A 144,179-nucleotide genomic window follows, 5' to 3' on the forward strand; every position below is an offset into this window, starting at 1 on the left:
TATTAGAACCATCAAATACTTGGGGGTGGTGACAGACAGGAAGAGCAGCTATAAGCAACACGTGCAGTATATTTGCGATAAATCATCCACTGCTAGTATGGCCCTGGCGAGGATGATGCCGAACGTGGGAGGGCCACGGCATACCTCTAGATTGCTTATATCAAGGGTGGTGATCTCGATCATGCTCTATGCAACCTCAGTTTGTAGGGAGGCGTTGCGGATATCAGGGAACGCTACCAAACTGAGTTCTGTCTACAGGAGGCCTTGAGGGTATGCTCTGCCTTCAGGACTGTTTCAGAAGATGCAGCATTCATCATCTCTGGAATGATGCCGATTGACATCTTGGCAGATGAGATGGCGAACATAAACAGTTCAAAGCCAATCTCTTCCTCATCGCGGACGAAGAAGACTGAGAGGGAGAGATCCATAAATAAATGGCAAGAGCGGTGGGAATGCTCGGGAAAGGGTCGGTGGACTCACAGGCTCATTCCTGCCATCACGAAGTGATTGGAGAGATGACACGGTGAGATTATAATTATAATATATATATTATAATATATATATATATAAAATTATAATCTCACCCAGTTTCTCACGGGGCATGGAGGTTATCGCCAATGCCTGCACAAGTTTAAATTGAAGACGTCACCCGATTGTCCTAATTGCGATGGAGTCCCAGAGGACCCAGAGCATGTATTCTTCCACGGTCCGAGATTTGTGGAAGAATGGAGGAATTTAGAGGAGACTCTAGAATGCTAGCACGTCAAGAGATGGGATGCGGTCAACTCCATGATCGCATCTATCCAAAATAAACTACGAGAAGCAGAGGAGAAGAGAAAAGCGCGGTCAGGTGCACCGCATATAGAAGAAAGGTGACTAAGCTAGAGTGAGCTGACTCCACCCCGTGATGTAATACCTTATGGTGGTTCCGCGGGCCAGGGAGGGAGTCGGGGGTGGTTTTAGTGGGTAACCAGACCAGTGTCTCTTGAAGATTTGTGTCTACACAAAACCTTAAAAATGAATTTTTGACATTTTGAATCAAGAAAAAGTTTTTAATTGCGAATACAATTTTAAATGAAATAATTTTTAATTTAGTATAATGAAATAAAAATAAATACTTCAAAGTTAAATTATTTAATATTTAATTTAGTGCAGTAAAATAAAAATAAATACAGCAAGTGCTGAAGTGGAATAGGAGTCAATTCATCAAAACAAACATTGATTTCGGCTTTCGTGCACACCAAGTGCAAATGTTGCATATTTACAGGAAGACTCACGTTCGAAATAGTATCAGACCAGCATACCCCGATGACAGGTCACAAACAAATGTTGATGAAGACTTTGTGTTTTTTTAAGTAACATCGGCGGTTACTTACCATGGGCTACACCCATATACTCGTAGCAACACAAAAAAAATACTTGTACAGAACAGCCTCAACTTGATGTTGGTGTTAAGATAATTGCATTTCTACATAGATTGTAGACATGGCGGTGAAAGTAATTCTAGTGCAGTTAATACGTCTAGCAACATCCACTTCATTGCCACCGCTTCAATGTTCTGGCCATTAACGCAGATAATGAGAGTAAGATGACCCGTCAGGCTAAAAATGTTGGCTTTATTGGTGTTTACCATCAGTCCATTTCGCCAAAGTCCATGACCCGGTAAGGCAGCAAGTAGATGTCAGCAGCGTGGTCGAAGTGCTGTAAGAAAAATGTCATCCTCCATTGAATTCCTGCACGCCCTCCAGACAATGCAGCATAAAGAACGTTAGAAATAATGAGAAGAACCCTGGCGGACTCCGTTTTAGACCTCAAATTCCTCCGAGATTTTACCTCCATGCAGCACGTAACGGTGAAGAGTAACTAAACCCAATCTTTCAAAATGATTCATACGGTGTGGACGTGTTCAGTGCAGGAGGGTCGAAAGCAGAAATCAGCCTGTTCTCCGTCGATAAAGCTTTCGAGATGTTCTTAGATTATTTGAGCTATTGTCTTTGCCATGGAAAGGATCACTCAGACACTCCTTCAGTTGTATCACAAGCAATTCTGCGGGAAAACCGTCAATCCCAACGGCTTTACTCCGTTTTAGTGCATTAATGGCCGAGATTATATCTTCTCTGCTTCATCCAAAGGATGAGGAACCTCACCGGATGTAATATGGTTAAGAACCGTGATGCAGTGTTTCTTCCACCTCTTCAGTTGCTCTTCATCGTGGATAAATAGTCCTTTAAAGTCCCTATATAGACTTTCGATATGCGGTATACATTTCTGAAATCGCGAAATGGAGGACACAACACGCAACCGAATGTAAGCGACCATCAGGTAGTGGTCCCTTTCGAGGCCGATGTCAGCGCCTTTCTTATTAAGCACATCCAGAAGACAACTCCTGAATCTACAGCTGACCGTATATTGATCAATATTATTGCTCGCACGGTGAAAGTCAGTTGAAGCACAACTGACCTTATGACAGTATGTTACCAATGACGACGCTCTAGAAATCTACAAACCTCCAACCATTGTCATTACGGTCACCGAGACCGTGTTTCCTATAACATATTCAAACGAGGTGTTGTCAGAGCCCACTTTGGCATTCATCATGATCACAATATCATCTTTTGGATGCCTCTAATCGACTGCGTGTAATTGCTCATAGAGAGCATCCTCCACTACTATATCGAAAATCGCCGTTGGTGCATAGCATTGTACAATTGTGATGCTTCGTAACATGAACCGGAATCTTTCAGCCAGAAGAGCATTCCGTGAGGTAGCCATCAGTAACAATTCGACACCGATACAGATGCAGGCAAGAAAGGAGATCTTGAAAGCGGCCGAGCGTATCAGTGAGACGGAGAACTGCCAAAATCGAAGGAAAATTAATACAATTTTTAGGGGTACCCGGAGTTGTTTATACCAATGGATAACCTGACAACGAGCGAGGTTTTGGTAAGGAGATTAGAAACACGTTGGAGTAACAGGGCAAACTGGAAGAGCATGGCATTGACATACGGTTTAAGCTGGCAACTGATTACCTAGTACACTGATGGATAACCAATAAACCTATTAATGATTTTAAGATGTTGTAACTTTCTAAGAAAAGGTAACCACCACAGGTTCACGAAAGAACTATGAAGGGGGCAGCCCTTCTCCTTCCTATGTAATCTTTTTATATCCTTTCTACCACTGACTACCACAATTTTCCTGCTGCTTCTCTTCCGTACTTTCTTTACCTATCAAGGGATAGGTTTCGAAATTAAACGCTACCATATCGACAATCTCAACGAATGCGAACACGCGCAGAGAAATATCATGAACTTCATCCAGGGGAGCAGCGGGAGATGGAAAAAGGAACCCTGGGAGAACCAACAAGTCTGTGAACTCAAAAAGTACAGGGAGAAAGCCAACAGGATGAAGCCTTATAAACCTCGTTTTTCATCCTTCACATACAAAGAAGGAAATCTGATTTCAAACCGAATTGGAGCGATGAATTGAATATGTTGATGCTCAATAACCAGAAAAACGGCGAGTTGGAAGTCCCGCCAACTGAAGATGACGGACTAATACTGCCACCACCAAGTATAGGAGAAACAGTCCGTGCAATTCATTGGCTTAAAAATCATAAGTCTCTAGGAGCCGACGGAATTGCAGCTGAACTGGTTAAATATGGAAGCGACCAATTATACCAAGCAGCTCATCAATTTATGCTCAAAGTGTGGGACTGCGAATCAATACCTAATGGCTAGTAAAGAGGTATTATCTGTCCCATACATAAAAAGGGAGATATCACACAGTGCAGCAATTATAGAGTATAAAGTTGCTGCTATCTTGGTCGGGTCAGAGCATCATTGGCCTATACCAAACAGGGTTTACTCTAGGCAAATCAGCAACAGATCAGATTTTCACTCTGCGTCAAGCGATGGAAAAACTTTTGGAATATGGCCATCAGTTGCACCATGTTTTTATCAACTTCAAGGCCGCCTATAATAGCTAAGCTAGGGTAAAACTGTACACAGCCATGGGGAAATCGATATCCCTACGCTGATAACACAGGATCATCCCTGACCAATGTGCGAGGCTAGATAAAAGCGATCACTGTTTCTTTTATCTAGCCTCGCACATTGGTCAGGGATGATCCTCGAACACATTCGACATCAGCAATAGTCTAAGACAAAGTCATGCCCTATCGTGTACCGTTTTTAACCTCGGTCTAGAAAAACTGATCCCTGTTTCTGAGGTAAATGCGTTAGGCACCATTTTCTTTATGTCCCCCCAACTACTGGCCTATGCTGACAATATCCACATCCTGGGAAGAACAGCCCCGCGATCAGCGCGAGATGTTGAGCTGTACATCAATAAAGGCAAGACGAAACATATGGTGGCAACGTCAGCACCGAAAACCAAAGAAGCAAAAACATAACATAGCACTGGCCACGGTTGTTGGCAACCAACAGAGTCTATTTCAGCTTACAGAAACTGTTCTGCTCGAAACGTCTCACCTTAGGGTTAACGCTCTTACTGTACACAACAATGATCTTGCCAGTCCTGCGAACTCTTAGCCGCGTTCGATAGAAGAATTTTAGGAGACATTTTTAGCCACCTAGAAGAGGATGGACGATTCCATAGCCTATATAACGATGACCATGATCGTCTAGTTGTGGACAAAATTAATAGGTTGCGATGGGCGTGTCTCTTAATCCGTATGGATGAGGATGAGCCCGAAAAGTCTATAAGAAAAAGCAGACTTGGCAGATCCTGCCTGAGATGGAGCGATAGCGTAGGTCGGGACGTCAAACCGCTTTTGAGGATATTGAATTGCTGGACCTCAACGCAAAACCGGGATGTCTGGAGTTTTTTATTAAGGCAGGTTTAGACTGCATACCGGTTGTTGCATCGTCGATGACTTGAGGGACCATAACTTCTCAAGCGCACTGACAGCTACAATCCTTCAACGAGATAAGAGAGGGGGAGGCTCTTTGCCTTTTCATAAATACCCTCCAAATCCTCCCCCCTTCCGGAAGTAGGGTTAAAAACTCAAATTTTACCATGGTGTATAAAAAATTCGCGACGGTCAAAAGGTAGTATAGATCCCAGGGCGAAACGTAAATTGGTATCCACGATGGAGAATAAAACCTGGGAAGCACCTGCTGAACTAACACCAACAGCTCTGCAACCAAAGCCTATCTCCACCTCCACGTGGTTTTCTTCTTAATGAAAAATTGCAGACGGAGAAGGATGAAAGCGAGTCTCCCGCGACTAACAATGAGACAAATCGTACCAACTGGTCCTCCAGATTGGGGGTTGGGTAGGGCTGACAACCCTACATGGAAAACCGATGTTACGAAGCCACGGAGGAAGCCTCGGATAGGATAGATTTTGAAACGACGAATCCGGCAAAGACAACGGAATAACAATTTGCGCATTTTCTCATGGAACGTACGCTCCGTGTAAAGATCGAATGCTGCTAACCACCTAGCCGATACGCTGTCCCAATATAAGGCTGATGTAACAGCGTTGCAAGAGATGCGCTGGACAGGGACCGGTTTCCTGGAGAAGGGCCACTCCAGCATATATTGTAGCGGCCATCCAGTAAACCATGTGCTCGGAGGTTTCTTAGTCAGCCAAAAAATTAAGCCTGCTGTTATCGACTTTGAAAACATAAGCGAAAGGCTATGCACTTTGAGTTTACGAGGTAAATTTAGAAATATAAGCCTCATTAACGTTCACGCCCCTACAGAGGAAACTGCAGAGTCGAAAAAGGATACCTTCTACGATCTGATCGAGCGCCTCCACCTCGAATGACAACACCACCTACAATCCCCTCTGACAATCAGGTGAGAGTGAACACTGAATCCATCGACAACACAGCCCTCCGTAACACCTATAAAGGCGAAATGGATGCCACAATAACCGCAGCTAGCAGATGTCCTCGAGATGAAGTATCAACTAATGATCCTCGCAAACACCTGAAGAACGTTATCATTGATACGATCACAAACATACTTGGCCCCAGCCGCAAGAAAAGTCGGAACGGCTGGTTCGATGATGAATGTAAGCTAGCAACGGAATGGAAGAATGCTGCATCCAGTAATGTTGCATTCTCAAAGAACACGGGCACGCGCAGAGACTTATCACGAACTTCGTCGAGCGGAAAAGCGACTTCACAGACGGAAAAAAGAAGCCTGGGAAAACCAACGGATCTATGAACTCGAAAAGAACAGGCAGCAACTCCACCACGCGCGGAAGTTTTACCAATAAGTCAGCAGGATGAAGCCTGAATCTGATTTCAGACAGAATTGGCATATTGCAACGATGGGTTGAGTATTTTGATGAACTGCGCAACAACCAAAATATCGGTGAGTTGGAGGTCCCGCCAACTGAAGATAACGGACAAATGCTGCCACCACCAAGCATAAAGATCCACCATTTTTTCATCGACTTTAAAGCCGGTCATTGGAGAATTCGGTATCCCAACGAATTCATGTGCGAGGCCAGATAAAAGCAGCAGGATCTCTCGAGAGAGCATTCAATATCAGCAATGGTCTAAGACAATGGGATGCCTTATCATGCATTCTCTTTGACCTGCCCCTGGAGAAAGTGATTCGCGATGCAGATGTAAATACACGAGGCACAGTCTACCTTCATCTAGATCGAGTAGGCGGCGCGAGATCGTGGGCTGCACATCAATGAATGCAAGAAGAAGTACATGGCGGCAACGTCTGTTCCAAAAACCAAAGAACGAATAACATCGAATCGCACTGGTCAAACGAAAACAATGAAGATGGGAAGCTGCAACTTTGAAACCGTTGATAATTCCTCCTATTTAAGGTCGAAAATCACAACCGATAACAGCTATAATGATGAAAATCGCGCACGGTTGTTGGCAGCCAACAGAGCCTATTATTTCCGCTTACAAAAACTGTTCCGCTCGAAACGTCTCACCATAGGGTCAAAGCTCTGACTGTACAAGACTATGATCTTGCCAGTCCTTATGTATACCACCGAGACCTAGGTTGTTAGCAAAAAAAAAACTGTGATGCCTTGGCCCCGTTCGAAAGAAGAATTCTTCGAAGAATTTTTGACCCCCTACATGAGGATGGACGATTCGATAGCCTACACGACGAAATCTATGAGCGATAACACGACCGTCTGGTTGTAGATAAAATCCGGTTCAACAGGTTACAGTGGGCGGGTCACTTAATCCGTATGGATGAGGATGATCCAGCCCGGAAAGTCTATAAAAGCAATATCTATGGTAGAAAAAGAAGACGAGGCAAACCCTGCCTGAGATAGAGCAATAGCGTAGTTCAGGACGCCAGACAGCTTTTAGGATTGGACCTCAACACAAAACCAGGGTGCCTGGAGTTCCTTAATAAGGCAGGCCTAGAACGGGCACCGATTGTTGCGCCGTTGATGATGATGATAAAAAAATCCGGCTTTGAAGGGCTATAGCCTTTGAGGGAAGGTGGCCGATACGAGTTTTCATCAGAACTGTAGTGAGAGAACCCTCCCTCCCACTTCAATAGCATTCCCACCCCCTCCATGGATTCGGTTGAAAGATCAACCCTTACCGTAGACTCATTTTAACGTATATTGTATTGTGCTGCTTAAAAGGGATAAAGGCAAAGAAAATTCAAATTGAACCACTATAATGTTAACTTTGCTACAGGGATTAGGTTGCATATCGTGCATGTGGTTTTACTAAGCTAACTCCGAATTGTATAATTCAATTCCCATTTCGCAACCCTGTGATGTTTTATTATTTTTACATTGGACTTTTCGTACGACTTCGTTTCAGGTGACACCGTATATATTTATATATACATCCATAAACGGTCCCTCAAGGAATAAATTATAAACAAATTAAATCCTGGTAGCATCCTCAAGAAGAAAGAATCGTTATTTATTTTGACAAAACCCAGGCAATGAAAACAAAAGCGAAAAAGTTCCATTCATTGGAAAACAATGCTCCTTCCCGTCCCGGCTTGTGATTAGTGGTCTTCCTGCAAGTTGGCTGCCGCTCAACCATTTGCTACCGTTTTCGCATTTTTCTAAAGAACAATTTAACACGACCATCTCCTAGACGGGGTCCATAAATTCTTAATCACATTTGGTGTAATTTTCTGAAGAAACAGCGGTCCCTCTTCTTATTTTGCATTTGATCTTGTGTATGCAAATGTTTGTGGTGAATCCAAACGGTCCCAAGGCCGACCAAAACGGCCGGCATTCCTTTGAAACCGAAATTGCTTTTTAGCAATATGTTTACGACCAGAGAAATATTAACGAAACGGAAGATCGTAAAGATTGGATGGTTAACAATACCTGGGTTTAATAGATGCATATTAGCCGCGACTATTTACGATGAAATTTTAAAATTTATGTAACTGACATCAGAGACACAAACACTCGTAAACATTTTGGATTTCATAAAAGTTTGATCGGTGACAAAGTATTTAATTATCTTTCTTTATTGCTATCATTTTTCATCAAACTCATCAAGAAACAAATTGGTCTTTATAATGGTCCTTAAATATGGATCCCATAATCATATTTATCCGAGACTCGTTGGCATGGTTTCCAATTCAGCGTACAAAGATGCCTGTTTTATGATATCCTGATCTATAGCATGCGTAAGTAATCCAATTTCCAAGTTGGTATGTCCAATCTCCTCCTTTAACTTGGCAATTGCTTTCTTGATGTTTATTACAGGACCTAAAGATATTAGATACCAGGTAGACGTGTATACATAGGACGAATGAAAAAAGCGTGTACTCACTCCCATCCGCCATGGTATTCCCTCGTTGTTCCATTTGGGACTTAACTGTTTCGTTCTCCCCGATTATATCGGAAAGATCCTTTTCAATGTCCTCTCTTTCCCTTTCAGTATCTTTTATTGCCGCCTGTGTGTTGGACAGCTCAATTGAAACATCCTTGAATTGTCTGATCAAATTCTGCAAATCGTTGTTAAGATGCTTCTCGCGACTCTCAATCTTTTCCATTGCGAATGTTATGTCGCTTTGCAATTTCCTCAGCTGATTCTGTGTGTCTTCTGTGGACTGAAAAAAGTTTAATAGTACTTAAATTACGAATCAAGAATTAAGGATTCCAAGCCCTTTAAAATTTACTCTGTTCAAATCGGTTCAATTTCTGCCTATGGAATGGAGATTGCAATACAATTGCGTCTAGTTATAGATGTATCTGTATTTGTTGCCCAAAATTGGTTACATACGAAAAACAAAAATACACCTGAACTTGCCAACTTCCAGTTGGACTGTTTTCGAAGAGTGTACAGGAAAATCCTATGAATACACTTCCTTTTTAAGCCTTTGTTGAAAACGAAAATCGGTTTACTGTCGGTCTGTCTGTCCATCTGTCCGTCCAGCTGAGATTATAATTAATCTCCCGATATTGTGTCCCCAGCCACTCGTTGATGGAAGGGACTAATCTGTGTGTCCACTGGCCCTTTCCCGAGAGGTCTCAACGCTCCTGCCATTCATTTACAAATCCCTCCCTTTTGACGTTCATCCTCTGCGACGAAAGAGAGACTGACTTCAAATTGTACATATACTCCCGTCATCTCATCTGCCAAGATGTCAATTGGCATCACTCCGGAGATGACGAAAGCATCCCCATCTGAGACGGTTCTGAAGGTAGAAAACACCCTTAGGGCTGTCCACCTATAGAGCGCACTCAGTTTATGAGCATTACATGATATGCGAAATGCCTTTCCTAAAATAGGAATGGATAAAGCAAAATCGAGCTAACCACCCTGTCAATAAGTAACCTACAAGTATACCGTGGCCCTCCCACGTTCGACATTATTCTTGCCAGGGCGATATTCGTCGTGGATCCCTTGTCACAAGCATATTCCATTTGTTGTTTAAAACTTAACTTCGTATCTATCATCATCATCATCAACGGCGCAACAACAGGTATCCGGTCTAGACCTGCCTTAATAAGCAACTCCAGACATGCCGGTTTTGCGACGAGGTCCACCAATTCGATATCCCTAAAACCTGCCTGTCGTCCTGACCTACGCCATCAATCCATTTCTGGTAAGGTCTGCCTCGTCTTCTTTATCTACCATAGATATTGCCCTTATAGACTTTTCGGGCTAGATCATCCTCATCCATACGGATTAAGTGACCCGCCAACCGTAACCTATTGAGTCGGATTTTATCCACAACCAGATGGTCATGGTATCGCTTATAGATTTCGTCGTTATGTAGGCTACGAAATCCTTCATCGTCATGTAGGGGGCCAAAAATTCTTCGGAGGATTCTTCTCTCGAACGCGGCGAGTTCACAATTTTTCTTGCTAAGAGTTTCCGAGGAATACATGAGAACTGACAAGATCATTGTCTTGTACAGTAAGAGCTTTGACCCTATGGTGGGACGTCTCGAGAGAACAAGTTTTTGTAAGCTAAAATAGGCTCTGTTGGTTGCCAACAACCGTACGCGGATTTCATCGTCATAGCTGTTATCGGTTGTGATTTTCGACCCTAGATAGGAGAAATTATCAACAGTCTCAAAGTTATAGTCTCCTATCTTTATTCTTCCCGTTTGACCAGTGCAGTTTGATCTCGCTGGTTGGTTGGTTTTTGGTGCTAACACTGCCACCATATACTTTGTCTTGCCTTCATTGATGATGTGCAGCCCAAGATCTCGCACCAATCGCCGCCTGCTCGATCTGGATGATGGCAGTTTGTACGTCTCGGGTCGTTCTTTCCATGATGTCAATATCGTCAGCATAGGCAAGTAGTTGGGTGGACTTAAAGAGGATCGCACCTCTTGCATTCACGGATCACTTCCTCGAGGGCCAGGTTGAAGAGGACGCATGATAGAGCATCCCCTTGTCGTAGACCGTTGTTGATGTCGAATGGTCTTGAGAGTTATCCTGCTGCTTTTATCTGGCCTCGCACATTGGTCAGTCTTATCACTTTCGTCGGGATACCGAATTCTCTTATGGCCGTGTACAGTTTTACCCTGGTTATGCTATCATAGGCTTTAAAGTCGATGAATAGATGGTGCAAGTGTTGTCCATATTCCAACAGTTTTCCCATCGCTTGCCGCGCAGAGAAAATCTGATCTGTTGCTGATTTGCCTGAAGTGAAGCCTCTTTGGTATGGGCCAATGATATTTTGGGCGTATGGGGCTATCCGGAATAGCAAGATAGTGGAGAATATCTTATAGATGGTACTCAGCAACGTGATACCTCTATAATTGCTGCACTGTGTGATATCTCCCTTTTTATGTATGAGACAGATAATACCTCGTTGCCAATCGTCAGGCATTGATTCGCTGTCCCATAAGCATAAGTTGATGAACTACTCGGTGTAATTGGTCGCCTCCATAATTAACCAATTCGGCTGTAATTCCATCGGCTCCTGGCCACTTATAATTTTCAAGCCGATAAATTGCACGGACTGTTTCTTCTACACTTGGTGGTGGCAGTATTTGTCCATCGTCTTCAGTTGGCGGGACCTCCAACTCGCCGATGTTCTGGTTGTTCATTAGCTGATCAAAGTACTCAACCCATCGCTCCAATATGCCCATTCTGTCGAAAATTAGATTTCCCTCTTGGTTTCGGCAGGATGAATATCGAGGTGTGTAAGGCTTCATCCTGCTGACTTATTGGTAAAACTTCCGCACCTGGTGCGGTTGCTCCCTGTACTTTTCCCAGGCCTCCTTTTCCTCTATGGAGTCGCTTCTCCGCTCGCCGGAGTTCGTGATAAGTTTCTGCGCGTGACCATGTTCTTTGAGAATGCAACATTACTTGATATGCAGAATTCTTCCGTTCTGTTGCTAGCTTACATTCATCGTCAAACCAGCCGTTCCGAGTCTTTTTGCGGCTGAGACCAAGTATGTTTGTGGTCGTATTTATGATAACATTCTTCAGGTGATTATGAAGACCATTTGTTGATGCTTCCTCTCCAGGATCTCTGCTGACTGCGGTTATTGCGGCATCCATTTCCCTCTTATAGGTGTTGCAGAGAGCTATGTTATCCATGGCTTCAGTGTTCACTCTCACCTGATTGTCAGAGGGGATTCTGGGTGGTGTTGTTATGCGAGATCGGAGCACCATGCCAACGAAACAGTGATCCGAGTCTATATTGGCCCCCCTATATGTTCTTACATTCATCAAGGTTGAGATTTGACGGCGTTCGATCAACACGTGGTCAATTTGGTTGAAAGTGCTCCTGTCTGGAGAGGCCCACGTATATTTATGGACCGCTTTCCGCGCAAACCAGGTACTTCCAACAACCATTTCGTGTGACACTGCTAATTGAATAATCTGCAGTCCGTTATCATTTGTATTTTGATGCAAGCTATGGGAGCCAACGTGTCGCCTGAATACGGGCTCCTTCCCTACTTGGCTGTTAAAATCCCCAAGTATGATTTTAATATCATATCTGGGACAGATTTCGAGCGTTCGTTCTACTGCCTCGTAGAAGGTATCCTTCTCCGACTCTGCAGTCTCTTCTGTAGGGGCGTGAACGTTAATGAGGCTTATATTTCTAAATTTGCCTCGCAAGCGCAGAGTGCATAGCCTTTCGCTTATGTTTTCAAAGCCGATAACAGCAGGTTCCATTTTTTGGCTGACTAAGAAACCTACTCCGAGCACATGATTTACTGGATGGCCGCTATAATATATGGTGTAGTGACTCTTCTCTATCATCACTCTCAAGTATTTGATGGTCGGCTTGAAAGTGACGATGTGATTGCCGATTCTATTTCGAGCGTAATTTCGCTTCCGTTTTTTTCCTCCGCAAGCGCCAGTCCAGCACTCTCTAACTAGGCCTTAACAACACTGATTGCTTTACAAGAGTATAACTTAGCATCCTCTAGATGCTTTGCAACTACAACCAATGCTACATCATCGGCATAACCCATCACCGTGGCCTCCTACGGAAACAGAAAATTAAGTACGTGATAGTATATGATGTTCCACAGTTGTGGGCCTAGTATGGAGCCTTGTGGTTCACCCGCGAAGACAACATATTCCTTGGGTCCATCATCGGTGTCATACCAGAGCGTCTATTCTAGCTGGTAGCCATCGACAATAGCTCCGAGAAAGATGGGAGCACCAATCGTGGCCAGGAACTTTCGTATATGGTTCCAATCGGCCAAATTAAATGCATTCTTCACGTCCACGTTCAGCACCACGCCATATTTTCTGGTACTGCCCCTTCCATGAATTGCATTTTCGGCCAAGCCAGTAACCACTTTGATGACATCAATCGTTGATCTCGCTTTACAGAACCCATACTGCCGATCTGAAAGGCCTCCTTCATATAGGTCTATAAGAGGATGGGTCATCTTGTGGTTTACCAGCCTTAGGCAGCAGTACCAGCTTCTGCCGCTTCCATGTTGTACCAAATATCCCCTTCGGACATGCACGCTTCGAACTATTCAGCGAACATATCCGGTCTGGATTTTACTGCGAGCTCTGTTCGGTATGCCGTCCAGACCCGGAGCTTTGTTGTCACCTATTTTGCTGCAGATCTCCAACAGCCCCTCCCTGGTCACTGCAGCAATTGCCTTCACATAAAAAGCTCTCTGAAATGTGTCAGTGTCTCTTGCTGGAGAAATGACCCCTGAATGATTTTTAACAAAATGCCCGTGATCTGTAGGGACGATCGTCCTCTCAACCGTCCGTCCCCAACCGTCACAATTCTATAGGTGCTTTCCTGCGGATTTACATCCGCTTCCGAGCAGAGCTCCTTAAAGCTCCTAATGCCCTTCTCGGCTTTAGGTATCCTGTTTCCCTAGCATATGGCTCCTCCTCAGTTCAAGAGTGATTGTCTGGTGATCACCGACGGTGTAGTCCTCGCTAACGTGCCAGGACATACCACGTACCAGCAGCAGGGCTGACAAGGGTCAGGTCCACGATTGAGGAAGACCTCTTTGTGAAAGGTGCTTGCATCACCTTCATTGGTAAAATATAAATCCAGCTTGGGCAGAAGCCTCTAATAGACTTCGGGCCTTGCCCTACTCTACCTGGTTCCCCACTCGAGAGCCTAAGCGCTGAAGTCACCGGAAATCATCTTTGGGCTTTGTCTTCTTGCATCGTGAGCAAGGGTGTCTAACATGTTTTCAAATTCAAACAATGGGAGACCGTGTGGTGCGTAACAGCTGTATACGTACACATCGCTTATTTTCGCCCACACGAAACCCTCGACTGACACATGGAGCATTGTATAGCTTAGCCACCGCACGCCCATATCGCGGAATAATTCCTAAAAAGAATCATGTGCATGTCTATGCATCCTCGCTTCCAGTGAAATAGCGTTTTAATTTTCTTATTATTTCCAAGAATTCTGACCTATTTTGCGCTGAGTCTATGCGGATTCGGAGCACCTACTGATCGATCATGTGAATACTTCCACAGTATGGAACAATTCCTTTGTGTCTGAAACAGGCAGTGCTGGACACGCTAGCTGCTGGATCGTGTGAGTTGGGATCTCGGAAAGGTGTGTAGAAATATACAACGCGCCGTTGATGTGATTGAAATAAATAATATAAAATAAATAAATAAATAAAATAAAATAAAACCACAACGGTATGATTTACAAAAACTGTCTTTACCTTCAAGAGATGAGGGGTACAACCCTTCAATTCTTCGAAGGAGTCAAATGTCTGTGAGCTTATTCTAGACAAGGAGCTTCTTTAGAACAAACATGTAGAGGTAAAGATAAAACAAGTTCTCACAGCTTATGGGCTTTACAGGCAGATCTTCTTCTCGATATGGGAACTTAGGCCTCAGGGAGTAGCATGGATATATAATATGTATGTTGCTATCATTAGGCCAATTATTTATGCACCCATAGTGTAGTGGGTTAAGGTGAGACAAAAGAGTTTTCACTTTAAGCTGGACTCACAGTAAAAAACTGTCTGGCTGGGTATTATCTGTGACATCCAGAGCACCGCAATGAGACAAGTTCAGACCATTTCGATTAGACTTATGGGGAAACAACGAACATGAGGGGCACAGAGCATTGGAAGAGTTATTGCGAGAACCGAATCAAGTTTGCCCAGTGCCCTCTGATGCTGGAATGGCCTTTTTAGTAGAAGATATAAAGTTATCCACAAACGTAGAGAAAACTGGAAAGAAACAGAACAATGCGTGGTGGAATATACTGAAGCATACACCGATGGCTCAAAAAGAGAGCAGGATTCTGGAGCAAGAGTCTACCTCTCGAATAAAAACAAGAAGTGGTGTCTTCTCTTCAGAGTGAAGTGTACGCTATCCTAAAGGCAACAACCTCGGTGATTGACGAGCGGTCAGAGGGCTGGCACATCGCAATCTGCAGCGAGAGTGAAGTTGCATTGAGGGCGTTGAGCAGTCATTTGATCACTTTAAAAATCATTCAGGAATGTAGAAACCGGATGAACTCCATTTTTAAGGTTTTATGTAAAACAAAACCTTATTAAAATCGGTTTACTGCCTGTCTGTCCGTCTGTCTGCCTGTCTGTCTGTCACACGCATTTTTCTCAGAAACGGTTGTAGCGAATGACACCAAATTTGATGGAAAGGTGGGACTTATGAACGCTCTTTACCGGACCCTGCAAAACCCCCCTCAAGTTTATTCTAGAATCACCAAATTTTGCAGCAATATGCGCTATAAGATAAAGCATAATCCTACCAAGTTTGATGGAAATCGCAATATTATTAACAAAGTTATAATAGGTAATTTGTCACTTCTGTGCAAATCCAAGACTTTGAATGTCAGTATCACGTGAAAGTGGGTGTTCTCATATAATATATACATATATTACGTGCTAGGTTCCCCCTCCCCCTCGGACACCACCTTGTCGTGGTGGGGGAGCCTGTAGTAGTTTACTGCTACACTAAGGGTGTCCAAAATATGAATATGGAAACAATGGATATAAACTCTCCAAGTGGTAAGAAGTCACAGACTTCGAATCCACCCGCGACCATGAGTAATCATGTCGCGGCCGAGGCGCGGATTTTGGAGGCCTCACCACGTTCATATTTGCCTATAGAGCAATCTGTAGAAGGCATGCTTTCCGACTCAGTGGAAAGTTTGCATTTAGTGCCTACGGCGAAGTTAGCCAGAAAGGAAAGTACGGAAACTCTCAAATTGGGAGAAACTGGAAATCCGACTACGGCCGGCCCGTCCACGGTACTACAGCCCAAATCTACCCGCAAGCGGAAGAGAAAGGCCTGGCAGAAGGGAACTTCGGCCACTAAGGAGGGGGGACTACAGGCTGAATCCTGCCTGTCAGAACCTTCTCCGCCATCCTTACTGGGAAGAGCGGAAGAACGGGAAGCTGGTGACGTGGACGCTACTGGTTCAACGCCAGTATGTGGAAATGGATCCAAGCGGTCCGAACACCGTGAACCTGGAAAGGCCCTAAGCCGACGGCAGAAGAGAGCACTGCGAAGGAAGATGAAGCACCTTGGGAATGAGGACATGGACGTGGCTGTACCACTAGGCGCGGTAACGCCCAGAGAAATCGGACGCAAGGTAGCGGAATCTCCGGCGGAAGGTGGGGATAAACTGGAAACCCCGGTAAGATCCACACTGGACGCACCAGACTCTTCAGTCAGCGGTAATGCGCGCAAGAAGCGTAAGACCAACACATCTGCTGTGGCCAACACTTTATTGTGCTCCGCACCAGGGCTTACATCCACGCGTCTCGCGGGGATTAGGACCGGTGTGCCGGGAGGTGATCAAATCAGCGAGAGAGATCTCAATGAAGCTGGTCCCTCCCACAGGAATACGAACACGAAGGCGGGAAAGAAGAGGACGTATGCGCAAGCTGCGGCCTCTGTTCTGACTGCTGCCGTGGGAGTTTCCTCCAAGGATGGCAAAATGTCAGAGGGACAATTTACCATCCTCCAGGAATGCCTGTGGAAAAAAATGATGGAGCCTGGAACGAAGCCACGATTTAACGATCAAGGTTTTCGTGATGGGCTTCTACATTTGGAGTGCGCTGACGAGGCTGCCTTAAAGTGGCTCCAGCAGGTAATCCCAACTTTGAGTTCCGGCGGTCGGCCCAAGTTCACTATTGTGAACACTGAGCTACGCAGGACAGAACATGTCGGATGTTGGCTACCGGGCCCTCGAAGGAAGGCAGAGGACATCATCCGCTTGCTGGGTGAACAGAACCCGGGCATGGACTTTGGACACTGGAGGGTAAAGTTCATGAATGCCAGGAAGGACCAATCTACAAACGTGGAGGGCTTCAACTTGGTATTCGAACTGGACCAACAGAGTCTAAATGTGCTCAGGGGAAGTCACCATATGGTGCTCCACTTTTTCCTATATAGACTGAAATTCAGTCATATCAGGAGACTGTAGGGCATCATCTCCATTTTGAGAGCGAAGAACAATGATGGTCTTCGACTTACACAACATAGAGCAAATTGCAGCATCTTCGGTGCGCTCTCCCACAATGGAGACGTGCGCGGAGGATAGTGCATACAGGGGCGGAACCCCCGTATGGGGGCTCGCACTGGGGAAGGGACTACAGAGTGAATCCTACCTGCTAGTAATTTCTCCTACACCTTCCAAGGAACAGGCGGAAGGAAGGGAAGCCAGAGACGTGAACGAAACTGACTTGATGCCAGTTCGAGTGATCGAATCTATGCAACCCGGACACCGCAAACCAAGTAAGGTGCTAAGTAGAAAACAGACGAATGCTCTGCGGGATGAGGTGAGATCTTTCGTGGATGAGAACATGGGAATTGCGGTACTCCCAAGTACGGCTTTTCTCAGAGAAATCAATCACGAGGGGATCGAGTCTCTGGCGGTACGGTGTGGGGGAAACCCCGTCATACGCGGACTGCCGCATACGCTTCTAACTGTTTTTCTATAAGACAATAGACTAAGTTTATGTCGAAAAACATAAAGATTGGTCAAATCAACCTGCAGCATGCCAAAGCTCCCTCCTACCTGTTGGCAGCGAGAATGACAAAGCTACAGGATTTCCCCTATATCTTTCTGGTGCAAGAACCGTGGGTTCGATTTAACAGAATCTGTTGTATTGGATCAGTAAAGGGGGCTAGGATCTTCTACGACGAAAGATCCATAAGACCGAGAGCTTGCGTCCTGATGTCAAGACGGTTAGAGGCAACTATGCTGAGACAATATTGTTCCCAGGACTTAGCTACGGTCATCATACAATACCAGATAAATGGCGAGAGGAAAAACATCATAGTTACCTCCGCTTATTTACCCTATGATTCTTTGTATCCTCCACCGACGCAAGAACTTAGGGATCTGGTGGCGTATGCAGAATCAAGTGGTCTCGAACTCTTAATAGGTTGCGATGCGTATGCTCAACATATTTGTTGGGGCAGTAGCAAATGCAATCCAAGAGGAGAGAGGCTATTTGATTTCATCACTTCAGCTGGTCTTATGACTGCAAACGTGGGGTGCGCCCCTACGTTCGTGGGACCGAGAAGAAGCGAAGTAATTGACCTAACAATCTGTACCCCAAAATTGTTAGAGTTGATTACACACTGGCGAGTGCTAGACGTGGTCTCACTGTCAGATCACCGATATCTAGAATTCAATCTGACTATTGCGGGCGAACAGTCTGCAGTACAAAGACGGAACCCTAGGAAAACGGATTGGGCAAAGTTCAATGAACTTCTTGGCAATAAAGTACAGTTCCCTAGGCGACTAAGGACTCCTTTGGTGCTGGAAGATGAATTGAAAACTCTGAACTACACACTTTTAGAGTGTTATGAAGAGGCTTGTCCTATTTCCCGAGGCCAAAGCGGTAAAACAGTTCCTTGGTGGAACCGAGAACTGCAAAAACTCAGGAAATCAACCAGGCGACTTCTAAATCGTGCTTGCAAAAGTAACAAGAACGAAGACTGGTTAAATTTCAGGAACTCACAACGTGAATATAAGAGGCTCGTGAGGTGCTCGAAACGAGACTCCTTTAGAGCGTACTGTGAGGAACTGGAAGGCGAAAGGGAGACTTCAAGGCTGTGCAGAGTCCTCAAAAGGGATGAGTCGGCCAAGTTGGATTCTCTTAGAAAACCCGACGGTACTTTCACGAACTCCAGACTGGACTCAGTACAGACCCTCCTGGAAGTACACCACCCGGGGGAACGAGTGAGAGAAGTGGTAGGGGGAGAGTTGACGGTTCTTGCAACCCCTTCAACACGCAAGTGTTGCAAGAGGAACTGGAACACTGCGAAAGCGGTTGTTACCCTTGAAAAGGTGAGAGCTGCGATACTGTCCTTTGAACATTTCAAAGCACCTGGCATGGATGGCATCTATCCGGCAATGCTAAAGGAGGGTATGGAGCATTTAGAGCGACCTCTAACAAATATTTTTCGAGGATGTCTTGCTCTGGGCTACGTGCCTTCGTCTTGGCAACAGGTTAAGGTAGTTTTCATACCGAAACCTGGGAAAGATGACTATTCTAATCCAAAGAACTTCAGACAGATCACCTTGACTTCATTCTTGCTGAAAGGTTTGGAGAGACTGGTGGAGCGTCACATTCGTGGAAAGGCACTTAGGTCACACCCACTTAGTGAAAACCAACATGCTTACCAACGTGGAAAGTCCTGTGAGTCTGCTCTTCATTCTTTGGTCACAAAGATAGAGGATGCAACTTTGAATGGTGAGTACGCGATGGGGGTGTTTGTGGACATTAAAGGGGCTTTTGACTGTGCGCCTTTTCAAAAACTTTGTGATGCCGCCAGAGCGCATGGTGTTGATGATGCTTTAATTAAGTGGATCCATGCTATGCTAACGCAAAGATTGCTGTGCGCTGAGGTAGGGGTCGATCGCTACCTGACTACGGAGGCAACGAAGGGCTGCCCCCAAGGAGGTGTGCTTTCGCCGCTTCTGTGGAGTATGCTGATCGACTCACTGCTATGTGAACTGCAAAATTTGCCAATACACGCTCAAGCTTATGTTGATGACGTGGCTGTACTTGCTGTTGATCGGGATCTTGGAACGGTGTGTAGGAATATACAGCGTGCCGTTGATTTGATAGACAGCTGGTGCCTTAGACATGGTTTGTCAGTTAATCCAAATAAAACCACAATGGTTTTATTCACAAAAAGGAGAAAACTGGATGGACTTTGCCTCCCTGAGATGAGGGGTACTACCCTTCAACTCTCCGAAGAAGTGAAATACCTGGGGGTTACTCTAGATAAAAAACTTCTTTGGAACAAACATGTAGAGGTAAAGATGAAACGAGCTCTCACAGCTTATGGGCTGTGCAGACGGACCTTTGCCTCGACATGGGGACTCAGACCTCATGTGGTAATGTGGATATACGTTGCCATCATTAGGCCGATGTTCGTATATACATCCGTAGTGTGGTGGGTTAAAGTGAGACAAAAAGGTTTTCACCGTAAACTAGCTGCACTGCAAAGAACTGTTTGTCTGGGTATCACTGGTGCCATGAGCACGACATCCGGCGCAGCTCTGAATGCACTACTCAATTTGCAGCCCCTGGATATATTTATTCAAAGCACTGCAATGAGAGCAGCCCATAGGCTAATTCGATTAGATCTATGGGAAAACAACGGATGTGGGGGGCACAGAGCATTGGAAGAGTTACTGGGAGGACTGAATCCAGTTCTTACAATGCCTTCCGATTCTCGTGTCCCCATACATCTGTTTGGTAGAAGATATGTAGTTACCCTGAAGCGTAGAGAGGACTGGGAAGACCCAGAGGAATGCGTGGAGGGATATACGGAAGTCTTCTACACGGATGGCTCAAAAACAGAAGAGGGTTCTGGAGCCGGAGTCTACCTCTCGAATAAAAACGAGAAGTGGGCTTTTCCTTTGGGACAATATACAACGGTTTTTCAAGCCGAAGTTTATGCGATCCTAAGGGTGGCAAACTGGGTGATTGACGAGCGGTTGAAGGCAGGCGCATCGCAATCTGCAGTGACAGTCAAGTTGCACTGAGGGCATTGAGCAGTCCTTTGATCACCTCGAAAATCGTTCAGGAATGCAGAAACCGTTTGAATTCTATGTCTAGATTCAATACGGTGGAACTACTCTGGGTACCTGGTCACTGTGGCATAGAAGGAAATGAAATCTCGGACGCTTTAGCGAAAGAGGGGTCAATCTCCCCTATGCCGGGACCGGAGCCAGTAGCATTGGCTAAATCTGTTTTCAAAAACTGGGAACAAGTTTCCCATAATGACAGGTGGCAGAGCCTTAATGCTGCTCGACACACCAAACCTTTCCTGCCAGAACCCAACATACGTACCGCAAAGTTTATCCTGTCGAAAAGCAGGAGGACTTGCAGGTGTATTGTGGGCATTCTGACAGGCCATAATTCACTAGCTGGGCATATGTTCAGAATAGGAATTACCGAAGATGATACGTGTCCCTCCTGTAATGAGGAAGCGGAATCCACGGAGCATTTCCTATGTGAATGCCCCGCCTATGGACGCATCAGGCATCAAATCTTTGGTGCCGATGTTCTCCAATTACGACGGGTAGCATCACATCCACTAACGGAAATCCTACGATACGTTAACGAATCCGGAATATTCCGTTAGACGGGGGACGCGAGTACAATGGGCCAACACGGCCTGAGTGCTCAGAAGCTGTAGCTTCTCCCCACCACACACACACACACACGTGCTAGGTTCTCAAATATTTTTATATAAAAATGCAAAACCTCCACTAGCAGAAATCCTGCGCTATATAAACGAACCCAAGATATTCTGTTAAATAAGGGAATCGAGTACAATGGACCATTAGAGCCCGAATGCTCGGAGACTTTGCCTCTCTATCACATACACACAATGCATCCAGAAAAAAGCATGAGGAGGATGATTCTATTGGTTACTAGTGGAGCTCTCAACCACAATTAGGAGAATTGTCTCCTTCCTCGACATGAAGCCAGTCAAAACTTCTGGGTTTTCATTTCTATAAGACTCTAAAACCTTTTCAGTATAAAATTGTAAAGAAAGGTAATGTACGGTACTTAACAGATTATTTGCCAAGTAGAGATTCGGGGATATTTTTCTCAGAATTTATAATTTATAATATAAAACTTACCACTTCGATCTCTGATTTATAGGCCACCATTTGCTTCACATGAGCTCTCCAATCTCGGGGATCAGCACGTACAACAACTTTCAACTGCGGAAGGACTCTTTCAAGTTCCAGTCTTTAAAACGAAGGAAGCAAACAAGATGATTTTTTGGGGGTTTTTTCGTAGCAGGGATGCTTACCTCCAATTCTCAACTTCATTGAAATTATCTGCTTGGAATTCATGTGCCTTGGGGAAAGATGATGTTTTGTTATTAGATCGTCCTGGCAGAACATTTAAATCCAATAAGGAATTATGTTCATCCTCACTGTCGTCACTGAGCATTGCGTTTTGTTCCTCCTCCACCTTTTCCAGAATTATTTCAGCATCATTTTCCATATATTCAACTTGTTGTTCTTCTTCTGGTTTGATTTGTGGACGAGATAATGTGACCTGAAAATTTCCAGAATATCAAAAAATTACTATCCAGAGGTATGATTTCATTCGATCTAAATGCAAAGGCATCAGTTGGGGAGTACCCCTAAAAAATTGTCGGATGTCCGAGGGTGCGGAAGCTTGTTGTAAATAAAATTCTACTTTGGCTCGTCAGTTAAGCACAAAACGTGACTCTAAACTCAGATTTCCCATCGATAAAAGTAGGGTTTCTCGTTTCTTAGGCCGTTCCAGCCAATTTTTAATTTTCTTTATTTTTAGGTTTAGATTCGATGTCACTAGAGCCCTTTTACGAAGGCAAGGCTATTTAAAACTGGAAAACGCTTGATCTCAACAGTACATCGTTCACGACGACATCCTAACCGCTGAGATGACTCTGCCTTATTCTGCTATTATTCGGATAAAGTCAAAGGTATTTTCCCAGATTTACAGATCACTGCTATTAAATCCATTTCACTTTCAAACGCCTTTACGACAATTAGGAAAATCTTATAGCAGGCACCCAAATCCCAGCTGAATGGAAGTCAGGGTCCCAGCTTACTGCTTTGAATTAAGTTCTATTTCTAATAGCGCTCGATGACGTATTATTTTGATGAAATATGAAAATGTGGCCGCCTCAAAATCTATATCGAATATGGAATATTCTACACTAATACTCTCTCTCCTTAGCAATTACCTACCTGAGTTTAAGTCTCCTAATATATCACGAAGTATCCCAAAGCCAAACGACAAATCGGAAAACCTCAACGCAAAGCACTATTCAACCCATCTTCATGGAAGAATCGCAAGAGAGGTCTGGAGCGTAGGAGCAAGAGCAAATCGATGGAAAGGCGAAGAACCCATTCAACTGCGTAGGTAATCCAATCCTTTGCTGAAGGTCGGGGTTGACAACGAAACTCCGAATCAAACGAAAAGGATTAAGTGGACATGAAAGACGCGACCAAATAACGGTTCTAAAACTCCCTTCAATTCCTAGGTGTTTTTGCCTGGGAAAGCACTGGCGACCCTCTGAGAACGTCCGAAAGAACAACCGAGCACCGAACAAACCAAGACGATAAAAAGAGGCTATTCCGTCCAAAGTTTGGAATTGTGAACCCAGGATTGGGCCTCAGTTCTCTATTAACTATTTGGACAAAGGCATTGAAATTATAACGTATTTAAATCGGTGGACTAAAGATTATCTACAGGGGTTGGTTGGTAATATCACAAAGGTGACCAAAACCTAAAAAATGGTGGTCTCCATATAGAATAAAGACATCTTGGATGCTACTACAAATCGATTATAAAAGCTCTGTAACGCAGCGTCGGAAAAGGTTACATTGTCCTCTCGCAGCTAAACTAACCAAAAAATGGCCTTGTCTAGGTAACCTCACGTTCCCACCAAATTTTGTGAGAATAGCTTCAACCGTTTCTAAGTAAATCGGGTATGACAGTCAAGCAGACAGACGGACAACCTGTGAGAAGTTGCCAAATCTCCCAACATGAGCGACCCCTGACGGCGTATAGGGACATACCCATTGACGTTGATATGTGTTCATGCAATTCCTTCTCAGGCTCATCTGGAGTGCGTAGACCAAAATACCTATGGAAAAGATACCCAGAACATAAAATTGCCATGGAAGGGAAGAGAAGGAGTAAAATATCGGCGCAGGAGCTTGGAATTCCAGTACCCACGGTTTTTATGTGTGAACAAGTGGGCTCCCAGTCGTCGATATCTCTCGACCGCCATGCCTCGGTGGTGGACAACTTGGCCACCGCGGCATGTAATGCTACAAGTAATTTAGATTTGGAGAAAGAAGTGTTCAAACGTAGTACCACCTTATGGAGAACGCCAGTACTAGAACGAAGGAAAGATGAGCTGAAAGCAGATCGCTGAACGACAAAAACGGCAACAAAAACCACCGTGTATGTTCAAGAGGGGCGACAGCAGGGAGTACTCCAGAACCAAGAAAAAGATCCATACAGGAGAAGCTCTTCAATTTTGAGATCTCTGCCAACGCTGAAGACCGTAGAAGATGAGGTACAAGGAAGGAATGCCAACTAAGCGTATAAAAGAAGGATTGCAATCGGGGCTCATAGAGAACAGAGTTCTGATCCGGAGAAATTACCCTTCTCGCAGCTTGAAGCGAAAACAGTTGAGCTATCCGAGTTTATCAAGGACAAGCGAAATGTACACCAACCCATAAAGAAGGGCTATTAGAGTACTCTATAACAGGTCGGAGGGGGAAGAAAGAAATTTTACGGAGAAGGAGAGGCTGGAACCTGCTGTCTCAATCATAGGCCATCCAAGTGACACTTAGCAATTGTACTGTCGAATTACGGCCAATTAAAAGTAGTTCCGAAAACTAACTAAAAGTTCAGAAGGAGGAAAACAGCCAAACCCAAAAGGGACGAAAGCAATGGATGGACTAAGGTTCTCAACAAAAAATCGAAAAGGAACATAAAAGTGCGAATTCGCCCAAAGCCGATTGTTATCTCCAGCAAGGACACTCCCATTTCCGCGGAGATACTGAAACCTGATCCCTACCTAAAAGATCTAAGCGGAAATGTCAACAGAATCCGAAGAACCCAAAAAGGTGATCGCATGATCGAGCTAAAAATATCCAGCGTACCCAAAACTGATGGCTGAGGAGAAAATGCTGCAGTGCGTTCCGAAAAGCATGGGATCTACAGTGTAGGGGTCTCGATGAAGTAATAAAGAAAGAAGATCTGCACTGCTTTGAAGAAACTGTTATAAGAACTTGAGGAGGAGTCTGTTGTGAGTTTGCGAAAAGCCTATTGCAGTACTCAAACCGTCACAATATGATTACTAGTGGAGGCAGCCCAGAAGTGGTTGGCGGCCAGAAAAGTTCGGATTGAATGGGTAATCTGCCGTTTAAGAGAACAGATTTCACTTAAGAGGTACTTTAAATGCCTCATGTTTGATCATCATCATCATCATCAACGGCGCAACAACCGGTATCCGGTCTAGGCCTGCCTTAATAAGGAACTCCAGACATCCCGGTTTTGCGCCGAGGTCCACCAATTCGATATCCCTAAAAGCTGTCTGGCGTCCTGGCCCACGCCATCGCTCCAGGGTCTGCCTCGTCTCCTTTTTCTACCATAGATATTGCCCGGGTGGGATCTTCCTCATCCATACGGATTAAATGTTTGATCACTTCGTGAATACAACGGTGTTGATCGATCCGATCCATACAGAAGGTGTGTGATCAAAGATCATATTGCCAGAGAGCGCAATAGGGACCCCAAATGACTATTAAACGAAGGAAAGGCGGGACGGGATAACCAGCATATTACCTGAAGTGGTAAAATCAGCTTTATTCAAGTAAACTTTAACCATTGCAGGGTTTCTCACGATTTACTTGAACACAAATCTGAAAACGAAATTATTATCATAGGCGTATTTTATCGAAACCATCACAGTGGAATATGGCTCACCACTGGTGGAACCGAAATATGGACGTGTACAGCTGCTATGCGCCACCAAGGCTAACGCTCTTCCCGCGCGCAGGCTATGCAGGATGAATTCTTGGCGTAACTTTTGCGACACCGTTGATGAACGTATGGCGAGTTTTAGAGGACTCCTCGGCAAATGACCAGCAGTACATCGCGTTCGAAGTTGTTGACACTATTTGTTGACGTGCATCAGCCCCGCGCACCCCCTGCGAGTAGAACGTCGCGAGGATGAATATCAAGAGGTTCTCTTGGTAGAGGTAAAGCATCGCTGAAGGGCATTTTGCAGAGTGGTGGTAGTGCAGCTGACACTTTGGTAAATTCAGTGGTGAACCTGATAACGATGACCTGTGAAACTTCCATGCCCCGAAGGGGCCGCAGCCGTGATAAACCTTTTATATAATGTTGGATGGCGGAAATTGCCGACCTACAAATTAAGCATCATAATTTCCGCTGTTTGGCAGAAGGGTTCCACGCCTGGAAGGAGGTATGTGCCAGAATGACAGAATACAGATCAACTAAAAGGCGACTCCGCAGCTCGATAAACAAAAGCACAGCTGGCTGGTGGTAGGTCCTAGTCAACATAGAGACTCGGTTATAAACAGCTCTCTCGGAACTCTACGGAAACCCTGCATACTTAATATCAACCAAATGGATCGCATTGTCCGGACATTATTCCCCAGACATCCCATACAGGATGTTGGCAGCAGCGCGGAAACCGTTGAGGATCGCTCGCTTTTTCACCATCAAATAGTTCCAATATGGAGTTCTCACCATGAAAAATAAGAAGATGCCATGCTCTGATAGCATCCCGACAGCGGTATACAAACTGGTGTACCACCAACCACCAGACTCGCTGCTCGACGCGTTAATTTGTCCTTGTCTCTGGAAGGTGGCGAGGCTCACCAGCAACAATGAGAAAGGAGTCCCTGCGCTGCCGTCTGCATACCGACCATTGTGTATGCTTAACACGGCCGAGAAAGTGAGAGAAAGCTCATCAGGAGTATATTCCAGTGCTGCTCGTAACGCTTGATAAAAGATATGCTCAAAATTCCATAAGATGGGCAGATATGCTAGGGACATTAAAAAATTTATTTCACGTGTCGAACTATCGCTTGAGGATATTGAGAATTGATTTGAGGGACCACTCACTGCTCTATGAGACGCTAGAGAGCCAGAAGAGAATAAAGATCACATCATGAGTAGCAAGGGCGCACAATAGTCTGCTAAGACTCGACATACCAGGAGAGTCGCGCCTGAGCGGTTATGCATATGACGTTTCGACGCTTTTTAACAGATACACTATAGAACAGACGAAAGGCAGGTTTTTCATATTAATGCGATGGGTAAACGGATGGAAGGCTCCTCATGATTTGAGCCTTACACTGGAGAAAACCGAAGTAGTCATCTTGGTCACGAAGAAAATCCCGGGCCTCCCATATCGATCGGAGAGTTGACTATAGAGTGAAATCCAACGGTTAAATACGCTGGTTTAACGCCCGACTCAGAGATGTGTTTCTTTGGGAAAGCAGCAGTGGACGAGACTGCAGGTGTAGTCTCGGCGTTAAATCGGCTAATGGCGAATGTTGGGGCCCTATATCTACCAGGAGAGGTCTTCTTACGCAAGCAACGCAGTCTGTTCTACTCTACAGTGCAAAGGTATGGCTTGATGCTCTTGTTAAAGGAGATGTGTCGTAAGCGCCTTGCCCCAATGCAGAGACAGGGAACTTTATGTACGGTGTTTGCTTATCGCACCGTCTCAGAACCGGCCGTGATGGTAATCGCGGGACTGATCTCCGTTGTCCTCTCTGCTAAAGAATGTAAAACCATCTACAGCCGCAAACGAGAAGACTTAAGAAAGGTAATTGCCGGTAAAAAATGGCAACCGACATTAACTAAGTATCAACTCTCTTGGAAAAAAAATCAAGCGGCAAATGGACTACACGGCTCATCAACAGTTTAGATTTGTGGCTGAATCGAAAACGTGGTAAGATTGGTTATTTCCGTACCTAACTTTTAAGTGGTCATTGGGGCTTTCAGTTTTACCTACACAAGATTGGGAAGGAATCTCCTGATTGTGTGTTCTTCAATGGAGTGGTGGAAAAGGCAATCAAAACCCTTTTCTCTTGCGGAAATTTGGATGGGTTTCGTCAGCAATTTTGTACGGATACATGCTGAGGAGCGCTAGCAGATGAAGTCGCGTTGCGCATTACATTCGAGATTGAGCTCGGCCGGTTCAGGGACCGGATGACAAAGGGTTTTTTTTTTAACTAACCACTTCCTTCCCAAAGGAACGTGTTAAACAGTTCCAGGCTATTTTTTTTTTTGTTTGGGATGTGAGGGATTCAGTTCCAGACTAGTTCTCTGATGACAGGGAGGTGTTTAGTTGGTAGTCCAACGGTGTACCGTCGCGGGAGTTCAACATTTTATGCGCAAACGCATTCACTTACCCTACTAACAAAAACTGCTTACTGCGATATAGTCAATCTGATTGGATGTTCATTGCCGGCCAGTCGAAATTCACTTGATCTTGTGGCAGGCTCTCTGCTTCGACAGTCGGTGAAAGGTACAGAATTCTTTATGGTACAAAGCACCATTATAGTTGTATATGACTCGATTCGGAAATAAACAAGGGTCACTGCCAATCAGCAAATTTGCTCTGGAGAATTAAGCTTATTTTTTATCTCATCAACGGTACAACAACTGGTATCCGGTCTAGGCCTGCCTTAGTAAGGAACTCCAGACACCTCGGTTTTGCGCTGGGGTCCACCAACTCGATGCACGCTAAAAACTGTCTGTCGTCCTGACCTACGCCATCGTTCCGTCTCAGGCAGGATCTTCGTGGTCTTCTTTTCCCATCATAGATATTGACCTTTCTTTTCAGGCTGGATCATTATCTTCCATACGGATTAGCAACTATTGAGCCGGATTTTATCCACAATCAAACGGTCAAAGGGTAGTATAGGTCGCAGGGCGAAACGTGGATTGGTACCCACGATGGAGCATAAAACCTGGGAAATGCCTGTTGAACGAACACCAACAGCTCTACTATCAAACCCTATCTCCACCTCCACGTGGTGACCGCTTAATGAAATGCTGCAGACGGAGAAGGATAAAAGCGAGTCTCCCGCGCCTAAAAATGGGTCAACTTGTTGGCAATATAGACTCTGATCACTATCTCGTTGGCATGGCAGTCCGAGCTCGAATAACAACACCACCTAGAACCGCCTCTGACAATCAGGTGAGAGTGCACACTGAAGCCATCCACAACACAGCCCTCTGCGACACCTATAAGAGGGAAATGGATGCCGCAATAACCGCAGTCAACAGAGGACCTGGAGATGAAGCATCAACAAATGATCTTCACAACCATCTGAAGAACGTTATTATTAATACGGCCACAAAGATAATTGCCCCCAGACGCAAAAGGAGTCTGCATACCGGCTGCATACCGAGTAATGTTGCATTCTCAAAGAACGCGGGCACGCGCAGAGATTTATCACGAACTCCGTTGAGCGGAGAAGCGACTTCACAGATGGAAAAGGGAAGCCTGGGAGAGCCAGCAGGTCTGTGAACTCGAAAAGTACAGGGAGCAACCGCACCAGGCCCGGAATTTTTACCAACACCTCGATGCTCATCCTGCCGAGACAAAGAGGGAAATCGATGGGTTGAGTACTTTGATGAGCTACTGAACAACCAGAACATTGGCGAGTTGGAGGTCCCGCCAACTGGAGACGATGGACAAATACTGCCACCACCAAGTATAGGAGAAACAGTCCGTGCAATTCATCCGCTAAAAAATCATAAGTCGCCAGAAGCCGAAGGAATTATAGCCGAATTGGTTAAATATGGAGGCGACCAGTTACACCAAGTGGTTCATCAACTTGTGCTCAAGGTATGGGACAGTGAATCAATGCTTGACGATTGGCAACCAAGCATTATCTGTCTCATACATAAAAAGGGAGATATCACACAGTGCAGCAATTATAGAGGTATCACGTTGCTGAGTACCGTCTATAAGATATTCTCCACTATCTTGCTACGCATACGCCCAGAACATCATTGGCCCATACCAAAGAGGCTTCATTCCAGGCAAATCAGCAACAGATCAGATTTTCTCTCTGCAGCAAGCGATGGAAAACTGTTGGAATATGGACAACAGTTGCACCATCTATTCATCGACTTTAAAGCCGCCTATGATAGCATTTTTTTTTTTTTTGGAGTAGGGTATGTGAATGCGTTTACGCACAGAGTGTTGGACTCCCGCAACAGCACGCTGGCGGACTACCAACTAAACACCTCCCTGTCATCAGAGAACTAGCCTGGAACCGTTTGACACATTACTTCGGGCTAGCCCACCCGCTCTCTCGGCTTTGGGAGCCTTCAAGTCAGGGAATTCCTTTCACCAACAGGAGGGGAGAGGAGGAAGGGAATTATTGTTAGTTCAGGGAACCCCTTACCGTCCGATCCCTCCGCCGGTCGAGTTCAATCTTCTTCGTAATAAGAAGAGCCCGAACATAATGCGCAATACGATTCCAGCTGCCAGCGCTCTTTAGCACCTCTCTGACAATGTTGTCTGGAGATAGCTACCCTGCGTCTGCATAAAGCTGCTGGCGGAGGCCGTCCCACTTCTCTCACCTGCTGAGGTAAATGCAAGAGGTACGATCCTCTTTAAGTCCACCCAACTACTAGCCTATGCTGACGATATCGACAGAACCACGAGAGACGTACAAACTGCCTTCATCCAGATCAAGCAGGCGGCGCACACATCAATGAAGGCAAGACAAAGTATATGGTGGCAAGGTCAGCACCGAAAACCAACCAATCAACAACCTTAAACCGCACTGGTCAAACGGGAACAATAAGGATAGGAGAATACAACTTTGAGACCTTTGATAATTTCTCCTATCTAAGGTCAAAAATCACAACCGATAACAGCTACGATGATGAAATCCGCGCACGATTGTTGTCAGCCAACAGAGCCTATTTCAGCATGCAAAAACTGTTCCGCTCGAAACGTCTTACCATAGGGTCAAAGCTCTCTCTCTCTCTCTGTACAAGACAATGATCTTGCCAGTCCTCATGTATTCCTCGGAGACTTGGGTTCTTAGCAAGAAAAATTGCGAACTCTTGGCCGCGTTCGAGAGAAGAATCCTCCAAAGAATCTTTGGCCCCCTACATGAGAATGGACGATTCCGTAGCCTGCATAACGACGAAATCTATGAGCGATACCATGACCGTCCGGTTGTGGATAAAATCCGGCTCAATAGGTTACGGTGGGCGGGTTACTTAATTCGTATGGATGAGGATGATCCAGCCCGGAAAGTCCATAAGGGCAATATCTATGGTAAAAAAAGAAGATGAGGCAGGCCCTGCCTAAGATGGAGCGATGGCGTAGGTCAGGACGCCAGACAGACTTTAGGGATATCGAATTGATGGACCTCGGCGCAAAACCGGGATGTCTGGAGTTCCTTATTAAGGCAGGCCTAGACCGGATACCAGTTGTTGCGCCATTGATGATGGTGATGACGGTTATGATATCGCTAATAGCTTTCGTCGATATAGAGGCTGCGGTATCGTCCATTCTCATGTACGAGGCCAAAAATTCCTTGGAAGATTCTTCTCCCGATCTTAGCCAATTTTTCTTGCCAAAGTTCCCGATCTCCGAGGAATACATAAGGACTGCTAACCCTAAAGTGGGAAGTTTCGACCGAAACGGTTTTTGTAAGCTGAAATAAACTGTTAGTAGCCAACGAGCGAGCGTGAGCTGTTATCGATTCTTATTTTCGACCCTAAATGGGGAAAATTTTGCCCGGTCTCAAAGTTGTAATCTCCTATCTTCATTGTTCTCGTTTGACCAGTGCGATTCGATGTTGGTTCTTTGGTTTTTGGTGCCGATTGCCACCAAGTACTTCGTCTTGTCTTCTTTAATATGCAACCCAAGATCCCGCAGACTTTACATTTCGGGTTGTTCTTTCCATCATGGCCTTATTTCCTTCCATTTTTTCGTTTTCCAGAGCACTGTTTTTCAGTTTCATTATCATCACATAACGCTGCACAAATGATAAGCTTACGATAGCGTAACAGATGCTAAGCGAAATGCAAACATCCAAGTTGAAATCAAAATTCGAATCCAGGACAGAGATCGAGAAGACAAGTTAAAAGGTGAACATATACCTTTGAAATTTTCATAGCTTGCGTGGCCAAACAATCGAGAACGAATAAGCAAATCGGTCCGGCTCCTTGTATTAACTTATTCGATGCAAAATCCGTGGGGATATCCTGGAAAACCATAAGATTGTAAATATTTGAGAGCACCCCCATTCCCTATTCTTACGATTTCGTTTAACACTCCCACGATGTTTGCAATGGTCTGATTTGGATTATCAAATTCCTGAGGCTGGTCAAAATGTTTCCCTAACTTCCGGATCAGCCAAGCGCAGATGGACGTGAACATGAAAAATTGCTCCCCTGGGTTCGTGGACTTCACAAAGTAGAACCTACTCAAAGGTTTCATCTTCATCTCACGCAACAGTTGTTTCTCGTAGTTCAGCAACTTCAACTTCTCCATCAAGTCGTCGGCTTGGAACGTCGTGACCGGTAAAGTGTTTGACTGCTCCTTCTCGAGGGCAGCTTGAAATTCGGCCTGCATTCTACCCGCAAATGTTTCCACTTTTGATCAGTATATACAAAGGCTTTGATAATATTTGAGGGAAATTAAGGTGCGAATTGCAACAAAACATTGATATTTGCGTTTGGCCAGGAACGGTTGCGATAGTAACGAATTTAAGTCCTATCCCCATCTGTTGGCAAAAGTGTTCAATTGCGGAAGCAGCCTGGCGGATATATTACAAAATGGTGAAAACGGAGCTCGTGGTCCATTATATTATTAACGCCTAAAATATTGGTTTGAACATTCGCTCACTGTGACAGACGTCATCCAACTACCCAAACTGACATTCCATTCAAAAAATCAAAAAACCAAACGGTCGTGGGTCGTAAACATACGATGGACGTGAATAAAACGGGTATAGACGAGTTTACCGATTCATTTTCCCAAGATGAAATCATCAGCGAGTACAAGAAGCTTCTCGAGAAGTACAGACAACTCAAGTCAGCTCACGACGAGGATCAACAGAAAATCTACGAGTTGAAACGCAGCTGGGAAACGGCCTCGGCCGCGGAATCCTATTTGTCGCAGGAGCTGGAACTCGTCACAGCCTCGCAAACGTCTGAAATTGAGAAGGTACAGCAGAAATTTCAGAGTGAAGTGGACGATTTGAAGAAGAAATATTCAGAGGCGACTTCGGACGTTGCCTACTGGGAGCAGAAGTTCGATGAATGTCGGGAAGAGAATGAGGACCTGCGCAGGAAAGTTGAAGATCTCGAAAATGCAGAACCCAAGGAACTACCGAACGTTTCGAATGGGAGTATGGAGCGTGAGTTGCAGTTGGCGAAGGAGAATTTGGAGCTCCTGGCAAAGGTCGATGAGTATCGCAGTAAAGTGACTTCGTCAATGATGGTGATAGCTGAGCGAGACGTGAGTATTTAGTGAATTTTTTTATCCCTTTACAAAGTTCACAAAAGTACATTTTGTCGATAACAACCGTGCATGGATTCGTCTGATTCGAAATGGAATATAGTCTACGTGCTCGATGATCCGAGAGCCCTGCTAGGCTCAATCTTGCTTCAATCACTCATTTATAGAGATTCCTTGAGGAACTCTCGCCGTCTGGCATGAATTCTTCTCTTCTGATAATTACCACAGAGTATATCACCTGCAGCGAGAATGTTGATATGCTGTGGTCAGCGAGTATCAAAGCCACCTGATGATCGAAAAATATAATGTATAGATACGACGGCCAATTACCCCAAATAAGCTGTAGGGTATCAACAGTGCCAACGCGTCATCGTTACCGTCTTCAACGGAGCAACAACCAGTATCCGGTCTAGGCCTGTCTAATAAAGGACTCCATACATCCCAACTTTGCGCCGAGGTCCACCAATTCGATATCCCCAAAAGCTGTATGGCGTCCTGGTTCACACCATCGCTTCTTTTGAGGCAGGATCTACGTCGCCTTCTTCTACCATAAATATTGATTGCCCTTATAGACTTTAGGGGTTGGATCATTCTCATCTATACGGAATAAGTCGACCGCCTACCGCAACCTATTAAGCCGGATTTTATCCACAACCGGACGGTCATGGTATCGTTCATAGATTTCGTCGTTATGTAGGCTACGGAACTATGCTGAGACAGTACTGTTCCCAGGACTTAGCTACGGTCATCATACAATACGAGATAAATGGCGAGAGGAAAAACATCATAGTTGCCTCCGCTTATTTACCCTATGATTCTTTGCATCCTCCACCGACGCAAGAGCTTAGGGATCTGGTGGCGTATGCAGAATCAAGTGGTCTCGAGCTCTTAATAGATTGCGATGCGAATGCTCAACATATTTGTTGGGGCAGTAGCAAATGCAATCCAAGAGGGGTAAAGCTATTTGATTTCATCACTTCTGCGGGTCTTATGACTGCAAACGTAGGGTGCGCCCCTACGTTCGTGCGACCGAGAAGAAGCGAAGTAATTGGCCTAACAATCTGTACCTCAAAATTGTTAGAGTTGATTAAACACTCGTGAGTGCTAGACGAGATCTCACTGTCAGATCACCAATATCCAGAATTCAATCTGAATATTGCGCGCGAACAGTCTGTAGTACAAAGACGGAACCCTAGGAAAGCGGATTGAAAAAGTTCAATGAAATTCTTGGCAATAAAGTACAGTTCCCTAGGCGACTAAGGACTCCTTTGGCGCCGGAAGATGAATTGAAAATTCTGAACTGCACACTTTTGTAGTGCTATGAAAAAGCTTGTCCTATTTCCCGAGGCCAAAGCGGTAAAACGGTTCCGTGGTGGAATCGGGAGCTGCAAAAACTCAGGAAATCAACCAGGCGACTTCTGAACCGTGCTTGCAAAAGTAACAAGAACGAAAACTGGTGAAATTTCAGGAATTCACAGCGTGAATATAAGAGGCTCGTTGGGTGTTCGAAACGAGACTCCTTTCGAGCGTACTGTGAGCGACTGGAAGGCGAAGGAGGGACTTCAAGGCTGTGCAGAGTCCTCAAAAGGAATGAGTCGGCCAAGTTGGATTCTCTTAGAAAACCCGACGGTACTTTCACGAGCTCCAGACTGGATTCAATAAAGACCCTTCTGGAAGTACACCACCCGGGAGAATGGGTGAGAGAAGTGGCATGAGGAGAGTTGACGGTTTTTGGAACCCATTCAACACGCAAGTGCTGCAAGGAGAACTGGAACACTGCGAAAGCGGTTGTTACCCATGAAAAGGTGAGAGCTGCCATACTGTCCTTTGAACATTTCAAAGCACCTGGCATGGATGGCATCTATCCGGCAATGCTAAAGGAGGGTATGGAGCATTTAGAGCGACCCCTAAGAAATATTTTCCGAGGATGTCTTGCTCTGGGCTACGTGCCTTCCTCTTGGCAACAGGTTAAGGTAGTCTTCATACTGAAACCTGGGAAAGATGACTATTCTAATCCAAAGAACTTCAGACAGATCAGCTTGACTTCATTCTTGCTGAAAGGTTTGGAGAGACTGGTGGAGCGTCACATTCGTGGAAACGCACTTAGGTCACACACACTTGGTGAAAACCAACATGCTTACCAACGTGGAAAGTCCTGTGAGTCTGCTCTTCATTCTTTGGTCACAAAGATAGAGGATGGAACTTTGAATGGTGAGTACGCGTTGGGGGTGTTCGTGGACATTGAAGGGGCTTTTGACTGTGCGCCTTTTCAAAAATTTTGTGATGCCGCCAGAGCGGATGGTGTTGATGATGCTTTAATTTAGTGGATCCATGCTATGCTAACGCAAAGATTGCTGTGCGCTGAGGTAGGGGTCGATCGCCACCTGACTACAGAAGCAACGAAGGGCTGCCCCCAAGAAGATGACTCATTTCTATGCGAACTGCAACATTTGCACACGCTGTGCTTGCAGTTGATTGGGATCTTGGAACGGTGTGTAGGAATATACAAGGTGCCGGTGATTTGATAGACAGCTGGTGCCTCAGACATGGTCTGTCAGTTAATCCAAATAAAACCACAATGGGGGGGGACACAGAGGATTGGAAGAGTTACTGGGAGGACTGAATCCAGTTCTTACAATGCCTTCCGATTCTCGTGTCCCCATACATCTGTTTGGTAGAAGATATGAAGTTACCCTGAAGCGTAAAGAGGACTAGGAAGACCCAGAGGAATGCGTGGCGGGATATACGGAAGTCTTCTACACCGATGGCTCGCAAACAGAAAAGGGTTCTGGAGCCGGAGTCTACCTCTCGAATAAAAACGAGAAGTGGGCTTTTCCTTTGGGACAATATGCAACGGTTTTTCAAACCGAAGTTTGTGCGATCCTAAGGGCGGCAAACTGGGTGATTGACGAACGGTTGAAGGGCAGGTGCATCGCAATCTGCAGTGATAGCCAAGCTGCATTGAGGACATTGAGTAGTCCTTTGATCACCTCGAAAATCGTTCAGGAATGCAGAAACCGCTAAGTCTGTTTTCAAAAACTGGGAACAAGCTTCCCATAGTGACAGGTGGCAGAGCCTAAATGCTGCTCGACACAGGCTGGCAGGAAAAGTTTGCTGCCTATTACTCAAGATGATACGTGTCCCTCCTGTATTGAGGCTCATTATTGGCTTGTGCAGTAAGAGCTTCCACCATATGGTGAGCGGTTTCGAACGGAACAGTTTTCATAAGCTGAAATAGGCTTTTTTGTTAGCCAACAACTGTGCGCGAATTTTATCAGCGCAGCTGCAATCGGTTTTGATTTTCGACTCTAGATAGGAGAAATTAGGTTTAAAAGAGTACACGATAGGGCATCTCCTTAGACTGGTATTTATGATTGATCCTGCTGCTTTTATCTGGCTTTGAACATTGGTTAGAGTCAGCCTAGTCAGTCTGATCAATTTCGTCGGGATACTGAATTCTATCATGACCGTGTACACTTTTACCCTGGCTACGCTATCACAGGGCCGCCTCCACCCAAATGTTACAGATGTTTGGATTATGGGTGCACATCTTCAAACTGTCGGGGACCTGACAGAAGAGCAACATGCAGTAAATGCGGTCAGGCAGGCCACAAAGCGAACACCTGCAATGAAAAGGAAAGCTGCGTCCTATGCAGGGACCGTGGAGCGACTGATGAGAACGTTGCGCACACTGCAGGCTTGGGGCGGTGTCGAGTTTTCAGAGCAGAATTGAAAAGAGCTAGGACACGGTCAACATGATTCACATCCTACAAATCAATATGCACCGGCGTGCGACCGCTTACGAGTTGCTAGCGCAGTTCGCTGTGGAAACCGAAACTGATTTAATACTCATCAGTGAGCAGTATCAAAATAAGGGCCCAGTTTCATGGCACCCTGACATATCAGGCCGAGGCCGACGAGATGGCTTTGTCTGGATTCGGTATTTAGGGATAACGTTTTTTAGTGTCTATCTTACGCCGAACGAGACGATGCCGGACTTTCGTCGGAGGCTTGATGCTTTGGACGACGCTATCTTAGGCACGAATGGGCGGATCCTGGTCGGGGGTGGCTTCAATGCTAGGGCACTTGAATGGGGCATGCCTCACACAGACTCCAGAGGGAAACGAACTCTGGAAATGGCGGCGAGAACAGGACCAGTCCTCTAAACACCAGATCCACCCCAACGTTCCGGCGCCCGGGCTGCGAGGGAAGCATACCAGACGTAACCTTCGCGTCGGAATCACTGGTGTCGCTGGTGGACGGGTGGCGAGTTCTGGAAGACTTCTCGGCAAGCGACCACCAATACATTGCTTTCGAAATGGTGGACGCAAACTGTCGGTGGGCCACCCCGGCGATCTTTCTGTGCATGGAACGTCGCGAAAGTGAACACCGAGAAGTTTGTCGAAACTCTGGGAACTGGTGGAGCCGAACTGGAGGTTTCTCCTGGGGGCGGTGGCGCCACAGCAGAATGGCATCGACGAGGTGAATGGGGGCCCATGGGGACTCGGTTACAAACTGGCAACCCGAAAAATCGGGGCTCTGCGGAAACCCTGTTCACTTAAGGCCGAGCAGATTGACCGCATTGTAAGGGCACTCTTCCCTGCGCACCCTGTATGGGATGATGACGTCGGCGCGGAGAGCGCAAAGGACTGTCTACTTTTCTCTATAAAACAGTTGGAACAGACAGTCCTCTCTATGAAAAGCAAGAAGGCGCCAGGACCAGATGGTATTCCAGCAGGGGTATACTAACTGGTATTCTAACACCGGCCAGACCTACTGCTCGGCGCATTCAACGCTTGCCTGAAAGAGGGCACTTTCCCTGCTCGTTGGAAGGTGGCGAAGCTTGCGCTGATCCATAAAGGGAAAGGCGACCCCCAATTGCCGTCTTCATACCACCCACTATGTATGCTTGACACTGTTGGGAAAGTGCTCGAAAAGCTCATCAGAAGTAGACTCGCTGAAGCGATACGCGCTGCTGGATATTTATCTCTCCGGCAGTTTGGTTTGTAAGTCGTGGACCCCGTCCGACGAGTGGAGGCACATAGCCGCCGAACTCGTCGCCGACAGGTGGTGCTCCTCGTAACGCTTGACGTCAGAAGCGCCTTTAATTCCGTAAGATGGAAAGATATTCTAGGCACACTAGACAATACTTTCAACGTGCTGAACTATCTCTTACGGATATTGAGGGACTATCTGAGAAACTGCTCCCTGCTCTATGAAACACTAGAGGGTCAAAGGAGGATGGAGGTCACGTCGAGGGAACGCTACCTATGATAGTCTACTTAAACTCGACATGCCAGAAGAGTCGCGCCTAGTCGGCTATGTAGATGATGTCGCGACGCTTGTTGCTGGACGCATTGTCGAACAGGCGCAAAGCAGACTCGGCATATTGATGCGACGGGTAAGCGGATCGATGACTACTGATGGTTTCAACCTTACGCTGGAAAAAACTTAAGTAGTCATCCTGACTAAAAAGAGAATTTAGACCCTGCGTCCCATATCGTTCGGCGAGTCGATAATCGAGTCAAAATCAGCGGTAAAGTACCTCGGGTTGACTCTTGACTCAAAGATGAGCTTTTTTGAACAAATCAAAGCAGCAGCGAACAAGGCTGCAGCTGGATTTTCGGCGTTAAGTAGGCTAATGGCAAACATTGGGGGTCCTACGTCTAGCAGGCGACATCCCCTGATGAGTTCAACGCAGCCCTGCTCTACGGCACAGAGGTATAGGCTGACGCTCTTAGAATGGAGGTATATCGTAAACGTCTCGCGCAAGTACAGAGACGGGAGCATTGCGGGTGGCGTTTGCGTACCGCACTGTCTCTGAACCGGCCGTGATGGTGATCGCGGGAGTGATCCACGTTGCCCTTCTTGCTAAAGAGCGTCAAGCCATATACAAACGCACAAATTTCGAATGCTGTTAACCCTGTTGCGCCACATGTTACCGATTTACTTGGAGTGAAGCCTCTTTGGAATGGGCCACTGATGTTCTGGGCGCACTGCACACACACACACATTTTATCTATCTTTTTATGAATGGGGCAGATAATGCTTCTTTACCAGTCATCCGGCATCACACACTTTGAGCATAAGTTGATGAGCCGCTTGGTGGAGTTGACCGCTTCCATATTTTACCAGTTCGGCTTTAATTCCATCGGCTCCTAACGACTTATGATTTTTAAGCCAAAAATTGCACGGATATTTGTCCATCGTCTTCAGTTGGCGCCGATGTTCTGCTTGTTGAGCAGTTATCAAAAAACTTAACCCATTGCTGCAATATGCCCATTCTCTCGGAAATCAAATCTCCATCTTTGTCTCGGCAGGATGAATATCGGGGTGTATAAGGCTTCATCCTGCTGAGCTGTTGGTAAAACTTCCGCGTCTGTTGCGGTTGCTCGCTGCACTTTTCGAGTTAACAGACCTGTTGGTTCTCCCAGGCTTCCTTTTTCCATCTATGAAGTCACTTCTCCGCTCGACGGAGTTCGTGATAAGTCTCCGCGCGTCCCCGCGTTCTTTGAGAATGTAGCATTACTCGATATGTGGCATTCTTTCGTTCTGTTGCTATCTTACGTTCATCGTCGAACCAACCGTTCCGACTGCGGCTGGGGCCAAGTATGTTTGTGGCCGTATTTATGATAACGTTCTTCAGGTGGTTGTGAAGATCATTTGTTGATGCTTCACCTCCAAGACATCTGTTAGCTGCTGTTATTGCAGCAGCCATTTCCGACTTATAGTTGTTATGGAAAGCTGTGTTGTGGATGGCTTCCGTGATAACTCTCCCCTAATCGTCAGAGGGGATTCCAGGCGGTGTTTTTGTTCGAGCCTAAAGCACCAAATCAACGAGATAGTGCTGCGAGCCTGTATTGGCCCCCCATGTGTTCTGACAATCATAAAGACTGAGAGGTGCCGGCATTAAATCAGCACGTGATAAATTTGGTTGAAAGTGGTCCCGTCTGGAGAGGCTCACGTTTGTTTATGAACCGCTTTCCGCACAAATCAAATACTTCCAACAATCATTTCATGGGACACTGCTAGTCCGTAATCCGTGATGGTTGGTAGTTTTCTGTAAGCTATGTAAGCCAATGTATCGCCTGTATAGAGGCTCCATCCCTACTTGGCTGTCAAAATCTCAAAGTATAATTTTGATATCATACATAGGACAAGCTTCGAGGGTTCGTTCTAATGCCGCGTCGAAAATATCCTTCTCCGATTCTGCAGTCTCTTCTGTAGGCGCGTGAACGTTAATGAGGCTTATATTGGTAAATTTGCCTGGCAGCAAACGCAAAGTACATAGCCTTTCGCTTATTTTTTCAAAGCGGATAACAGCAGGTTTCATTATTTGCTGACTAAGAAACCTACTCCGAGCACATGGTTTGGGTGTATAGTATGTGGTGTAGTGGCTCTTCTCCAGGAAACCGGACCCTGTTCAGCGCATCTCTTGTAACGCTATTGCATCAGCCTTATATTGGGACCGGGTATCGGCTGGCTGCTGGACAGCATTCGATCTGTACAGAGAATGCACGGTCCATGAGAAATTGCGCAAATCGTTCGTCCGTTTTCGTTGCCGAGTTTGCCGCAAATTTTCAATCCAGTTAGTCAATCCAGCTCCTTTCATCGCTGTGTAACTTCGTTTTTCTGTTTAAGGTTGTCAGACCTACTCAACCCCCAACCTGGAGAACCATATGGTACAATTTGTCCCGTTTTTAGTTTCGGGGGACTCGCCTTCATCTTCTCGTCGTCAGTGGATAGACGAAATGTGCTTCCACTCCTTCCGGGTGTCCCGCGAAATTAAGACTGCTCTGCTATTCTGTTTCATGTGTTACAAGTGCGACCCACTCGTCGCTCACCCTTCCGGTAACTGGCTCGTATGCTGAATCTTCGTTCGTTTTCTCAGGCCAGAGTACACCGATGACATGGTGGATACAGGTGTTAACGCAGCCCTAAAGCCTTTCAGTAACAACGGTGGTCAAATCCGGTGTGCTGCTCATACACAACAACACAAAGAGAACGGTGACGCGGAACCCCCTCAATTTGATGTTGTTGTTGAGATGGTCGAATTTCCAGCTTTTGCACAATACAGCGGATTTAGCATGGTTAATTTGTCGAACGGTATCAACAACAAATTGATCTAATTCTTCGATATTCTGTATATTCATGCAAAAATAGGAAGACGACCAGTCAAACTCAGTAGTTTGGTTTCGTTAGTGGTTATTTACAATCCAACCCTGGCCAACTCCTTTAAGTCCAGAACCGTTTCACCAAAGCTATTGACAAAATGAGCAAAGTGAGAGAGCAAGTATCATCGTACTCGTGGTGTTTAATAAAAGATGGCATCGTCCATGTCTTCCGACCACGGCAACATAAAGAGCGTCATCGATATCGAGAAGATAAAATATCGGTGACAAAATGCAACCCTGACTTCGCTTTGGACTTCAAATTCTTCCGAAATGTTATCTCAATGCAGCGCGTGACATATTTCGCCGTTATATACGGCTCTGCTGGCACTTGCTAATTTCTGCGGAATGCTCCTCCTGCGTAGAGCAAGTTAGATACACTCCCTGGTCAAGCTGTCGAAAGAATTCTTTAAATCAAAGGAGTTCAAGTGGAGAACTCTAAACACTGCTCCAAAATGATCCGAAGGATGTTAGTGTGGTCATTGAAGGAGGATCGCTGTCGATCAATCTAACGAAGTGTTCTTTGATGTATTCCAAGATGACTTTAGGTGTTATATTGGCACTAGCAGCACGTAAAAACTCTTCCAATTGCCGCACACAAGATGCACGTTATCAGATTCTCTTAATTTACGAGTAGGTGGACTTAGCAGCTTTGTAGGAGTTTTACGGGAAAGTTCCGCAGGGAGACTGTCAAGGCCGTCATCTGTACTCTCTTTGAAAGAGCAGTCTGTAGGCGCAGATTAAGGTGACTTATTGTATCATCCACAACAGATGGAACTTCATCATCATCAACGGCGGAACAACCAATATCCGGTCTAGACTTGCCTTAATAAGCAGCTAGACATTTCAGTGATGGAATTCCTTTTACCGCCTTTCTGCAATCAGCCAGATCTTGTGGCCGATTCATTCACAGTAGACATAGAAACATTTTTATGTTTCAATATTATCGGCTTCTCCCACTGTTACAAGATGGGTCACCGCTCTGTTTTCTGCAACCAGAGGCAATAGCGACACACGAGCGAAGGTAAGCGACCATCAGATGGTTGTCCCTTTCGCGGCCGATGGCAGCACCTCTTTTGTTAACCACATTGTGATAGCTCCTACCGGTCAGTCCAAACCCAAATGACCATGTAGCAAGTTCTGTCCTGAAACCGCCAGCTACCGATAACGAGACGCTGAAAGTTGCAGGAGTCTACATACATTCCACCATTGTCGTTACGGTAAACAAGAAGAAGGAAGTCCGAAGAAAGTGTCAGATCTCACAATACCACCTTTAGGAAGCCTTTCCTATTGCATGCAGTTGCTCATAAATTAATCATGCAGGTATGTGTATGAGGTGAGAGTCCATTGTACTCGATCCCTCGTCTAACTGACCAGAATAAAATTCTGGTCCAGGTTAAGGAGCATCACCATTGTGCAATAATAACAATAATCGTTGGCGCAACAATCGATATTGGATCAGAGCCTTGAAGTGTGTTAGAGCACTTCATTCAAGACCGTAACGGTACACTACAGTACATTGTAGGAGGCAATGTAGTCAGCATTGCGTTCGGCCGAGATTATTACCCTGATTTGACTCAGGTACTCATTCACAGCTGAGTCGACTGGTATCCGACGTCAAATCACGATACAAATCCCACTGCCACCAGTAAGATTTGAGTACTCTAACCACTCAGCTATCCGGACACAAATTGTACAATACCATGCACCAACGGAGATTTCCGAGCAATTAAACGCAGTTCAGGGGAGGCTTCCTAAAGGTGACATTGTGACATTGATGGGTAATCTGAATGCAAAGGTGGGATCAGACAATACCTTGCTCGGACATGTGATGACATGTTCATGGGAGGTTCTTCGATTTTTGCAACTTCCACCGCCTTGGCATGTTCTTCGAGCACAGAGCCTGCCATAAGGTCGGTTGGGTTTCAATTGACCGACGCCGTACGAGCAATCAGATCGACCACTTCGGATCAGCAGTAGATTTAGGGGTTATCTGCTGGATGTATATAACAAGAAAGTCGTTGACATCGGCTTCGAAAGGGATCATCATCTGATGGTCACTAACGTTCGCCTACGTATTGCGCCCACCACTTCCCGCAGGTTTGGGGAACTGCGACCTCCTAAGTTCAACATCGACCGCTTGTAACTAGGTGTCGCTCGTCAGTGGATTCAATGAATGATGACATCTTTCCTCGATCACCTCGACTATACTTGTTTCGCTCTAGATTTGGAAAGAAAAGCAAGTAGAATCGGAATGAAGATAAACAGCAACGAAACCAAGGTTCTCAGTCTGACGGGTTATCACACCCACCCTATCTGCATAAATGGACAGAGCCGATGAGTGCGTCGTCCCAAAGGCACTTAGTACAGAACAGTAGAGAAATGCTAGCAAATATAAATAATGATGATCCCGAATAAAGGTAAATATGCAACGTCTGTCACGTTAACAATATTTGGACGAGAACGATATGATTCCTTTTCTCAAGTTCTTGTTCAGGAGAAAGCATGGAATCGTCGAACATGTTCATCCGTTAGCTTTTACCTGAAGCGAGGTCGAAACCAGAAGGATTTTAGGATCAGTATGGTCTTGCCAGTCGCTTGGGGTGCATCTAGGGGAATCGAAAGTGGTAATTTTTCTTCCGTTAACTCCAGGTTCGGTTTTTCAGCCGCTTCTCAAGTGTTGAATAAAGATTGAACCTTTCTCGGTGTCGCTCAGCTGCCGTCTGACAATCGAATTGGTCTATTTAACTTCACCGCTACCCAAATAATTCGTTTCTGGAAAGGCATTAAATTTTCAAGGAAACTCTTTAGATCCTTATGCTTACCCTTTTCAATACTTGCTGTTATGCTTTTCTAGCTACAGTTATTTCTTTTTCAAATTTATCGTTCGAACATTTTGGAGGATCGGAAACTGGGAGGACTGACTGGAACTTCGATGTGGCATGCAGGGCAGTTAATGCTAAAACTTGTGGAGAAATGTGGAGCCTGATCGTGTTGATTACGAGGACAGATTTGCGATAATCAAAGCAATCAATCTACTTTGCTGTCAGCTCGATGGGCTCGGTAAGGATTGGTTGGAGGTTTGAGAATTTTATGAGAGCCAGCGAATGGTCCGAACTTAGACCAAAGCAGGGTTGCGCAGATAGTTGGTTTCTTTTTACATTGCTTGTTATGCCAAATTTGATAAGTTCAAGTATTTTACGACGATTAATTGCCAGATGGTTGGTCGGCCACCAGATAACACATCGAATTCTAAGTTCGTCGATATGGCAGCCCGGAAGTTTTCGCCCCTAGGTAACATTAGTCTCCAGCCCCAGTACGAGTCTCCAATATTAGGAAGATGCTCTACATGAGGGCTGCCTGTAATTCTATTTTATATTAGTTAACACCTTTCGCATTTCAGTGGCAGGTAGCAGTGTAGCAGAGCTCATTTTTTGCAAGAATGGTTTAAAGAATCAGCATCTGGTTTCGCATGAGTTCTTGCACCATGTTTTGTTTTGATGCCATGAATTGGTTTATGTTTTGAATGAGTTGAACCATTATAGATTCTACTTCAGCTATATTGATTCTGGAATTAAATTTCACAGTATCAACATAAGACAAAATAGACTGGGTTTAAGTAAGCATAAATATATCCGGATCGTTGGAAAAAGTGGTTGGGTTTAGATCGCTTGTTAAGAATCTTTTGGTTGGTGGTATGAATTTTCAACGTATACAGGGCATCTCCTGTAATTGGGAATGTGGTTGTTACCGAATTTTTTGGCACGGAGATTATATTATAATGGAAATTGAGCTGTGGAATAGGGGTCATCTCAGATGATGCATATACTTGGAAGTGGATAGTGGGATTTCGTGCGCCCAAACTCCTGACAATCAAGACACTGTATGGGCCCTTTTCGTTTCATTGGTTCTTCAATTGTTATACTTCGATGCAGAAGGTAATACGAACGCGTTTCACCTTAGCTGCACCGGTTCCAATTCCACATTAAATATAAGTTGGGGTATTTTGAATCGCTTTTTATGTAAACACCAATTTAATCTTAAAGAGCGCTTCATGTATTTCAGCAGCATCAATTTCGGTTATTAGGAAGGTTACCCTAATTTGATTATCCAAACTCCCTGAGAAATTTCTGGATCGGGGATGATTCACGCTTTCAAAGCGAAAACATACGGATACGAAACCTTTGAACAACCTCGAAGCATTAAAATCACTAGCAAGAAATTATGGTTGAGGACGTTGAAACTTGCTCGTACTAGTCTACCGAGGAAGCGCTCTACTAAAAATTTAGCATTTAGAAGGGGCATAGACGGAACGGGATACCTGCAACAAAAATTTAATATTGTCGCGAATCCTTTTTCCGTCCGCTTAATAATAAAAGCTTCAGCCTAGTATGGTGGTGAGGAACAATTGTTGATAACTTGTTTCTTGCAGAATGCACTAGAATCCACGGTCGCAAATAGGGTTCAATTATAAAATATCATAGTTGACCGAAGACCATATTGTGAGATCAGAGCGCTGAAGGCGATGATTGTATTATCCGAGTTTGCTGGATTGATTTTGTTACTCTGTATTCGTTTTGTTGTGCAACAATGATCACCAAAGAGTCATACTGATGACTTCAGATTACATATACCTGACTACACAAAACTTACACTTCCCAGTTTTATGGTTGCCAATTACCACTGAATGGAGCCTATCCTCTGCCACTTCCGCTTCCGATCAACACGTCCATGGGTAACGTTTCGTTCGAAATTTTATCAAGCGCCAGCGTATTCGGATGGCACGACACAGATAAGTACTGATGAAGACTTGGAGCTTTCGAGTAACAATGGATTTCACTCTACATGCGCCACTTCCATATAGCAAACCAGGAGAAACTTAACCTCAACCTCTCATTCCGTAGCCTATATAACAATGAAATTTATGAGCGATACCCCGACCGTCTGATTATGAAAACAACCGGCTCACTAGGTTGCGGTGAGCAGTTTGCCTAATCCGTATGGGTGAGAATGTTCAAACCCGGAAAGACTATAATGGCAATATCTATGGTAGAAAAAGAAGCCGTGGCAGATCCGACCTCAGATGGAGCGATGGCGTTGGCAAGACGCCAAATAGCTTTTAGCGATTTCGAATTGGTGAGTCTCAGCACGAAACCGGGATGTCTAAAGTTCCTTACTAAGGCAGGCCTAGACCTGATACCGGTTGTTGCGCCATTGATGGTGTTGATGGATCTCAATTTGATATGAAGATAACTGCATTTCCAGAATTTGGAAAAAGCAGCATAGGTGGATCTAGGACCATTAATACATCGAGCGACATCAAGTTCGGTACCGCCGTCGACAGAAACGGCCCTTCTGAGATATACAAACTGAACAGCGCCTTCGATATTCTTTTCACTAATGTAAAAAGGAAGACTAGGATGACCCGCCGCATTAGGAATCTTCGTATTGGTGGCGGTTATCTTCAGTCCTATCTACCTCTCTTTCCAAATCCAGACCCATTTGCTCAAGGTCCATGACTCGGTAAGAGAGCAGGTAGATGTAATCAGCGTAGTCGAGGTGTTTAATTAAAGATGTCTTGGTCGATGAACAGAGGATGTATGTATGTAAATGTTCCCCAAGGTGTTGATGTGGTCAATGCAGTGGATCTAGAATGGAAGCCAGCCATCTGTCGACCAAGCATTCGAGATGCTGCTTGACCCGGTCCAGGATTATTTTAGTTATTATTTTTGCGGCAGTAGGGAGTACGAAATGACCCTCCAATTGTCGCAATCCAGATGGCTGCCCTTTTTCGGATTCCTTACAATCATCTTCTTCCAATTTCTGGGGAAGATCTCAGATTTCTGTGTTTTTGGAATAAATGGCAGGAGCAGCATGAATAGCTCGACAGAGAGTCCATCACTCTCGACGGCTCCACACTGTTGTTGGCCGAGATGATTTCACTTCTATTTGAGAAAGTAATCCGTATCCACAGGCTATAGTATGGTATGGTTGAGAACCGTGGTGAAGTGCTCCTACCTATTCAATTGTTCATACTTGTGGTTGAGGGTTCGAACGCTAACGACCATTTCCAAGGATTTTCATGATGCGGTGTGCGATTCTTTAATCATTGTTATTTGCCGCAGTTTCTGCTTTCCTGGCCAACGCTTATTGCGTTTGTCAGTGACCTTTTGATCACGCCGTACACCACGCTGAGCTTACCGGGTCTTTTATGGATTGTAAGAAACACTGTGCGAGAACTATCCAATCGTCGTTTTTAAATTGTCATGTTTCCGGTCAGCTTCTCTTATTGAAGTTTTACAATCCTGTGTAAGTCATACGTCCTTAGGTAAATGACGATGAATGTTCGGAGTTTACATGTTAATGGCGCCAATTATTCATGCAACCCTCTTCATATACAAGTCTGGTCATCATCATCAACGGCGCAACAACCGGTATCCGGTCTAGGCCTGTCTTAATGAGGAACTCCAGGCATCCCGGTTTTGCGCTGAGGTCCACCAATTCGATATCCCTAAAAGCTGTCTGGCATCCTGACCTACGCCATCGCTCCATCTCAGGCAGGGTCTGCCTCGTCTTCTTTTCCTACCATAGATATTGCCCTTATAGACTCTCCGGGATGGATTATCCTCATCCATACGGATTAAGTGACCCGCTCACCGCGACCTGTTGAGTGGTATTTTATCCACAACCAAACGGTCGTGGTATCGCTCATAGATTTCGTCGTTATGTAGGCTACGGAATTGTCCACCCTCATGTAGGGGCCAAAAATTCTTCGGAGGATTCTTCTCTCGAACGCGGCCAAAAGTTCGCAGTTTTTTTTGCTAAGAACACAAGTCTCCGAGGAATACATAAGGACTGGCAAAATCATAGTCTTTTACAGTAAGAGCTTTGGCCCTATGATGAGACGTTTCGAGCGGAACAGTTTTTGTAAGCTGAAATAGGCTCTGTTGGCTGCCAACAACCGTGCTCGGATTTCATCTCATAGCTGTTATCGGTTGTGATTTTCGAGGCTAGATAAGAGAAATTTTCAACGGTTCGTTCTTTTGGTTTTGACGCTGACATTGCCACCATGTACTTCATCTTGCCTTCATTAATGTGCAGCCCAAGACTTCACGCCACCTCCTCGATCTGGATGAAAGTAGACTGAACATCTCGGGTTGTTCTTCCCATGATGTCGATGTCGTCAGCGTAAGCCAGTAGGTGGGTGGACTTGAAGAGGATGGTGCCCCTCGCATTTACATCGGCATCGCGAATCACTTTCTTCAGGGCCAGGTTGAAGAGGACGCATGGTAGGGCATCCTCTTGTCTTAGACTGTTGTTGATGTTGAATGGTATCGAGAGTGATCCTACTGCTTTTATCTGGCCTCGCACATTGGTCAGGGTCAGCCTAGTCAGTCTTAGCAATTTCATTGGGATACCGAATTCTCTCATGGTCGTGTGCAGTTTACCCTGATCTGTTGCTGATTTGCCTGGAGTGAAGCCTCTTTGGTATGGGCCAGTGATGTTCCGACCTAGCAAGATAGAGGTGAATATCTTATAAATGGTACTCAGCAACGTGATACCTCTATAATTGCTGCACTGCGTGATATCTCCCTTTTTATGTATGAGACAGATAATGCTTCGTTGCTTGTCGTCAGGCATTGATTCGTTGTCCCATACTTTGAACATCAATGCTCAGTCCGTCTGATCACTCACTTTTTATGAGCCCCTGAATTATAAATGACGAAATGAGTAAATTATTATCGGTTGAAGTTTTTATATGTATAAAGTCAGGTACTTTCTATTAATGCATAGACCGAAATTTTTCATCGATACATACAAATCAGGCTTAGACTGAAGCAATGCAAAAGCGAAATAAATAGTATTTTCAATGATTGCGCGGTAGAAGTTGCTATTTTATTTGGGAATTTTTCCACCTTTTTGTTTCAACTCCCCCATTTAGACCCAATTCAATACTACAATATGCCCCATGTATTCACTCCAACTCGAAATATCTTGCAACTTTCATTGTTTTCGCCATTCATTTTGTATTGAGGTCAGAGAAAACAAAAGACGGGCGTTGCTTTGTTTTGAATTTTCAAACGGTCAACCATTGAACTGTCGGAGATATTTGTATGGCACGGCGGATATGTGGTTCCATGGTGTAATGGTTAGCACTCTGGACTTTGAATCCAGCGATCCGAGTTCAAATCTCGGTGGGACCTACGAAATTTTTATTTATTAACTTTGGTGCTTCGCCTTAGGTTGCAACTGCAAGAATCGAATCTCTAACGTTCGTAATTAGCGCGCTTGTCAGATAAGAAAGTCCCCAATTAGACACCATTCATATAAGATAGTTCACGATAAGAATTGTTCATTAAATTGTCAATGATATAAGATACCGCGAACAATTATGCAAATATTCATTCGGGGGCACCTTATGGCGCAAACCTAAAAATGTGGTACATTTGCACTATTTTTACAGGTGCCTGCCGTTTAATTAGTACTGTTTACCAAGTCTTTCGTTTTGGCCAACCTAAATACATAATTGAGTGCTAGACTCGTGCTATCATTATCGAGCGTTATCTTATACACCAGCTGCATACCATCAACTATTCATACAACAATCGAAGATCGAGAATAGGGATTTACGGTGATAAAGATCCGTGACGAGCTGCAACGCCCACCCATGACAAATCGACACCACACCTTTATATACAAATATAATTGACATAATTTGTTTTGTTTCATACGTTTCTCATCTTTTATATTAGTATCGTTATTTTTTCATGTTTATCGCTATACAAAGAAGAAAGCATTCATTGTGGAACCGTTCTGAATAGATAAAATAAAAGTGTTCCATTCGCTACGAAACAAAACCAATTATTAATACAAGTTCCCACTCAATAGCAGCAAATAAAGAAAACGACCCCTGTAAGACCCACGAGTCGTAGATCTTCTTGAAATTGGGTTAATATTTCGTTTATGCTTTGATGGTAATATTCATTTTATTAATTCCTAGAATTTGACCTTTAAACTGTCACTCGCTCAAAAAAATCCGAGTCGTTTTCAAGGTTTTGTGTGAAACTATTATTTACGATTTATTGAATGGTTTTTCACAGCATATCATGATGTGGGATATCAAACGAAAGGGCTCCGTTATTACTTTTGAAACTGATCCAAATGAAGCATATAGAGTGAGAGGCCGTGACCGAAATGGTTACAAGTTGACATTTGCTCCATTATATTAATTCAAAAACACGACACGTGTAGGAATTAAGGAAGACAAAACCGCCTTGTGAAATTCAGCCGACCGAGGCTAACTAGAATTTTGTTGCCAGTTAATGGCGAACTGGACCCAACTGGCCGTGCTGTACCACTTTAACGATAAAGGGCCGCAGCTTCTCACGCAGTTGTTTTCTAACAACACAATAATTCAACAATAAACTAAGAAAATTACTTTAAGCACGTTGTTTCCAATGAGTGAACCATAAATTAGAAAATTTATTTTAAGCGTGTTTTTTTCCGCGCATTTTTACTAAAATGGCAGTAATTTTATTACTTTTTTCAAAAATTGAAATTACATATCATCATCATGATATGCTACCAAATCATATACTATACCAGTCGGAATACCGGAAGCTCGCGCTTCGGGTATAAAGGTTTTGTGTTCATCTTATGTAAGAAATTTCAACGCACATTTTTCTATCCGTATACAGCTTCAAATTTAACATAATCCTTCATATTTTTCCAAACCACGAGACATACGTACATATTACAGCCATAGATATTATGCTCACCCTAAACAAACAAACTGCCTATTTCCGAATACTTTACACATATATGCACGTATATAAATTGATCGAACCCATATTTCCGATTTACTTCTTATATCTATTTTAATTAGGCGCTACCCGCAAAGTTCATTAGCACGCATATATTATATACCTTCATACACACATGTCTGGTTGTCAGATAACTAAAAAACTAAAACAAAATAATTCTCTGCGACCCAATTCATAAGAACTCATTTCGTTGTGGTATTGACGAATTGATATGTGATGATGACGTCATACAGGTTGTAGAGTGGACGAAATTCATAACAAATTGTAAAGTTTCACCTTCTATAACTTTGTTAATAATAGTTGGATTTTCTTCAAACTTGACCAAACTGTGCACTCATCATCATCAACGGTGCAACAACCAGTGTCTGGTCTAGGCCTGCCTTAATAAGGAACTCCAGACATCCCGGTTTTGCGCCGAGGTCCACCAATCCGATATCCCTAAAAGCAGTCTGGCGTCCTGATCTACGCCATCGCTCCATCTTAGGCAGGGTCTGCCTCGTCTTCTTTTCCTACCATAGATATTGCTCTTATAGACTTTTCGAATGGGATCATCCTCATCCATATGGATTAAGTGACCCGTCCACCGTAACCTATTGAGCCGGATTTTATCCACAACCGGACGGTCATGGTATCGCTCATAGATTTCGTCATTGTCTAGGCTACGGAATTGTTCATCCTCATGTAGGGGGCCGAAAATTCTTCGGAGGATTCTTCTCTCGAACGCGGCCAAGAGTTCGCAATTTTTCTTGCTAAGAACCCAAGTTTCCGAAGAATACATTAGGACTGGCAAAATTATAGTCTTGTACAGTAAGAGCTTTGACCCTATGGTGAGACGTTTCGAGTGGAACAGTTTTTGTAAGCTGAAATAAGCTCTGTTGGCTGACACCAACCGTGCGCGGAGTTTATCATTGTAGCTGTTATCGGTTGTGATTTTCGACCCTAGATAGGAGAAATTGTCAACGGTCTCAAAGTTGTATTCTCCTATCCTTATTCTTCCTGTTTGACCAGTGCGGTTTGATGTTGTTGGTTGATTCGTCTTCGGTGCTGACGTTGCCACCATATATTTTGTCTTGCCTTCATTGATGTGCAGCCCAAGATTTAGCGCCGATCGCCGCCTGCTCGATCTGGATGAAGGCAGTTTGCACGTCTTAGGTGGTTCTTCCCATGATATCGATATCGTCAGCATAGGCCAGTAGTTGGGTGGACTTTAAGAGGATCGTACCTCTTGCATTTACCTCAGCATCACGGATCACTTTCTCCAGGGCCAGGTTAAAGAGGACGCATGATAGGGCATCCCCTTGTCGTAGACCGTTGTTGATGCCGAATGGTTTTGAGAGTGATCCTGCTGCTTTTATCGGTCAGGGTCAACCTAGTCAGTCTTATTAATTTCGTCGGGATACCGAATTCTCTCATGGCCGTGTATAGTTTTACCCTGGCTATGCTGTCATAGGCGGCTTTAAAGTCTATGAATAGATGGTGCAACTGTTGTCCATATTCCAACAGTTTTTCCATCGCTTGCTGCAGAGAGAAAATCTGATCTGTTGCTGATTTGCCTGGAGTGAAGCCTCTTTGGTATGGTCCAATTATGTTCTGGGCGTATGAGGCTATCCGGCCTAGCAAGATAGCGGACAATATCTTATAGATGGTACTCAGCAACGTGAAACCTCTATAATTGCTTCCCTGTGTGATATCTCGCTTTTTATGTATGCGACAGATAATGCCTCTTTGCCAGTCGTCGGGCATTGATTCGCTGTCCCACACCTTGAGCACAAGTTGATGAACCACTTGGTGTAATTGGTCGCCTCCATATTTAACCAATTCGGCTGTAATTCCATCGGCTCCTGGCGATTTATGATTTTTTAGCCGATGAATTGTACGGACTGTTTCTCCTAAACTTGGTGGTGGCAGTATTTGTCCGTCGCCTTCAGTTGGCGGTCCCTCCAACTCGCCGATGTTCTGGTTGTTCAGTAGCTCATCAAAGTAGTCAACCCATCGCTCCAATATGCCCTGTCGGAAATCAGATTTCCCTCTTTGTCTCGGCAGGATGAGCATCGAGGTTTATAAGGCTTCATCCTGCTGACTTGTTGGAAAAATTTCCGCGCCTGGTGCGGTTGCTACCTGTACTTGTCGAGTTCACAGACTTGTTGGTTCTCCCAGGCTTCCTTTTTCCGTCTGTGAAGTCGCTTCTCCGCTCGACGAGTTCGTGATAAGTCTCTGCGCGTGCCCGCGTTCTTTGAGAATGCAACATTACTCGGTATGCGGCATTCTTCCGTTCCGTTGCTAGCTTACATTCATCGCCAAACCAGCCGTTCCGACTCCTTTTGCGGCTGGGGCCAAGTATGTTTGTGGCCGTATCCATGATAACGTTCTTCAGGTGATTGTGAAGATCATTTGTTGATGCTTCATCTTCAGGTCCTCTGTTTACTGCGGTTATTGCAACATCCATTTCCCTCTTATAGGTGTCGCGTAATGCTGTGTTGTGGATGGCTTCAGTGTTCACTCTCACCTGATTGTCAGAGGGGATTCTAGGTGGTATTGTTATTCGAGCTCGGTGCACCATGCCAACGAGATAGTGATCCGAATCTATATTGGTCCCCCTATATGTTCTGACATTCATCAACGTTCTTCAGGTGGTTGTGAAGATCATTTGTTGATGCTTCACCTCCAAGACATCTGTTAGCTGCTGTTATTGCAGCAGCCATTTCCGACTTATAGTTGTTATGGAAAGCTGTGTTGTGGATGGCTTCCGTGATAACTCTCACCTAATCGTCAGAGGGGATTCTAGGCGGTGTTTTTGTTCGAGCCTAAAGCACCAAGTCAACGAGATAGTGCTGCGAGCCTGTATTGGCCCCCATGTGTTCTGACAATCATAAAGACTGAGAGGTGGCGGCGTTCGATCAACACGTTGCCAATTTGGTTGAAAGTGGTCCCGTCTGGAGAGGCCCACGTATGTTTGTGGACCGCTTTCCGCGCAAACCAGGTACTTCCAACAACCATTTCGTGTGACCCTGCTAATTGAATAATCCGCAGTCCGTTATCATTTGTATTTTGATGTAAGCTATGGGAGCCAACGTATCGCCTAAATACGGGCTCCTTCCCTACTTGGCTCATCCTCAATCCTCAAGTATGATTTTAATATCATATCTGGGACAGGCTTCGAGGGTTGGTTCTACTGCCTCGTAGAAGGTATCCTTCTCCGACTCTGCAGTCTCCTCTGTAGGGGCCTGCACGTTAATGAGGCTTATATTTCTAAACTTGCTTCGCAAGCGCAGAGTGCATAGCCGTTCGCTTATGTTTTCAAAGCCGATAACAGTAGGTTTCATTTTTTGGCTGACTAAGAAACCTACTCCGAGCACATGGTTTACTGGGTGACCGCTATAATGTATGGTATAGCGGCTCTTCTCCAGAAAACCGGTCCCTGTCCATCGCATCTCTTGTAACGCTGTTATATCAGCCCTATACTGGGACAGGGTATCGGCTAGCTACTCATCAGCTTTATCTTGTACAGGGAGCGCACGTTCCATGAGGAAAAGCGCAAATCGTTAATCCGTTGTCATTGCCGGGTTCGTCGTTGTAAAATCCATCCTGTTCGAGGCTCCTTTCGTGGCTTCGTAACATCGGTTTTCCGTGTAGGGTTGTCAGCCCTACCCAACCCCCAACCTGGAGGCCAGTTGATACAATTTGTCCCGTTTTTAAGCGCGGGAGACTCGCCTTCATCCTTCTCCGTCCGAGGTGGAGATAGGGTTTGATAGTAGAGCTGTTGGTGTTGGTTCAGCAGGCATTTCCCAGGTTTTATGCTCCATCGTGGGTACCAATCCACGTTTCGCCCTGGGACCTATACTACCTTTTGACCACCTGCAACTATGCATTATGTTCTTCATTACACGCATGCCAAATTTTGTACTTCTGGGATGAACATAAGAGGGGTGCCGGGTAAATTTCTAAAATGTGGAAATATACTATTATTAACTTTATTTGTGCAGATATCGGAACCTGATATCTTTTGAGGCCTAGATTTCGTAGAGATGCACCACTGTGATTTTTTTCAGATTTTTCGGTTGGATAGGTTCTGAGAACGAAACCTGTTACACTTTTTGGGGGTCATATTTTGAGCCCTCACTCCCCTCTGTTTCACCCAATATGAAATATTAAACCTGATTCGAAAATTACTAAAAGAAACCTTTCATTTGATACCCCACATGGCTACATTCAGTGAAAAAAAAATTTGCACCCTCCAATCACATGTATGGGGAGCCCCCTTAAACGTAAGATTACATACTTTCACCAATTTTCGTGACAATCAGTCTAGCCGTTTCCGAATAAATCGGGTGTGACAGACAGACAGACACCTCTCGATTCTAATAAGGTTTTGTTTCACAAAAAACCTTAATAAAATGTAATATAAAGTTTAAAAATACATTTTTTTTAACGGAAAATATATTTAAAAATTGTGAGTACGTTTCCGCCACTGTATGTATGTAGCCATCAATATGGAGAAATAGAAAGTGTTTGTTTGTTTAGTATGAACCGGTGCATGGAAATATATCAAGAAACATTTTGAATTTTTAACCATGTGCGAAAAGAAATATGTCCAACGAAAGTTCCTTACATAAGATGAACACAAAACCTGTATACTCGAAGCGTCCAGTTTCCGATATTTTGACTTGTTTGCTGTTAAATGGGTGGGATTCGTTGTCTTTATCGTATTAGATCTTTCGAAGCCTTCTATATTGAGTAGCCTATGCCTTCTTTTGCTGTCAGATTTGGAATATATTTGTTGAAGGACTCATTTTCAAGAATTTGTATGAAACAAAACCTTATTAGAATCGAGTCGATGTCTGTCTATTCGGCTGTCTGTCTGTCACACCCAATTTATTCGGAAAGGCTGGACCGATTGTTACGAAATATAGTGAGAACATGTGGTCTGTGGATCCCTTTACATACAGCCATTTTGGGTTCAGTTTAAGGGGGGCTTCCCATACTTGCGAAAGGAGGGTGTAAATTTTTTTTGACAGAATGTGACGATGTGGGGTATCAAATAAAAGGGCTCAATTAGTACTTTTCCAAACTGATCCTATTTGATATTGGGTGAAACGTGGGGGAGTGAGTGCTCAAAATCCGAAATAGTGTAACAGGAATCGATCTCAGAAACTATCCAACTGAAAAATCTGAAACATTTGGCAGTGACGTATCTAAATGAAATCTCAGCCTCAAAATATATCCCGTTCCGATATCTGCACAAATAAAGTTAATAGTATATTGGCATATTTTAGAAATTTAGTCGGAGGCAATAATATAGTACACAATTTTGGAAAGTTTGAATGGTACACAGATATTATTAATAAAGTTATAAAAGGTAAAAATTGTGTATTTCACGTGAATGTACCTCACATCATCATCATATAAAGTGAACTCATATGATCGGCGGAATATTTTGAATTTTTAAATATGTACGAATAGAGAAACGTGTGAACACAAAATCTTTATATTCGAAGCTCCCAGCTTCCGATATTCCGTGTATAACAAAACCTTATTAAAATGGGTTTAATGTCTGTCTATCGCACGCACTTTCCTTAATAATAATAATCGTTGGCACAACAATCCATATTGGATCAGGGCCTTGAAGTGTGTTAGAGCACTTCATTCAAGACCGTAACGGTACACTACAGTAGACTGTAGGAGACAATGTGGTCAGCATTGCACTCGCCCGAGATTATTACCCTGATTTGACTCAGGTACTCATTCACAGCTGAGTCGACTGGTATCCGACGTCAAATCACGATACAAATCCCTCTGCCACCAGCGAGATTTGAACCGCGACCTTCCGTACGACAGCCTTGTGCTCTAACCACTCAGCTATCCGGACACGCGACACTTAGACACGGGAAATTTGATGGGCGGTTAACTCCCAAACATGCGGTGAGTTACATCCAGAAGGACATAGAAACGTTGAGTTTAAGAGAGGCCGGGTCCCCATTAATGTACAACTTTTTTTCGGCAAATATAGTCCTGTGGAGTATCAAATTAAAGGTCTTGATTAGTACTCTCCGAAGCCGGTCTTGGTTTTGACATTTGCTGGAAAGGCGGGGTTTGCGAGAGATCGAAAGTGATCATTTATTTCACGGACACATTTTCAGAAACTACCCACGAAACTGCCACTTTACGGTGTCCACGCATCAAAATACCCTCCATACCAATATCTCCTCAAATTAAGTTAATAATAGTACATTACTATATTTTCAAGAAATTGACTAGAAGCCCCGCCCATTAAGTTTATCGTAGAACCATAAATGGTTATATAGACTATACAGCCCCTTTTCATTGAATTAGAACCAGCAAAATTAGAACCAGCAAAATTTCTCTGGAAATGTCTGGCGCATTATAAAAATTCTGACTTTCCTGATTAAAGTGAGTTTTATTACCTCAACTCCCTTCTACCTGTTCTTTGAGATATTCATAAAAGTATTTAAACTGATTACAAGGACTACTATTCATAATTCTTTTGTAAATTTACTAATGACTTTTGTGAAGTTGTTTGGAGATACAAAAAGTTTTGGCTTTGAACACAAAAGTGTTAATTTGCGAAAGTGAAGTTTTTTCTGTAAATACATTAGCCCTAAAAAAGGAATTCGGTACTGGCTTTATTAAGGATCAACATGTTCTCCTTTCGAGATATCGCAAGCAAGGAAAAGGTTCCTCATCAAATATTGAGCAAAATCATCAGGATGGACATCAATAATAAAAGATAAGTCCGCAACAAACGGCAAAGTTGCCGCGATAAAGGAAAACGACTCCTCGAATGGATCACAGAATCATTAAACAGGTTTGTGAGGAGCGCTTTTCTACTTTAAGGACTCTGCATCAGGCACTTCAAGAAGAGGGAATACACGTTTCAGGAATCACATTAAAAAGAAGGCATTACGAAGGAAATCGCCAACATCTATTTTGATTCTTTAATAATCCAGGAGCTTACATTTTAGTTTTACCTGAATTCGGAATAATTTCTCACATTATTAGCCAATTATCACTTGATTTTGATATTTTTTATTTATTTTTATCTCTAAGACATATTTAAAAACGGTTTTTTGTTGGTCTCATTTACCTGAGGCACTTCGAATTTTCTATTCTGCATATACCGAATGGTGCGCCCTACCATCGTGCTAAATCATCTCCTAATTTGTGAAATACCTACAATATCCAAATTCTTTCTTAACCTGCCAATTCCTCCAATCTTAACCTCTTAGAAAATGTTTGGAACTTATTGAAATCGAAAGTCCACTAATCTCAGTAATCCCACTATAGGCAAAAATTGTCGATATCTTAGAAAATAACGACAATACCAAGGATATGACTAACCGCTACTATGAAAAAATACTCGAATAAGGGCTATTATTAGTGTGAAGGTAAATATTGATATTTGAAACATATGTGAGAATTTAACTGCTTTTATCGTTAATAAAATAATAGACGGCTTCGCTTTCATCCACGACAGAGGCAACTTATCAGACGCTGCCCTGAGAGCAGCGTGACCGAAGAGTTTACTTGGTGTTGTTGGTTATGAATTATATTCATATTAAAAGCCACTGATGGCGGATCGGACCAGTTGGAAAGAAACTTTCTTTCTCGTTTTCTGACCCACGCACACCTTTGTTCTAGGCTAGAATCCAAATACAGAATTCACAGACAACATTTTTATTTTACATCTTACCTCAACAAAAAAATTGGGCAAAACGTCAGTGGTCCTTATTTGATGAACAGGGGCTGTAATATGAAGATTAGTCAAAATCCCGCTACTACTGACAAAGTCACAATAGCTTGAAGTTGTCTCTTCCGTGTAAATATACTGCAATCCAAAACACTAAATATCAATATCACACTGAAGTGAGTAGTCTGTCATGCTAAATGCGTATACATTACGGGCTACGTACAAATCGAATAGTTCTGTACTTAAATATATTTACACAAAACCTTTCATACCTGAAGCGTACAACTTCCGGTTTCCTCATTTGTTTTATTCTCAAGACTTGTCTTTAAACAACTGCATTTACACTTAATAATGGTCGCAAACATGTTTTGAAATTTTGAACGCGTTTATCTCGAAACCACGTTTTTCATAACTTCTCCGCATTTTTCTCAGCAACTGCTGAATCGATTTTAATATTTTTTGTTATCAAAATGATCGCCATACTTGTCATTATGGCTCCAATTAGGATTTTAGAGGTTCGTTAACATTAAATCCTTCTTTCTAATATTTCAGGTGAAAAAAATTAACGACAATTTGGAAATTCTAAAAGCTTTCAAAATTCTATTTTTCGTCCAATTCCGTTAGTTCTAGTTTGGGCCATAGCTACGTGTGACTTAAACAAAATCGTATTTACACTTTCTTCTTCGGGTTCCCAGTTTGGTAAAAAGCGCAGGAGCAGTTGGATCATACAACCCTGTATACAAAAGCAACAACCGAATATATTTTTTATTTTGATTTCATGAGTGTGAAAATTGTTCTTGACAAAGAAATTAGTTTCGCCTCTAGCTTGTTGCCTGGGATGTATTGCATAGTAGGAGCAAAAGCCACGTTTAATTTTTTTCACTACTTTACAGCGTTTGTCTGTTTTGCACACTTTACCGTGCAAGCTTTTTTAGGACATTTCGATGATTCATGATCACCACCGCATTTCACATAGCTTGAATTGAATGAATACCTGCCATTTTTTTGATTCTCCATTCATAAATGACTCTTTCCTTCAATCGAAGTAAATCTAATGTAACGTTCCTACTCCCAAAATTCAATGACTGCAAGAAAGTGTTTTAAACTAAACTAAACATATTTTTTTCTACATTTCTAGCGCCAGATTGAAATCATGAAAGAACAACTAGAATGTTTGGAAGAAAACCTACAGGCGAAGCGAGAAGAACTTGAGGAAAAAACTCAACTTTTGGAGAGTTCACAAGAGCGTGTAATGGAACTGAGTTCCGAGCTAGCTATGTTAAAATCAACACCAGAGGACACGAGTAAGCTATAGTTTTATAATTTTCATATTATAAAACGATAAAACAATCTTACAATCAATCAACAATCTCTGCAACTTTGAAGGGAAAATATGGGTTTATTGTAGAAATAAGGGCGAACCAAAGCGATAATTTCTGCAAAGTAAACTAATTACTGTAGTTGAGTGAGAGGATCATACCTCTTGCATACTTATCATACCCTGATAATCAGGGATCACTTTCTCGAGGGCCAGGTTAAAGAGGACGCGTGATAGGGCATCCGCTTGTCGTAGACCGTTGTTAATGTCGAATGGTCTTGAGAGTGATCCTGCTGCTTTTATCTGGCCTCGCACATTGGTCAGGGTCAGCCTTATCAATTTCGTTGGGATACCGAATTCTCTCATGACCGTGTACAGTTTTACCCTGGCTATGATATAGGCGGCTTTAAAGCTGATGAAAAGATGGTGCAACTGATGTCCATATTCCAACAGTTTTTCCATCGCTTGCCGAAGAGAGAAAATCTGATCTGTTGCTGATTTGCCTGGGGTAAAGTTTCTTTGATATAGACCAATGATGTTCTGGGCGTATGGGGCTATCGGGCCTACCAAGATAACGGAGCACATCTTATAGATGGTACTCAGCAACGTGATACCTTTTTAATAGCTGCACTATGTGATATCTCCCTTTTTATGTATGAGACAGATAATGCCTCGTTGCCAATCGTCAGGCAATGATTTTCTGTCCCATAACTGGTCGCTTTATATTTAACTAATTCCGCTGTAATTCCATCGGCTCCTAGCGACTTATGATTTTTAAGCCGACGAATTGCACGGACTGTTTTTTCTATACTTGGTGGTGGCAGTATTTGTCCGTCGTCTCCAAGGAGATAGATAGATATATTGATAGATATTGGCCCCCTATATGTTCTGACATTCATCAAGGCTGAGAGGTAGCGACGTTCAATCAGCACGTGGTCAATTTGGTTGAAAGTGGTCCCGTCTGGAGCGGTCCACGTATGTTTGTAGACCGCTTTCCGCGCAAGCCAGGTACTTCCAACAACCGTTTCGTGCGATACTGCTAACTGAATAATGCGCAGTCCGTTATCATTGGTATCCCTATGTAAGCTATGGGAGCCGACGTATCGCCTAAATAAGGGCTCCGTTCCTACTTGACTGTTGAAATCTCCAAGTATGATTTTGATATCATACTTGTAACAGGCTTCGAGGGTCCGCTCAACTGCCTCGTAGAGGGAATCCTTCTCCGACTCTGCAGACTCCTTTGTAGGGACGTGAACGTTTATGAGGCATACTAGCCTATGCTGACGATATCGACATCATGGGAAGAAGATCAAGCAGACGGCACGAGATCTTGGGCTGCACATCGATGAAGGCAAGACAAAATATATGGTGGCAACGTCAGCACCGAAAGCCAACGATGATGAAATCCGCGCACGGTTGTTGGCAGCCAACAGAACCTATTTCAGCTTACAAAACCTGTTCCGCTCAAAACGTTTTACCATAGGGTCAAAGCTCTTACTGTGCAAGACAATGATCTTGGCAGTCCTCATGTATTCCTCGGAGACTCGGATTCTTAGCAAAAAGAATTGCGAACTCTTCGCCGCGTTCGAAAGAAGAATCCTCCGAAGAATTTTTGGCCCTCTACATGAGGCTGAACGATTCCGTAGCCTACATACCGACAAAATTTATGAGCGATACCATCCGGCTCAATAGATTCTGGTGGCCGGGTCACTTAATCCGTATGGATGGGGATGACCCAGACCTCGGGGCAAAACCGGGATGTCTGGAGTTCCTTATTAAGGCAGGCCTAGACCGGATACCGGTTGTTCCTCCGTTGATGATGAAACTAATTTCTGTAGCTTTTATTATATTGTTTTTCTTATCATTGCTCGAATTGCCCAAAGTTATGTACAAACCTTGCGAAGGGCTATTGTTAGCTACGCTCACAAGACATTTCCGCGCCCTGAAACAAATTTGCAAAGAATTTCGGTCATTGGCTAAGAGTTTTTATTGAAGTGACATTTGTACTACTTTTCGGGAACCAATTTTCTTTTTTTAGACTTTTTACTTATTTAAAAAATTAAATTAATTAGATCGAAACGGATTGCTAACATGTATCGAATTGTATCGGATGAATTGCTAGCCGAAGTAGATCTACAATTTATCTAATAAAAGAGTTATTATAGTTGGCCTCAAAAAGTCTTCCTTCAGAAGATCATCATCGCCGTGATATGTTTCCAATAGAAGTGGCATAGGCGCGGTAAAAGTCTTATTTAATTAAAGTAATGAAAGTAAAAGCAACTTACGATTTAACCGCAGAATTACTCCATCTATCTGTCCTTTCAAACATGTGCAACAGTCGCAGTGTCTTACGTTTTCTTGTTACATCCGCAAAATTACATAACTACGAATCCTTATCAACAAAATAAAAGAAGAAAAGAAGTCAATATTGTAGTGTTTCCTCTTCTATAAGATTCCAATGGAGATTTGATGTGGTGGGATGGGGAACCACAGTTACCCCTGGAAATTTACTTCCCGATTACCTACGGTTGGCCTCAAAACCGATACTTCTGCCTTAAGATGGCGGATATTTTCCACTAAATCCACTAAAATCTCAAGCTCATACATTCAAAAGGGGGGTGTAAAATTGTTTTTCATCAAATATAGTCATGTTAGGTATCAAACTAAAGGCCTCGGTTATTACTTTTCGAAGCCGGTCTTAGCTTTGACATTTGTTGGAAAGGTGAGGAGTGCGGGGGGTTGAAAGTGATCATTTCTTTAAGGGAACCATTCTCAGAAACTACCAAACTGAAAAATTTGAAAAAAATCAGGAGGCTGCCACTATATGTTCCGAAATATCTTCCATACCGATATCTGTTCAAATAAAGCTAATAATAGTATATTACTATATTTTTTATGATTGGTTGGAAACTCCCCAATATTAGCAAGTAAATTCTCGTTAGCGCGAATTACGTGATCATACCATCGAAAACGCCCCCTCGCAGTTTTTCCCCGATCAGTGCAACCTCATATCGATCACGGATATCCTCATTTCGGACGTGATCAAAACGTGTCACGCCACCAGTGCAATGCACCATCTTCGTCTCCATTACCGCAAGACGCAACACCAGTTGTGGAATGCCACTTCATCCAGGTCGCATTAGTGCGTGAAGCAATTTCAAAACGCAATACTCCATTGGCTGATAACATTGACCGGAGATATTTAATTCGCTCAGTTCTGCGTTATGCTTCTTACATAGGGAAATACAAAATCTGTTATACCTGAATCGTCAAGCTTCCGGTTTCCCGACTTGTTTACATAGATTAGTCCATTATCATTTGCCTTATAGTGTAGGTTTCGAATGTATATAGCTCTCCCTTGAAGCAGTGAGGGAAAGGGAAGGAAGTGTAGATGCGCAGGATTGCAAAGCCCCAGTATAGTCCTATTTTATTTCCTCTAAGCGCCGGTCACCACACAAAGGAACCATAAGTTAGGATGAGACGGATCACGGCTGTGTATATCCAACGAACCATCCACGGCGAGAGACCCATTTCCTCATAAAGGCCTTGCAGCCATAGAAAACTATACAAAATCTAGGATCACACCCACATACTTTAATTTGGAGGAAAGTGACAATTTTTATCCATTTAATCACGGGATTTATTATATATCATCTTGTAACCCGCAACCTTACCTACCCCAACGCGCCTTCCATAATATCAATGATAACGGAACATCAATATCACCAAGTAGTCAGTAAACGCCACTACCAGAACACGAGGAAGATGGCGCCACCTTGCGGTGTGCCTCTACTCTCCAATCATGCCTTCTTTGACGGCCCTAATTTCTCAACCACACCTACGCGACATCGTAGACGGTTTTTAACAATGTATAGTATTTCAATTCTACAAAAACTGCACGGACTACAAGGAACATTTCCGCAAATCTATAAACCCGGCAGCTTTCACCGAATGCTATATAATTAAAGGAAAATTCCTTTCACCTCACCGTCTTCTGGTCATTATCGTCGATATGATACCCACAATCAATTTCCTTCACCGGGCCATCAAACAACTTTCTACCACCTACAAGTTTTTGTGATATATATGTTTCCCTGAGCAACGTAATATATTCGTTTTGAGAATGAAGAGGGGTCCTAAGTCCGCATCAACTTAATGCAGGACCGGACCAATTGAGGAGCAACTTACTCCTTCTTTTCTGGTCCACGGACCCCTCGCTGGGCCTGCACCCAAACTTTTTTAAAAAAAGTGAAGTGACGGCGGCTTTACGGTTTCTTACCAGGACAGAGGCAAATCGTCAGACGCTGCCTCACCTCTGCCCTGGGAGCAGCGTGACCGTAGCGGCTCGCAGATGTTGAATGCTCCTTTATATAATTCGTAAAACACGACATGCCTACGAATTATATTGAGCGCAAATCCGCCTTGCTGACCAAAGCTGGCCATGGCTGAAATATTCGTTCACTTTTTTTAAAAAAGTTTGGGTGCAGGCCCAGCGAGGGGTCCGTGGACCAGAAAAGAAGGAGTAAGTTGCTCCTCAATTGGTCCGGTCCTGCATTAAGTTGATGCGGACTTAGGACCCCTCTTCATTCTCAAAACGAATATTTCAGCCATGGCCAGCTTTGGTCAGCAAGGCGGATTTGCGCTCAATATAATTCGTAGGCATGTCGTGTTTTACGAATTATATAAAGGAGCATTCAACATCTGCGAGCCGCTACGGTCACGCTGCTCCCAGGGCAGAGGTGAGGCAGCGTCTGACGATTTGCCTCTGTCCTGGTAAGAAACCGTAAAGCCGCCGTCACTTCACTTTTTTTAAAAAAGTTTGGGTGCAGGCCCAGCGAGGGGTCCGTGGACCAGAAAAGAAGGAGTAAGTTGCTCCTCAATTGGTCCGGTCCTGCATTAAGTTGATGCGGACTTAGGACCCCTCTTCATTCTCAAAATGAATATTTCAGCCATGGCCAGCTTTGGTCAGCAAGGCGGATTTGCGCTCAATATAATTCGTAGGCATGTCGTGTTTTACGAATTATATAAAGGAGCATTCAACATCTGCGAGCCGCTACGGTCACGCTGCTCCCAGGGCAGAGGTGAGGCAGCGTCTGACGATTTGCCTCTGTCCTGGTAAGAAACCGTAAAGCCGCCGTCACTTCACTTTTTTTAACGTAATATATATTTTTGTCATCGCCCGCCGCGACGAAATGCATTTTTCATGCTTTATCGCGGTATCAAAGCTTTGGCACGTTTCACTTCCCTCCACTGAGTCTCTCAGCGCCTTATGTCTGCCAATCCGCTTTCACTTAATGAGACTTAACACATTCTTTTGAGACGTGTCTGATAATTTAAATTCCGTCACAGATACGTGTTATGTCTGTCATTTATCGCAAGGTTGGAGAGCTGCAACCAACCAAGTTCAAAATAGACCGCTAATGTGATGCACCTTTCGCTTGACAGTGGGAGAGTTATCTTGCTGTTCGGACGACAGATACTTTGAATAATCCGCCTGAAGATATTGATGAACATTGGCCGCCATTAAAAACATTCGAGGCGCTATTCAGGTCGTCAGCCACGTTCCGGAGGGGCGTCGCAAAATCTGGCTGACTGCAAAATCATGGAAGTAGACGAACGAACGATTGAGGCCCGATACCTAAATATCAGGAAGTTCAGCGTATTGTCCGCCGTAAAAAAGGAAATCTGTATTTGCACGGGTCAAACAAACAGAAACTGCTGCAGATAACAATGATTTCCTAACAGTATACCACATCATGAAAGAATTTTCATGTGGTCGCAAAGCTTTCCATGGTCTTGCGGAGGAAGTTAACGATCGACTCCTCGTTTACGACGATGAGCAGCTGTAGAGGTGAGGAGCACTGCACAACGACTAGCCACCGTAAGATAGGGGTACGTGCTGGTCCACCAACTGAAAGGGAAATAATCTCGGCCATCAATGCACTCAAACGGAGCGAAACTACTGGGCTTGATGGTCTCACCTCAAAGCTATTCATCATTGCTTCTGCAGTTGTAGCAGAGCTGCTACTTCCACTTATCCGGAAATCCTGCGAATTCAACACCTTTCCTAGAGACATGAAAAAGGGGATGATCGTTAGGATTCCGAAAAAGGTTACATGTCTTGAGTGTGCAAATTGGAAGGGTATTTGCTCGCCTCCTGCCTTTGCAAAAATAATAGCTAAAATAATCCTGATTTGCATCAAGGAACATCTCAAAATCTTGATCGATAGCGAGCAGGCAGGTTTGCACCTCCTACAATGACCGTATCAACACCTTGTGGGTAATTTTGGAGCCGTGCGCGGAGTCCAAATCTCCGCATCATGTGTTCCTCATAGATTCGAGAATGCTTTCGATAGTGTTACCAAAAAGTGTATCTGGAGTGCTTACTGTACGGAGGTGGGACATTCCAGGAAAACTAATGACTATTATCAGGGTAACATACGATTACGCAAAATGTCACGTACTGCAGTGACAATTTGATGATCAAAGCAGGATTTGCCAGGGTTGCATCCCGCCATCGGTATTATTTGTTCTCATTATTGGTGATGTGCTTCATGCTGCTTTGTCCTGAGGACGTGGAGGGCTTCAAAGCACTATGACATCTTTCCTCAAATACCTCGACTGACATCTGTTTGCTCTCACCGAGTCATGGACCTTAACGAAATGGCTCTGTATTTAGAAAGAAAGGCAAGCAAAGTAGGATTGAATATAAACACCAACAAAACCAACGTTCTCAGTCTGGTAGGTCAACGCACTCTATCTGCATTAATGGATAGAATATCGAAGGTGTTGACCAATACGCCTACCTCGGTAGCGTCTTTCAGCCAACGGTGATACTGAACTTGAAGTCGCTCGACGCATTAACAACGATAAATCAGTCTTCTTTGCTTTGTCCAAAATTTGGAAATACAGCTATCTCAACATTAAGGTAAGGCTATTCCCCGTCAGTGTTCTCTCTATGCTACTATATGCAAATATTACATGGAAAATGACCACCACTGTTACTCAAAAGCTCCAAACTTTCATCAATTCATGCCTGTGCAATGTCATCAACAATAATTAATGAAGAACTTCATCGGCGCGCAGGCTAGTTACCTGTGGACGTGTTGATTAGAAGGCGGAAGCGGTAGTGTATAGGTCACACATTAAGAAAGGGCGGCTACTGCATTGCTGGCAACATAATGCAGTGGTATCTACTATCTCAAGATGGCCTACGAGTAGATCGCCCCAGGAGTGCTCGGCGCAGAAAAGTGCGACAGGAGTGCAAACATCTGGAGAAGTCCTGAGGGAAACTGAAGCGCTTTTCAGCAAACTGTAAACAATTGCGCGAAAGCGTGGTTGATTCGCTATGCTCATTTGAGTGTGAATGGCAATCATATACATATTTACAAATGAAAAGTTTCCCACAGCTAAACGATAGCTAGATCAAGAAACTGACTCCTGTTGAATTGGGAGAACTTAACTTGTAAATGAACGGAGTTTCGACTCCCAAACGAAAGCAAACATCTGTCAAATGGTGGTCTATTTCGAAACTTAACTTACTTAAGTGCTATTTTTGTTATATACATCCAGGAGACAATTTCTTAATCTCCTGCTGACTGCATTATGTTCGATTTGGTTAGGTGTTCATTGTCGGTCAGTCGAAAGCCAACTGACCTCATAGCCACCATCTTTCTTCACTAAAGCTCAGAATATCCAGCCGATTTCACTATTGTACGTGAAACTGTCCCCGGGTCATCGTTGACTAATACAGTTGTGTCTTCAATTCTGTTCAGCAACATAAAAAAAACCTCCGACTACAAGTTAGACCAGAATTGCTTCAAGTTAGTAGAACACATTCCAACTTTGTGATGAAAACCAAACTATACCAATTTACTCAAAGCAAGGCCCGATATTTAAAACCTTTTCACATTAAGAGACTTACAATGATGTGAACATAGATGCTTGCAAATTTATTATATATTGTATATGTGCAGATAAAAGAATATTGAAATTTGCAATGATAACTGAGAACTGACAAAATTTTTAAGCACATATTTATTGTACATTCAGATCGTAAGGGTAACTCATTATTCGCCGAAGTCGATGATCAACGTCAGCAGATGAAACGTGTGCTGGCGGCACAAAAGAAACATTACCTGCAAATGAAAAAATGTTATAACGAAAGCGAACAAGAAATCCGGAGACTGAAACGGGAGAACGCTGCTATGCACAAGGAAATGCAAGTCTGTGCAACCATTTTCTTGAGTGCCGATAAGCGATATAAAGGTAAGAATTTTATTTCCTTCACAAATTGATGATGATACTATTCAGACATAAATCGCTTATATTCGGCTATCTAGAGAAGCTAAACGAACGTATTTTGCAACTCCTGAAACAAAATGAAGGACTAGAGAAGAAACTTATGTGGACCCAGGAAAAGTTGATAGCATTATCGTTAGACAAGGGAATTAATTGGTTAGACTCGATGTTGGCATTTTGCAAGTAAGCACTAATTAACTCTACCATTTTTCAATCCCCAATTATAAATTTGTCTCAATCTTATACGAAATCTATTTCAGAACTGAAACTGAAGAACTGAAAGAGCAGCTTCGTAGTATTCGCATCCAAAAGGGAATAGTGGAAGAAAATCTACAAAATTCACAACAAGAGCTAGCAAAGTAAGTGATAAAAGCAAATTATTGATTTGAAAAGATTAAATTTCGGGTGTCCCCTAATTCTTCAGGTGGCGTTTTGAAGCATTAAAGTCTCGCTGCATAATAATAAACAGAGAAACCCTTCTAGAGGAACACAAAATCGATTTCAAACCTATTATTTTCACAATTTCCGAAAAACAGTTGGAAATCGCTCAGCCACAAATATTCTCAAGGAATGAAGCCTGTGCAAACATTAGCCCAACTTCATCTACAACAACTGATGATAAACTATCGAATTCTTGTATCAATACTGGAGAAAATAAAGCTCCTAATAATTCAGAAGTCATAAAAGTCGAAAGCCCAGATGCTAGTGAAGATGTGCGGGAAACAAAACCACAAAAGAGTTCACCTATTATCAAAACCGAGAGGCCGACTTCGAATGAAAATTCAACGGTAACAGGTTTCAATAGCACACCAACAACTTCACGGAAATTTGAGCATACCCAGACCAATCTACCATCGAATATTAGTCTATGTTCTATTAGCAGTCCCCCAATCATTCAGGTCCAGAGCCCAGAACATGTCCCTGAATCGAAACTGCCAGCAGTGAAATTTGCAACAAACAAAGACAACGTGACAAAATTGAATTCATTTGCAAAGACACCATTCAAAAAGAAATTTGAAATATACACCGAAGAATCTGAAACGTCCAAAGAAAGCAATTCATTTGAAATCTATGAGGATACGGTTTGCAAGATGCCCGTGATCAAATGCAAAGATTTGAATAGTTTGCGAGAAAAGCCCAAAGACGATAGTATCATTTTCTGCGATACGATAAAAAGTGATTTTGAAATTTACGAAGATACTGTTTGTCGACTTCCGGTGGTCAAAATTAATACCTGCAATGATGAGACCAAGGAAAATGAAGGGTCACAAATTATACTCAAAGAGAAGTCTGACTGCCAAGTGAGCTCAGCTAACCATTTAGGGTCTATTCTCACTGAACATAATGAAAAATCGTCAAGCCCGACATCGATTCTGGTGAAAAATCGAAACATCTTAGATGACTTGAATGAAGTGAAAACCGTAACTTTCAGCCCAGAATTGACTACTGAAATTCAAATCGACAGTGAAACAGAATGTAAGGCACCCATCAAGCCCAGAACTAAGTCACAAGTTGTTGTTAAGCGAATTGTGGTTAAATCCAACTTTAATAAGAAAGAGTAATTTATTAGAAGTTAAGAAATGAATATTTTATATTTTTTTATATTTCTAAAAAATTAATACAATGAATTAAATGCAATATATAAAAACCGGTCCATTTTCTCAAACTTTTCCATAACATATGGTAATATCAATTGTACCTAGGCGCATTGACAATAGTTGTTCACTAGACATTTTAATCGCAGCCAGGGAATCCGGAAAGGCTTTCGTCATAATACTCTTCTATTTTTCTATTCCAAATAGTAGTTTGCACATTTTACAAGAAAAGTAACCTTCATTAAACAGTACAACAATTAACCATCGCCTCTAACCAATCCGTTTACTAGTGGGTGGTTTGGCACCCTCAATACATTGTCCATCAAAGTAGAGAAAAATATGTTATGAGGGAGGGTCTCCATGAAAGGTATATATTTTGCCAAATTAAGTGTTGAAGGAAAAGCGCCATTGTCTCTTGGACTTCCCCCTATCTTCGGACAAGGCAATATCATATTTCTTATTTAAGGTTGAGGGATCCTGAGTCCTCATCCACTTGACGTAAGACCAAGGACCACTTATTTTTGCAGTAGTAGAAGTCAAAAATTAAGAGGCGAAGGCGGCTTACGGTTTCGGACCAGCACAGAGGCAACTCATCATTCACTGCCTCACTTCTGCCCGGAAGCATCGTGACCAAAACAGTCCACACGTATTAAACACTCCTTTATATAATTCGCATGCGGATGCAGATTAGGATCCCTTAATCCTTAAACAGAAATTCTAGCTCCGGTCACGCTTTGGTGTGAAGTATGGGTGGATTTACGTATAATATAATTCGCACACACATAGGGGGGCCAATATAGAATCCGGGCTTGAATAACAACAAGGCCTAGTATCCCCTCTGACAATCAAGTGAGAGTGAACATTGAACCCATCCACAACACAGCCCTCCGTAACACCTATAAAGCGGAGAGGTCTTGGAGATGAAGCATCGACAAATGATCTTCACAACCACTTAAGCATGTTATCATTGATACGACCACAAACACAGTTGGCCCCAGTAGCAGAAAAAGTCGGAACGGCTGATTCGATGATGAATGTTAGCTAGCAACGGAACAGAAAAATGCTGCATACCGAATAATGTAGCCCTCTTCCAGGTGCGTTGTTAACCTACTTTGCACCAGTGCTGGACATTGCCTCAGAATATGGATGGAGGTTTCATCATCCCACCCGCAGAATCTGCAGTCAGTGTCCGTAGATATTGCTATCTTCCCCCGGTGGTCATTTAGGCTGCAGTGACCCATGAGTATTCCAACTATTATCATAAGGCTCTTCTTATTCAGATTTAAACAATCCTGCGACCGCTTGGGCTCATATCCCCCCATAAACATCTTAGGCTGTTCTATATCTGGTAAGTTCCCGCAGCTGTTCCTCTTCCCTTCTCTTTCCCGATTCCACATAGGGCTTGTGGTATGGTCCTTTCCTGGCCAGCTCATCTGCTATCTCATAACCTTCTAACCAAATGTCATTTGGAACCTAGTCTATCCAGACCTTATTGTACGAACCAAGCGTATTTCATTTATTAACACATTCCCATGCCATCCTAGTGAACGGTATTGTTATGTTCTCTTAAGGTTCAAACCCACACGTAAAAGGATGTTTTGACGATCGGACGGGAATTATGTATTTTTTTTCATTACTTTCTCAGATGCAAAACAATAGACTTATAATTTGTCAAAATCACAATCATATTGTTTGTTGACTTTTGCACAATTATAACTTAACTTCTGTTAAACTGATCCCCACGAATTTTCTTCACCAATTTCTTTTCTCCCTGACTGATTTCGCAAGTTGCTTGCTCCGCCACAGTCCTATGGTTCCTTTGGCAGGATTGATGTGCAGCCCGATCCTCCTGTGCAAGGTACTTGTGATTAACACCCCCAATTGGATTCTGTCACATAAGGAATATCCTCATCCTTGCCCCTACAGATTAATGCTCTGCGTGTCCCTGAACCTGTATTCCAGTATTTCTGGACTCCGGTAGGAGTTCATCAGTTCTAATGTAGTTGTCCCAACATTTTCTCCATTATTTTCAGTCCAAATGAGCTCAAACAAATTGTTTTGAAAGATGTAGGCTAAAAACGACCTTTTGCTTCCAGAGTGAAGACCACTTTTATCCACTTCCGTGCCATTGGTATGTACCCCGAGATTATGCTAACCCGAGGATTTTAAGATCCTGTCTAAGAATGCTACTCTTACAATGGATCTTAAAGGGGGGGTCTTAGTAGGTCCTGAAACCCTCGGAGGTGGTGCTTGGAAGAAACATACCACGCACTCCGGGTGATTTCAGTAGGTTAAAAGTACCCACTGCAGATCTTACTCTATTTTCCAAGCGTATCTCTTCTCCAATTTTGCTCCTTCTTTCTGTTATTAAAATATCAAGCAGAATTTTATTTTCTTCTACGAGACAAGGCACCAAGAAATATGTTGAGAAGCATATGTACCCTGCCCTCCTGACTCTCTATAAATGTCCCATCTTTCTTTTTCAAAGAGACAGAGGGTATAGCCCTATCCTTGGCTATAGTTTAGGATACTTCTGCGGTTGATTCAAACCCTTCGCAGAATTTTCTGAAGCCATTTGGTTTTGTTTCTCCAATCGCATTGCTCTGCGAGGATAGTGCGTTTTTGTACCTTGGCATGGTTTATTTCGCCTGGTTGAAGAGTTTTCAACCTTTCCTGCTGTTGCTGTTTCACCAAGGTACTTCCATTGATGAGGTGACTGCGAACAAGTAACTTCATACATATGAAACAATAACGACTCTATTGAAATCTTCCACCAGTTCCAGTTCGTTCCTGATGTCATCGGTCATCTTTAGATGCGTTATTGCTTAGGTGCCTTATATAGAAATCTCAATCTGTTCTCCTGTGACTTCTTACTATTCTCTAGAGTTGACCTCAATGATAAATCTTATCATTCTGTTCCTCCGACATCCTCCAATTACTGACAAGCCATTCATGAGAATATTCCCTTGGGTTATGTCTAGTACCTCTAGCCTTATGCTGGTTACGAATCTTGTCATGTTTTCAACATTATATACTTCTAACTTATCGCTCAGTATAAATTCAAGAAGGTACTCATCTATTCGATTGGTATCGCTCTTTCCCCAGATCTCGTTATGTGCGATGGGACCGCAGCTGGAAAGAAATGGTAGTGCTTTCCTCTCGCAGTATATCATCAGTTTACCGACTAGCTACAATGGGGTCCGCATGCCGCCTTCTGGGAAGTGGCCCGATGACACAACTGCGTTTTGAGTTCTCCCGCCGGCTTACAATGGAACTTGGACAGCCTGAAAGGAAATCTGAAAGTTATATATATTTGAAATTTTTTCTAGGAATGATACAACCTAGTGGTTTCTAGCAAGAGAAATCCCAATTTGCCTGCATACTTCCTTCTTGTAGACTATGAATCTGCCTCCGGTACACCGGGGGAGGTTCTTGAGGCAGCACTATTCCAGTGTTTTTAGGAAATTGTCCTTACAATTACTGCAAATACAGCTTTTGCATGGCTCCGTCGCACTACCATCCTCCTCCTCCAATATGGCACTTCCCTCTGTATCGCTGTCCGCCTCGAGCCGAAGCAGATCCAGGTCTAGGTCATCCATTTTCCCTTTCTCAGTGATCAGAAGGTCCACTTCTCTGTTCGATCCTACCCTTTCGGCCTCTATGGCTTCTGCGATTCCATTGTGAATCTCGTATATTTCCTTGGTTTCTCCCTGTGAAAATGCACAAGCATGTTGCCAATTTTGTGTTGCCTTGCGTTTAATTACCTCCAAGAAAGAGCCATGTACCCCAATGAGTGGTTTTCCTTTACCTTCGACCTTTGCTACTGAAGACTCGACAGCCGCGTATTCTGAACAATTAAGAGGCCCATAAAATTCTTCGTCTCCATCACTGCGATTTTGGGAAGGTAAACTATCACCATATGTGCCTCTGGTATATCATCCCCAACCCATGTCAACATTTCTGCTCCCTTTCAGCCTGCCAATTTAATGAATATGGTCGAAACGTGATTGAAAGCGTGCACTGGTAAACACGTGCTCCGCGCTCCATGCCTTGTAAATCTTCATAAAGACAATGTTTTCGAGGATTTCCTGCTCCGCACGAATAAGTATTTGCTTCGGAAATAATTTAAGCAGTATAGCCTATTGAATATCCTTCATCTCAATAGAATAGCTAACGCTGTTGAAGGCTTATGTCTATCCTCCAGACAGCGCTGATACCATTCAGCAGCTATCCACTGAGGTCCGTCTCCATCCTGACCTCAAACGTACTTTTACTGTTCCCACAAGGAAGCCTCCCGCTTGTTTGCTCTTTGTTTTATTTATTTTTTTTCTATTTTGTTTGGTTCCCATGAGTATGAGTGTTAGGAAGTCCCTCGGCTTTATGCTTTTTTAGGCGACCAGGTATCAGTGGGGCTCCGTTCCAATGCACTTACAATTGCAAACCACCCAATGGGCACCGTTCGCGTAACACCTTGGATGTGAGCGGAGTTTTTAACTCAGTCTAAATCCACAACGTTTTGTTACTAGTAGGGTCACTCATTACAAGGTATGTATATCACCACCCACCAACGGCCCTGGTTGATAAGAGGCTTGGCTTATGGAGAACCACATATCTAGATAGGTTGGCTCTCAGGAGACTATATTCCGCATCAGTCTATGATCCAACCCACTGTTTGATCCCATATATGAATAATCCATATTTAAATAGCCTTTTTAGATAGCACTGCTATCCTGCTGTGCTGCTATAAATTTGGAGCAAGCCATTTCGCTATCCTGTATTCCTATCATTGCTCTTTCTTTTATTGCAAATGCATAATTCTATTTAGCTTATTTTGTTAGATTTACCTGATTTTATTCGATTCGTCAGTCTAATTATTGCCATGACATCACCAAAAGTCGTCCTTCAGCTCCACTGCTTTATATCTTTGACTCAACGTTTCTTCTCGAGGAGAATCTTGATTCGCTGTAATCACTATTTTCTACGACATGAGAGAATCACTTTTGAGACTCCACAGTTGTGAGAAAATAACAGCCATGACAACCCTAAATCGGTTATTATTTAAAAATTTGAAAGCAAATAAAACTTGTATAAAAAAAGTCGGGCCCAGATTACGCAATGTTTTCTCTGAGTCTGCCCCTGGTTCCATCAGCTCCGCATTTTCCTTCTACCCAACACCATTCGAATCGGCTGTACAAGATTCAAATTTTAAAACGCCCCCGTTAAAATATGTGAATAACCCAGTATCTGGCCACGTTACATAAATGCTGTTGTCCCTTATGCCAACTGTACAGTCGACGTTTGCATGATGTTTCTCCTCACTCAACTAATATTATATTCTAATTCACTCCAAGATCCTTAGCAACGTATTTCGACTGTCGTAATTTTCCTGTTAGTTTCGGCAAAAGTTCCGTCTGCAATTATCTTCCGACTTGCTGTCCACCCTTCCCTTCCCTTTCGACTTTTCCAATATATTATGCCCTGATCTCCCAGCACACCTTTCCGTGCGCCTAAACCAATGTGGATGCAAACAGCACCTTGATGAATCTGGCAAGTGACGTGAAGAATTCTCTATAGGGTGCCGGTATCGAAATAACTTTGAAAGTCAAAAACAGATTCAACTTGATCTATTGGAACCAAATTAAAGGCACATTAGCTAAAGTAGGTGCCCTGGTCGAAAATTATCTTTCGAAGGAGTCCCTCTGCTGCGAGACGGATGAGGGCCCTAGAGAGTACAGCTGCACCAAGCAGGCCATATGGGCAAGTGGACAGAACGTACGAATCCGGCAAGGTCGGTGCTGAGATTATGGGCTGAGTCCTCGAAGGATTCGTGGACCCATCAGCTAATTCCTAACATCATGGGATGGCTTAAGCAGAGAAATAGTCCCGAACTTCAATATCACCCAGATCTTGACAAAACCCGGTCGTGGATGCACGTATTGCCCTGAATGTCATAATGGAATAGAAGCTGCAGAGCATGTTGAGGTTCACTACCTGAGATTCGTGAGACAAATGAGAAAATTCGAGGGACACGGAAGGCAAACGAGAACTCCAAAAGTGTATATGGGGAGATGTTGAAATCGAAAGACGATTAACTTAAAGAATTAAATGCGACTGCAGTAGTCAAGAAAGGGCAAACTTGCAACGCCACGAGCACGGGGGTCTAAAGAAAAATCCACCTAAATGGTGGCCCAGCTGGGTCAGGATGTCCCACACATGTTCACTGTAGCTCCGTATAGCAACAAAAAAAAAGACACTCAACACTACTCATCTCTCCTATGCTTTCCGTAGCCGCCAAAATCCTATTTAAACTAAGTTCTTTTTACTGAAGTGGTTCTTTACAAAAATTTCGATTTATATTCAACACAGGGGTTATTTCCCGACTGTATTCTTCATCCGCATTCAACCAACTACTCATTCTTAGTAACCCCAGCCTCTTATCACAAGCTTGTCATTCTGAGCCTAGAAAGAAAACCTTGCAGACGTGAAATTGTTTTGTAGTGGCAAATAGATACTCGTATACCTTAGGCTAGACAAAATAAAGTAACAGAATCTGACAACTTTCTCCAATTTATTAAGGCTTTTAAATACAAATACAAATAAACTCAAGCCAACTGCAGGAAAGTTGAACGAAATTAATTCCAAAATAGACTTTACCTTCAATTTTATTTCAAAATTTATACCAAAACTCACACTTGCTGATTTTGCAGTGCAATAACAACAGAATTCGCTTTCCCTCGGGACAGGTAACAAATATGGTCCTTCAGCGATTTAATTTGTTTCTGGGCGGAGTCAAAACTCAAAGCTAAAACATTCAACTGCGACTGCATATCCTTAATCACCTCCTCACGATCGGCAATTGAAAGGGATGCAGTGGCACGGCATTGAGCCAAATCATGTTCCAGATCGTCGATATGTTTCTGAAGGGTTGCCTGATTCGATTGTGCGCGCTCCTTAAGGCGGCAAATAATCTTGGCGGATTCTTGTCTCAGGACATCTAGTTCCTTTTTCACTTGTTCGTATTTTTCACACAGACGATTCTTGCATTCCAGAAGCATGTCATACTGGGTTCTGAGATCAGCAAGCTCTTCCTCCAAACGATGCAACTTGTCAGGATCATCTTTTTCACCTGTATCCAGACTCTTTTGTGCCTTGAGAGTTTTAAGCTCACGACAAACTATTCTCAATTTTGATTCCATTTCGTCCTTTTCTTTACAACATTGAGCAAGCTTGACTTGTTCGTTTTCCAACATCTGAGGGAGGTGAGCCCAATCTTGAAGTTTCTCCTGGAACTTGTCCTTGATCCTTTGGATTTCTAAATTGATTTGGTCTTCGATGCGTTTATTATCAACTTCCATTTTCTGTAAAATGCATTTGAGTTCCTCGATTTTTTGCAACGAGGACATATACTTCTCCCGGTACTCTTCCGTCTGCTTCGACTGCTCGCAGATAATGACCTTAAATTCCTCTTGTTCTTCCCTAGTTTCTTTAAGCTTTTGTCTCAACAATCGCACTTCAGCTTCCTGTCCAGCATCAGCTTTACTGCTATTTAGCTGCCTTCCTTCGATAAAAGCATCAACTTTTTCCTTGAGCTCGGAAAGCTCCCGTTCTTTGCTGGCGTAGTCTTCCAAAAGTTCACAGTATTTTTGCTTCAGATTCTGCAGTTCGTTTTTTCCACTACGGGATTTACCGCTTTTGGTGTCCTTTTCCGCAGGTTGACTACTACGATCTTTATACTTTTTCACAGCGTCGACTTCCAACTTAAGACAATCGAGAGCGCTTTGGATTCTATCCATAGCGTTCGCAAGTAACTTAGTTGTTGAGTCTTGATCCTTCAGCCGGGATTGCAATTTAGGTATTTCATCGAGGTAACCTTTCCTGTCTTTTTTGTTTCCTCCGTGAGTCTGTCGACAAAGCTTAGTAAGTTCAGCATGCATCAAACACACCTTTTGTTGCAGACATTCTATCATCCTGTCACGACTAAGCAATTCCTCTTGTAGTTTGTACCTATCCCCCTCCAAATCCGCATTATCAGCAACAAGTTTTTCCTGCATACTGTAACTTCGTGAAAGCTCTTTCGAAAATTGTCCCCCACGCTTTTTCTGTTTTCCATGAGCTGATTTAGACATCTTCATGCAGCTGTCGTCAGTTGTCGATTGGCTGGTCGTTTCGGTCGAAGTACATCTGAAAATGGTTGCACTTACATATTGTGGATATAACCATGAAAGGCATAATTATAACATTTCAAAGTAAGGCTCACAAATGGAAATGGAGCAACAAAGCAATGGTGAAGTTTTATATGACTCAACTTACCTTCCATAGACATAAAAAAAGGATCGATTTATTCATATCTTCTAAAATGAAGTTTATTTTGATGGAATATAACGGTCTTTGGACAGTCATAGCGCCAGTTATGATGTCCATTCGTTCACATGAAGGGCAATGCTCCAAGGCCACGTTAAAGAAGAAAAGAAAATACGGACGATTCAACCATGTTTCGTTGTCTTAAAGGGTTGGCGGAGTATGAATTTAAATAGAGTTCTAAGTTTGCACTTTTTGTTACAGTCTACCAATTTAACCCGTCCTTGATTGATAAGATAGTAACTAATCTTGTTCGTTGGATTCCTTCCAAACCTGGTTGACTAATAATAATATTGTTTAGGATAAGTGAGGGATCCTAAGTCCACAACCACTTGTTGTTGGACCGGACCAAATGGAGAGCAACTTACTCCCACGTTTATTTGGTCCGCGGATCCCTCGTTTGGGGCATGGCACCCAAGCATTAAAAATCGTAAGACAAACGGTTTCGTCCAGGGCAGAGGCAACTCTTCAGACGCTGCCTCAACCTCTGCCCTGGGAGCAGCGTGACCGTGAGTGGCATCGGATGGAAAACGCTCCATTTATATGTTAAGGAAAACACGCCAAGGGTGCGAATTATATCCAGTGGAAACCGATAGTTTGAGCCTGAGCACTTATCCTAAACAATTAATTTAGCTTTAGCCAGCTCAGGCTCAAACTATCGGTTTCCACTGGATATAATTCGCACCCTTGGCGTGTTTTCCTTAACATATAAATGGAGCGTTTTCCATCCGATGCCACTCACGGTCACGCTGCTCCCAGGGCAGAGGTTGAGGCAGCGTCTGATGAGTTGCCTCTGCCCTGGACGAAACCGTTTGTCTTACGATTAATAATAATAATTGTTGACGCAACAATCCATATTGAATCAGGGGCTTGAAGTGTGTTAGAGCACTTCATTCAAGACCGTAACAGTACACTACAATAAACTATAGGACGCAACGTGGTCAGCACTGCGCTCGCCCGCGATTATTACCTTGATTTGACTCAGGTCCTCATGCACAACTGAATCGACTGGTACCCGACCATCAAGTAACGATAACAAGTCCGTCTGCCAGCAGTGAGAGTTGACTCCCTACCTTCCGCCACGACAGCCCAGCGCTCTAACCACTTGAGCCATCCGGACACACCTGGTTGAATAACCTGGAATAGCAGACATCATCTGCTCTAGAAGTGTCTAGCTCTTCCAGAGTATGGCAGAGGAGAGAATACTAGTGCATTAAACCAACTTCAATGCAGAAATAAATTCGCTGAACTAACCGGTTCCCAGGAGAATTTGAAAGCAAAGAGTATTTTTGAGATACCCGTCTGAGCCTTGGTGAGTATTTTCAAAATTCTCCATAATATTCACCATATTAATCTTTAAGCTGGAATATCAGTATTATTTAAACTTCTTAGATTACAGCCTCAATCTCTTCCTTTCCAACCTCCATGAGCGCCACCACTCTATTCCCCCGTCCCCCTCTGTATGTCAAAATTGACGACCACCATCCCCACTTGCATTTTGAAACAGAACTTCCACGCTCAGACTGTAAAACTGCACGTAAATCTGTTAAGTACAACTTCCACAAAGCCAACTTTGACGATCTCAACTCAGTCTTATCGTCAATCAACTGGGATCACATATAATCTAACTCTATGTGTGATCAATCTTTTGGCACCTTTTGTAATATCTGTTTGATCTCTTGTCCTGCTATGTCCCTTCTTCTCGTACTTGTCTTCGTTCTTACCCAACTTGGTTCACAACGGAGATCCTTAATAACATCTGCCTGAAATATGCATTGCGGAAGAAATTTCGCACTTCTAAAAACGTCGCCGACCTTCCCTATTTCAAAGCTACGCCCTCTACTGTGGAGTCGATCATTAAAATAGCGCTTAAGAGCAGTAACTTGAAACCATGTTAGTCCCGCACTCGCCATTCCCGTAACCCCACCCATTTTTCCCTTCGTGTATCAAATTTTTTTATTCCACTACCAACTCACTACAACAATCCTGCGACCTCACTTTTCCTCAGTTGAGTTCCTCATCGGTAATCTGGACACCAATGTCGGATCTGGTCCCGATGAGCTTTCTAACCGCTTCCTTGTAAACTGTAAAAATACATTTTCCTCCGTCTGTGTATTTCCTCACCCCTACCCTCAACAGTGAGACCTTTTACTAGTTGTGAACTACTGTCGCATCACCCTTTTCTCGTCTGGCTCTAAAATCTTCGAAAGATACATCTACGACTGGCTGACCGCGTGTTCTTGCAAAATTTCTTTTCATGGATACTCATGCCGTTTTTTCTCTCCTTCCTCTGCTATTCTATACTTGGCCCCCTACCATTCCTGTTTCTTATCAATGACCTCTCCTCCTTCCTCGTGTGCAGCCGTTTCGTCTCCGCTGGACTTTGCTCTCCTGCAGTGCAACCTGGATACTTTGGTCCGTTGGTGCTCTGTTAACCAGCTGACACTGAATGTCAACAAATGCCACTGGATGTGCTATTCGCTTAAAACCCCACAACGTCCTTTCCCTATTGCCTTGGCGGACAATCGCTTTCACTACTGACCCCCTTTCAAGACCTAGGTGTAATCTTCAATGGCAACCGTGACCGTTTTGAAGCTATACAACCTAAATTCACCCGGACCCTCTTTTTCAAAGAGAGTCTTCCCCCTGTGCACTATTCTTGATATGTGTACCCTTTTCAAACTCTTTAATTGCCTGATGGACTGCTCTGCCAACTCCGACATTATTTTCCGCATCGCGTCTCGTGGTAGATGTAGGGCGGATATTTGTGAAGTACCCTTCGCAAAGCTCCACATCTTCTTTCACTCCAGAAACCCGAGGCAATGTCGGTCCTGCAAAACCATACAGCTTGGGTCCTTTGGCTCTGCCCCTTGCTCCTCCCTCTGAGGGCAATATGTAATCAGGAGTTTACTTTCTTTACTACTCTATTTATTTGATTAAAGACAAATACAGTCTTTAAATAAATAAATAAATATATCCAAGTAATACTTGAACAAAATACTCCGCCTCTACTAGAATATTTTTACCTTCTATGGGGCTAATTTGTATCACAAAATTCAGGGGCTATGGGGCTAATTTGTATCACAATATTCAGGAGCCGAACGGTAAACTAAGCCCCGAAAGCGGAAATCTCAATCTAGACCCCTATTCACGATGATACTATCAGGAATTTTCCGGGATATAAAGGTCAGAAGCCCAATATGAATTCATGGTAAAATTTAGTGGGTCATTTCAGTTTAGGTGGAAAAAATGGTTCACTATAAATGGAGCTGAAAATCCAGCTACAGCTATTTTTCTCAAATCTTCTTGAAAAAAGGAAGAAGAAAGTGTAATGTAACACAGAACAAATTTTCAGTCACCGGTTAGGGCTAAGCTAGGGAAATATGAAAACTGTACTTGAAACGCACTCACACTTCATTCGAGTATCTTTAGCTAATAGTGCTACACCCTATCATATTCACTCCAAGGGTTTTTTTACCTGCAACACTCATGCGAATGCAAGATCGTCTCCTCTTTATTCTTCTCATTAGATACAAATAGCAGAGCTCTCCACTCTGATTTTACTCAGTTGATTGTTTAAGGGCCAATATCCTATTCGAAACTCGGCCGCTTGAAAAAACGCCTGAACGACCAGTATGAGACTTGTAACATATCAGCCAGATCAGCCAAACGGAGACTCTGCAGCACGATAAACATAAGGGGAAAGACTCTGTTATAAACTGGTAATCCGGTTCTGGGCTCTGCGGTACTTGCTCACTTGAGGCCAAGCAGGTGGACCGTATTGTGCGGGCATTATTTCCTACACATCCCGTTCGGATTGACGACAGCAGCGTGAAAGGCACCGAGGATTACCTGACTTTCTTCATGAAAGAAGTCGAAGAGGCAGTCTTCTCTATAAAAATATGATGAGGCTTATGCTGATCAGCAAAAGGAAAGGTGACTCTGAGCTGCGTAACGTAACGCTTGATGTCTTTAATTCCACAAGATGGAAAGATATTTTAGGCACGCTAGACAATACATATCAAGTGTTGAGATATCCCTTGCGAATATTAGGTGATTATCCGAGAAGCCGCTCCCTGCTCTATGAGAAGCTAAACGGTCAGCGGAAGAGAATAACGTCAGGGGTAGTGTGGTGCTCCTTTAGAACGCTTCTTACGATAGTCTGCTAAGACTCAGCATACCCGAAGAGTGGCGCCTGGTCGGTTAGGCAGATAATGTTGTGGCACTTGTTGCCCAACACATAAGGTATTAGCTGAAATTTCGGGCTTAAGCCAGCTAGTGGCAAACATTAGGGGTCCTACATCTAGCAAGTGATATCTTCTATTGAGTGTAGCGCAGTCTGTTCTGCTCTGCGAAAGTGTTGGCTAATGCTCTTGTCAAGAAGGTGTATCATAAGCGCCTTTCGCAAATACAGAGATGGGCAGCTTTACGGATGGCGTCTACCTATTGCACCATTCCGGCTATGATGGTGATCGCGCCGAGTAATTCCCGTTGCCTTCCTTGCTAAGGAGCTCAAATGAGAAGACACAAGGGAGGTAGTTGCTCATGAAGAAAGGGAACGTACACTAAATGAATAGCAGCTTCATTGGCAAGGCGAGACAAGAAGCAGACGGATTCCGCAGCTCATTGGCAACCTAGGTGTGTGGCTGAATCGAAAGCATAGTGAGACTATTTCTACCCATCTTTTCTTACCCATCTCCTAAGTGGGCACGGAAGTGTTCAGTCTTACCTGCACAAGATTAGGAAAACACGATTTCCTGATTGTGTGTTTTGTAATGGGGTTGTGAACGATACCAACCACACCTTTTTTTCTTGTGAAACATGAGATGGGATTCGTCAACAACTTTATTTAAACACAGAGGAGCTCCCTCCAGATAACATTGCCAGCCAAGGAGTGCTGACAGGAGGAGCCGTGTTGCGTACTACGTTGGGGTTGCCCTTATTGCATAGAAGATAGATAGGGTGGCAGGGGGTTTATTGAACTGACAGCTCCCTTCTTGCCATCTTCTCCACTCCCACTGGTGAAAGAAATTTCCTGATTTGAGGGCTTCTTAAGGTGGCGGGCTAACCCGAAGTAATGTGACAAACGGTTTCAGGCAAGTTCTTTTACGACGAAAAGTTTTTTAGTTGGTAGTACCGTTGTGGGAGTCCAATATTCTGTGCGTAGAGGCTAGGCTCCAGCTAAACACCAACCCCCCCAACTATCCGGAAAATAAAAGATACCAACAGAAAAGCAAAAACGATTCAATGTCTGTCTGCCCCGTTTGTCACACGAGATTTACTCCGAAACAACTGGAGCTACCATCACGAAATTTGGTGAGAATATGTGGCCTTTGAACCGCTAAACGTGCAACGAATTGCATAATTTATTGTTATGTTTAAGGGAGCAACATTTGTTTTTACAAAATATGTCGTGTGGTGTCTCAAATGAAGTGTTCAATCAGTATTTTTTGAAAATATTTCTTATATTGAGTGGAAAGCAGGGAAGTGGGGACTTAAAATACGTCCCCCAAAAAGTAAAACAGGTCTCGTTCTCAAAACCTATCCACCCGAAAAATACGAAAAAAATCAGTGATACTATACAACATTTAGGTCTCAAAATACATGCCATTCCAATGTCTGCTCAAATAAAGGTAATCATTATTCAATATCAATAATTTACTCAAAACTCCCCTTAGGTTCATTCTGAAAGTACAAGCCAGTATAAGTAATAATATTAGACATAATTCTGAAAAGTTTGAAGGCAATCCAAATGTTATTAACACAGTTATAGAAAGTCAAAGTTTTGGACCAGGTAAATTTATTGCACTCTTAAGGACATAAAATTTTTACCATTATATAATACAGGGTGCGGCAGCATAACTTCCTTTTTTCAAAACTCAATAAAAACTATTGTATGCATCGGAAAATATTTTTTTTTTTTATAATGTAGGTACATGTCTAAAGTTTTTATTTACATTGTTTTGAAGATCAAATCTGCTAGGTGACGTCCCCCATTCTCCATACATGGCGTAAACCGATTTCTGGCGTTTGTCGTGACTCTTGTTAGCATAGCAGGTGTTATGTTGGCAATTTCTTCTTGGATGTTGGTCTTCAAATCTTGTAGGCTTCTTGGACGGGGGATTTCAAAAAACCCCATAGAAAAAAATCACAAGGGGACAGATCGGGAGAGCGTACCGGCCATTCCAAATCGCCTCTAATTGAGATAAGGCGCTCTGGAAAGTGTTCCCTCAAAACAGCCATCGATGCTCTTGAAGTGTGTGCTATTGCACCGTCTTGTTGGAACCAAGTGTCCCCCAAATCCAAATTTTCTAGCCGTGGAAAAAAAAATTCTGTAGCATGTTTACATACCGATCCGAATTCACTGTCACTGTAACCTCATTTTCCTAAAAAAAACAGGGACCAATAATTCCAGCTGAGGAAATTGCACACCACACTGTGACTTTGGGTGAATGCAAAGGCTTTTGATGCAATTCTCGAGGGTTGGTGTCAGCCTAGTAGCGCATGTTTTGTTTGTTAACCTTCACTTTCACTTTCAAATAACTTGATGGAGTGCTACCATTATTCATGAGTCGAGTAACATCCTGCCACCGTCAGCAGAATCAAAACTAAAAAGATGGACAAATTGATCGACCTTTTAATTTTTTCGCCCATTCATGCAGGTAACAAGAGTACAATGTTTTGCTCTTCCTTCCAACACTGCTTGCTTCCCCAAATCCAGAGCCATTTCTCCCAGGTCCATGACCTAGTGTGAGTGCAAGCAGATTTCATCAGTATTTTCGAGGTTTTGAAGAAAAAATGTCATGGTCCATTGAAGCCCTCCTCTACTCTCTGTCTATCAAGCTCTCCTCAACCTATTCCAGGATATTTGAACTAGTGCCTTTGCAATAGCAGCAAGCACGGAAGTGCTAATCAAATGATCACACTCAAGCCGAACACCATTTTCTGGGATCTTTAACAATCACCCCCTTATTCCGCCCCCTAGGAAATATCTCGGATTCCCAGGATTTACGAATAAGTGAAAGTAGTATTTCTGCAGAAACTGCAAGGGCTTTCTGAAACAATCCCGTGAGATCACGGTTCAGCGCGACGGTGCCTCGTTTGTGTGTATTGATATTTCTTGTTTACTCCTATGTGGAGTATAGGACATCTACACAGACTCCTTGTGGTTACTGTCGCTTTTTTTATTCTCAATTCTCAGTGAGACTGTGCTCCAGCTTCATTATCATCCTACTTAATGCTGTGTAAGTAATAACCTCACAGCAGGGAGACAAATAAAAGAAGAACACAAACATTCATGGCGACTGGGATTCGGACTCAAGGCAATGACATTGAAAGGCTAGCATTCTATCCCCTACTAGTTTTTTCAAACTTTCCGAATGGTTTCTGCGGCGGGTTTGCAGCTATGACCAGGTTGTTTGAAAGTAATCGATCGGTTATTTTCTCCCAGCTAAGAACTTTTATAACAAGAATAACAAGAAAGACAACTTATAATTTCATCCAGTGTAGACGCAAATCATCTCAGACACTGCCTAACCTCTGCCCAAAGAGCAGCGTGACCAAACTGGTTTCCAAATGGGGATCGCTTCCTTATACATATACACGCACAAGCACGCTATTCAAGCCTAACCTTGACAGTTTTTTTTCAAAAATCCTCAGTCCTCATCCACTTGAACCTAAGTTCCTCACATAGCAACCGCAAGTTTCTTTGCTTAGCCCAAAGAAATGGGTTCATGAACCAAAAATACCAGCTCTCCAAATGGTTTGCAAGAACCCCTGAATTTTTTAACAAAAGAACGGCTAGAAAGACTTAATAATGAGAGTCTGTTCCTTGGACGACGACCTTAAAAATACATGCCCTTCGATTATCTTGTTAGGGAGAGGATTAGATATCAATTATTTGATAAGGATATATACCCGACTAGTAAAACAAGTCAAGAAATGATAAGGTGCTTGTCGTATTGTATAATCGCGTCAATAGAATCGCGAAAGAAAGTTCTATTCTAAGAAACTCCTCTTGGAGATTAAAAAAGTCTGCTAAACACCTTGACTACACTGATAACATCTCATCATGTTTTGACACAATGTAAAATCGTGACTAATTATTTTTTCCAAAACCTGTAGAAACAACTACTCAACTGGGTTGCTAATTTAAAGCTGTTCAGTACCAATTATCTTTCGGCACTCCTATATAGGAGCAACGCATAAGAAGGTAGCATTGTTGCTTTAGAATTTAAGCTTTCACCACCACATCTCTATAAGAAGCCACATTGGATAGGTCACCCAATAGGAAAGAATGACTATTCAGTGGCAAATTTTTGAAAGTTAACGCACATTGTTGGGGTGATCATACCATCTAGGCGCGGTTAACACATATCCCATACAAAAGTATGTGATACAGATAACCATATATAAAATCCGAAGCTTAAGTTATACACGTACTGTGAAAATAACATTTATATTATTTTATTGCCACAAGTAGCTTAAAGAGCAATGCCTTTCGCTCACTTGTAGTATGCAACAAAAACTCACCTTACATCCTCCCATTTTCGGGTTAGTTTTTGACCACCATCACCCTTCAGTGGTCCGAAACACGTTGTCATAGCATTGTAATTCACCCGAAGTGGCATGCAATCCTCATCAAATGTTGTCTCCACAGGAATTGGCGGCCATTTTCGGTCAGGATCCTTTGACTGTATCGTCATTGCATTCTTCACAAGACATTGCAGTTTCAAATTTTCTTGCTCCATGCATATCTTCAAATTACATATTTCTCTCTCTTCACATGCAGTTCTAGGATATTTCATACATTTCTGTTTCACCTTCTCCTTCAACTCATTCAAAACTTTATTTTGGGAAATTATCTTTAAAGTCAACTGAGCGTATATCTGACTTAACCGTTTCTCTTCTTCGGGTGAAGGAACTTCGTCTATTTCCGTCTGCTCTTCCTCAACATATTCACTAATAAATCCCTCCTCTTCACCTTCTTCAACTCCTTCAACTGGTGACTTTTCATCAACTGGAGGGGTTTCAATAGGTGAAGGAGCCTCTTCTTCAGTACCGGCTTCTGCAGGACCTTCCGCTGGTTCGTCTGCTGGCTCTTCAACAGGAGGTTCTTCGGGGGCTGGTTCTTCAGGGGTCGGCTCTTCACCAGGTGGCTCCTCAGTGGGTGGTTCAACTGGGGGTTCAGCAGGCGCTTCTTCTGCTTGCTCAGCATCTGCTTCAGCAGCTGGTTCCTCTGTTGGTGGTTCATCTGCCATTATTTCTTAAACTTACTAATGTACTTAGCTTTATATAAACTTAGTCCTTCTCTATGCTCCTTTTTCAAAAACCCTCTCTATCTACACTTTCTAAGAAGTAATTCTTTCTTCACTATTATAATGACTTTCCAGAAAAATTTTACGTGTTTTTTCAGAAAATTAAAAAAAAATTAAAGAAGGATGCATGACATTCCTACAATAAATTTAGATTTCATCAAACTGTTTTCAAGCTTCAAAAATCACTTCAATTCGACGCCTCCTGATTTAAATGGAGTTCATACTTTATTTGATTTTTGATTTAAGAAGGAAGAATAACTTTGTGTGCATTTGTAAGCCATGTTTCGAAAGTCGTTTACCATAATGTTACTCTTAGTTAGAATTTTAGATTCCGAGGATCCAATGAACACCCCTGTCTCGAGTCTAAAACTTAGTTTTCACCGCATAAACTAACTTTTCTGGCTCATGCGGAATAAGGTGATGACACTCTACTATAATTGGATTGCTTTTGATATATGTAATTACCAAGCACCTATTTTTCCCTACAGAAATAAATTCAAATCAAGCATAATAACCAGGTCCAGGCTGCGAAGTTTGACATGACACTGTAAGTAAAAAATGAACTTTCTATGAACGGACCCTTGCTCGCTGACAGCAATACTGTAAACGTCATTGGAAATCCAAAAGAATAAGTGGATTCGTTGAAACATCTAGGGGTTCCAGGGAGTGAGTTGCGAGGAATAATATAGATTTAATTTTGAAAAGTAACTCGAAGGTCGCTTACGTTCGGTTGCGTATTGAAAACGCCACTTCCTTTTGGATTGGGGATCTGCGGCCCCCAATTTCAACAGCGTTTATATGATCCAGTTGTCGCTTGACAGTGGAAGAGTTATCTTGCTAATCGAACCGCAGACACACTGACTAACCCGCATAAAAATATCGATGAGCATTTGGACCGCTATTAAAAATGCCCTCTTCTGCGCTGCTACCCAGGTCGTTGGCCATATCCCGAGAGGTGGTCCGCTGACTGCGGAATTGTGGAAGCAAATCGATGAACGGAAGGGATTGAAGATTCTGTTGACTGCTGCGAATCATGGCGGGCGTGATGCAATCAACCTCCTATACCGAACTAAATCCCGAGAAGTTCAGCGTAGTATGCGCCGTGACGAGCGAGAATAGGCTATTGCACTGGTCAGGAAAGCGGGAGATGGCACAGAATGGAATGATTTCAAAAACGTATACCGTATAACGAAAGAACTTGCATGTGGTCGCAAATCTTTCGACGATCTTGTGAAGGGCTTAACGGTCAATTTATCATCCACGATTAAGAGCAACTGAAGAAGGAGAAAGAACAATTTACCACGGTTCTTAACCGTATCACATCCTGCTAGTTACCGTAACATGCGGATAAGAAAAATCATTTCGACCACCAATGCACTCACATGGAGTAAAGCCGCTGGGCTTGATGTTTTTTTCCGCAGTTTCTGCAGATCTGCTACTTGCACTTGTACGGAAATCTTGCGAATCTGAGACACTTCCCAGAGAGCTAGAGTGTGACAATTGGAGGGGCGTGCTCCTTGCCGTTGCAAAAATAATAGCTAAACTAATCCTGGAACACATCAAAGAACACCGCTCCGGATCCTCCTGCATTGATCACATCAATATTCTGCATTTTGGAACAGTGCGCAGAGTTTAGATATCGATCGATTTCGGCAGTTTTCGACAGCGTGAACAGGGAGTGTACTTGATGTGGTCTACGTAGGAGGGGCATTTCGGAAAACTAATAGCTATTATCAGGGCGACGATATGTATGAAGGCGGAAAATGTCACGTGCTACACCGAAGTAAAATTCCAGAGAAATCAGAGGTCCAAAGCAGAGTCCGCCACGGTTGAATTTTTTTGCGATTCTTCTTGTTATCGGTAATGTTCTACATACTGCCTTGTCCGGAGGACGTGGAAGAGTTCAATGACATCTTTCCTCACACACCTCAACTTCGCTGATGACATCTGTTTGTTCTCTCAACGGGTCACACCTAGGCCAAATAGTTCTGGAGACGGAAGTAGAGTTGAACTGAAAATAAACATCAACAAAACCAAAGCTCTCAGTTTGACGGGTCATCGCACTCTCCCTATCTGAATTAATGGACAATGCATCGCAGGCGTCTTTCAATTTGTATATCTAGAAAGCGTGGCTTCTGCCGACAGCGGGGCCGAACTGAATATTGTCCGACACATTAACAGCGCTAGATCCACTTTTGTTGCTCTGTCTAGAATCTGGAAACGCAGTTCTCTCAAAACCAAGATCAAGTTGAGACTGTTTCGTGCTAGTATCATTTCTATGTTGTTATATAGAAGTGACAAATAGAAAGTGAACACCATTATCACTTGGAGGCTCCAAGCGCGTCGTATCATCGGAGTACGCTGGCCTAATTTAATTCCGAATTTGGTTGGCTATGTGCCAAGGAAGGACGGTCACAACAGTACGGTATTGTGCACCAAAGAAGATTTCCAACGCAAAGGGGAAGGAGACTCAATGCAATCTAGGAAATACTGTTTAAAAATAAACAATAACCCAATCGCATCGGAGCCTTGAAGCGTGTTGAAGCACTTCATTCAAGAACGTAATGGTACAGTACAGTATTACGGTACACTGTAGAAGGCAATGTGGTCAGCATTGCGCTCGCTCCAGATTATTACTCTACTTTTTCCTCAGGCAGAGGACTCAGGCCATCTTCTCTAGCTTAAATTTATTTTTAGCGGTAGCGTTTCCATTTACTTTCTCCACTTTAGGCGTTGCAGAAGCAAAGTAATCAATGTCCTTGGAATTTGTGATCACCTTCATATACCTTCAATTTTCTTCAAACCCACAAAGAAAGTCAAGGTACCAAGGTGAGCATTGGTATACTGCATGGACTACAGCCAACGAACACCACTGCTCAAAGAGCAGGGACCAGCAAAAGCACGTCTGAGATAAACATAGCAGACGTCAGGAAGGAGACAGGTCTCAGTGGCGCCGGGGTTAAATGGTACCTGCGCTATCTGAAGGAAGGCCTGAAACCAGAAGAGGCCCTTAAGAAGGCTCAGGACAGACCTAAGCCATCTCTACCGGAGCCGAGAAAGCGGGGAGCAGCAGAGATCAGCCCGCATGAAGGGAATGCCCCCAAAAAACCCAGACCTGAACCCACGGGAGGAGAAAACCCGGGCAGGTCAGGAGTGAAGGCAGGACCCAGGAAGCCCGGCATTAGCTATGCTAGTGCGGTCAAGGGCATTCGGCTGGCCATACTGCCAAAAAGGTTTCCCGAGCAAATACTCACTCGGGAGGAACAGAAAACCATTGAAGAACTGGTCGTCAAGCAGATGATCAAGGGATGGACGTCGAAACTGGTGTTCACCGGGATACGCTTTCGACCAGGCCTTATACTGGTGGACTGCGCGACGGAAGGTACCGCAGAATGGGTCAGAACCATAATTCCTAGATTGCCAGGCTGGGAAGGGGTGGAACTGTCAACATGTGCTGGAGATGATATACCAGGAGCCCACATGGTGACAGTTTTTCTCCCAAAGGCCGCGGCAATAGTAACAGAAGACCTCATGAGACTCCTAATTGCTCAGAACGAAGATCTCCATACTCGACTATGGAGAGTCTTCAGAAGCAAGGTGGAGGGAAAGGGTAAACTCCTCACGATCGGGGTAGATGACCGATCACTAGAGGCAATTAAACGTCGGAGTTGTCATATCAACTACCGATTTGGCAACATACCCGTGCATGTGCACAAGGAAAAGCCAAGGAAAGAAACCTCGGAGGAGGCATCGGGTGGAAAACTTACCGAGGTCCCTGAAGAAGTCGCGGAAGCCATAGAGGCGGAAAGAACGGGATCAACCAGGGAAATAGACCTGCTGCCCAGTGAAGAGCAGAAGCTGGACGACCTAGACCTAGGACTGCTAGGGCTCGGGGTGGACAGCGACGCGCAGGAAAGCGTCATGTCGGAGGAGGAGGGTGACACTCCGACAGTGGAGAAGAGCTCCAAACAATAACGGAGCCAATGGCCAGCACTAGGATAGCCCAGATAAACCTCCACCATGCGAGAGCTGCATCTGCAGTGATTGCAAGGGCAAATCCCAAGGAGAACATTGGAATAGTGCTGGCTCAGGAGCCCTGGGTGTACCGGGGGCAGATTCGCGGTCTGCAAGGAGGAGACATGCAGGTAATTTGGGACTCGTCTTGTGAAAAACCAAGAGCTTGCATAATTCTCAAACGTAATCTAAAATACATATGTCTTTCAGAGTTCTTAACCGGGGACCTTGTGGCTATCCAAGTCTCATTGGAAGCCGGGAGGAGCACTCGAAAGGTAGTGGTAGCATCGGGATACTTCCCAGGAGACGAGAGCCGGGCTCCACCGGAACAAGTCGCAAAGCTGACGGAGTATTGCGAGGAGAGGGCGTTACCACTTCTTCTCGGCTGCGATGCCAACGCCCACCACGTAGTGTGGGGAAGCAGTGACACTAATCGTAGAGGTGAGTACCTTCTCGAATTTATTCTTAGTAATAAGTTAGAAATATACAACGTAGGGAACACTCCAACATTTGTGACCAGCACCAGACAAGAGGTACTAGATATAACTCTAGGAAATACCCTAATGAACGGGATGGTCAGGAATTGGAGGGTGTCGGATGAACCCTCAATGTCTGATCACAGGATAATCAGATTCGACATTGAGGGTAACTCCGAAATAAAAAGAATAATAAGGAATCCCAAGAGAACGGATTGGGAATCCTACACAATGCACCTGAGCAACAACATTGCCCACCTTCAAGGGAGCGGGGACATCAGGAGCGAATTAGAATTAGAAACGGTGGTGGAAGACCTCAACACAATCGTCATTGACGCATATGAGGCCAGCTGTCCGGCCAAGACAGTCAAGTCATCAAGGGATGTACCATGGTGGAACAGAAACTTAGCCAGAATGAGAACGGAGGTACGAAAACTCTTTAACCGGGCAAAACGAACCGGGGACTGGCGGAGGTATAAAAATGCACTGACTGCGTATAGCAACGCCATCAGGGAAGCGAAACGGAACAGCTTTAGGGAATTCTGTGAAGGGATTGAACAGATCACAGAAGCAACTAGGCTGTACAAGGCTGTAGCCAAAGACGGGAGAATATCCTCTGTCTGCTTGAAAAAGGAAGATGGGACATTCACCGAGAATGAGGAGGACAGGGTACACCTGCTTCTCAGAACTCATTTGCCGGGGTGCTACCCCTCGGCGGCAGGCGACAATAATCTGCCTGACACCCCAACAACGAATAAAAGGGGAAGGAAAGAGAGCTGGAAACTAGCAAAAGAGGTATGCTCAGAAGCTAGGCTAAGATGGGCAGTGGGAACCTTTCAACCAATGAAATCTCCCGGAGCAGATGGCATTTTCCCTGCACTTATCCAGAGGGGCCTAGGAATTATCCTAGAGTCTCTTCTGAGGGTGGTAAGGGGGAGCATAGCACTGGGTTACATACCAAGGGCATGGAGACGGGCAAAAGTGGTCTTTATTCCGAAGGCGGGTAAAAAGGATCCTTTTCACCTTAAATCTTTCAGACCAATCTGCCTAACATCGTTCGTACTCAAAACGGTGGAGAAGGTCATAGACAACTATATTAGAACTAACGTTCTAAAGCGTAATCCCTTACATCACTGTCAACACGCTTACCGGGCAGGAAGGTCAACTGAAACTGCTCTGTATCAGCTGACAGAGGTACTACGGGACGCCACTGAAACAAAAGAAATTGCACTGTGCGCGTTTTTGGATATCGAAGGAGCATTCGACAACACATCGCACACAGAGATACAGGATGCCCTGAGCCGCAAAGGAATGGGAAACACCCTGGCACTCTGGATGGGCAAAATGCTAGAAAGCAGACAAATAGAGGTACAAACAGGTACAAATTCTATTATCATGAACACCACTCAAGGCTGTCCACAGGGCGGAGTACTATCGCCGCTGATGTGGAGTATGGTAGTGGATGAACTCCTGGACGTGTTAACTAATACTGGAATACAAGTCCAGGGCTACGCGGACGACATTGTTCTAATCTGTAGGGGCAAATATGAAGATACCCTATGTGATAGAATCCAAACTGGATTAAGGGTTACTAGTGCCTGGTGCAGGAAGGTGGGACTGCGGATCAACCCAACCAAAACCACCATAGTACCATTCACTAGGAGGCGTAAACTGGATCACCTGAAAGCCATAACATTACATGATATGGAGGTGAAACGAGAAACAGAGGTCAAATACTTGGGAATCACGCTAGACCAAAAATTACTCTGGAAGACACATGTCGGAAACACTTGTCGGAAAGCCACGAGGGCTCTGATGACTTGCAGATCCATAGCAGGAAAAAAATGGGGTTGTAGCCCGAAGATACTACTTTGGATATATACTGCAATAGTAAGACCAATGATTACCTATGGAGCGGTAATCTGGGCAGAAAGAACCCAACTCAGCACACAAGCCAGGGAATTACATAAGCTCCAAAGGCTGGCTTGCGTGTGTATCAGTGGGGCAATGAGGACATGCCCAACGGCATCCCTGGAGGTCCTTCTGGGATTAACCCCTCTCCATCTGCACATACAGATGCAGGCAAGGAGATCAATATTCAGGATGGCCGGTAGCATGAGTGAGGCGGGGAGCTGCCTAAATCGAAGGAAGATTGATATCCTTTCTAGGCGGTATCCCGAATTACTGATACCGAGGGACAACATGACAACGAGGTTTCACTTCGATAAGAAGTTTGAAACACGTTGGAGTAACAAGACAAACTGGGAAAGCGTGGCTGTGACATACGGCTTAAACCAGCAACTGATTACTTGGTACACTGACGGATCCCTCACAGCAGAGGGAGCGGGTGCCGGTGTCATTGGTCCAAGGAAAATGTACTTTGAGCCAATGGGCAGGTACACTAGCATATTCCAGGCGGAAATTTACGCCATAGACAAATGTGCCTCCTTTAATCTGCAAAGGAACTACAGGGGGCAGAACATAGCTATTCTCACCGATAGCCAAGCAGCGATCAAGGCACTTAGGTCCAACCAGGTGAACTCTAAACTGGTATGGGAATGCCTTGAGAGACTGAATACACTCGGCTCGTCCAACAAGGTCTGGATACTTTGGGTTCCAGGCCATGCTGGGCTGGAAGGCAATGAGGCAGCGGATGAACTAGCCAAGAAGGGAGCAGGGATGCCTTTATACGGGCCAGAACCCTTCTGTGGAATCGGAAACGGTTTCATGGCTATGAATCTAAGAAACGAAGAAAAACGGTTGAGGGAACTATATTGGGCGGGCCTACCAGGGATGGAGCAGTCCAGGGTGCTTATTGGGGGATACGAACCCATGCGCACAAAGGATTGCTTAAACCTCACCAAAAAGAACCTCCGAATCATAGTGGGAATTCTCACTGGTCATTGTCGGCTGAACTACCACCTAGGGAAGCTAGGGATATCTACGGACACTGCCTGCAGGTTCTGTGAGGAGGAGGACGAAACCTCTATGCACGTCCTGGGACAGTGTCCAGCACTTGTGCAAAGTAGGTCGATACATCTGGGAGAACACTTAATACCAGATGCAAAGCTGAAACTTCTGGAAGTGGGGAACATACTAAAGTTCCTAACGGTTACTGGCTTGCTTGAGATACTATGATCAACAGGTACACTATAACCAGTAAAAGGGGCACAATAGTTCTTCAAGGACGCGGTGCGACTTTCCCTTAACAAAATAATAATAAAAGAAAGTCAAGGCGCCTTCTACAGACCGCATTCCTTTTTCTACGTGGGTTGGTAGGTTCTTTGTAATAGTTTACCGATATCTTAAGTGAAATTTCAGAAAGATCACTGGAAATGGAGACTAGAAAACGGGGTTGGGTGTTTCTATACCTGCACAAATTCTGCCCCCAGTACAACAGGAATTCGATGCGTTATTATCCGCGGTTTTCCACGGTTAGCTAAAGCCATTGCAAAGTTTTAATGAATGCCAATAAGCATATAGTACGCGGCGCTTTTGGAGTGACCCTCAAAAGGAGGTACGCATTCATTTCGCTAAATGTTTCCTTGCGACATCTAAAAACAGTCAACTTAGCATCTTCGACAAAATCGTTGCAAGTGACAGCATTATGGAGCCAAGAAGGCGCCAATGCGCCCATCTAGACAAGGCTACAAATTTCAGCAATAAAAATGATGGTGTCAATTTTTTTTTTAGCAGGCAATCCTCTGGGAGCTGGTCAAATAATAACAGCAAAGCGGTACGCAGACACGTTCTTACCACAAATTTTCAAAAATTTGCTTGCAGGCAACCAAAACAAATCAGGAATCTGGAAGCTGGACGCTTCAGGTATGAAAGATTTTGTGTATTTCTTTTATAAAGGCTTTTGAGTGTACATTTGTCCTATTAGTACGTAGCATATATTACGCATATATTATGTGAGAATATCCACTTCCGCGTGATACTGACATTGAAAGTCTTGAATTTGCTCACAAGTGACAACTTCGACCTATTATAACTTTGTTAGTAATAGTACGATGTCCACCAAATTTCGTAGGATCATGCTCTATGTTATACCCTACCTTGCTGCAAGGTAGGCTACCGGTATCGAATATCGGTATGAAGGGTATTTGGGAGCCTAGGTACCATATAGTGGCAGCCTCTTGGTTTTTTTTCAGATATTTTGGTTGGGTAGTTTCTGAGAATGGACCCGTTAAAGAAATAATCGCTTCCAACCTCCTTTCAAACAAGTGTCAAAACTAAGACCGGCTTTGGAAAGTACTAATCGAGACCTCTCATTTGATACTCTACATTACTATATCTGATGAAAAAAAATTTGCACCCACCTTTTCCATGTATGGGGACCTTATTAAAATCGATTCAATGTCAGTCTGTCTGTTTGTCTGTCATACTCGATTCATTCGGAAACGGCTGAACCGATTATCACGGAATTTGGTGAGGACATGTGGTCTGTATGTCCCTTATATATATGTGCATCGTCATGCGGTAATAGGCAATTCTTTGACGTTTATGTTCATATGTGTATCTTGGCATAATATGAAAGAATATTTTGTATTCTTATCTATATACGAATAGAAAACCGTGCATACAGTTTCTCACATAGGAAGAAATCAAAACTTCTATACCCGAAGCGCCCAGCTTCCTGTACCCCGACTTGTTTCATATAAATTTAGCGAGCTTTGGTTAGGTCCCCGGATTTTAACTCTCCAACTGGCAAGGAGTCATAGACTTCGAATTGTGGAATGATGGAAGGTGGAAGCTACGGATTTTAACTCTCCAACTGGCAAGGAGTCACAGACTTCGAATTCTGGAATGATGGAAGGTGGAACTACGGATTACTACTCTGACAAGGAGTCATAGACTTCGAATTCTCTCGTGACATTTTGGAAGTCGCTAGATGCATGTTCCCCCTTGGAGAAATCTATGGAAGACATGCTCTCCACTTGAGTGCAAAGCCTAGACTCAATGTCTACGACACGATCAGCCAGAAAAGAGAGCACAGTAACTTCTACGGTCAGTCTGTTGATGGCATTGTTGTTTAATTCTTCCAGTTAACGAAAGAGGAAGACTTAGCAGAAGGAAACTTGAACCGCAAAGGAGAGGGGACTACAGACTAAATCTTGCCTGTCAGAACCTTCTCTTCCGCCTCTATCAGAAAAAAGCGGAGCTAAGGGGGGCTGGTGATATGAACGCAGTTGATTCACTTTTGGTATGTGGAAACGGATCCATGCAGACCAGACACCGTGAATATGGAAACGATCCCAGCCGACGGCAGCGGAATACAGGAAAGAAGGTGATGCTTTGTGTGAATGAGGACATGTTGCGTTGCTGCGCCACCAAGTATGGCAGAGTCAGAGAAATTGGAAGCAAAACCGCGGAATACTCGGCTGAAGATTGAGACAAACTGGTGACTCTGGTGAGACCCACACTGGGTGCGGTAGACTTTTCAGTTAGCGTCGATTTACGCCTCTAGAGTTGAGTATGTTCAGGTTCTAAGAAGTGCACCAACCAGGAAAACAAGTGAAAGAAGTGGTAGAAACAGAGCTAGCGGTTTCTAAATACCTTTGAAGAGGCAAGTATTGCAAGGGGAATTGGAAAACTGCTGGAGTGGTAGTTACCAATGAAAAAGCGAAGAGCCGCACTACTATTCTGCGACAAGTGGTGATGAGGCGTTCTACTGCGCAGTTATCTTGGGAGAGTGGTTTCCACTGCATAACGTAGCCAACAATGGAATTGCCGCGCCTCCTTAATGTGTAACCTATCCACTGTCACATCCGCCTTCCGATCACAGTACTTACGAGTGCGCCTGTGTTTCGACCAAGTTCTTCGTTTGAAATAGTTTCAGGCCAGCGAAATCCGACGATACCCCGCAGACAGGTATTCATGAATGTTTAGAGCTTTCGAGTGAGTGTAGAGATTATTTTCGATGTGGCAGCGAAAATCCATGACCCGGTGAGATAATGTCATCAACGTAGTCGAGATGTTTGGGGAAAGATGTCATAAACCATTCAACTCCTCCACGTTTTTCGGATAAAGTAACATGGCGAACGTCACCGATAATGAGAAGAAATTAAATCGGTAGCAAGATGCACCCCTGACGTACTCCGCTTTGGACCTCAAATTCCTCTGAGATTTTACCTCGGTGAAGTACCTGATATTTGTCGGCACCATATATCGTTTTAATAATAGCTATTAATTTCCCTGGAATGCCCCAACTGCATTGAACACTAAGGATGCACTCCCTCTTGGCGAAAGCCTTTTCGGAATAAATGAAAAGCAGTTAAAGCGAAAATCTGGCCTCCACATGGGGTTTATGTGGTCAGAGCAAGAAGATTCAAAGCGTGGATTATTTTAGCTACTATCTTTTCAACGGCAAGGAACACCGAAATGTTCCTCCTCTTTTCGTATTCAAGACGCGTTCCCTTTTTCTGAATCTTAACAGCTATCCCTTTCTTCCATTCTCTGGAGAAGGCCTTGGATTCTCAGCATTTCGTGCGAACGGAAGTATTATAGCAGGTCTGCAGAGACTGCAGGTGCAGCGGTAAATAATTCTGTGGAGAGACCGTCAAGCCCAGCAGCTTTACTCCGTTTGAGTGCATTGATGATTGAGATGATTTCCCTTTTACTTGGAGGAACAGTCTGTACCCGCATTTTACGGTGACTAGCCATTTCATCCACAAGCAACGAAACTTCACGGGATGTGATATGGTTAAAGACCGTGATGAAGTGTTTTTCCACCTCTTCTGCCACTCGTGATCGTGAATCAGGAATCGTCCTTCACAGGACCATCGAAAAGGCTGCGATCCCATGCAAGTTCTTTCGCTATGCGGTATAATTTTCTAAAATCATTGTATTCTGCGGCATCTGACCTGACCCCTGACCAGCGCAAATACAAATTCCCTTTTGTCACGGCGCACACTACGTTTGACTCCCCAGGATTTTGTACGGTATCGGAGTTTGAGCGCGTCACGCCTGCCATGACTCGCAAGCTCAATAGAGCCTTCAATCCCTTCTGTTCATCGATTCGCTTCCACGATTCCACAGTCCTTATGCCGCTCCTTCGGTACGTGGCCAATAATTTGCTTGACTATTTGGCGCTCCGATGTTGATCAATATTCTCAGGCTTAATTAGATAATTAATTAGATTTAGATCATACAAGCGGTCGATATTGAACTTGGAGGTGTCGCAGCGGTCCAACACCACGAGAAGTAGCGGACGCAAGTCGCAAACAAACGTAAGCGACCATCAGATATTTCTAGATTTAAACGGTGGAACTACTCTGGATCAGGTAGCCACTGTAGTGTGGAGGAAAAGGGGAGTTCAATTTTTCTCATGCCGGGATCGGAACCACGAATTGGGACTATATATATTGTCTATTGTATTGTGGGTATTTTGACTGGCCATAATTCATTAACTGGAAATATGCTTAGAATAGGGATTCACCAAGGTGATACGTGTCCATCCTGTAATGAGGAAGTGGAATCCACGGAACATTTTATATGTGAGTTCTCCGCTTATGGAGATATTAGACATTATATTTTTGGTGCTGATATACTCTAGCTACGGCGGATAGCATCACGTCCACTAGTGGAAACCTCGTAATACATAAACGATTTGTTACGAAACGTTAGAGGGGGTATTCGAATTCAATGAACCACTAGGTCCAAATCCAATCTTGTCCCACCCTTTGCGAACCTTTTCTTTACTAGGAGTTGAAAAAAAAACATCGGGTTAAGAGCCTGACTTCTGTGTGTCCCCACTGCATTTCTCATCGCAGATGATGTTTTCCTTGCATCTGTTTGAGAGAGATTCGGTGAAACTTGAAATTGTTGCCTCATGCAATGTGATATACCAATCAAATCTGAAGAAAACGGAATTTCTGACTACGCAGCCCAGCTAAACCAATAAGACCACTATTAACGACACCAGCCTGTACAGAAATCAGGATTTCCAGCACCTTAGACCAGTACTCACAGCAAATGGCGCTGACTAGAAAGTTGTTTCACGCATAAGCGGAATTTAGATACAATTGGCGTCATTTGCGACTGACGCATCAACAAATTTATAATCCATCGTAACAACATCTTACTGTCCTGTCTGTATTCGAGTGCTCAGCAGCTACTGAAGACATCCTCGCAATTACAAAAATGAAGATATTGCCCTGCTCAGTGGCAAATCTCGCTATAATCATGTTCGAAAAGAAGAATTCACGATCGATATGGCGTCGCACCCATTGTGGAAAAGTTTCAAGAAGGCGCTTTCCATGGGATTATGTCGTAGGTGCTGCTGATAATTACGGAACTCAGGACTACATGAGGCCAAAACGATGAGAAACGACCCAAAGATAGACCAAAACAACGATAGTTGATTTGAGCTAAAAGCTGAAGGAGAAAATTTTCATTTAGAGATTGTTGTATCCATCTGAGCAAATCCGCTTAATTGCATCTTTATTATTAACTACCATAAAAAGTCAAATCACTCACTTCAAGGCTTTATATCTGCCTAAAATGTTCTTAACCATTTTATCGATATCTCCACATTTTTTTTGACAAATGCGTGTATTGTAAGCGGTTTGCGCCGCACTTCCTCTGATTATTTTTCCGGCCTCAATCTTAATGACACCTCTCGTCTGCAACTCAACATTTCTAGCCGCACTCCGTTGCGATTTCTTTCTGATTCCTCAGGCATAGCTGCACGTATCCCACTTCATGGAAAAATCAAAATGTGTCATCATATATACAAACAGATATGTAGATAACTCAAAGGATTGCATCGATTTCTGTCCAGTCAGAATTGGATGCTCGTCGAAAGTTTATCAGAACCAAGCCTATAAGACAACTCAACAGGAACGCAGCCTTCCAATCCATTACAATCATATTTCCTTCTTCACTATACCTTTTCGATCACCCTTAGTTGATACGATTTCTTCCACATGCTTCACGTGACACAAATTTAGAGCTTTTTATCTAAAATTTATCTAAATATGGAAGGAAACCCGAATCGAGATAAAGAATTTAAACCAAAATGTATATTTTAAATAGACTAACTGATAGACCCGTAATAAAATAAAAAAGATAATCAAATCTTTTAATCATCGGAACTGCTACCAAATTCTAAAATTATCAACTTTTCCCACCTCCTAGACAAGTAAGGAAAATCATCAACTGACCTTGCTTAGCTCAAAATTTTCAAGGAAACTCATACGAGGTAATTTGTTTTTCCTGAGTAGAAGACGCAACTCAATTGCAAATTAATACGAGAGAATAATGTAAACAACTCATTCTTATTGGCACGTGCCATTTTCTAAAATTAGATTCGCTCCGATTTTCCTCTCTCAGAATAAATAAATTGAGTGAAAAGTGGAAATCTTCACGTAGATATCCACAACAATGGCATGAAAATGTAGCGATTCTCAAAGTTTGGTTTAATTTAAGTTGTAGAATTCAGTTTTCATACAGATACGTTAATAGAAGCAAATAGATTAAATTGCTGACTAAATCAGACAATATTTTTAAATGTGACTCTAGGCCTGATGCAATAATTAGCTCTTTTAGTGCACTAAAAGCAGCAAAGGGGGTTCGATGCATTAAGAACACTTTCGGCTTTGCTGAAAAAACTTCATTAACAAAATTGGCATGGCACCAAAACCTGGAATACAAAAGGGGTGGCGCCCAACGTGGGGCCAGTCTCGTTAGGTTCCAACTTACTCATGCTGTGTCGGATAGAGAGACTTCAGGTATTCAACTTTGTTCTCTTTTACGGTAGGCTTTACGTGAGCTTAACTTGGCTTTTCAACTTTGGTTTTCACGCCTTCTCCTTTGAAGCAAATGCAAATGTTCCCATCCGGGATGGTTTTTCTTTGATAAAAGACCTTAAGAGCTTGTCATTTCTTGCATTTGCCTTGGAGCTGAAGTCTCTGGTTATATAGGCTTTTGTGGCTATACGCAGAAAGGCATTACCATCCGAGCTTCTAAGGAGTATCTTTCCCTTTATACCTTTATGTGAAATGAAAATCTTTTAATTCGTTTTATTGGACAATTGTAATATTCTTTATCTTCTTCGGAATGAAATGGCGGTGAAGGTGAAACCATTTGGTATTTTACTAGGAGACTTGGACTTGGTTAATGCTTATTCGTCAATGAGGTACTGGACGAAAAAAAGCGCTTGTCCACCCTCAAAAATCCACGTGGGGTGGATTGACCTCGAACCACAAGGCTGTGAAGAATAGCTGCCAATTGAAGAGTTCCTTTTTAAAATCGAAACATTAAACCTTCGACCTCCCTCGCCCCCCCCCCCCCCCCCCCTGATGCGATTAACTAGTACTAGGTTTCTTAGCAATCCAACAGGAAAATGGGTTGGTTGAATCATCGAGACGCTTACCCTTCTCTGCAAAGGTGATACAATGGATACAACGTAAAAATGAATTTTTGAACAGCTTTTATTGGGACGTTCTCCGATTCTTGTCCAGGCGATTGTTGCAGCCTAAGAAGCCAGAGTTGGCGAAGACCTTCCGCTATAGTTGTGACCAAAAATCATACGAGCACTTTTCGCACCCATACATCTATAGTTTGGGAATAACCTAAATGAGTCTACGAAATGGACAGTCAACAAGGCCGATAAGTTGCTCGTAAGCTCACTAGGACACAGGTTCCAAAACGCGTTGAAAGAAGAAGTGACGACGCATAATGCAAAACCCTCCACTGGAGGGATCAACATTTTCCGCAAGAAATGATCCTAAGTCAAGAATTTTTCAGATACTAACCTCGAATTGGTCTCATTTAAAAAAAAAACATTCCCTATGAGTTTTAGAACCCCAGTGCCTTTACTTTTTAGACGTACCTCGTATATAGTAAACCTAGTGATTGGTATTCGCTATAGTAAAAGACCGGTCACGGAAATAGACAAGTAATCAAGAAAGGTAAAACCACACCTAAATTAAGCATTGATAAATAAACGTACACAAAAAGTGAACCACAACGTCATGAGAAAAAACTGTCTCAAACGAAGTAACATGTTCTAAAGTTGAATGCATTGACCAAACTAGAAACTGTGAAACAAAACCTTATTAGAATCGATTCGATGTCTGTCTGTCTGTCACACCTGATTTATTCGGAAACGGCTGAACCGATTGTCACGAAAATTGGTGAGAGCATGTGGTCTGTTGTTCCCTTTTCATATAACAAGTGACCCCATATATGTGAATGGAAGCTGCAAAATTTTTTTCGTAAAATGTGGTCATGTGGGGTATCAAATTAAAAGGCTCAATTAGTACTTTTCGGAACTGGCACCATATTTGATATCGGATGCAGCATAGAGGAATGATGGCTGAAAATATGACCCCCAAAAAGTGTAACAGGTCTCGTTCTCAGAACATATCCAACCGAAAAACTTGAGAAAAATCGCAGTGGTGCATCTCTACCAAATCTAGGCCTCAAAATACATCTGGTTCCGATATCTGCACAAAAAAGTTAAAATAGTATATTTCCACATTTTAGAAATTTACCTAGCAACCCCTCTTATGTCCATCCCAGGATAACAAAATTTGGCATGTGTGTAAGAGATAGCATAGTACTATGTACCAGTACATAGTGGTCAAGTTTGAAGAAAATCCAATTATTATTAACAAAGTTATAGGGGGTGAAACTTTGCCATTTTTTGTGAATTTCTTGCATCATCATCACATATCAATTCGTCAATTACGTCGTCAAACGGTGTCCCTTTTGGCACTGATTTTAATTTTAGAGACAGAAGGAAGAAAACACAAGGGGCTAGGCCTAGCGAATAAGGTGAAACAGGACATGTATCTAATTTTTGATACAGACTCAAGGAAGCTAAGTGTGCCAAATTTGTGTTGTCAATCAGATAAAATTTTATGACATGAACCAATTGAGATGTTAACGATGCGATTTCCCTGCACGGTCAATTGGTGATTCTGAAAGCGAGAGTCGTCCAATGAACTCCTGACGATTCTGTTCTAGGATCAGTTTTCATTGACACAGGGAGATTTATTGATTATTTATTTCCGTCACCGAACACAATTGTGGAATCTCATAACTCTTCTCGACTCATTCTCAGCTGGGTCCACTGCTTTCCGACTTACAGGGAGACCTGAATTTAAACTATAATAATATCCTAAGCCAAGGTGTGACTACTGCTGAGGGCGAATGTCTGAGAACCTATTTTCCTCGGTATAACTGAAGCCATGTCAGTCAATTAGATCGCTAGAAACACCACGAACATTAATTCGATTTTAAAGATCAATTTTTGTCGAGGGTGTAACTTTAAACTCTTTAATGGAAAATCTGAAAGAAACTCAATCAACTGGACTGAGTTGAGGAGCCCAGTATTCTTCCCTTCTATCAGCACAGCTCAAATGAAAAGGGAAGGCATCTACTAACCTACAATGATAGATTTTTTTCGAAAGTAGAAGCAATCAACTGTGTGGTTAATTTGCTACGGATATATGATGATCCCAATTGGTCAATCAAATCTACAGCAAAAAGGTTCGGCCAAGAACTGTTAAAACTTCATTCGTAAACAAAGCTATTTAAGTAAATGTTGATGGGACCTGTACGGTTACATCAATTCTTCAGAAGAGAACTGCTTTCAATTATAAGAACTGTACGATTGCCAAGGCTGAGTTTTATTCCAAGTCAGTAGGTTTATACCGAGTCAGTAGGTATTTATAGATAAACTTTGCCGACTAGAGCATGAATAAGTCGCTCGTACAATATTGCTCCTCCCTCAACCATATCCCCGCGATATTCTCGACAAGGAGTACAGGACTATAATCTCACAATAGTGGTTCCTCTGAATTCCAGGCAAAAAAAACGCCTAGCGTTGAAGTTTTGAAACAGCTGCGTGTTCAGAACAATCTTAATACCTCTACTGGTGGCAGCAGGTTCGACAAAAAACATTAATAGGCCAGTTCTTTTATTGGATACCTTCGTTCCCAAAATCTTCTTAAATTCAGTAACAAACGAGCTACGAGCTACGATGTTATCGTATGGTTAAGCGAGTGACTATTTGGTACGAAATATTGAGATTACGAATAGTCGGGAGTGTAAAACAAAGAAAATTAGCTCTGGGGACCGGCAAATTCATACGAATTCGCCGAGAATGCTAACCGGCATTCCACTGTATTATGTCAGAATATTCACTTTAGCATGATATTGACATTCACTGAAATGTCAAATTTAACCTACTATAGTTTTGTTAGTAGTTGTACGATTTTTATTAAACTTGCTAGACTCGTGCCCTATACTACGTATTTATGATACATTATTCTAGGATGAATTTAAGAGGGGGTTTACGGTAAATTACCAAACATTATAATACATTATTATACTATTATTAACTTTATTTGAACAAATATCGATATGCAGCCTAGGTACCATATAGTGGCAGCTTTGTGATTTTTGTCAAATTTTTCTCTTGGGTAGATTCCGAGAATTGCATCGTGAAAGAAATGACCACTTTCCAGCCTCCGCCTTCCCCCTTGTGCATCACATGTCAGAAGTGATGCCACCATTGGAATGTACCAAGCGAGACTTTTCATTTGATACCCAATATGGCTATATTTGGTGAAATAAAAAAAAATGTACACCCCCTGTTGCATGTATGGAGACCCCCACATAAAACGATGTTACTCATTGTGTACGTGAACGTTCACAGTTCCCACCTTCTCACCAAATTTTGTGTCAGTCGGTGTGGCGGTTTCTAAAAAAAAAGTACATGTGACAGGCAAGCAGACAGAAAGACATAAACCTACCCACTGCCTAGACAGATTCCGACGAAACTCCCGAGGCAACCACCGAGAAGAATATTGTCTAAAATAAAGCCCCAGACTTAGATAGTATTCCGAATAAAACTCTGGTAGTAGCCAGTTCCAAGATGGTTCGCTAAAACAGCGTGCCTCAAACAAGGAATTTTCCTGAAAAAGTGGAGAGAACAGAAGCTTGTGCTAATCCCGAAGCCAAATAAACCTTTGGGTGATCCTTCGTCTTATAGGCCTATATGCCTATTAAACGGAGTCGGCTAACTTTTCAAACGGGGCATCTACAACAGGCTTGCACCGATCACAGAATGCTTTCAATACCGCAAAATGGGGCAAAATAATTGCGGGTTTAATCAAATTGGGCGCTCCCAGATATCTTTTGCGCATAGCCATTGAATTCCTCCAGGAGAGGCTACTGTGTTACAGTTCGGACAATGGGCTTAATACGCATTGACAAATTTGCGGGGTTCCACAAGGATCAGTCCTTGGTCCTCTCCTGTGGATAATAATGTATGATTGGCTTCGGAAATGACATCGGAACGACTATCGTGGCACAAGATATTTAGGAGATCGAGGTCCTCACAAACAAGGAAACTTTTGAAATAAAATCTTGGCTAGAATACGCTGGTCTAATGCTCACTGAGCATAATATAGTTTTGATCGTCAAGCGAAAGAAGCAAATGTCGATAAAGATCAGAATTGGCGAACATATCCTAGATTCGCAACCGATGCTTCAATACCTAGGAATCATGGATGACCGAAGAGAGCAACAAAGGCTTCGGGGATTGCTACATTGTTGGCAAGAATGTTACCGAATGCTGGTGGCCGAGGCAAACCCGTCGGCTCTTTATCTCAAGAGTTGTCAGCTCTATCTTGTTTTATGCAGCTTTAACCTGGGCATTGGCGTTAAAGCTAGGAGCAAATAGAAGAAAAATCGCCACGCCATATCGACAAAGTATGTGTGATAATTAGGCATATTCCCCATCGACATCTTGGCGAACGAGGGTCGATGCCTTTATGACCCATCATATGAAATCGCCGAGTCCTGTACCTATCGTCGGCAATTAGAAAAAATATGGGATGATTCAATTAAAAGATGCTGGACTCTAGATTATTCAAAGTGTCTCAAAATGGGAAAAGCGAAGGCGCGGGGAAGTTAGATGATTCCCAAGGATGCGATACTTGTTGTTGTTAACTGCCCGGGGTTCACCGCATACGGAGCGGTGGCGGTAGTTGACTCAGGGCGCAGCTGTCGCTCGAGAATATCGTGGATCACATGTTAGCCTCTGGGAAAACTTGGAGGAAGCTGGAAAAATTAGTGAAGGCGATCCACAATCTACTGAAGAAGGAGAAACTTCGTAGGAAAGTAGCAAATTATTTCACTACCTGCAGTTCGTAGCCTCACGACGTAATATCGAAATAGCCGTCCCGCGAGGTAAGCGAAAGAAAAGGAATTGGTTACTCACTAAGACCGGCTCCTTTTCCTTCCCTCTTGTCTCACTGGTAGTCTCACTTTACTATTTTAATTTTAATAATAAATAATTTACTGATGTAAACAAACACTAGACAGATAATAATGATGATTGTCGCTAAAATGTTGCCCAGTATGTCAGTTAAAGTGGTTTGTTCGCTTAAATTAAACATTCCACGTACTTTTTGATGATAGGGTATCTACCTTATTCAAGAGGAAGTACTGTATACCAACCAGACGCTAAACAGCAGAAGAAGAATACAAGCTTCTCGATAATTGCTGGGGGAGCTGATGCACTTTGACAAGAATTTGACATGCCACGCCTGATATAAGAGCTTATGGCAAATAGCTATATAAATCAGAGCCGTTCTTAGATGGTGGTTTGGAAATACCTCCAGATTATCGTAATTAATGACATGATGGCAACACAACAACGATTGAATCAGTCAGAAAGAGTCGGAACAGGGAACAGATGTTCACTATTAGCATCAAAGAGCATTAGAGGAAAACTGCACTCTCATTACGCAAAAGATGGAGAGAACACCATGTTGGTACTCAAATTTGGCAAGGCAGAGAAAAGCGGCGAGGACATTCCTGAGTCGAGGACTGGGAGCTAAAGATTGAAATCAAAACAAAGTAACACAGAACACTCTGGAGAAGATCGCAAAATCAGCTAAATCACCATCATGCAAACAATTCTATAAAAAGGGGAACTTACTGGAAACAGCTTCAAAGTTAAAGCGGATCCTATTTAAAGAACTTGATAACCTTTGCGTGCACCTTGGGAGATACATTAAAAATCTATCAGAAGTAGAATTTTAATTAGTGTAAACAGCCAAATATCACATCTACGAACAATATCAGAAGTCTTGGAGTTTGCTCTGGTGCCTTAGAACTGGGGGTTTTCGCCACACAGATACAATAGATCTCAGACTTCGTGTATGCTAGCATTGTCTTGTGAACAATATTAAACTTTAATAATAACAAGAGGTGGCTAGAACATATCAAAAGCTCGGTTGCCTAATAATTGCTGAAGCGGAAAGAATCCCACCATCCGTAGCTCTGTGGACAATTCTAAATCTACCCCTCTACCCCTCTCTCGCTTGAGGGAAAATGCCGTTCAAAATGCCATCAATTGTGCGGCTTCCCTTTCATTTGAAAGCCCTTGGCAAATACCGGGTGATGTCCACGAATTATATGATTTCCAGATTTAGGCGGCTACGAATCCCTTGAGATTTAACCTATAAAGCTTTACCTACGGATTAGTTAGTAATGGAGAGTAGATTGAACTGTTTTCGGAAACCAAGAAAACTTAAATTTTTGCAGGATAAAAAATATAGCGTTCGGTGGGCGAGGCTTTTCAGTCAAGATCGCAGTTGCGCTTTCTCCATTGATATTGGCTCCCATTTCTATTTACCAGCTTGGTACCAATAGTAGAAGACGGCAATGCGAATAATATCGCAATGTAACTTTATCAATTTCCTATTGTATTTATGTATGCTTGTAGTGGCTGTTTTTAGTTGGTTGCTTAGTTACATGGATTCGCACAACGCACTGCGATTGTCACTCGGCCTCAAATCGGATGATTCATTTTTAGTCCTGCTTTTTTTGACTTGTTTCACCTCCTGTGTATCTTCTTGAACCAAACCCTTGTAGAAATGACATATGACATTCGGATCTATTCCGACAGTCAACCAGGACTAAATAGTAACATCATATTAAGCCAATTGCTTAAACTCAATCGACTAAACTGAATTGTGCTATACTCTAGAATAGACCTCATTTTCCTAAGATAATAGACGGATAAGTTACCTTAAGACTAATTCGATCAGAATACTAAACGATAGGTTCTGGCAAGAAGCCGCACTCAAGAGTAGTAATGGTGAACAAACAATAGTAGTATATTAAGAACCACCAAAGGTCGTAGATGCAAATCCTTTGGCAAATTGGTGATGCAAGCTTCCACAAGACGGCTCTGAGTACCAGATTCTGCCAGAACTTTGATTGATTTTCATATTTTCAGGCAAAGAAGGATCACAATTATGCAATGCTACACACCAAAACTGAAAGAAAGATGCTTTCAATGAGCAACTACACCGTTCCTAAAGGTGACAATCAGGATGAATGGTCGAGTAAGTCATCAGGAGGTATAATCTTAGTGACTACAGCAATTACGGTGAGAAGTTTATAAATGTTTGCATTTACCACCGCTTTCATATAGGGGGCATACTGTTCGAAAACAAGGCCTGCCACAGACCCAATTGGGTGATTATGAGTTGTTTTCCAGACATACATAATACAAGAAGCTACCTTCGCTGCTACATCTACTGGCAAAGGAAAGTATTCTTCAGTCTTTGTCTTGTTAGGTCAACTGACAGTACCTATTCATTAGGGTCGGTCTTCAAAAATTTTATTTTATTCAGATTCAGTCAGAGGCCGTGTTTCTTTTGATAAGTTGTTAGAACAGTTTGTCTAGAGATCAGCTTTGTTGTGAAACGCTATCATCCACCAGTAAGAAAACTTCATTGTGCACGAACAACGGAAACTCTGAACAACCCGCCCGAGAATATTGATGAACATTGGGATGCCATCGCAAGGGCTTTTATCTCTGATGCGGTGAAAGACATAATCCAAAAGGACGTTTCAAAACCTAGCTTACTATGGCAACATGGAAGCGGATCAATTAACTTAATGAATTGAGCGCTCTGTTAATCAACGCTGGAGCGAGCTGGAGTGAATGCTACGCGCTGAATTTCACTATGAGGTACCATATCAGGAAAGAGCTTGTAGATGGGCGTAGTCTTGCTCAATGCGAGTGGAGTAAAGTCACCGGGAGTAACGGTATCCTCTCGTGAAACGCTTGCTTGCAGCCCCTGCAGTGTTGTAACTTCATTAATGGCAGGAGCGAATGGTGGTCGAAACTGTGCAGCACAAATCGTATAATAGTCATGTACAAAATTCTTATCAGGAATATTGGATAATATGCATACATGTGTATATATATGTATACTCTATAAATAGTGACCTTATTGAGGTATGGGTTATCTTCCTGGGTGAATTTTACAATCAAAAAATGTTCATGTTCGAGAGGAAACCCTTTTTTCTAAGGTTACACGTTAGCTAGTCATCTAGGATTGTTTTTAAAGTTTTGTATAAAACAAAACCTTATTAAAATCGATTCAATTTCTGTCTGTATGTCTGTCTGTATGTCTGCAACAAGCACTTTTTTCCAAAACGACTAAACCGATCCGAACGAAATTTGGTGGACAGATGGGAACTACGGAATCCCACGCATACAGTGAGTGGCATAACTTTAGGTATAGTTTAAAGGGGGGCTCCCCATACATCCAAAGGGGGAATTCAAAAAAATGTTTCACCGGATATAGTCGTGTTGTATCAAATGAACACGCTTTGTACTTTCCGAGACTGATATTAGTTTTGGCTGGAATTGCAAAGCGTGCGAGTAAGGAGTCAAAATGTACGCACTTGAAGTGAGACAGGACTCATTTTCGGAAACTACCAAACCCAAAAATCCGAAAAAAAATCAGGGTGGTGCGCTTAGATGAAATCTAGGCCTCAAAATATGTCCCATTCCGATATCTGCTCAAATGAACTTAATAATAGTATATTACTAACTTTTAGAAATTTACTGTAAAACCCCCCTTAAATTCATCCTAGGGCTTCCGAGCTTTGCACCATACATGCTAAATTTCGTGGAAATCTGGCCATTAACGCCAAAGTTATAGCAGTTCAAACTTAGCACTTTCGCGCGAATTAACTGCTTCCAAAGCCATGCAAATAAGATGCTGACGTCATAATTAACGGGAATAATTGACATCCGCGTGAAATATTAAAGTCGCATTTATGAAGAATCTACTTATCTGCAGCCCTTTTTGTTTTGTGTAAAACACTTATGTGAAATCTAATCTTCGAGAGATGTCCCATTCCGGTATCTGCTCAAATAAATGTACTAATAGTATATTATCAACTTTTTGAAATTGACTAAAAAACTCCCCTTAGGTTCGTCCTAGGTGTATTATACCTGACATAGAAGACAGCCTCGTGCATACACATGCCAAGTTTCATGAAAATCCAACTATTAGTGCCAAAGTTATAGCAGTTCAAACTTAGCAATTTCTTGGGAATTAACAGCATCCTAAACCATACAAATAAGATGCTGACGTCATAATTAACGAGAATAATTGAAATTCGAGTGAACTATTAAAATTCCATTCAAGAAGAATCTAATTCTCCCTAGCCTTTTTAAGGTTTTGTGTAAACACAAAACCTTATTAAAATCGGTTTACCGTCTGTCTGTCTGTCTGTCTGTCTGTCCGTCTGTCTGTCTGTCTGTCTGTCTGTCTGTCTGTCCGTCACACGCATTTTTCTCGGAGACGGTTATAGCGATTGACACCAAATTTGGTAGAAAGGTGGGAACTGTGAACGCTCACACATACAGTGAGTTACATCCTTTTACGTTGAATTTAAGGGGGGGTCCCCATACATGCAAAAGGGGGGTGTAAATTTTTTTTTCATCAAATATAGTCATGTGGGGTATCAAATTAAAGGTCTCGATTAGTACTTTTCGAAGCCGGTCTTAGTTTTGACATTTCTTGGAAACGTGGGGAGTGCGGGGGGTTGAAAGTGATCATTTCTTTAAGGGGGCCATTCTCAGAAACTACCAAACCGAAAAATCTGAAAAAAATCAGGAGGCTGCCACTATATAGTGCCTAGGCTCCGAAATACCTTCAATACCGATATCTGTTCAAAGAAAGTTAATAATAGTATATTACTATAATTTTTTATAATTGGCTGGAAACCCCCCTTAAATTCATCTTAGCGGCACGAAATTCTGCAGTGATGTAGGCTATAATGTAGAACATGATCATACCAAGTTTGATGGAAATCGCACTATTACTAACAAAGTTATAATACCCCAAATTTGTTGCTTCTTTGAAAATTGAAGACTATCAATGTCAATATCACCCGAAAGTGGATACTCTCACATAATATATGGATATATTACGTGCTACGTACTAAGAAATACACAAAACCTTTCGTACCTGAAGCGTCCAGCTTCCGGTTTCCCGACTTGTTTATATTTAATGTAGGTTACATTCTTGGCATCTGCTAATACATGGGTTTCCATCAAATGATTTATTTAAATCGCTTTTTAAAAAGTAGAGGGCAATGCAATTTTTAGCTATGTGACATGGAGCTGACGTGCACACGACGCTCCTCACATCTTTTTCTTTTTCTTCAGCCTTTGTCCCGTTCACAAGCGGGGTCGGCTCGTCGTGATCGGTTTCGTCATTTTATTTTATCAAATGCCTGATCAGAATGTAATCGCAAGGCTTTTAAATCCCGATCCAGCGTATAAAGCCCCTGATGTTTCGGCCGGCCTTTTGGTAGCTTACTATCGACTTCGATCTTCAGACCAATTTTGGTAAGTGAATTCTCGTTAGTGCAAATTACGTGAACCATTGAAGATGCCTCTCTTGCAGTTTTTCCATGATCGCTGCAAACCCATATCGATCGCGGATATTCTCATTTCAGACGTGATCAAAACCTGTCACGCCACCAGTGCAATGCAACATCTTCGTTCCCATTACCGCAAGACGCCGTTCATTGTCTTTTATAGTCGGCCAACACTCAGAACTATAGAGTTATGGAATGCCACTTCATCCAGGTTGCGTTAATACGTGAAACAATTTCATTACGCAGTTCTCAATTGGCTGATAGCATTAACTCGAGATATTTAAATCGCTGAGTTCTGGCAATGGCAGTAACCTGCCCAGAACTGAGCGATTTAAATATCTCGGGTCAATGCTATCAGCCAATGGAGAACTACGTTATGGTCCTCACATAGGGAAACACAAAACCTTTTATACCTGAAGCGTCAAGCTTCCGGTTTCCCGACTTGTTTCTATTATATTATCATATAGAAGCCTCCCTTCCGAACAATATAAAATTTAGATAAACTTTTTAAGGAAAGCGTAGTTTGACAAGCACTGACCAAAAAACCAATCCACTGCCCCTTGTTGATTCTACTTTTTCGAATATTTGCAAATCGTTTGTTTCATCATCAAGTGGCCGCCAGTATTGAAAATCAAATCGTTCGGACGCATCGGAAAAAGTTCCCGCACAACATGTATTCTCCGCAGTATATTCTCCTCCCGATAGTAGTGATATTGGAATCTTTTCAAATAGTGTGTAGTGATCACTCAGAGATCTCCCAGAATAGTTCAATATTGCACAGCACATTGGATAATAATAACACTTGCGACGCGGTTAACCTAGAATGCATCATTTGGGCCAATATCACTCTGCAGACCGGAGCACAGCTTCCGGTTAATATAGATTGCTCATCGCTAAATGACACTGGCCAGCACAATCTGAGCTACAGTAGCCAATTAAGTGATTTATTTTTAAGTCGGTTTAAAAATATACGAAATATTTCGATGGACGGACTTTGCTCGAATGTACCAAGCTTCGGATTAGAGCACTTCCCTGACACAAACAGCAGCGTCCATCGGGCGGTTTTTCGAAACTTCTTAATTGATAATATAACAAATGATTTATTAGAGAATGTGGCCGCAGTGCGAGAAATCATTTTTGAGAAAAACTTTTTCAAAAACATCAAAGACGATGCGTTCCAGCATACGCCCCTTGTGACTACTCTGAGTTTCCAACAAAACCACATCTGCAATATCGAACCAGGTGCCTTCGACGGGTTAACAAACTTGAAATCTTTAAATATAAACGAATCCTATCTGTCCGTAGAAATAGCGGACTTTTTCAAAAATGTCCACTGTGATCAGTTAACGTTAACAATGCAAAGAATGAACGACAAAGTCTTCCAGAATCTTCCTGAACAACTACGTACACTAGAAGTTACCAACATGTCCTTCCTAGACTTAATAGTTGAAAACGACGGAGAAATGACGACTCTGGTGCTGCTTGAAAACGAAATTGTGAATCTAACTGTGATCGATAATTCTAAACTGAAGTTCTTGAATTTAAGTCATAATTCTATCAAACATTTAAAATTTATCAACTGTTCGGGTGTACAAATCCTGGATCTGAGTTTCAACTCATTAACGCATCTGCAAGGTGAAAGTTTCATCGACATGGACCAACTCGAGTCTATTTATTTACAAAATAACAGACTGAAAACATTCTCAATTGATATTTTCCAAACATCGATACCCACCTTGATAAAAATAGATTTATCCAACAATTTTCTGCGCGCCATCGCCATAGGAGTCGATATCAATCCGAACCCCCACCTGAAAATAGACGTCAATAAAAATCCATGGGAGTGCAGGTGGATACTGGACCTGGCCAACCAACGACCGGACCTGTTCCGCATTTTCCAGTATGAGAAGTTTGTGAGTAGGATAAACGTGAAGGGGTTGCACTGCACCACATACCCTACAGGACCACCTTTCGCCCACGATAGTTTGCACCATTTTGACAACCCTTTGGCCATAATGCCACACCTAACAATGGATTCAGCAAACATCCCAGAACGGAATATTCGGAAACAAATCCTGTACGGATTTCTTGCTTGCATTGGCTTAATTGTCGTGCCCGCCCTTGCGTTTTACATTTGGAAAAGATGTCGTAGGTCAGGTCAGGTGCCATTCTATCGATCCTTGAAAAGATCACAGTGGTCACCAGAACGTTTTGATGTAATCCGACAGCTACCGCGTGATAGTTCGCCAGGATACGAAGTCCCTTTGCAGTTTTTTGATACCAACGCGAATATGGAAGACATCGAACTACTGGACACAATCGGCAATTTGGAACCGATAGAAATGCAGATCGATGAAGTACCTGAACCGGTGGCTATTTACGAGGAGATCAAAGATAACAGATGATCCAGGACTGATATTCAAGCAAAATGTAGTACAGTTAATGACTGAGTTTGAAGGAAGAATTTTCATATTTATAATATGTACAAGTGTAACCTTAGATTTAACAATGATATAACTTGCCTCATTGATTTTATCAAATTTTGAGGACAATGCCTATTTGCAGAAATACAACAGAGTTTATAGCCTATGGATTTATTTTTGATATTTTGACTGATGAATTTTTCAATATCTAATCCACATTTCGTCTAATCTGACTCCAAGGTACCACATAATTTTTTTTTTCGTCGTCTCTAAAATGTGTTTAACTGCATATATATATACAGGAAGGCCGCGCTTAATCATTTCAAATACTACCTTTGAAGGTAGTTAGTTACCTCTACTTTGCCCTTATGGAAACAATAATGACAACTAAAAAACTACTTTGATTTCATTCGAGTTTACCACCAACAACCAATTGTATTCCTCATCAAGGATCGCCTGTGTCAGGACAGAGTAAGCCAAACCCATTATTATTCTGTTAAGAAAAATTCCTATGTACCTATTAGTATCTCAAGCAAGCCCATAACCATCAGAAACTTTAGTATATTCCCTACTTCCAGATCTCTCAACTTTGCATCTGCTATTAAGTTTTCCCCCAGATGCGTCGACCTACTTTGCACAAATAGCGGACATTGTCCCAGGACATGTAAAGAGGGGACAGCCTGATTCCCCTTTTGGGACCGAAGTTTTTTCAGCGGCCTAAAGCGATTTTAGCAAAATTGAATTGAACTTGGAGAGTGAACGGCATGATTTTCACTCAGGGCTCGGATTTATTTCCTACGACCGGCTACCAACAGGCAAGCAGATGTCGTCAGCATGATTGTGATATTTTAGGATATTTTTATTCGTTATATTGCCTCATTGCCATAGTTTCGAAGTTTTGCAAGTGTTTTGTTCCAGTTTAGTCATACTTTGGGGTGCAAAAACAGCTTTCAACGCTTCCTGACTGCCAGAAGTCACTAGGGCCAGACTTAAAAATATACTCAACGCATTAACTACTTGTTATGAATGTCGACTAAAAGGGATAGAAATTTGTAAGCTTCTGGAATATTCGCATTTGTTTCCCTCGCAACCCTTGGAATATTCGTTTTCCCCAACTTTAGCTTCCGACAATATAAGCCAAGTTAGATGGTGGGATTATAAAGAACACTCCTCCTCCGTCCTCCTGACGAGAATCCAGTGACGGCTACCGCAAGGCGTTCCATCTGGAGACCGGTTTTTGACAGCATCTTGGTTACACGATTCCGGTTCAGTTTAGGAGGCATCACCCTACCTTTTTTCTTCAATGTCTAGCGAGGCTGCTAGAGGCAGTCGAACTGTTTGTGATAAACTGGAGTTGGTTATTCAAGAAATTATGTGAGCAGGCCCACTGGGGTTCCATTAAAAGGCAAGACGTTTTTAATACAAACGGAGTTTACGATGCAAGCCTTGTAAGCGGCAACCAGAACGATCTTCTTTTTTTTTTGTTTCTTTAGCCTTTGTCCCGTTCACAAACGGGGTCGGTTCGTTATAATCGATTGTGCCATTGTGCTGCATCAAAGGTCTGGTCTGCATGCAGTCGCAAGACTTTCAAATCACCATCCGGTGTATCAAGTCGCAGTCGTTTCGGCCGGCCTCTTGGTCGTTTACCACCAACTTCGATGTTCAGACCAATCTTGGCAAGTTAATTCTCCTTAGCGCAAATTATGTGACCATATCATCGAAGCCGCCTCTGTCGCAATTTTTCCACGATTGGTGCAACCCCATATTAATCGCGGATATTTTCATTTCGTATGTGATCAAGTCGTGTTACACCATTGGTCCAACGCAACATCTTCGTTTGTATTACCGCGAAACCTCGTTTATCGTCTTTTATAGTCGACCAACACTCAGAAAAAACGAGGGCGACAGGGCGGACGACACTGCGGTAAATTTTAGACTTGAGACGTTCCTTGATACGTCAATCACAAAGAACACCAGTTGTCGAACGTCACTTCATGCAGGCTGCCCTAATACGTATATCAATTTCATAACGCAGTTCTCCATTGTCTGATACCATTGATCTGACATATTTACGTCGCTCAGTTCTGGGCAGGTCACTATCACTGATAGTGATAGTGCCTGTTTCATGGGGATCGATGGTCGAAAATTCTGTTTTATTCAGATTCAATCTGAGACCATGTTGTGTGAGGCGATCATTCCATTTTTGCGTATCCCCTCTTCCGAAAATAGGGATTTCTTCTATTCTTACATTGAACACACATGCATACTTTTATCTGAGTCAGCGGTAATAAAACTCAATTCCACAATCTTCAATAAATGAAACATTAAAAACTTTAAATGCATTTTTGTCGAAATGACGTGTTCTCAACTGGCCGTCAGTTAATCTCAAGATCTACTAAACCAATTTGAATAAACTTTGGGGCATTTTATTTGCTAACATATTGTGTGTGACAATTCACCACATTTATCACAAAAAAAAAATTGTAGATTAGAAAAAAACGATTAAACAAGTCGGAAATCAGAAGTTCGCCCCTCCAGGTATGAAAGGTTTAGTTTGTTTCTTATGTAAGTATATTTGAGTGCAGAACTACCCCATTTGTACGTGACTCGTAATACGCATGTATATATATTTGGCATTTCAAACTAATTATTATACTTACTTTAGTGCGATTTTGATATTTTTGGTTGCAGTCAATGATGGTAAAATTTTTACCAAACTTGAGGATAACATACTTCATACTATAGACTATATTATAACTTTAGGATAAACTTGAGGGGATTTCTAATCAATTTCCCGAAAACATAGTAATATACTATTAATAATAATAATAATAATAATCGTTGGCGCAATAATCAATATTGGATCTGGGCCTTGAGGTGTGTTAGAGAACTTCATTCAAGACCGTAACGGTACACTACAGTACACTATAGGAGGCAATGTAGTCAGCATTGCGCTCGCCCGAGACTATTACCCTGATTTGACTCAGGTACTCATTAACAGCTGAGTCAACTGGTATCCGACGTCAAATCACGATACAAATTCCACTGCCACCAGTGAAATTTGAACCACGACCTTCCGTACGATAGCCTTGTCCTCTAACCACTCAACTATCCGGATACAATTTACTATTATTAACTTAATTTGAGTAGATATCGATATGGAGAGTATTTTGAGGCCTGGGTACCGTGTAGAGGCAACTTCACGTATTTTTCAGATGTTTCGGTTAGGTAGTGCAGAATGGATCCGAGAAAGAAATCATCGCCACGTCGTCGTCGTCTTTCCAACAAACGTCAAACCCAAGACAGGTTTCGAAAAGTACTAAGTAGTCTGAAGTGTACCAAGAGAAGTTTAATTTGAAACCCAACATGTCTACATTCTTTATACCGCCCTTTTGCATGTACGAGGACCCTCCCCCTCAAACTCAACATAGAAAGATGTAATTCACTGTTCCCCCTTTGTCACCAGATTTTGTGTCAATCGGTATAGCGGCTTATGAGAAAAGCGCGTTTAGCAGAGAGACAGACAGACGGACGGACAGGCAGACAGACAGACCTATGAGGAGTTGCCAGATGTTTCATTAGGTGCGACTCCAAGCAGCTGATAGGGGCATACCGATTGATGTGTAAATATGTGTGCATGCACTTTCTTTTCAGACTCATCAGCTCTCTGCCAAAGACGGCAAAGGAAAGAGTACAAGAAAGGCCTATACAAGTCGATGGTGAAGGAGCGTATAAAAGGAGCAATCTCGTCGGTCACTTGGGGCAGAAATAGTTGAGCCGTCCGAATTTAACAAGGACAGGAATATGGTAAGGACTATCAGAGTCCTCTACAAATGAGTGTAGGAAAACAAAAGAAATTCCAAGGAGAGCCGAAACCTGCTGTCCTAACAGTGTCATAGGCTACTCAAATGACACCTAAAAGAGAAAAAGAAATACAGGCAGTTGCGAAAAGCGGAGATAAAGCTTCACAAAGGGGAAAACATATGGCCAAAATGTGAACGTCGGCTAATGCGGAGAAACCCAAGGCGAAAGAAAACACTGAATGGATCAAAGTTACCAACAAAAAGACGAAAAGGGAAGTGCCCGCAGTTATCTCTAGCAAGTGCAATCTATGCGAAGATACTCAAAAAAGTCAAAGCTAATCCCAACCTAATGGATCTGAGGGGAAATCCGCAGAACCCAGAAAACGGATCTCATGGAGATGAAAACATCCAGCGTGGGCAAAACAGACAGCTTTCGCATTCAATTTAAAAACTACTAATACTTAAATAAGTGCCTAAAAACATTAAATATGCATATATGGAAGGATCTCAATGAAGTGACATGGATAGGAAAACTTTCCTCTGCCTTGAAGGAGCAATTCAAGTTAGAGGAACTCGCGGTGGAGTCTATTGTTAGTTAGAGAAGGATACGTGGAGGCACCGCAGAAGTTGTTAGCGGGCGGAAAAGTTCAGATTGGGCGAGTTGTCTGTCGTTTGAGAGAACGGATCTCACTTAAGGAGCATTTTAAATTCCTCATTTTTGGTAACCACGTGGAAGCATGCACCAGCGCCATTGATCGATCCGATTAACACAGAAGGTGTGGGGGGAAAGGCCATATTGCCAGGAAGTGCTATATGGACCCCAAATGCCTGTTGTGGGGAGTAAAAGAGGGACGGGATAGCCGGCATATTGCTGGAAGTTATAAATGCCCGAAATTCAGGAAGGCAATGAGCAAATTAGGTTTGTTGAAATAAATCTCAACCATTGCAGGGTCGCTCCGCATTTACTTGAACAGACCACCAACGAATCTGAGGTGGAAATTGTCACTGAATCTTATATAAATTGTCATTGTGGTGTTTAGGCTACAAATTTAACTTGTGGAGCAGCGACATGGGCGTGTGGGGGAAAATATGTGGTGTCTATATTTATAGCTGCTTAGCTCCACCAATGTTAAAGTTGTCTGGATTCAAGCAAATGCTTGACAATCATGTGCTCAACGCAAGAAAACAAGGGGACGGAGCTTATTAGAGGCTTTTGCGCAATTGAATATAGTCCTGGCTAACGAGCGTGATGTAAACACCTTTCGGAAGGAAGGGTCTGCCTCAGGTGTAGACCAAAATTTTTCAGCCCTGCACTGGTACGTGGTATCCTTGGTGCTTCAGTGAAGGCTACACCCAGAGCGATCGACAGGCAGTCCTCTCTGGACTATAGAGGGAGCCAGAGGGCAAAAAACCATCATGCTCGGCACTAAGGTGTCACGCTGGATTGCAAGCAGACCTTCATAGAGGTGTAGTTAGAGAAATCTAGTAGAGCAAACGCCTCTACAGAAAAAGCTCTCCATCTGGCACAATACATGGTCAAAGTATGTGGTGCATCCATTCCTAAGAAGTGCTCCTTCCCCAGTAGAAAACCAAACTACTGGTGTGATAGTGAACTGGCCAGTTTTCGATCAGCCTGTCACCGAGCCAGGAGAGTAGCTGAGAGAGCGGTAGGTAGAATTCATCAAGGACAGGCAAAACGCCTATAAGAAAGCCGCAATCCTCAAGCTCGGCATCTAATGACACAAGAGAGGCTCTTGTCAGAAGCGGACGTAACAGCGTGGGGAAGTGCCTGTAGAATCGTTATGGGGCAATTTGAAGGCCTTTCATCTCCGCAGATCACGTGCCTTTCCCTCTTGTCAAAAATCACCCAGGGGTTATTTCTCCCGCAAAAGAAGAGTTGCTTCCAGCGGCCTTTGAATGTGACGCCAATACCACCAGTTACCAGAGACGAGCTGTTGGAAATCTGCGGCAGAATGGGCGGCAGTAAAGCCCCGGCGCTAGATGGAGTACCGAATAGGATCCTTAGTCTAGCATCCTCCTACAGACCCATACGTCATCTGGGCACTGTGAGGGAAATGCTGGAGCGGGTTATATAAAATAGATTGCTACCGGTTGTCGAGAGCCAAGGTGGAATTTGGGATCAACAGTAGGAGTCCCGTAGAGCCAGATCAACCACTGATGCATCAAATTGATTACTGGCTTGGCCGAAAATGCAACTCATGGGAAAGGCACTACCAGCAAATATCGCGTGGTGATGACCTTGCACGTGAGAAATGCATTCAATTCAGCCATTGTGAACTTAATATGGAAATTTCTGGCAAAGTTTGGCATTTCCGTTTATCTCGCTACTATTGTCGATAACTATTTACAAGAACGGAGGCTCTGTAATGATACCGAAGACCAACCCCAGAAGCACATTATCCCCGCAGATGTCCCACAGAGCTTCGCTTTGGGCCCACTACTGTGGAACATGATGTATAACGATACTCAATTTTCCGGTCCCGGAAGAAGCCACGGTGGTGGGCTATGCCTACGACATAGCACCGATTATGGTCGGAAAGCATCTCAAAGATGCTGAGTTACGCTCATGAAAAGCGATTAGAGCTGCTAAGAGTTGGGTAGAGAATTCTGGTCTGCCGCTTGCGGAGGAAACTTCATTACCAAGCGCTCTAAAAGAAATTATGCTCGTATTCAAATTGCAGATTATATAATCACTTGTTTTATAAACAAAACTTTAAAGAAAGTCGATTTTTAATTATTTTTTTTCAAAGTTCAGCCATTTTTCTTTTTGTACCAAATTTTTATTAAACAGCGGTGAATTGTTCATGAGAATTGCACCGAGTTTGAATTCTCTATTTGAGACTTGCCAATTTTAATTTTAAATTTGAGTTCTTCAAGTTCTTCAATGTAGTAAAAAAAAACTAATAGTTATGCAATACTCCAACGTAATCATTTTTCTGATTTTATACGATTATGTGGAAAAATTAAAGTTAATATTTTGTATACACTCCTCTGACATCTAGTACGTCCTCATAGTCAAACTACAAACTGGGTCTTCACAAATTTGATATAGTATTACGCACCATGCACCCGACGCATTTGGCCAAAATTTGATTAGTGTCCCCTACTCCACTGTGTCCGACCGTTTGAAGCAGTCCCGAGGTGTTCGGTGAGGTTAGGTCTGGATATTGGAGAGGCTAGTCTAACGCACTCCTGTAGCCATTTGTCGGGTGATTTTACTATGCGCTGCGGATCATTGTCCCTTTGAAAAACAAAAGAAAAACATGATGCCAAACAAAAGATTCTATAGAACCTTAGTATAAGAGTCTGCTGTCATTCTTCCTTCCATATTCTCCAATCTCGCAGCCCTTTCTTGCTATACAGTTCCATACCCTTATCAAGCTCAGTCACTTTTAGCCCAGGTTTTTTATTTTTCTGAGAACGCCAATCGCAATTTCTGATGTCTCTCTGTTAGTAAGGATTTCTTAACTTTTGCGCGCCCCATTAGACAAACAGTTTCTGAGAATATTTCCAATTTGTCATCGTGGTGTATTTTTGCTGCATTTCGGTATTTATCACTTCTTATACCCCCTACAAGCTCCTGCTCGAGCACTTGATTAAGAGTCCGCGTGCGGTTTGTCTTACTTTTTACAGGGAAATCGAAAATTTTTTGGCGAATTTAGTTTACCATGTCAACAGAGATTCCAACCTTTATTGAAATCTGCCAATACGTTTTACCACTACGCAGCAGATTCTCAGTTTCCTTCGATATATTTTGAGTTAAGGACTTGTTCTCTTATTCATTGCCTACCGACAAAAACAAACGCCTTAATGATTTTTTTTAACTTATTTGTACGTCTTACCTTTATATTTAGTTCATATTTTTAATTTGACACTTTTTAGAAAGCAAACACAGTTTTACTCCACGCGAGAAACTCACAAAATTGACCGTTAATTCTGGCTTAACTCAGGAATATGTAGATAATGGAAATTCAAACACTTCGCAACAAAAATATTAAATGCTATTTGTAGATTGACATTGAAGCTACAACATTTAATAACAAGCCAGAATACTGGAAGTTGGCGCTTCGGGTATAAAGATTTTGTGTTTTTTTCACACTAAAAGATATATGTACATATTACAGACATAGATATTATGCTCACTCTATGCAAACAAACATTGCCCTCTTATGCACGTATATAAATTGATTGTACCCATACTTCCGATTTACTTCGTACACGAAAGCATATATATGTCTATATACACGAAATTCGCATAAAATGTAGAAGTATCATCTTCTAGAATTTTGTTAATAATAATTGAATTTTCTTCAAATTGCCAAAGTGCCTTATCCATTATACCACTGCCAAATTTTATATTTCTAGAATAAACTTAAGGAGGGCTCCCGCTTAAATTTCTAGAATACGCTAATATACTATTAGTAACTTTATTTGTGCAGTATCGGAACGGAGCGTATTTTGAGGCGTAGATTTTGTTCAGATACACTGCTGTAATTCTTTTTCCGATTTTTCCGTTGGGTAGGTTCTGATAACCAGACTTGTTTCACTTTTTGGAGGTTATATTTTGTGCCCTCAGTCCCCTACGTTTTATCCAATACCAAATATAGGACCAGGTTGGAAAATTACTAATCGAGCTCTTTCATTCGATATCACACATGGCCATATTTAGTGACAAAAAAAAATTTGCACCCCCTTCTCATGTATAGGAAGCCCCTTCTTAAACTCAAGAAAAAATGGCACCACTTACTATATGTAAACGGATTCACGGACTACACGTTCTCACCAGATTTCGTGGCAATCGATTCAGCGTTTCCCGGATAAATCGGGTGTGACAGACAGACAAACAGACATCGAATCGATTAAAAAGCGTCACTAATTCGAGCTTGATCAATATTGCGAGCTACCGTATATAATGAGAATTTAAAAAAAAAAATTGAAAGGATAGATGATTTAATAAGAAAAAGTTATGCGATCATAGTTAAAAAACTGCTGAGAAAAAAAATTCAAAAAATTGGTTTTGGGCCTTCTAATGTACCTAAATCAACCTCCGAATCTGAAAACCATCTTGATTCACGTTCTACACATCTTTTAAGCAACATTAACACAATTCAAGTGGGCAAAAATGATATTAACCAAGCAATTGATTACAATTGCATTTCAGAGTACGTACAGATCCAAGGTCGACCATACTCGGAACCTTCTAAACCTCGGGTGTTGCAGATTCCTTATACAACCCTCCTGTCTGCTTGTCTCCATTTATCAGCAACAAAAAAATTCTTAAATATTTTATAATGATTTATTCAATAACTTCTTAAGGAAATTAATATATGCATAACAATTTAGAAAGCAATTCTTTAACAAATCACAATGCGTAAGTATCTTTATCATTAGATTAAAGAAAAATCAATGAGATTTAGAATGGTATACTAAATATAGTAAGTAACATAATAAAAGACAAAAAGAAATACATAGGGTCATAATTACAGAACTAATTCAATAATCACGGAGAAAATACAATAAACAATTCAGTTTTGGGTCGAACTACATTTTCCTAATTTTTAGTTTCCCCAACTAACAACCTCAGCACATTGTCACCATCGCTACATCACAAAACATTTTTTTTATATTAGAAAATTTGTTATTATTTCGCTTCACCAGATCTCTACTGGAAATCAAAGCTTAATTCAAACTTATATCAAAACAATAACATTATTGAAAATTCTTTGGCTAATTTTGTTGTAATTCGACTCTTTTGCTTCACATCATTTTGAATTTCTACCAATTGGCAAATCACAGAGCAACAAGTTAAAGATTATGAAAATTTAAACCAACAATTGTATAAATGTAGCGTCAGTTGTCAAACATATCAAGTAGAATAATAATTTGATTAAAAACTACACTTACTAGAGTTTCACAAAGCTCGGCCCAAGAACCTACCAGAATGCCTACAACATAATCACAAGGAAAATCTGTGGAGTAACTTCTTAGCAATGTGGCAAACCTATGAATGATGCTCTGATAAAATTCACTAAAAGAGAATGAGGATGTGCTCCTTCTCGTTAATCAAGCATTCCTTGGTGACTCCAATCTCCAGCAAAAGCGAATACACTATAAGCAACGTTCAAAAAAGCAGTCTAAGCACCAATCCATACATACTTTTGTTTTCCTTGCGGATTTTTCCATTAATTAGGTTATACGCACTCTGATCGGACCTTCACATCCAGTAATAAACCTACGGTCACCAGTGGACTTTAACACACCAGCGGTTGTTCCCACGATGCATTACAGAACCGGTCCATATCCTTTGGTTCATCATCGAAGGCAACCCAAGTATTTTGCAAATACTGTCGATGATCGCTTTCCAAAAAGTTAGATGAGATCTCTGGAGTGAAGTCAATAAGCAAATCCCTTATTGGTTCCTCCCGACAAGACTCATCGGTTTTCTCCTTTCGGCCATCCTTATTGCCGCGGCTCTGTAACTCGTCCGTGTACATTTTCCGCTCGACTGTGTGTCGCCACATTTGGTAAGCATTCTCAAAGCAGCGGGCAACGGTTAACGTGACGTCATGAGCAATCCTACGTTTCGGACATAGGAATACATAGCATGTGAGTTTGTCATTGTCCTTGCTCGTTGCCACTTTCGACGTGTCGATCTTCTCTGCTGCTGTTGCATTATCCATGGCGTCGTTAGGGTCGACGCTATCGGGTGATCCTATGAAGGCAAAGACATGATCATGAGCTGCATCCGCTGAGCAATATGAAATTTTGTAAATAGATACTCGTAGAATTTGAGTTCCAGTCGAAACATCCATCATTTCAATCCCCCGTGGCGACACGTTTAAGTTCACACGCTGCGCTTTCCGACGAGATGACTTTGACGAAGATATGACTGCTTTGATGGCTTCGGCCGTCGCATTCTTAGATTTCTCCGACTCGATTGGTGTACTGCCTAAAAACTTAAGATTAAAGGTTGTTGTGGTGCTCTGATCTTCGTCCAAATCCCCGGCATCGGAAAGATCCTTCAGGCTTGTTGCTAATCCCCAGTCTTCACTTAACTCTGAAATAGAGAAAAAACGTCGTTTAGAAAACACAATACAATATTTAAATCACTCGCTTGTATTTTTTGGTTCGATAGAAGTGTCTGAAACTTACGCACATTTCCACGATGCTTTCTAAAAAATTGAAAAACTCAATCTAAACCATCTCAATGCAAAGAAATACTTGCTCAAACTCTATTTCTTAACTCCACGCTTCCACTAACTTCTGTCCTTACGGAAGCATTATCAAACAACACTCTAGGCAGCAAGCAATGCAATAAGGTTTGCTGGAATCTTCAAAACCAAATTTTGTTTGGGAATCCAACCCAAATGTTATTATACGTCTTTACCCAGCAACGTAACTATAAACCCATATGGGCACCCGCCTGAGCAAATAGCTGCCTACTATCCCCATGATAAAACCATCAGACTGGCTCTACCACTACAATTACTTTCTCGTTAGGAAATGTAACAAAATGTGAGGAGTCATGTATGACTAAGGTTATAAGAACAAGATATTTTGATTAAGACCTTCAATATTGTTCTGGAAAGGTACTCACTCCTGTTGATGATGAGATGAGGCTACAGCTTAATAGCGGTCATAAGACTCCAGTATCATCATTTTCGTGTAAATCCACTTGTTTCTGAGACGATGGTAATTTTCATATTCAGTAGATCTTAGCTGTCAATATCTATATCCAGATCTGACTTCCAGGAAATTTTTCTCTGATGTCCCCCTTTTGCAATCTAATCTTTTGTTGAACCCCACAATGCCTGCTGCTGACCAAACCACCATCCCAAATTTATTTTTGTCAACCAACAGGACGTTAACCACAAATGGAGCCTAAAGTGGGGTCAGAAAAAGTTAAGTCTGGCGATAGTGAATACGGCTGCAAATAGCCTATTTTACACTTTTGTTCATCGCTTTAAAGTAATAGCTTTAGACATTGATTCGTTGCCTTTCATAAGTTTACCTCACGAAGTAAATATTCCTATCGCGCCTATCGTGCGAATAGTTCCCTGTTCTTTCTTTCGAGGCTTTAAGTTTCGGAATTCATTGTCTACTAGAAGTTTCTTGAAATATGGGCGGGTGCAGGGGCTGATTCCCCTGGGCCCGAAGATCGGAGCCCCGGAATAGAAACTCTCAGAAAATATAGAGTGAGCCGTATTCACTCAGGGTCCGTATATTCTCTCTGCGGCCTTGGTCGTTTACGAATAATTCTGGAAATCATGAAAAGATAAAGAAATATTGTAATATGGAACAGGTTGAAGCCAATATAATCAATGATGCTATCAAAGTTGTTCATTAAAAATAGAACCTCCAACCCAAACAAATTTTTTTTAAGGATACGTGGAATAAACCGGGAAGGAGCTATTTTCAGGACATAAGGACACTTATTCCGAAATGAGGAAATATTATGCTCTGAGCGGTTAAGAAAAAATAAAATAACTTAGAACTAAACAGAAGTTCTCTAAGGATAGGTAAAATAAGTTATGTAAGACCAGTTCTCGGAACGATAAGATAAATCAATGCAAATTCTCAGAATGGAGAAAAGGGAGAAACTAAACTTCGAAGACTTACGCACTCAGTCAATATCTTGATCATGTTTTGAGAATAACCAAGCGCACTAGATGAATTTTTAGCAGAAATTGAATGAAAACCAGGGAAGTATCTGAAAGTAATTAGTATCACTAAAGCACTCTCCAGCATTTTTCGGGAAGTCTGTCTCGAAGGTAAGCATTATAACGAACGATCCTTTTCGTTGGTCTAAGATCGGCTTGTCTTCGATGTCGTTGTCCATCACTTAAGCAGGTTTAAATAGAGCGATGAATACTGTGAAGATATGTTCGGCAACTTCAACTTTAAAAAATATATTCGTTCTGCTGATGTTGTAGTGGTTCCTTCGAACTATTGCTACGAATGAAGACATGGCTTGTTACCACCAGGTGCTTGCACATTAAGATTCTTTTGCTGTTGTGTCGACTTCCATTGGCTGCTCGTAACATTTGGAAACGTTACCATTCGCCTTGGAAAAGTAATGGCGGTGGCACCTTGTTGCTGCTTTCAGTTGCCGATGTAACCGCTTGAACATACCAAAATCCAGATGCACATGCTGACATCTAGATGATTGTGATGCTGACAATTGCAATTTCTATAGTCAGTTGATGCGATCGATAGTGTGAGTTATTGGAATGAATTCGTGTTTCAACTATATGAAAGTGATTTATCACTGGGTACGTAGCCTGTCGTTCCCGGCAGTACGCTTCGTATTTCGTTCTGCTGGTCCTTCCTTCGGAAGAAACCCAATGGTTTGCAGCTACAGTAGATCCGGAAGGAGTACTCCAATGGATTTTAGCTTCCAAGGACGTATACACTCCTTTGGATTCATCGCCACTTCATATTGTTTTGGAACATAATTCCTAAGTGGTATACGTGCTCTTCCAATGAAGGTAAGCGACTAATATGTTATCTGTGTTGGCATACCAGAATTCCAAACCTTTCATCAGGCTACCTGGATCTACCTGGATCTATTGCATATTGCTGAAAAGACACTTTTTCTTACAGCGTTTGGGCAAATCTCCGCACGGTGTAGTAATTATTTTAGGCACAATATGCATTGGTGCATCCTATTGACTATTTAATGGACGTGCTAGTCCTAACGAGATACTGAGTTGCTTTATCGATGTTCGGCATCTTTGAAGCTAGTCTAATGGTGTTGGTATTGGAACTATATGCTAGTTTGGTGGCAACACGCAATTCTTCCGGCTCCGTCCGCGTGATTTATTTTCGGAAACTGTAGTAGGTTGTGAAGATATAGGGTTCTTCTAAAAATTGCCATGGTGGTCGATATTGTACATTTTCTCATCTCTCTTTGGTCCTGACAATTTGGATTGAGTCGATAATGTGCTAAGAAAGTTTAGGAACGTCCGCTATAATAAATCTCCGCAGTTGGCGATTCGATGTGGCAATTGGGGTCCAGTTGGCTGCTAAAAGCTAGAACGGTGTGTTTTTACTTTGTCCTTGCAATTTCGAAGGTTACTGAATGTATATATCGCGGGTGTCTATGAAGAATCTTGTTTCGTATCTTTGTTGAACATAAGCAGGCAGCATGAAGAAGTTGAAACAGAGACATTCGCCATCTTTGCCACCTCCCGATGACATTTCTAGAAATTCAGTTAGATGACCTTGTGCTTTGATCGCTTCACCCTGGGGTGAGGATTTTGGGACTTCGACTGTGAACACAATCGGGAACGAGAGCGTTAATGTTTATGTCCGGAGAAATTCACTGAGTGAGCCTTTAGTTTGACGACGCTAATCCCCGTTTACAACTCTGCAAGTTGGTTTGCGAATTATTGAACTAACTGCATTAAACCTGTTTCCGGTATGCAAGGCGAGGATAGTGACGATGCTTCCGCAATGCTGTGTAGACTTTGCCAACTAATCAGGCTACTGCTTATAATGGCTAATAATCTATTGTCGTGATAATCAGCTGAAAAACAGATCGTGGGCGTTCCATCCATAGACTTCGCTCCAGCTACTTTGGAACTGCACTACTACCAAGCTTCTGAATTTGGCGAAGAAACTGAGAAGCTTTCTCAAGGCTCCTGGAAGTAGTCCCCATGAGTTGCCCTTTTTTTTCCTTCTGACTAAATACAAGCACTTCATTAATTGTTCGCGTAAGTCATTGTATAGGCTATCTGTCACAGACTTTATGAAGATGTTGTCGACTTTGGTGATACCGCGCAATGATAGCACTGCAATAACTTGCAAATATTACAGCTGGGAATCTGTTATCATATACCTCACAAAGCTTCACTGCAGTCACAGTCACAGGGAGTACACTGTAGAAAGTTATTACAAATAGAAGACCACGCTTCATATTGATCTGCTTCCAAAATGAAAACTATTTTTTAAGGACCATATTTTTTCAGCTGGTGACAAGCAGAAATAAAATTCTGTTGAATCGATCGGGCTGAAATGTTTTCACATTATTCTACACATCAGTAAATCTAGTCCTAACTACGATTAAGTGTTTTCACTAATAATTTCCTATTTTTTCCGCATTTTCAATGAAAAAAGATGTGATTTTTAAAAATTTTCTTCCATCAGTTTAATGTTCAGCAAGGTAAAATTAAAAATTGTGGTTGGGACAATAGATACAAGTATTCAGAATAAGCAAATTTTTCAATTTTTGATACCAGATTATTTCAAATGGAGGTATGCTTGCCACCAGCAACCCCACCTATTCTTAGAGGAGTCTACTTTGACCGTAAAGTACAAACAATCTTTAAATTCATTAATTAAAAATTTTGTATAATATTTCAAGGTCCTTTTCGGCATGGAAGTCTGTGTTCGTAGTTTTCTCTAGGCTTGTCATTTGGTGTTATGACAGCGGTTACTGGCAATGAAACTTCAGTGCTTCAGCCCAGCTCTTTATTCCTAACATAATGTGAACGGGAGTTATTATGCTGAAAACTGGACGTAGAAGAGTTAAGGGTAGACAGTTTTATTCTTAGCAATAATAATAGTTTATGACGGAGGTCCACCAATTAGCCAGCTTTCCAGAAACCTACACGTTTTGCGGATAGAAAAATGAACGGTTAGTCTACACGTCACCATTTTGGTACAGCCATATTCTTTTCAAATTGATAGTTAAAATTAAAATTTGTGGTTTAAACTTCATTGAAACGCAAAAGTTCAGAGATGTCTGCGGACCCAAATCCATTATATTTAGGTTTGCGTAAAACCCCATTATACTCATGGGCACCAATCATAAAATCATTCATCCGAAATGCCTCGAACCATGTGAAACGCTGACTGATTAGTTTCCCTACTAATCTACGACTACCAAAATATTACCAGCTGATTGTAGCTCACATTCTACTTTGTATTACACTTTCGTTTCAATTGTATAACAAAAAGATATTTTTATTCATTAATCCAAGGACGCGAACATGCTTGAATCTCATGTGATTCGCCAGCATACGTAGTTAAATCTACTCTTGAATGCGCATTCTCGCTTTAGAAGATCTATCCAAAGTCCAACCAATTAGCATATGGTAAAAAACACAAAGACCTAAACATTTACCCTGAAGCACCGAAATCTTTTTGATTTCATAACAGAGAAACTAGAATACAAATTTATTCAGAATTTCACGTCGGGCGTCCTTCAACTTCAAAACTTAATAGACTGGAAATCGTAACACAATGATATCACCGAAGGAGCTTTCGCAAAAGAAAAAGTAGAAAGGAAACCCATGCAGCAGACCAGATTGTTGTCTTTCCTGAATTCTACACACATTTGATCGGCAAATGCAATAATCAAGGTTTGCACAATTTGCTCGCGATCACCTCCGGGCGTAACTTTTCTCATTTACGATATTAACGAACTAATCATCGAGGCCAATTCACTGGAAACGATTCTTCGTTTTTAAATTAATTTCATGTTCAACAGCAGAAAAAAACGCGCAACTAACACAGTTTTTCTTTATCGACAGTAATGCAACATCATGAGAGAGAAATTACCTGCAACACTATTAGATGCCGAATGCACAGATACAAATGGCGGAGATATAGCGTTTCGATTGAAATCAAACAAAACGATCACAAAAAACCTCAAATGATGAGGTTGCTGCTTTTTTTAAAGCTTACCCTTTCATCTAATCTTGCGTTCATCGCTTTTTGCCATTACCATCTTTTTACTGCATCTAATTCTATCTGAATCTTTAACATTATCCATCATGTGCGCACGATTACTGCTGGTTTCTTATCATTATCTCTAATAATTCATGCAGAAATAAATTAGTATTTACTCGCAGTCGTATATGCATAATTACTTCCAACAGGGCAACAGTAGTGGAACGAGGGAAAAACTGGTAATAATGCAAGGAAAATAGATGAGTAGCGAAGATGATGATCGGCTTAATTGGCTAGCATCTTGGAATACCGCAATTAGCGTATGAGCGTAATAGCCACGATCTATCGATTAACATAGAAAGCCACTTACTTTTGTGCTTAGTGTAAAGTTTCCATTTGCGAAAGAAGGACATTTTGCACTAATTACTATTCCCGATTTTACCGCACAAAAGATCTTTTTCACTTCTCCGTTACGTATTTGGCCAAGTACTATAATTGTCGATTGGCGTCTTATTTCACTTAGATTTTGAAACAATTAAGTATTCAGTAACCGTTTTTAATCTCGATAGTACGCTTTGATACGACCGATCAGCGCAGCGTCCAGTTTTGGTTTGACTCCAGTTCGAGTGAAGCTTTTCCAGCAAAACTTGGCTTGTACCCCGATCGCTAAGTGCGCGGCTATCTCTTGAGTCCGCAAACTAACTACGTTAACTCCAGCAACTTGCAGTGAAACTAACCAATCTACAGAGTCATGGAAGGGGCTGAACTCCCTGCGGCTGAGAAGGCTCGTGTTTGTGTTGAATGTTTTGTCGGATTAGATATAGTTCAAGGGGATGTCGCCGCGTTTTCGCACTATCAAAGTGAAGATTCGAAAGACGCAATCTCGACTGAAAATTGCGACTATGACAGTAGTAAGCGGTCCACGAAGAAGCGCTAAATGCTAAATTATATGTTGTTTTCTGAGTTCGAATGCACTCTCTAATGATTTTGTCACTTTGTCGCCTATTGCTTCCCCCGACGATTGGTCCATTATCGTTCTCATGATACCTAGATGATGCAGTATTTCACCTATTGAGCAAATTAATTGTAGACACACGCTGGGCATCCGTGGAAACATCTCAAACGTAAATGTTTATTTTAAATCTTAAACTTATTAAGCGCCGCATATTATCTTGAGATATTTTGATTTGGACTTTGTGGATTTTTAGATTTTGCGCGAAGCATTTGCCAACAATTCTATAACTGAGCTAAGAAAAGCATTCAGCTGATTGGGGAGAGAATTTCCGTCGACAATTCCCAAATATTGGAAAAGCCAATAATTTTTATTTTGAATTTTTTTTTGTTATAAAAAGTTGAGGAAGTAAAATGTCTACATGTAGTGGGTGGAAAACCTTCTACATTGAGATTGAAGGGTATCCCCATACAACAGGGGTATGTCTTTTTTTTTTCGAAGATTTTAGTTTTGACATCTGTTACAAAGTGATTAAGTGAGGGTCAAAAAGAGGCCAAGATTGAACCTCTTGATATTGATTCTCAAAGACTACCCAGCCAAAACTGTAAAAGTCATCATGTGTTGCCTTTTTTTGTTACCAAAAGTAATAAATTGAGTGCTTATCAATGCTACACACTATCTCATCACTTTCTGCATTTTTGAATACTTTCATAACTAAAAAGACATGGGATGAGAGTCGCGTGAAGACCACTTCTTGTAGAATTTCCATACAAGGTTTAACAAGCGTTAAAGCAGGACACGAAAATCGAAAAACATACATACATACGTGTTTCGGCTGCTCACAACTTACTGATGGTGGATTTGAGCCTTGTAACGTTGTTTTCTAAATTGTCCGGGTACGTATGGTGTAACCGATTTACTATCCCTGCCCCTTTTATTGCGTCCAATAAGGTAGATTGTTCCCTTTGAAAGTATGTCATCATTAAAATCAACCATATTGCTAAGGTATTGAATCGTTCGAATATTATTTTTTAATGGAATTCGTGAGTTGTTCCTTTAATTGTGTCCATTATCAACAGAGATTTCCTTCAATTTAAATCAAAATTAAAATCAATTCAATATCTGTCTGTCTGTCACGCCCAATTTACTCGAAATTTGGTGAGAACAAGTTGTCTATGAATCTCTTTACATATACCAAATGGCGCCATTTTCTTTTGAATTTAAGGAGGCTTCCTATATATCCGGAAAAGGAATGCACAATCTTTTTACCGAATATCGCTGTGTGGTGCATCAAATGGCTCCATTAACACTTTTCGAAACTAGTCCTGGTTTTGTTATTCGGTGAACCGTAAAGGAGTGAGGGATTAAAATATCTGCCCCAAAAAATGAAACAGGTGCGTTCTCAGAGTCTATCCCATGAAAGACATATATCCCCATAAAGGCAAAAGGTGGGTGTATTATACATTTTTTCACCAAATATAGTCATGTAGGGAATTAAATGAAAGGTCTCGGTTAATACTTTCCGAAGCCGATCTGAGTTTTGCAGCAATATACGCTATAAGATAGAGCATGATCCTACCAACCAGGGCTATTGAATGGGACATGCCTCAGTCAGACTCCAGAGGGAAATGGATTCTGGAAATGGCGGCGAGAACCGGGCTCGTAGTTATAAAAACCGGATCCACGCCAACGTTTCAGCGCCCAGGTTGTGAAGGAAGCATTCCTGACATCAGTTTTACGTCGGAATCTCTGGCATCATTGGTGGACGGGTAGCGACTCCTAGAAGACTTCTCGGCAAGTGATCATCAGTATATTGCGTTCGAAGTGGTTGACGCTACTTGCTGGCGAGCACCAACACGACGCTCCCTCTGCGTGTGGAATGTCGCGAAGGTAAACATCGGGAAGTTCGTCGAAGCGCTTGGAGCAGGTAGGACCGCACTAGGAGACAATGGGGGGTAGTGTCGCGGCTGACACTATCGTAAATTCAGTGATGAACCTGATAACGACGGCGAGTGAGGCTTCCATGCCCCGGAGAGGCCCCAGGCGCGACAAGCCTTCTATGTTCTGGTGGACGGCAGAAATTGCCGACCTACGGAAGGAGTGTCATAAGCTCCGCCGTTTGGCACAACGTTTGCACGCCAACGAGGAGGCCTGTGCCATAAAGGCACAATATAGATCAGCAAAAGGAGACTCCGCAGCGCTATAAATAAAAGCAATGCTCGAGGCTGGCAGAATCTTGTTAACGGAACTCTGCGGAAGTGCTGCATACTTAGCACCGACCAGATGGACCACATTGTGCGGGCATTGTTTCCCAGATGCACAGGTGTATGTAAATAGCGCGGAAAGCGTCATGGATTGCCCCCTTTTCACAATGAGAGCCCTCGAAGAAGCGGTTCTCACTATGAAAACAAGAAGGCGCCAGGTCCTGATGGCATCCCGGCAGAAGTTTACAAACTGGTGTTCCGCCAACGGCCAGAATTGCTGTTTGAAGTGTTCAACGCCTGCTTGAAGGAAGGCATTTTTCCTTGTCGCTGGAAAATGGCCAGAATCACGGTGATCAGTAAGGGTAAAGGAGACCCGGAGCTCCCGTCTGCATACCGACCGCTGTGTATGCTTGACACGGCCGGAAAGGTGCTCGAGTGGCTCATCAGGAGTAGACTCGCTGAAGCGATCCGTGCTGCCAGGGACTTATCTGCAAGGCAGTTCAGGTTTAGAACAGGGAAATCTACAGTGGGTGCTGTTATGGAGGTCGTAGATGCGTTTAATGGAGCCGAGGCACACAGCCGCTAGATGCCAGAAATGCCTTCGATTCCGTAAGATGGACAGAAATGCTAGGCACACTAGAGAACTCCTTTCACGTGCGAAGCTATATCTTTCGGATATTGAAGGATTATCTGAAAAACCGCTCCCTGCTCTATGAGACGCTAGAGGGCCAAAGGAGGATGGAAATCACGTCAGGAGTAGCACAGGGATCCAACCTAGGGCCGAACCTCTGGAACGTTTCCTACGATAGACTGCTGAGACTCGATGTGCCCGAAGAGTCGCGCCTGGTCGCTTATGCAGACGACGTTGCGGTACTTGTTGCCGGACGCACTGTTGAACAGGCGCAAAGCAGACTTGACATATTGATGCGACGGGTAAACGGATGGATGACCGCTCACGGTTTCAACCTTGCGCTGGAAAAAACCGAAGTAGTCATCGTGACCAGAAGGGAAGAATCCCGACCCTACGTCCCATATCGATCGGCGAATTGACTATAGAGTCAAAACCAGCGGTTAAATACCTTGGTTTAATGCTTGACTCGAAGATGAGCTTCTTCGAGCAAATGAAAGCAGCATCGGACAGGGCTGCAGCTGGAGTCGCAGCCTTGAGTCGACTAATGGCGAATGTCGGGGGCCCTATATCAACTAGAAGACATCTCCTCATGGGAGCAGCCCAGTTGGTTTTTCTCTATGGTGCGGAGGTATAGGCTGATGCCCTTGACAAGGAGGTGCATCGTAAACGCCTCGCTCAAGTGCAGAGGCGAGGAGCTTTGCGAGTGGCGTCCGGCGGATTTCCACCAAATTTTCTAATACCGTGCTCCATATTTATTCAAACAATTCGTTAACTTTACACCATTCAGCGGAATGATGACCATGGGAGGGTCACTTACTGTGGTGGCTATACTAGGCTCTAGCTTTGCCCAACATTAAATGAGAAAGATTAAGTATCCTGAATTTGCTCTTTGATGCTAAGCAACTCCACCTTATACTATTTTGGATCGCTGGAACATCGCCATATGTTGTGATATCTTGTCTTCCAATATTTGGACAGCATAGCTGCTTTCGGTACGTGGTATCATTGGGATTCGTATTTTCGAGACATGATGTCTTATTAGAGAGATGAGATCATTGGGAAGAGCTGACTGACAATTCTTTGCTGCTTGAATCGCCTTTATATCTGTAGTCTCTTTGGTTGATGAACCAATTCCAATATTCCGCTTTGCCCTCTCCCATTCCTCTTCATCGCCAAAAATAGTGCCAGGACATCCTCGAGGTAATCATATTATGAGATGTTCTGTATTTTTGCAAACTGGTGGACCCTTCCGTGCATATAACTTCATTTTTCAAACTTACAGTCACTCTCCTTTTTTCCCGGGAGTAAGTGTTCCTAAACCGCATTTTTTATCACTACTTGTAGAGTAGAATTTTCTATCTTTTCCTACCTCAGGAGCTCCAGACATCTCAGAATATACGGATCCTTGCGGCTATAAACTGAAAGGTATTGTCGTCCGAAGAAAGAGTATCCTTCGCTACTTTTGTGTGAAACACCAATCTCTTCGTTCAATTTTTCAAAAAGTGTCACATTATTTCGTGTCCGTCGGGATGATGTGACGAAAAAGAAGAAACATTATTGGGCACAAAAGCAATCGGTTCAATGTTCTGAATCCTCGAGATATCCTTTTGTTTACTTAAATAACCTTGTACTCTACAACGGGGAACAATTCATAAGATGTTTCTCCTTAACGCGCAGTGTGGAGAAATATTTCTGTGCACAGGTTGCAAATAAGTTTTTGCGGTTGAAATAGCATTTTCGCCATTTGTGAGTTCGTTGAAGATTATGCATGTGTATATACTGGGGCAGGAGTCCTCGACAATCATGTGCACAACTGATAACTTATTTTATCTTCTGATGATTATTTTGATTATTTGCCGCATCGATCATCAAATTTTGTGTCGCTCCTTGACAGAACTTTGACATGTTTACTATTAACTTTTTTTGTTTTTGCCAATTTCCTTCCGCGCAGGATACAAGGGCAACGAACGCCTATATCGTGTCCCGAGTTGAAGGATTGGTTCGAAATGCTTCAAATCGTTTGGCGATATTTGATTAGCAATCTTATAATTCATTAAATTTTGCAATCACAGGGAACAGATTCCAACAACCGGGATGAATGCATTTGCATTGGCTTCAGCAAAGGTTAGCTACTTCACCACTGTTCCTAACCGTATCACATCCGGTGAAGTTCTTACCTCTTGCACCACTTTCAAGCAGAAGAGAAATCATTTCGGTCATCAATGCAATCAAACAGAGTAAATTCGTTGGGCTTAACGGTCTCCCGCCGCGGTATTTATCGCTGCACCTGCAATTTCTTCAGATCTACTACCTCTAATCGTGCACAGATTCTGAAAATCCGAGACCTTTCCCTAGAAAGTAGAAGAAAAGGATGATCGTTAAGATTCCAAAGAAGAGCACCCACTTTGAGTGCGGGAATTAAAGGAGTATCTGCACACCGGAACACATCAATATATATCTCGGAAACTTAATAGACAGAAAACAGACTGGTTTCCGCTCCGGATCCTCCTGCATTGACCACAACAACACCCTACGGTCATTTTGAAACAATGTGCTGAGTTTTTTTCCGGAAAAACTAATAGCTATCATCAGAGGGACATATTTTGCAAAATGTCACGTGCTGCATCAAAGTAAAATCTCAGAGAAATTTGAAGTCCAAGCGGAGTCCGCCAGGCTTACATCTTGGTACCGATATTATTTCTTCTTGTTATCGGGAATGTTCTTGCTGCCCAGAGGACGTGGAGAAGTTGCACTGAAGATAAACACCAACAAAACCAAAGTTCTCAGTCTTACGGGTCAACATACCCTCTCCCTCTCCAGAGTATCGAAAATATTGGTCAATTTATATATCTAGAAAACGTGGTTTCTACCGATTATGGCGCCGAACTGGGTGTTGTCCAACATATTAACAACACTATCCGCTTCCACTGCCTTGTCTAAAATCTGGAAATTCAGTTATCTCAACACCAAGATTAAACTAAGACTATATGGGAGTAACACAAGGAAAGTGACCCTGACTGTCACTTGAAAGCTCCAAGCCTTCGTTAATACCTGTCTGCGACGTATCATTGGAATGCACTGGTTTAACAGTATTTCGGTGGTCAGCGCATAGGTCAGTTATCCGTAGGTGATGTGATCAAAGACGGAAGTGGCAAAGAATAAGTTACACATTAAGGAGGAGTGACAATTGTATACTTGGGTGTCGGGAAATCGAATTGGACGCTTCAGGTATGAAAGGTTTTGTATATTTTTTATATAAAGAGATTTGAGTGTGCATTTGCCCCATTAGTATGTAGCACGTAATATATGCGTGTCTTATGTGAGAGTATCCACTTTCGGGTGGTATTGACATTCATAGTCTTAAATTTGCGAAGAAATGACAAGTAATAGTTCGATATTCACCAAACTTGATTAGATAATTCTCTGTGATTGACTTAAAGGGAGTTTTCCAGCCAATTACTAAAAATTCTAGTAATATATTATCATTAACTTTATTTGAAAAGATATCGGTATGGAAGGCATTTCGGAGCCTAGATATAATACCATATAGTGGCAGCCTGTTCATTTTTTTCTGTTTGGTAGTTCCTGAGAATGGGCCCGTTAAAGAAATGATCACTTTCGATCCTTCGCACTCCCCCCTTCCCTACAAATGTCAAAACTAAGACCGGCTTTGGAAAGTATTAATCGAGACCTTTCATTTGATGCCCCACATGACTATATTTGGGGAAAAAATTACACACCCCTTTTACATGTATAGGGACCTCCTTAAATTCGACGTAACTCACTGTATGCGTGAGCGTTCATAGTTTCCACCTTTCTACCAAATTTGGTGTCAATCGCTATAACCATCTTCGAGAAAAATGCGTGTGACGGACAGATAGACAGAAAACCGATTTTAATATGGGTTTGTTTTACACAAAACCTTAAAAACGGGCGTCACACGGGACCCCGTTAAGTTCAAAATATAATAGAACGGCCAGTGAGGAGGGGGTGAAAATGACCGAGCAGAACGTCGAAAACAACTGAAGGACAACATATGGAACCATGTATAGTTGGGCATTAGCCTTAGTCACGAATTGCTGTAAGGTTGCGAAAACTAGACTCTAAATAAGGCGCAAAGCGCCATGTAGTACAATTCAGTGATCAGCCAATACAAACCCTGCACTTTTCTCCTTTTCCGCAACATTAACGTTTAACCAAACCATAGAAAACTTAGCTTTTTCGCAAGAAGTCGAAGAAACGAGTGATCATAATCTATTAAAGATGTATGGGCTTAGATTTAGCATTGTATATAGAGTGTACGAGAAACTTGCTCATGCTAACAAATTATTTGGCGCTTTTAATACAGACAATGATATGAAACCGATCAATGAACAAATCTGCTTTAAAATGAAGTATCTCAATCTATTGTATTTCAAATGTTATGCACCAACGGAGGACAAAGATGATGTCATTAAAGACGAATTCTACACCCGACTGGACAGAATTTTTTTATTGGGAGACTGCAACACTAAAATCAGCAACGAACTGCTCCATAAAGGCATAACAGGAGGGCAAAGCCTCCATAATCAAACAACCGATAACGGCCAAAGGCTCATCGACTTTAGTGCCAGCTCCACTTTCTTCCTCCATAAGAACATACACGTGGGCATCACCAGACGAGCAGACATTCAATCAAATCGACCACGTCATCGTCGAAAAAAGAGCTGCCTCAAGCATTTTGGACGTGAGGGCGCTACGAGGTGCTAACTCTAACGACATGTTGAAAAAGAACGGCGTACGAGTAACTGGGCACAGCTTACCAATCGAAACAACCGGACAAATACCTGACGACTGGAGGAAAAATGTAGTTTCTTCAGTGTACAAAAAGGGTGATCGTCTGCATTGCGATAACGACAGGGGGATCTCATTGCTGTGCACTGGCTACAAGGTGCTGACGAATACAATCCAACGACGCCAAGGTGGCTTCAGATCCCAACGTTCGACAACCGACCAGATATTCACAGTTAGGCAGGTGCTTGAAAAGTGCCGGGAATATGACATCGATGTGCACCAACTGTTCGTTGACTTCTGTCAGGCTCACCATATTGTAAATCGCAATACTGTGTACAGAATATTGATCGAGCTAAAAATCCTACCGAAGCTAGCCCGGCTAGTGAAAGCCACAATGATTAAGAACAAGGTCCAAGTAAAAGTCTAAAATGAACTGACACAAAACTTTCCTTTAGTGTTAGGGCTTAAGCAAGGGGATGGCCTCGCCCTACCCTTTTTAACTTAGTGCTCGAATAAGTCGCAGGAAGGTGACTTCAGTTAATACCGGAGGTACGTTACTGGTCAAACCTGCGAGGGAAAAGTTTTCCGAAAGATTTTCGGAGTCGTGGAAAAATGAGATGTCTAGCGAATCAGATACAATCATGAATTATATGAACTTGGCGACCCACCAGCAGCGACACTCGTCAAAATTCGGAAATTACAATGGGCTGGCCACATCGAACAAATGCACTAGCACAAGACCAAAAGAGAAGCCAAGGAAATGTTGGGAGCACCCAGTGGACGCAGATTACAAATCAATTCTAAGACTTTCTAATGGAGGGACGCGGTCTTTGGGTCGAGATAATTGCAGGCAATGCATCCAGGAGGCCAGGACTCGATTTGGGCCATCGAAAAAGAAGAAGTAATGCAGTACACTTCAGCAACTAACCAACACAAACCCTGCTGTTTTTTCTCCACCCACTTTAGTGTGACATTGATATTTAGTTGCAGTAAATTTACATGGTAAAGTCAATTTTCAGCTGCTGTAACTTTGTTACTAATATTATGATTTTGATCAAACTTGGGGATAATATGGTTCATATTATATTTTATACTACTACCAACTTTTATAGCTCTGGGATAAACTTAAGGGGGATTTTACTCAATTTTCCCAAAAATATGGTAATATACTATTATTAGCTTAATTGGACCAGACATCGATATGGAGAGTATTTTGAGGCCTGGGCACCATATAGAGGCAGCTTCCTGATTGAGATTTTTCGGTTGGGTAGTTTCTGAGAATGAGTCCCTTAAATAAATCATCAATTTCCACCCCTCCCACTCCACGCCTTTCAAACAAACCTCAAAACTAAGACCGGCTTCGAAAAGTACTAATCGAGACCTTTCATTTGATATCCCACATGACTTATTCGGTGGAAAAAATTTGTACACCCCCCTTTTACATATATGGGGACCCCCTAAATCTCAACGTAGAAGGACATCACTCACTGCATGTCTGGGCGTTCACAGTTCCCACCTTCTCACCAGATTTCGTGTCAATCGGTATAGCCGTTTCTGAGAAAAGTGCATGTGACAGACAGACGGACAGGCAGGCAGACAGAGTTAAAGGCAAACGCTCTCCACCGGTTTCTTGCCCTACTCTGCTTAATGAAATAGTAACGGATCTTTTCCCACAGCATGTGAGTACCGCTAACTTTCCCACTGTCAAGATAGACACCGCCGAAGTTCCCATGGTAAGTAAAAAGAGGTCTTCAAGCTGCGAATAAAATTGTTGGAAATAAAGCACCTGGCTTGGATAGCATCCCCAATAAAGCTCTCAAGGTAGCAGTCAAAATAGCTCCAAATATGTTTGCCGAGGCGTTCAGCACATGTCTTAAAGAAGGGGCATTTCCTAAATAATGAAAGAAGCAAAAATTAATATTGGTCCCCAAGCCAAACAAACCTCTAGGTGAAGCTTCGTCCTACAGACCGATATGCCTTCTAAATAATACTGGCAAACTATTCGAACGAGTAAACTATAACATATTAATTCGAATTGCCGAAAAGGATGAGGATGGCGGTCTTTCAGTTCGGTCAATCAGTTGGGTTTTCGAAAGACGAGGCCTACAACGGATGCGGTTGTCCTAGTAGCTAACACAGCTAAGACCGCACTTGACGAGGGCAAATGTTGTGCAGTGATTACAGTTGATGTGAAGATGCCTTCAATTTCGCTAGGGCAAGATACTTGAGTCTCTAATCAACTTAGGCGTGGCGAAGGACCTGGTGCGTATATTTGCCGACTTCCTAATTGATAGGATTCTGTGCTGCAAATCAAATGAAGGAATGAAATCATACCAAACGACATGCGGAGTTCCACAAGGGTCTGTCCTAGGGCCACTCTTGTGGATTATTATGTATAACGGAGTACTGACGCTAGACCTTCCCAATTTTGTGGCCTCCAATGGTTTCGCGGACGATATTGGTGTGACGGTTGTTGGACCCCTTCTTGAAGAAGTCGATCTTTATGCAAATGAAACAGTCTATGAGATTAAATCCTGGTTAGAGAATGCTGGTCTACAGCTCGCAGAGCACAAGACGGAAGTAATACTTATTACGAAGGGGAGGAAGTGCACTTCCATGAAGATCAAAGTTGGAACGCAAACAATTCATTCCAAGCCTACACTTAAGTAAGTACTTAGGTCTAATGATTGACCAAAGGTTAAATTTCAGATTGCATGTGGAAGGTACAGCAACCAAGGCATATAACATCGGAGCGCTGGTTGTGAGAATGCTTTCAAATATAGGTGGCCCAAGGCCGAGCCGTCGACTCCTTATTTCGAAGGTGATCAGTTCGATCCTACTGTATGCAGCCCCAGTATGGGCAGATGCACTGAAAAATATAGCAACTAAGAGGAAGATTGGAGCTGCGTATCGCATAAGTGTATTCTGAACATATTGCACTTACAGAGCAATATCCAATGAAGCAGCTTGCGTGATAGCAGGAATGGTGCCGATTGAGATTCTGGCGAAAGAAATACAACAACTTTACTATCGAACCTATCTCACCGAAGAATCTCGCCCGTCGCCGACAGTACGCACGAACTGACACTGTCGCGGAATGACAAAGGAGTGGGATGAGTCAGAAAAAGGCCGCTGGGCTCACAAAATCATATGGGATATCCGGAAATGGATCGAGCGACCCCACGGTTTCGACCTAACTCAATTCTTGAGCGGACACGGAAGCTATCGAGCATATCTGTATCGATTTGGGAGTGCTGATTCGCCATATTGCCCAAAGTGCCCAAATGTTGCAGAGGACGCAGAACACGTCTTTTTTCATCGCCCCAGATTCGAAGCCCAAAGGGCTACATTAGAAGCTACAGCCGGGGAGCACTTTATACCCGAACATATAATGGAACTTATGGTGAAAACAAAGGGGATATGGACCGAAGTCGAAAAAGTGATTGCAGCCATCGGAAA

The 144,179-nt window shown here is 42.8% G+C and overlaps 6 protein-coding genes and 1 non-coding gene across 7 annotated transcripts; 4 read left to right on the forward strand and 3 right to left on the reverse strand.

Moving 5' to 3' along the window:
• Positions 1-7,870: 7,870 nt before the first annotated feature.
• Positions 7,871-32,680, reverse strand: LOC119647137 (intraflagellar transport protein 57 homolog). Its single transcript, XM_038047929.1, has 6 exons — positions 32,233-32,680; positions 32,073-32,177; positions 22,192-22,442; positions 22,016-22,127; positions 8,771-9,050; positions 7,871-8,706 (listed from the first exon to the last, which is right to left on the reverse strand). Exons 1-6 carry the CDS (start codon positions 32,545-32,547, stop codon positions 8,546-8,548), a joined length of 1,224 nt encoding a protein of 407 aa, XP_037903857.1. The 5' UTR covers positions 32,548-32,680; the 3' UTR covers positions 7,871-8,545.
• On the forward strand, positions 22,963-23,668 carry LOC119647138. The gene is made up of 2 exons (XM_038047930.1): positions 22,963-23,293; positions 23,419-23,668. The coding sequence occupies exons 1-2, from the start codon at positions 23,035-23,037 to the stop codon at positions 23,592-23,594; spliced, it is 435 nt and encodes a 144-aa protein (XP_037903858.1). The 5' UTR covers positions 22,963-23,034; the 3' UTR covers positions 23,595-23,668.
• A 224-nt stretch (positions 32,681-32,904) lies between the features above and the next one.
• Positions 32,905-70,387, forward strand: LOC119646254 (protein Spindly). Its single transcript, XM_038046659.1, has 6 exons — positions 32,905-33,435; positions 60,274-60,439; positions 68,506-68,721; positions 68,796-68,937; positions 69,015-69,113; positions 69,179-70,387. The coding sequence occupies exons 1-6, from the start codon at positions 32,905-32,907 to the stop codon at positions 70,314-70,316; spliced, it is 2,292 nt and encodes a 763-aa protein (XP_037902587.1). The 3' UTR covers positions 70,317-70,387.
• On the forward strand, positions 49,739-49,810 carry Trnaq-uug. The gene has a single exon. It is a non-coding gene; the product is annotated as a tRNA-Gln (tRNA).
• A 6,511-nt stretch (positions 70,388-76,898) lies between the features above and the next one.
• On the reverse strand, positions 76,899-88,174 carry LOC119661159 (outer dense fiber protein 2). The gene is made up of 2 exons (XM_038070375.1): positions 87,240-88,174; positions 76,899-78,530 (listed from the first exon to the last, which is right to left on the reverse strand). The coding sequence occupies exons 1-2, from the start codon at positions 87,965-87,967 to the stop codon at positions 77,036-77,038; spliced, it is 2,223 nt and encodes a 740-aa protein (XP_037926303.1). The 5' UTR covers positions 87,968-88,174; the 3' UTR covers positions 76,899-77,035.
• A 25,650-nt stretch (positions 88,175-113,824) lies between these two features.
• On the forward strand, positions 113,825-115,827 carry LOC119646957 (insulin-like growth factor-binding protein complex acid labile subunit). The gene has a single exon (XM_038047654.1). The coding sequence runs from the start codon at positions 113,910-113,912 to the stop codon at positions 115,641-115,643; it is 1,734 nt and encodes a 577-aa protein (XP_037903582.1). The 5' UTR covers positions 113,825-113,909; the 3' UTR covers positions 115,644-115,827.
• An 8,940-nt stretch (positions 115,828-124,767) lies between these two features.
• LOC119657928 (low density lipoprotein receptor adapter protein 1-like) lies at positions 124,768-133,021 on the reverse strand. The gene is made up of 2 exons (XM_038065118.1): positions 132,531-133,021; positions 124,768-126,542 (listed from the first exon to the last, which is right to left on the reverse strand). The coding sequence occupies exons 1-2, from the start codon at positions 132,571-132,573 to the stop codon at positions 125,737-125,739; spliced, it is 849 nt and encodes a 282-aa protein (XP_037921046.1). The 5' UTR covers positions 132,574-133,021; the 3' UTR covers positions 124,768-125,736.
• Between the last annotated feature and the right edge of the window lie 11,158 nt (positions 133,022-144,179).

Source organism: Hermetia illucens, chromosome 1 (assembly GCF_905115235.1).
Source record: "Hermetia illucens chromosome 1, iHerIll2.2.curated.20191125, whole genome shotgun sequence".
Classification (NCBI taxonomy): domain Eukaryota; kingdom Metazoa; phylum Arthropoda; class Insecta; order Diptera; family Stratiomyidae; genus Hermetia; species Hermetia illucens.

What these genes read in the sequence shown, in the direction of transcription:
- LOC119647137 (XM_038047929.1), bottom strand. Translation starts at nt 32,547, where the DNA reads ATGCAGGCCGAATTTCAAGCTGCCCTCGAGAAGGAGCAGTCAAACACT. An exon ending in AAGCTATGAAAATTTCAAAG is followed by an intron (nt 22,443 to 32,072) that starts GTATATGTTCAC and finishes GGAAATTTTCAG; the next exon opens with GTCACATTATCTCGTCCACA. An exon ending in AATGAAGTTGAGAATTGGAG is followed by an intron (nt 22,128 to 22,191) that starts GTAAGCATCCCT and finishes TTCGTTTTAAAG; the next exon opens with ACTGGAACTTGAAAGAGTCC.
- LOC119657928 (XM_038065118.1), bottom strand. Translation starts at nt 132,573, where the DNA reads ATGTCCTTCTTTCGCAAATGGAAACTTTACACTAAGCACAAAA. An exon ending in ACTTTACACTAAGCACAAAA is followed by an intron (nt 126,543 to 132,530) that starts GTAAGTGGCTTT and finishes TCTCTATTTCAG; the next exon opens with AGTTAAGTGAAGACTGGGGA.
- LOC119647138 (XM_038047930.1), top strand. Translation starts at nt 23,035, where the DNA reads ATGAAATATGAAAATGTGGCCGCCTCAAAATCTATATCGAATATGGAA. An exon ending in CGAAGAACCCATTCAACTGC is followed by an intron (nt 23,294 to 23,418) that starts GTAGGTAATCCA and finishes TTCAATTCCTAG; the next exon opens with GTGTTTTTGCCTGGGAAAGC.
- LOC119646957 (XM_038047654.1), top strand. Translation starts at nt 113,910, where the DNA reads ATGTATTCTCCGCAGTATATTCTCCTCCCGATAGTAGTGATATTGGAA.
- LOC119646254 (XM_038046659.1), top strand. Translation starts at nt 32,905, where the DNA reads ATGGACGTGAATAAAACGGGTATAGACGAGTTTACCGATTCATTTTCC. An exon ending in TGCCGATAAGCGATATAAAG is followed by an intron (nt 68,722 to 68,795) that starts GTAAGAATTTTA and finishes TCGGCTATCTAG; the next exon opens with AGAAGCTAAACGAACGTATT. An exon ending in TCGATGTTGGCATTTTGCAA is followed by an intron (nt 68,938 to 69,014) that starts GTAAGCACTAAT and finishes AATCTATTTCAG; the next exon opens with AACTGAAACTGAAGAACTGA.
- LOC119661159 (XM_038070375.1), bottom strand. Translation starts at nt 87,967, where the DNA reads ATGGCAGATGAACCACCAACAGAGGAACCAGCTGCTGAAGCAGATGCT. An exon ending in CGAAAATGGGAGGATGTAAG is followed by an intron (nt 78,531 to 87,239) that starts GTGAGTTTTTGT and finishes AACCATTTTCAG; the next exon opens with ATGTACTTCGACCGAAACGA.